Source organism: Mobula birostris, chromosome 28 (genome assembly GCF_030028105.1).
Source record: "Mobula birostris isolate sMobBir1 chromosome 28, sMobBir1.hap1, whole genome shotgun sequence".
Classification (NCBI taxonomy): domain Eukaryota; kingdom Metazoa; phylum Chordata; class Chondrichthyes; order Myliobatiformes; family Myliobatidae; genus Mobula; species Mobula birostris.
Window position 1 is genome coordinate 10435062 of NC_092397.1, and position 144179 is coordinate 10579240.

Below are 144179 nucleotides of genomic sequence, written 5' to 3' on the forward strand. Positions count from 1 at the left end.
GGGTAGATCCTCCGAGATATTGATACCCAGGAACTTGAAGTCGCTCACCCCTTGCCCTGGAGCCACGTTTCTACAAGAACAAGCACGCAGCAGTTCCTCATCTCGCCCTGGGTCAGCTGCAGACAAGAGCAATCCAACTTGTCTTCCAGGGAGCGAACACTGGAGAGCAGGATCGAAGCGAGGGTCGGCCTGCATGGGCCAGCCCCCTACCCAGCACGGATTCCGGCACGCCCACCCTGCCGCCATTGCTCAGCTCGTTATAATGTTCTCCCAACTTTAAAGTTAGACCAGTGTGGTCCTTGTGGCCCAGGAGGTGTAAAAACAACATACTGTGGTGCTGAAACAGGTGCATTAGAAGACCCTGGGTTTAATTCACCTTATAGTAGTGTAGTGGCTCAGTTATTAGTAACTGAGCTGTTGGCCATGGTGAATCGAAAATATGGAAGAAGATGTTGAGCATGATTGGGTCATGGACAGTGGAGGTAGACAAACCAATTTTCTTTGTTCTTGCCACCTGCTTGAACGAGATGGAGACAGCCATTTTGTGAGACCCTCCTTTTCTGCATTTCCTCCCCCCCCCCCCCCCCCCATTTTGTGGACTCTGAACTGGTTCTTGCTCTGGGATAATCTAATCAGAGCAATTGAACGTGGACACAAGGAGCTTCGGGCAATGACCTGCTAAACCTCGAGTAGCTGTGTACTATGTAAAATGGCAGATCTACTAGAGATGCAATCTTTAATTTTGTGCAACTCAGTGTCTGGGTCACCTACCCTGACCGGTTTGAGCCAGACAGAGTTTAAAGGAACAAAGGCACGAGGCTGTGGGGTCAGAAACCATAGAACAATGTTGGTCGTGTCCCCGGACCAGAGCCGATATGAAGGTGGTAAGGAAAATCAGGCGATATTTATCCAATGACACTGGAACGCGACTTTTGAATTGATAAGGAATGGATATAAAAGCAGACAGTTCCAGTGCGCTATTGGCTACTGGTTGGTGGTGTAGTGGCACCAGCACTGAACTTCAAGGCGGAAAGTCATGAGTTCAAACCCAGCTGGGTCCCAACCTGGGCAGTGGCAGTATCTGTGTGGAAGAAAGGCATAGACTATGGGTTGGAATTGACTTAACGACTGAACAACATCGCAAATTCAAGCGTCCCCTCACCCCATCCCAGGCACTGAGAGAAAGGATCGATCGCGTGGCCAACAGGGATCCTCTGTTTCACTGTTATAAATTGGGGAAATTTACAAAGTAAGGTGGCTTTAAACAGCGACTCCTTTGCTCGCATCTTTGGAAACAGCTCTATTTCTATCTTTGACATCTTTTCTTTCCTTTTCGAGGTTCTCAGACTTCGGTTCTTCGCAGGAATGGGACGCAACAGACATTTAGCATCATAAGTCAGCGAGTTGTTTTGATATGCTGTGAAATGGAGACATCCCTTTTTCCCTCAATAGGGAGAGAGAGAGCCTGTGGTATGTCAAATACCGGGTGAACGAGTAGTCTTTAGGGTACTGTAAGTCCGTGTCTATATTGATGCTTTGCTGCATGCTTGAATGTTTGGTGGAGGGTGCAGATGCTTTTTTTTGCTGGTGGGGGAGGGAGAGGCAGTTGTTGCCTTGCTGCTCCTTATGCGTGGGTGGGGGGAGGTGGGGGGGGCGCTTTGGGTTTCTGACATTTAACTGTCATTTATTTTCTGGGGCACTCCTCTGTTTTTGTGGATGTTTGCAAAGAAAAGGAATTTCAGGATGTATATTGTATACATTCCTCTGACATTAAATGTACCTATTGAACCTAATGAAAATGGTCTAAGTCAGCGGTCTCCAACCACCGGGCCGCGGACCGGTACTGGGCTGCAAAGCATGTGCTACCGGGCCGCGAGGGAACAATATGATTTGGCGATATGAGTCAACTACACCTTTCCTCATTCACTGTCATGCACTGTTGAGATTGAACGCACGCGAGGCCGTCACCTGGGCGTCATCCATGTCAGCGGGGAAGGAGATCGACTCCTCGAGCTTGCAAATGACGGCGGGCTGAAAAGTATGTCTGACATAACATCTCTGCCAGCATTCTGGATCAAAGCCAAGGCGAAATATCCTGAGGTAGCCACGAAAGCACTGAGAATGTTGCTTCCATTTCCAACATATCTCTGCAATGAATGCAATGAAAACTAAATTGCGGAATAAACTGGACATAAGGAACCCCCTTCGAGTATCGCTGTCTCCCATCACCCCTCAATAGGACCGTGCTGTTGCAGGAAAACAAGCCCAGGGCTCCCACTGATTCAGTGATATTGGTGTATTGCAATGATTTTATATGTTCATACGGGGAAAATATGTGCTGTGTGTTTAATATCCAAACGTTACTTAAAATGTTATGATGCTATTGACTTATAAGTGACTTATATAACCATATAACAATTACAGTACGGAAACAGGCCATCTCGGCCCTTCTAGTCCGTGCCGAATGCTTGGTCTCACCTAATCCCACCGACCTGCACTCAGCCCATAACCTTCCATTCCTTTCCTCTCCATATACCTATCCAATTTTTTGTTAAATGATAATATCGAACCTGCCTCTACCACTTCTACTGGAAGGTAGTTCAACACTTACCTCAAGCTCCCCTGTCCTCCCCTGATAATTGACTTATCACTATATTCATGTGAGGAAAATATGTGCTGTGTGTTTATTATTAAATTCTTTAGATAAACCCTTTTAGAAAGGAAATTGGGTGTATTAGCCACTTATCACCTATATTCCGGTCGTGATTAACACTCTCTCCCCCCCACCCCCCAAACAGAATTGCCAAAAACGATTTGTGGGGAAAAAATCGGCACATTCACACACGTGCACTGGTGCCCGTGCAAGGCTTCATGGTCATTGTAGTCTTTCTCAGGGTAAACAACGTATTTCACTGCTACTCTTGTCTGTTGGCAACCCTATCCACCCCCCACCCTCCCCCCCCCGGGTCGGCCAGTCCGCAAGAATATTGTCAATGTTAAACCGGTCCGCAGTGCAAAAAAATTTGGGGACCCTTGGTCTAAGTGAGTACAGGTACAGACAGAACAGTGGAATTCATGTTTTAGGTTGTTGGTCCATGGTCAACATAGTTACATTGTTGTTTGTGCTGAGACAATAAAGTGCAAACTTTGATTAATGAAGAGTTTCGTAGTGAGTTTCCTAACCTAGTTCCACTGATGAACGGTCAACAGAGCCTCTAAGCTGTGGCGTTCTATGGGCCATGCTCTCTTCTCACTGCTGTCATCAGGTAGAAGGTACAAGAGCCTCAGGACTCGCACTACCAGGTTCAGGAACAGTTACCACCCATCAACCACCAGGCTCTTGAACAAAAGGGGATAACTACGCTCACTTGCCCCGTCATTGAAATGTTCCTATAATCAATGATCTCACTTTAAGGACTCTTTTTCTCATGTTCTCATTATTTATTGCTATTTATTTATATTTGCATTTGCACAGTTTGTTGTCTTTTGCACTCTGGTTGATCTTTCACTGATCCCGTTTACAGTTACTATTCTATAGGTTGGCTGAGTATGCCCATAGGAAAATGAATCCCAGGGTTGTTATGGTATACTTTGATAATAAATCTGGTTTGAACTTTGAACAACTATTTATTTTTGTATGCTGCTTGCTGAACTGCAGGGGTATTTGTGGTTGCCAGTTAACCTACCAGTATAAAGGTGCATGGGCCCTCAGCTGTACAGTTGATTCTCAACCACCTTGTGGTCCAGTCAGTCACTCAGCTCAGGGAGCAACCAGCAATCATTCACTAATCTTATGAAAGAATTCAGACGGGTGCATTCTTTGTGTGTCCACAAACAACAGATCCATATATCTTTTCTTCAGCTGTGGTGCCCCACCCCAATCAATGCTCAGATAGTTTGGACAATGGCTATTTGCCTGTGCTCCACTACTTAACCATATAACCATATAACAATTACAGCACGGAAACAGGCCATCTCGGCCCTTCTAGTCCATGCTGAACTCTTACTCTCACCTAGTCCCACCGACCTGCACTCAGCCCATAACCCTCCATTCCTTTCCTGTCCATATATCTATCCAATTTAACTCTAAATGACAACATCGAACCTGCCTCAACCACTTCTGCTGGAAGCTTGTTCCACACAGCTACCACTCTCTGAGTAAAGAAGTTCCGCCTCATGTTACCCCTAAACTTTTGTCCTTTAACTCTCAACTCATGTCCTCTTGTTTGAATCTTCCCCACTCTCAATGGAAAAAGCCTCTCCACGTCAACTCTATCAAACCCCCTCATAATTTTAAATACCTCTATCAAGTCCTCCCTCAACCTTCTACGCTCCAAAGAATAAAGACCTAACTTGTTCAACCGTTCTCTGTAACTTAGGAGATGAAACCCAGGCAATATTTTAGTAAACCTCCTCTGTATTCTCTCAATTTTATTGACATCTTTCCTATAATTCGGTGACCAGAACTGTACACAATACTCCAAATTTGGCCTTACCAATGCCATAGAAACCATAGAAAAACTACAGCACAGAAACAGGCCTTTTGGCCCTTCTTGGCTGTGCCGAACCATTTTCTGCCTAGTCCCACTGACCTGCACACGGACCATATCCCTCCATACACCTCCCATCCATGTATCTGTCCAATTTATTCTTAAATGTTAAAAAAGAACCCACATTTACCACCTTGTCTGGCAGCTCATTCCAGATGCCCTATACAATTTCAACATTACATCCCAACTCCTATGCTCAATGCTCTGATTAATAAAGGCCAGCATACCAAAAGCTTTCTTCACCACCCTATCCACATGAGATTCCACTTTCAGGGAACTATGCACCATTATTCCTAGATCCCTCTGTTCTACAGCATTCTTCAATGCCCTACCATTTACCATGTATGTCCTATTTTGATTAGTCCTACCAAAATGTAGCACCTTACATTTTTCAGCATTAAACTCCATCTGCCATCTTTCAGCCCACTCTTCTAACTAGCCTAAATCTCTCTGCAAGGTTTGAAAACCTACTTCATCATCCACATCGCGACCTATCTTACTTACTAAAATTTTCTTTTTTTTCCAGGAGGTTGTTCAATAGCCTCCATCTCTTCTACCCTTTCAGCAGACTCATGTATAAACTTCGCACAAGTCTCACAATTAGGGTTACTGTTCCGGTTTAATGCAGTCTAAGCAAATGCACTTTGAGCAAAGTAACTCCAAGGAGAGAGTTCTTTCTTGAACATGCCATGCTGTTCCAATATCAATATCTTACATTAATAATGTTGACCAAACCCCAAGACACGTCTATCCAATAGCACAATCCAGCTCAGGACAACCTGGCTTGTTCTGTTGGCCACTATAGGTCATTCATCAAAAGGACAGTGGTGCAACGTTGTAAAAGCAAAAAGAAAATATGGTTGTGTGGTTACTCAGGTCAAGTACGATGTTCTAAGAGGTTGTCTGTTGGTGGGTCTTCAAGCGGAATATGGTGTGCGGTCACTCAAGTCGCCCCCAAGAGGACCATTACCTTATCATAGGGTTTGGAGGCTTGCATGCCTTAGTGACCCGGGAGAGCAGTTTTGGCTGGAATCAGGGCTTTCTGCTTTGGCTTTTGGTAGGGTCACCCATGCAAAACAGTTCGAAGGGTAAAGGCCGGACTAAGAGTGGACTGCCAGTTCTCCAGGTTTGTGAGGGTTCAGCTCAGGGCTAACAACCCTGACTGGTCAAAAAAAAAGTAATTGCTATGGAAACAGCAATGAAGAATCTTTCTACATCTGAGTGCGACGGTGTGGACAGACAGAGATGGAGGACCTTCACGACTGTCTTAAACGTCAGCTGTGTAATGGCTAGGAAATAAGTAAGTTGAGTATGACGTTCTTCTAGGAGATTGCCTATTGGTGGGTCTTCAGATGGAATATGGTTGTGTGGTTACTCAAGTCGAGTTTGATGCTCGTTTGATTCTCCTTTCGCTGCTATAAGGCAGTTTAAGTCACATGCTCCAGGATGAAGATTACTTTGAGCTACAGTGCAATAAAAGAAAAACTTTGGGAAGTAGCACAAGAACAGAGGAAAATGTTGCCAGATTTTCCTGGAGACTAGGGACAAATCACCACTCAACCACTTCCCTCACAATATTTGGGGCACCCTCCTAAGGATCAATAGTACCACAAAACAGAAACCCAGCAGGGAAGCATGAGGTCATCGATATATGGCACAGTGTTTACTGTCAACATCGGAAAGCGGGGAGGCTTAGCGTTGATGTGAAAATTAGGCATTAACACAACGGAAAGAAACCATTCCCCTCCAGTCTGGGATCACTCATATTCACAACCCTCCTCCCAGCTAAATGACATGAGCAGTGGCGTTTGCAATCCGGGCACCAGGTTTAGTACTTTGTCGAGAAATTGTTAAAATCCAGTTTGGAGATAGCTCTCTCATTGGAGAAATGGGCTCTGTCAATTCGAGACATTGGGCTTCCCACAGACTTGAGCCAATTCATCCTGCAACAGGAAGCAGAGAAAAAAATTATTGGAAAACAAAATTGGTAGCGACTTGTAGATAACTAGTGTTTTACTACGCAAGTGTTTGTGACATGAAAGATATATCTCCCTCCAGGCACTGACTGCCCATTCACCTCCTCCCTCACCTCCATTCAGACCTTCCAGATGAGGCAGCACTTCACTTGTGAATCTGCTGGGATTGTCCTTCGTGTCTGGTGCTCCCGCTGCGGCCTCCTCTATATTGGTGAGACCCGTCGTAAATTGGGGGGAGGCACTCCGTCAAGCACCACTGCTCCATCCGCCAAAAGTGCGACTTACCGTTAGGCAAACATTTGGACTCAGATTCCCTTTCTGCACCACCTGCCACAAGTCTGTTCTGCTTTTAGCATGTTTTGGGTTTGAGCTTCAGATAAGGGGCTATGTCATTCAACTTAGGAATGTGGTGTCAGCCAGTCAGGATGGCAGAATTGGGAGAAGGTTCTGGGGCGGAGAGGTTTTTGTGATGGACAGTGTGGGTCGAGGTCTTTTTGGCGGGAGCTGGGAGAAGACAGGAGAGAAGATGGCTGAGGTTGCCGTTCCTGCTGCACAGGGTGCTTGGTGCAGATGAATGGCTTCACAGAGGAAGGACCGATACTCCCACGGGAGAGCCCGTTTGTACGAGATGGATTTTGGGTGACATTTGGAACGTGATGTGGGCTTTCACGTAGACCATGGGTCCAGTGCATGAGTTAAAGACAACTTCAAGATGAGCTCCATCTTTATGTGCACATTTGGACTGGGTTAATTATAATTTTTATTTTTTTATTTTCTTTTTCCTACTAATCGTTTGATAAAGCTGAAATTTGTAAATATACTTCCTGTATAACCGTATACAGTGTACAATCTGTTATTTCTTGCTGACGGCTAATTGCATGGGGCCAGTATTTGCACAGATCGAGGTCCGGGTGGTCGAGTCATCCCAACTTCCCGGTTTTGGTGGGACCCAGGTCATACCGATCCTGGATCTACGGAGTTTGAGAAAGGTGGTTTTCTCACGCTGAGTCCGATGGTTGTTAACAAGGGGCTAATGAACTTCGTCTCTCGAGGCACCCGGTAAAAAGGGGTTTCACGTAAATAAAGAACAAGAACATGAAATAGCGAGATAAGGAGTCTTTAAAGTGAGACCATTTGTTGTGGGTACAATTCTACACTGCCATCATAGACAGCATTGTCTCATCAGCCATTACTGTTTGGTTTGGTGCAGCATCCCCTCATGGAATAGGAAATCTATAGTGAATCGTTAATAAGGACACTACCCGCCCTGCCGGAAAGCTCTATAGGGCTATTAAAACATAAGCTTCATGCCATCTTAAAAGTTTCTTCCTCCAGGCAGTTTATCTGATCAATCATTCTAGTTAGCCCCTCCCCACTCCCCTCTGTTACCTCAGTCACTGTACTGTAGGCACTTTAAACCAGTTTTTATAATGCTATCTATATTGTAAATCCCCCAAGGGGACCACAACCTTGTCCTAGGGTTTGGAGGCTCGCATGCCTCAGTAACCCGGACAGCTATGCTGGCTGAGGTCAAACAAACTTGTTACAGAAACAGCAATGAAGAATCCTTCTACATCTGAGTGCGACGGCGTTCCTGAACCTCCACATGGGACTTGCGTGACTGACGGTAGTGAAAACCGTGAGGAAGCCACTGACAGGACATGACATGACCTGAACACCGCCAGAGACGGAGGACCCTCATCGCTGCCCCAAACGCCAGCAGGGTAATGGACAGTAAGTAAGTTACATTGTAAATACACGCTGGTATTTATGTAGTTATGTACATTTTATTCCATATCAGTGCTTCATTGAACCCTTCGAGCCATGCCACCCAGCAATCCCCCGATTTAATCCCAACCTAATCACAATGACCAATTAACCTACCAACTGGTAGGTCATTGGACTGTGGGAGGAAACTGGTGCAGTCACGGGGAGAACATACAAACTCCTTACAGGCAGCAGCGGGAATTGAACCTGGGTTGCCTGAGCTGTGAAGTGTTGTGCTAATCACTACCGTGCTAAGGAAAACCTCCTCAGAGCCAAATAGCCAGTTACTGATCCTTGATGTACATGTGACCCACCAGTAGCTTAAGGGATTTTACAAATAACCTAAATGGACTCACAACCCACCCTCCCTCGTCCTCTATTCCCCAATCTGAACTTGCACTTCTTCCCACCTGCCTATTAGTTCCCCCTGGGTCCCCTCCTCCTATTCTCCAGCCTCCTCTTCTATCAGATTCTTCCTTCTCCAACCTTTGACCTTTCCCATCCACCTGGCTTCACCTTTCACCTTCCAGCTCACCTCCTCCCCCCACACTTTTTATTCTGGCATCTTCCCGCTTCCTTTCCGGTCCTGAAGAAGGGTCTCGGCCCGAGACTCGACTGTTTATTCATTCCCACAGATGGTGCCTCAACCAGCTGAGTTCCTCCAGAATTTTGTGTGTGTTGCTATGGCACACAATTTGGCAGGAATTGAACCCAGGTTGCCTCTACGTTGCTAACCACATGCTACTGTGTCTGTGACACATCTCACTGTGTGTTTCGATGCTTATGTGACAAATAAAGCTAATCTCTTTAAAAGTGACACTTTCGATATTGAAGCTAAAAGATATGACAAGGTAGTATTCACATCAAGGAGTTAAGCGCTGACTGCAAGAGTAATGTAGTTCTAGGTGAAATCACATCTAATATTCTGAGGCGCAAATGGATTTGGGAGTCCTTTTGCAGGATTCCCTAAAGATTAATTTGCAGGTTAAGTTGGTGGTGAGGAAGGTAAATGCGATATTAACTTTCATTTCAAGAGGACTGGAATATAAAGGCAAACATGTAATGCTGAGATTTTATAAAGCACTGGTGAAGGACATGCTGAAACTGGAGAGGGTTCAAAGGAGCTGCACAAAAATGATTCCAGGACTAAATGGCTTGTCGTATGAAGTGTGTTTGGTGGCTCTGGGCCTGTATTCACTGGAATTCAGAAGAGTGAGGGGTGACCTCATTGAGACCTATCAAATGGTGAAAGGCTTTGATAGGGTGGATGTGGAGGAGATGTTTCCAATGGTGGGAGTGTCAAAGACCACAGGACACAGCCTCAGAATAGAGGGGTGTCCTTTTAGAGCGGAGATGAGGAGGAATTTCTTGAGCAAGAGAGAGGTGAATCTGTGCAATTCATTGCTACAGGCAGCCTGGAGGCCAAGTCTTTATGAATATTTAAAGGCAGAGGTTGATAGATTCTTGACTGGTCAGGGCATGAAGGGATACAGGGAAGAAGGCAGGAGAATGGGGCTGAGAGGGAAAATGGATCGGCCAAATGGCCTAATTCGACTCCTATGTCTTTTGGTCTCATGTAATGGTTGGAACCAAAGCATGATGCGGCACAGATGCGAGTCAGTTGTCTAGTCAAATCTCTCACCTGCTTCTTGGTAGAGAAAACCACAAGCAAAGAACTCTCTATCATTGAGCACATCTACAGGAAGCACTGCCATAAGAAAGCATCATCCATTGTCAAGGACCCCCACCATCCAGCCCATACTCTGTACCTGATGCTGCCATCGGGTAGGAGGTACAGGAGCCTTAAGTCCCACACCGCCAGGTTCCTGAACCAGTGTGGGTGACTTCCTCACCTCAACTCTGAACTGATTCCACAACCTAGGACTCCTGTTCTCAGTATTATATTTTGTCGTTCCTCTTCGCAGCTAGTGGTGCATCGGGCAGCAATCTTTGACGTTTCCTTCGCATTTTCCATTTTTTTTTCATGAGGCCGAGTTGCTACCTCGACGTTCGACCCAGCACGGCTGGAGAGCGCGCAAGGAGCCGGCAGGACTTGAACCCGGGACTAGTGCCTTGAAATCCGGCGCAGATGCCGCTACACCACTGGCTGGCTTTCAGTGTTATTTATTTACTACTCACTATTATTATCTTAATTTGTGTTTTCACAGTCCGTCTTCTTCTGCACGTTGGTTGTGCGTCAATCTTTGTGCGTGGTTTTTCATTGGTTCTATAGTGCTACTGTGAATGCTCGCAAGGAAATGAATCTCGGGGTATGGTATATGGTGACATATACATACTTTGAAAATACATTTTTTTTGAACTTTGCAACAAATAACAGAGCAACTTCAAGGCAGCACAAAATCTACTCTTATTGGCATTTTAACCAAATTTCAAGAGTTAGCAGAAGAATTTGTGCAAACAATGCAACTGGAAACAATTACCACAACAATTCCAAAGTACCTAATCTCTCACACTTAAAATAATATAGGTCCAATGCATTATTTTAGCAAAGGAACGTCTCGCCTTTATTTCCTGGGAGCTGGCAAATTTGACAGAGGGAATCTAGGTTGCCTCGATCCGTCACACGAATTGAGTCTCACAGTCGAGGAAGATGATGGTGCCAAAAAAAAAAAACAACTGGCTGCGATGATATAGAGGCAACTGTGTCATTTGGGCTTTTGCAACGTTCTAGTTGTTAATCATGCCTCCGCGTTAAAGCTTTGTTCTTTTTTATCAAGTCTTTCCAAGGTCATGGTCTCTGTAAACCCATTTCTCCAGGACAGTTGCTGTGCCTTCATCGGCTTGGGCCTCCAACTCCAGCACTCCTTTCAACCTCTCTGCCTCTCTTTTCAACTATCTGCAGATGGCTATTTTGCAGAAGATGCTCTTCTTTCACAACAACTCATTGTTCATTCTGGCTTCCTTCCCCTTCCTTTCCCATGACTGCTGGCTAGGCATAGCTCAAATACCATCTATAAATTTGCTGATGATACAACCATTGTTGGTAGACACATCAAAGTTGCTGGTGAACGCAGCAGGCCAGGCAGCATCTGTAGGAAGAGGTACAGTTGACGTTTCAGGCCGAGACCCTTCGTCAGGACTAACTGAAGGAAGAGTGAGTAAGGGATTTGAAAATTGGAGGGGGAGGAGGAGATCTAAAATGATAGGAGAAGACAGGAGGGGAAGGGATGGAGCCGAGAGCTGGACAGGTGATAGGCAAAAGGGATATGAGAGGATCATGGGACAGGAGGTCCAGGAAGAAAGACAAGGCGGGGGGGAACCCAGAGGATGGGCAAGAGGTATATTCAGAGGGACAGAGGGAGAAAAAGGAGAGTGAGAGAAAGAATGTGTGCATAAAAATAAGTAACAGATGGGGTATCTGTTACTTATTTTTATGCACCTCCCCCTCGTACCCCATCTGTTACTTATTGTCCTGGAGATATCGAAAACGGCCAATCAGCAGGCTCTTGAAGCTGGAAAACCAGTTTGAGTGCAGCTGTAGATCACGGACTCTGACAGAACCCCAAGAGGTGCCGACATGGTTGTTGTTCAGACTAAACAATAGAATAAGGAAGAGATGAGATCTAAGTCACTTTGACCGTGAATGATTGTAGGTGCCAGACAGGGTGGTTTGAGTATCTCAGAGACTACTGATCTCCTGGGATTTTTACAATAGTCTTTAGATTTTACAGAGAACGGTACAAAAACTATCCTGTAAGTGACAGTTCTGTGCATGAAAATGCTTTGTTGATGAGAATGGCCAGACTGGCTCAAACTGACAGGAAGGTGACAGTAACTCAAATAATCACCCGTTACAACAGTGGTGTGCAGAAGAGCATCTCTGAACACACAACACGTTGAATCCTGAAGTGGATGGGCTACAGCAGAAGATGACAAGGTACCTAATAAAGTGGCCACTATGTGTACTTATAATAAGGGTTGCAACTTGATTGTGTTTGGGAACTGGTAGCACCCATCTTCCGAATCTAGTCCTGATGGCAGCTTTCAGGAAAGTCTATCTTTTCCACTGATGGGATACATTTATAACCTGACCTCATTCACACACCTCTCTCCAATGAATTTCTGACTTTGTGCTAAATGGTCTTTATAAAAATAGCATATATCTGGCCTAGTTTACTGTAGAAGGGACAAATCTTTAAAAAGATCTTCATGTCTGAAAAAATATGGAAAAATGTCCACTGCACAGCTTTGCTAATTTTGTCCTTTCCTTTAATTGGTGATTTAAACTTTGATGTACTTCAGTTTTAAAACCAAGGTTTAACTGATTTAGTTCCCCAGAGGGGTATGTTTTAAATAGGTCATTTCTAACCTCTACCTTTATATGGTAAAACTCCAATAATCCAATATCCCACTGTTGAGAAATCTCAATGGTGTGGCATTTGGCTCAATGGGGCCCCATTCCCATATTTTCTTAATCATACTTTTTCTGGTAAATAATCACTGCAATCAATAGCCAGTAAATTCCCTTTCGGAGTTGAGATTCTGAACTGCTTGCATGACTCTGCGTCATTGAAGATTTAAATTTATTTATTTTCAAAGAATGTATAAATTATACAACCTTGAGCTTTGCTTGCTCACAGGTAGCCACAGAGCAAGAAACCTGAAAAAAAAAACCAATTAAAGAGAAAAAAGAATAAAATTAAAAATAAAAGACCAACACCCAGAGTGCAAGAGAAAGAAAAAAAATTTAAATCATGCAAGCAATTGAAGCGAAGAACAACAGCATTATGAACCAAAATTGAGTTCTCAGATCCGAACCCTGGAGCTGCTCAGAGTAGGCCCAAGGCCTGGAGTAGGCTTTGCGATATGGACTAGAGTACCAATGGTGCAGGAGGGTTGTGTCACGCTGTGTACAAGTCGAATAAGGTGGCTTGGTCCAGGCAAAGTTTGGCCATTGCCGGAGGTGATTTGATGTGGCAGAACTGCGGCGAGGCAAGGTAGAGTCCAGGCAGAGCCTGGGCCTGAGAGTAAAGAAACACCTGAGGTTTGATTGATTTAGGTGCTGGGCCGAATTGGAAAGTTCGGCTATAGGCTTAATGAAGGCGCTGGGGCCCGGGAGCGAGGAACAAACCGAGGTTTGGACGATTTAAGCACGGAACCAGATTGAAATGGTCAGGGAGTCGGGGCCGGAGACGAGGGTCAGGCCAGTGTTCAGCTCACTGCTCCACAAGGTTTACTCGTCTCTGCGTTGAACTGAGGCTGTGGCCTGCAGTTAACGCACTCCTGAATCGGCTGTGGACTCACATTTGTGAACTTCAGTGCTGAATGTTATTTCCTTGTTTTTCTTGTTTGCAAGATTTGTTTTTTTTTTCTCTGCACATTAGGTGTTTGATGGCCTTCCTTCTTTTTAATGAGTTCTATTGGGTTTCTTTGTTTTGTGGCTGCCTGTAAGGAGACAAATCTCAAGTTTGTATAATAATATATTATTTGATAATAAATGCACTGAACTTAGTTTAAATGACACCAGGAACCCAACTATGTACACAGTATACTAACCCTGTTTCCCACAGGTTGAAACGTTGAACACCAGAGGGCATGCATTGAAGGTTGGGGGAGGGAAGTAGGTTCAAGGGGGATGTGAGGGGTAGGTTTCTTTACTCAGAGAGTGGTGGATGCCTGCTATGGTGGTGGAGGCAAATACATTAGAGGCTTTTAAGAGGCGTTTGGATAGGCACATGGATGTGAGGAAGATGGAGGGATATGGATGTGGATTAGGTAGGAGGGATTAGAGTCTGGGTGTTTTTGATTTGCTTTTTAGCTGGTACAGCACAACATTGTGGGCCGAATGGCCTGTTCCTGTGCTGTACTCTTCTATGTTCTATTATATAATACAAGATTAATCAAATGTTATTGAAATATTAAATACACAACTGTCTTGTTCTTCAATTTTTAATGGGTTCTCCAACCTGGTACTCCAGCTTCAGTGCTGTCGACAAAAAAGCCTTGCCGAGGGTGGTTAGGGGAGCAGAGAAGGTTATTGGGGTCTCCCTACCTTCTGTCCAAGACCTCTTTCAGAGTCGATGCCTCCAGAAGACAGGGTACATCATTAAAGACCCCTCACACCCTCTCCATGAATTGTTTGCTCTTCTGCCATCAGGCAAACGTTACAGGAGCATCAAAACTAAAACCACAAGGCTACTAAACAGCTTCCTCCCACAGGCAGTCAGACTGCTAAATAGCTGCTCCACCTGACTCTGCTTTGGACACTTTTAACTTGCACTGGACACCTATAACTGATTTTAACTGTTGTGTTTTACTATTTATTGTTATGTTTATTATTTAGTGTTGCGTTTGTTATGTTATGATTGCACTGCTCCTGGGAAACGCTGTCTCATTCTGCCCTGCAGAGCTGATGTACGGTTAGAATGACAATAAAGTTTTTTGAATCTTTGAATCTTTGAATTTGGATATTCCAAAAGGTGTGTATCACGCCTGTCTACAGATCTGTTCAAAGTGTCAAAGGCGAAATTAAGTATTTTACAAATGGTCATAGTTCTTCAGAAACAATAAAGTTATGTGTTTTTAAAAAAAATTTTCGACATTTTTGTACTTGGGTCCTTCAGGAGCTACGGATCTACTCTTTACGGAAATGGAGCAGGGAAACTTACTTCCTCTTTTGCCTGTTACACTGCTGGCATTTAGGACAGGAATGAAAGTCCTCCATCTCTGGTGGCGTTTGTGGCTATCATAGGTCTCGGTTTACCGTCAGTCATGTAAATCCCATGTGGAGACTCAGGAATACCGTTGCACTCAGATGGAGAAGGATTCTTCACTGGTGTTTCCGTAACAGTTTTCTTAGATCAGTCAGGGCTGTTTGCCGAATTCGGGGGAACGGTCGACCACTCTTAATCTGGCCTCTACCCTTTGACCTGTTTGGCATGCTGATTCTACCAAGAGCCAAAGGATAAAGCCCTGATTCCAGCCTACATAGCTCTCTGGGTCATTGAGGACTGCAAGTCTCCAAACCCTATGAGGGAGGAGAAGATGGCGGCGCGATGGCAGCGTGCGCGGCCACTTCGGTGGTGATGTCTGTTATCTGTCAAGTAGGGGACCGTGCACAATTCTGATTTGATGGAGACAGACGTGAGAGTACGGAGGAACATCTGGAAAACTTCTGAAATGCCCGCTTCGCTGCCGCTGCTACTGTGTGGTAACTGGAATCTCCGGAGCAGAAGGCCCCGAATCTTCGGCTTTGCGTGTTTCAGCGGCCGGGTTGAGGTCGAAGGCGCTCGGGAGGCTGTATCGGAGGGGCTGGTCGGAAGCTCGAAGTTTTCGGATGGATGGACTTAGTGTCAGCTGGGGTCGGCTGCTTCCAAGGCATCGGCAAGTTGACGATGCCTGGAGGTTTATGGCAGGGAGTTTCTCCCTTTTGCCGCCTGCTATCGGGGACTTTTGAGACTTACTGTGCCCATGGTTTGTTCTCCATCAAATTATGGTATTGCTTTGCACTGCTGTAACTGTATGTTATAATTATGTGGTTCTGTCAGTGTTAGTCTTTGGTCTGTCCTGTTCTCTGTGATATCACTCCGGAGAAACATTGTATCATTTCTTAATGCATGTATGCATTTCTAAATGACAATAAAAAGAGAACTGAGTGTTCTCATAATCTAAAGCTGTGGTCCTCTTGGAGAAGTGAACCTTACTTACAGGCCACAATAGCTCTAAGCACTACTGAAGCTGAATCAATGGCTTGCTTTCTACCATTGCTGTAGAAAATTATCTGCGGCAAAAAGATAAAATGCACTCAGTGGCCACTTTATTGGGTAGGCCAACCTGTACACCTGCTTGTTAATGCAAATATCCAACCAGCCAATCATATGGCAGCAACTCGGTGCATAAGAGCACACAGATGTGGTCAAGAGGTTCAGTTGTTGATCAGACCAAACACCAAAATGGGGAAGAAATGTGGTGTAAGTGACTTTGACCGTGGAATATTGTTGATGCCCAATGGGGTGGTTTGAGTATCTCAGAAACTGCTGATCTCCTGGGATCTTCACGCACAACTGTCTCATGTTTTTTGATTTCTCAAATGCCCCCAATACCATGCAGCCCTCATTGCTGGGGGAAAAGCTCTGTTCAATGCAGGCTGGCACTCCCATTGTATCCTGGATAATGGACTACCTGACTGGCAGACCACAGATTGTACGGTTTCAGACATGGCTATAAGCAGCACTGGGGCTCCACGGGGGACTGTATTGACTCCCTTCCTGTGTACCTTGGACTTTGGGTACAACATCGAGTCATGTCATCTGCAGGAATTCTCTGATGCTCAGTAATAGTTGGGTGTATAAAGGGAGGATGAGAGGATGATGTGGAGGACTTTGTCAAATGGTGCAGGCTGAATCATCTGCAGCTCAACATCAGTCAGACAAAGGAGATGGTGATGGACTTTAGGAAGACTAAGCCTGCACTGCTTCCTATTGATGGTGAGGACATGGATGTGATGAGGACCAACAAGTACCTGGGGGTGCACCTGGATGCACTCGAGTGGAGCCCCAACACAGAGGTTGTGTACAAGAAGAATCAGAGTCGCGTCTACTTCCTGAGGAGACGGAGGTCCTTTGGAGTATGCAGGCCTCTCCTTCACATGTTCCACCAGTCTGTTGTCACCATTACAATCTTCTATGTGGTGATGTGCTGGGGCAATGGCATCAATGCGGGTGATGCCAACAGGCTCAATAAACTGATTATAAAGTAGTTTATTGTGGCTCTGTTATAGGAGTCAAACTGGACACACTGGAGGCTGTGATAGAACAAAGGACCGTACAGAAAATCCTGGCAATTCTGGACAATGTTTCTCACCCTCTGCGTGCCACCTTGGCTGAACAGAGGAGCACTTTTAGTAACAGACTAAGACAACTGCACTGCTCCAAAGAGCGATATATGAGGTCATTCTTACCCTCGGCTACTAGGCTCTATAATGAGTCAACCTATAGCGGGGGAAGTGGTGACCCCCCCCACCCCCTGCCATTAGATTGTTTGAGGTAACTTTTTGTTTATTCTTTCTACCTCTCTTCTAATATTTATACCTGTGCACTTGCCATGCTACTGCAGCACTGTAATTTCCTGTGGAATCAATAAAGTATCTATCTCTCTATCGCTAGAGCTTACAGAGAATGGTGTGGGAAACAAATATCCAGTGAGTGGTAGTTCTGTAGGTAATGTTGATGAGGGAGATTGGAGGAGAATGGCCAGACTGGTTCAAGCTGACAGGAAGGCAACAGTCACTCAAATAACCACCCGTTACAACAGTGGTGTGCAGAAGAACACGGCTGAATGAACAACACGTTGAACCTCGAAGTGGATGGGCTACAACAGCAGTTGACCATGAGCTCATACTCAGTGGTCACTTTATTAGGTACAGGAGGTATCCAATGAAATGGCCACTGAGTGGATATACATTCTTCAGAACTTTTCATATTATTGAGCCACTCCCTGGCACGAATCGCAAATGCCGACACACTCTCCAGGCAATCCTTTAAGAATATTCTCTTTTCTCTAAGACACTTCTTCTGGAAGTTAGATTCAGCTGGCTTTTTTCCTAACTGTTTCACTTGCAGTAATTTTGGTGTTCTGTCAGCATGGTTTCACTTGGCTGGTTGATAAGATGAGGCAGACTGAGCAGGGCAGGCGGGGTTTAGAAGAGAATTGAAAGAATAGATGCAACATATTGATGCAGCTACAAAGACGGTATGACAGCGGCTATATTTCATTTGCAGTTTGTGGAGATTTGGTATGTCACCAAAGACACATGCAAATTTCTACAGGTGTACTGTGGAGAGCATTCTGACCGGCTGGATCACCGTCTGGTGTGGGGCTGGGGGGAGCCGCAGAGAGTTGTAAACTCAGTCAGCTCCATCATGGGCACCAGCCTCAGTCGTATCCAGGACATCTTCAGGGAGCGGTGCCTCAGAAAGGCGGCATCCATCATTAAGGACCCCCATCACCCAGGACATGCCCTCTTCTCATTGCTACCATCAGGAATGAGGTACAGGAGCCTGAAGGCACACACTCAATGATTCAGGAACGGCTTCTTCCCCTCTGCTATCTGATTTCTGAATGGACATTGAACCTATAAACACGACCTCACAACTTTTAAAAAAATTTATTGAATTTAACTATTTAATATAATTACATTCACTACAGTAATATAAGTATAATTATATTAAATAGTTCAATAAGTAGTGAATTTTTTTTTAAATTGTGAGGCTGTATTCATGGGTTCGATGTCCATTTAGAAATCGGATGGCAGAGGGGAAGAAGCTGTTCCTGAAACGCTGAGTGTGTGCCTTCAGGCTCCTGTACCTCCTCCCTGATGGTAGCAATGAGAAGAGGGCATGTCTTGGGCGATGGCCGTCATTAATGATGGACGCTGCCTTTCTGAGGCATCGCTCCTTGAAGATGTCCTGGATACTATGGAGGTTGGTGCCCGTGATGGAGCTGACTGAGTTTACAACTCTCTGCAGCTTACTTCGACCCTGTGCAGTAGCCCCCTCCCCACCCCCTTACCAGACAGTGATGCAGCCAGTCAGAATGCTCTCCACGGTCCATCTGTAGAAATTTCTGACTGTTTTAGTTGACAAACCAAATCTCCTCAAACTCCTAATGAAATACAGCTGCTGTCGTGCCTTCTTTGTGGCTGCATCGATATGTTGGGCTCAGGACAGATCCTCAGAGATATTGACTGCCAGGAACTTGAAATTGCTCTCTCCATTTCTTATTCCTCTATGGTGACTGGTGTGTGTTCCCTCATCTTCCCCTTTCTGAAGTCTACAATCAGTCCTTTGGTCTTATTAACATTGAGTGCCAGGTCGTTGCGGCAACACCAATGAACTGGCTGATATAATCTTGCTCCTGCATGTCCTCTCACCTCCGTCTGAAATTCTGCCAACAATAGGCATTTCGACAACAAATCTATAGATAGCATTTGAGCTTTGCCTAGCCATAGTGGAGAGTCTATTACTCAAAGATCGACTTGCAATAACAGATCCATCATTTAGGATGGACGCAAGGAGAAACTGTATTACAAGTTGCCACAGCATCATGGGCTGAAAGGCCTTTACTATACTGTAGCATTCTATGTTCCAATATATCTCCCTCTTTCTTCTTGGATTTGGGTTTGGACTGTTTGTTGTGTTTTTTTTTGCACATTGTTTGTCCATCCTGTTGGGGTGGCCTTTCACTGATTCTGTACTGTTTCTTGCATTGATTATGATTGCCCACAAGAAATTAATCTCAGGTTTGTATATGTACACTTTGATAATAAATTTGCTTTCAACTTTGCTAGAAGCTCAACAATTGAGTAAATGCAAAATTAGATCTGACTGATTTTGGATTAACCAGGGGAATAGAAGGTTAAGATTATAAAATATGATTATCTGTATAATAGGCATCCATAAGTCTTGCGAGACCATGGATCTGCGCCTGGAAAGTCTTCACTCTCCAGGTCGCAGGCCTGGGCAAGGTTGTATGGAAGACCGGCAGTTGCCCATGCTGCAAGTCTCCCCTCTCCACGACACCGATGTTGTCCAAGGGAAGGGCATTAGGACCCACACAGCTTGGTACCGGTGTCGTCGCAGAGCAATGTGTGGTTAAGTGCCTTGCTGAAGGACACAACACGCTGCCTCGGCTGGGGCTCGAACTCACGACCTTCAGGTCGCCAGTCCAATGCCTTAACCACTTGGCCACATGTCCACGCATCTGTATTATAAGAGTAACTTTATTTGTCACTTCGTACATTGAAACATACAGTTTACTGCATCTTTGCATCAACGACTCACACCGACTGAGGGTAGGTTGGAGGCAGCCTGCTAATGTCGCCGTGCTTTTGGTGACAACATAGTCGGCCCACAGCTCGCTAACCCTGAACGGTACGTCTTTGGACCATGGGAGGAAACTGGAGCACCCGGAGGAAACCCAGGCGGTCTTGGGGAGAACGTACAAACTCCTTACAGAGAGCGGTGGGAATTGAACCCTGATTGCGGTCGCTGGCGTTGTAAAGCGTTGCACGAGGATCAGCCACCGGGTTTGAGGTTCTATTGTGTTTCTTTGTACCTACTGTGACTGCCTGCAAGAAAATGAATCTCAGGGTAGTGTACAGTGACGTACATTTTGAGACCCTCCGTTGGTCGGGGTTGGCCATGGATGATGATTTCGAGCTGTCTAGATACATAAGCCAGGGTGGTACAATATGGAGAGCAAGCTGTTGGCCATGCAGTAAGCTCCCTCTCTCCACACAGCTGATGAATCTTAAGCAACGGCAGAGACTGATTACAGAGGGGTTGTAGCAGTTGTCAGTCAGCGTTGAACTCAGCGTAGGACTGTCTCAGGGACTCCAGCTCCGGATTTTTCCCTCAGGGTTTACTCCCGAAGCCTTCCCCATGAGTGGGTACAGCCGCAAGGCAACGGAGGTTTGAGATCAGAGTTTTCTTTCTTCTAGGTGAGCTGATGAGCCCCATCTACCCGAAGCGGCTGGTTTTAAGGCACCAGTAACCCGCCTTTGCCCCTTCTCCTGTCATTGGAAACGGTTCGGCTGGGCTTAGTAGCAAAGCCACACGTGAAGGCCGGGAGCTGGACTTGGTTGTCAGAGGCTATTTGAGACGCACGCCATTGGAAGCATTTAGTAGGTAGTGGGAGCTTGTCCCCATTACCACCTCCCCCGGCTATGACAACCTAAAGGAACCTAACTCGATGGGGTACCTGGTATGGCTCTGAAAACCTGTGCCAACCAACTAGTGGGAGTATTCAAGGACATTTTCAACCTCTCACTGCTATGGGCAGAAGTCCCCACTTGCTTTAAAAAGGCAACAATTATACCAGTGCCTACGAAGAATAATGTGGGCTGCCTTAACAACTATCGCCTGGTAGCACTCACATTGACAGTGATGAAATGCTTTGAGAGGTTGGTCATGACTAGACTGAGCTCCTGCCTCAGCAAGGACCTGGACCCATTGCAATTTGCCTATCGCCACAATAGGTCAACGGCAGATGCAATCTCCATGGCTCTTCACGTGGCTTTAGACCACCTAGACAACACAAACACCTACGTCAGGATGTTGTTCATCGACTATAGCTCAGCATTTAATACCATCATTCCCACAATCTTGATTGAGAAGTTGCAGAACCAGGGCTTCTGTACCTCCCTCTGCAATTGGATCCTCCACTTCCTAACCGGAAGACCACAATCTGTGCGGATTGGTGATAATGTATCCTCTTCGTTGACGATCAACACTGGCGCACCTCAGAGGTGTGTGCTTAGCCCACTGCTCGGTATACACGACTGTGTGGCTAGGCATAACTCAAACACCATCTATAAGTTTGCTGACGATACAGCTATTGTTGGTAGAATCTCAGGTGGTGACGAGAGGGCGTACAGGAGTGAGATATGCCAGCTAGTGGAATGGTGCCGCAGCAACAACCTGGCACTCAACGTCAGTAAGATGAAAGAGCTGATTGTGGACTTCAGGAAGGGTAAGATGAAGGAACACATACCAATCCTCATAGAGCGATCAGAAGTGGAGAGAGAGAGAGCAGCTTCAAGTTCCTGGGTGTCAAGATCTCTGAGGATCTAACCTGGTCCCAAAATATTGATGCAGTTATAAAGAAGACAAGACAGCGACTGTACTTTATTAGGAGTTTGAAGCGATTTGGCATGTCAACAAATACACTCAAAAACTTCTATAGTTGTACCATGGAGAGCATTCTGACAGGCTGCATCACTGTCTGGTATGGAGGGGCTACTGCACAGGACCAAAAGAAGCTGCAGATGGTTGTAAATTGAGTCAGCTCCATCTTGGGCACTAGCCTACAAAGTACCCAGGACATCTTTAGGGAGCGGTGTCTCAGAAAGGCAGCGTCCATTATTAATGACCTCCAGCACCCAGGGCATGCCCTTTTCTCACTGTTACCATCAGGGAGGAGGTACAGAAGCCTGAAGGCACACACTCAGTGATTCAGGAACAGCTTCTTCCCCTCTGCCATCCAATTCCTAAATGGACATTGAAGCTTTGGACACCATCTCACTTTTTTAATAGACAGTATTTCTGTTTTTGCACATTTTTTTAATAATCTATTATTGATTTACTTGTTTATTTATTATGTTTTATTTTATTTATTATTATTATTATTCTCTCTCTGCTAGATTATGCACTGCATTGAACTGCTGCTGCTAAGTTAACAAATTTCATGTCACATGCCGATGATAATATACCTGATTCTGATTCCGACATAAAAATAAATATACTTTGAATTTTGAACTTCTGCTTTTGTTTCTGTTGGCAATTAATAAATCCAATGGAATATTAATCCACCAGGAGTACTCGTTGAAGAGTGGCTACCCTATTTCCATCTTGGGCTACTTACATGAAGTTGACTTTCTCAGTTGCCCCCTGCACCTGCCCTGTCACCGTGCCTCCTGCTGTGTTCTTCACCCAGCCTACCAGGCCCAGTCTCCTGGCTTGCTCCTCCGTGTACTGAAAGAAAGAAAAAGGGGAAAGTATTATTTCAAGTCAAAGGCAAACACAACGGTAAGGGTGATGGGCAATGGTGATAGGGTGGAGACTGAGAAAGTTGAAAAAAAAACAGAGTATATAATACTGGCCTATGAATTAGATCACAAAACATTTTATGTCCACAGCTGCTAAAGAACAGATGGAGTGGAAAGGGAAGATAGATACTTTTAATTTTTTTGCATCATTCTAGAAATTCACATAAAATTGCACATCAAAAGATTGGGAATTGACTAGTTACTCTGAGCCAAGTTCTTAGGTGCCTTTTCATCGCATAAGGGGAGATTTCTAAGGCGTCCGTTAGTCTTGTGAGACCATGGGTCTGCGCCTGGCAAGTCTTCACTCTCCAGGGCGCAGGCCTGGGCAAGGTTGTATGGAAGACTGGCTGCAAGTCTCCCCTCTCCACGACACCGATGTTGTCCAAGGGAAGGGCATTAGGACCCATACAGCTTGGCACCAGTGTCGTCACAGAGCAATGTGCGGTTAAGTGCCTTGCTCAAGGACACAACATGCTGCCTCGGCTGGGGCTCGAACTCACGACCTTCAGGCCGCTAGTCCAATGCCTTAACCACTTGGCCACTACAAGGGGAGATTAAAGATTAGCTTTATTTGTCACGGATATATGAAATATACAGAGAAGTATTGTCGTATGTATCCACGGCCAACACAGTCCGAGGATGAGCTGGGGGCAGCCCGCAAGTGTCGCCACACACTCCAGCGATGACATAGCGTGCTCACAAATCTCGGCAGGACAACACGGATCCCAGCAAGCAACAAGACAGCAACAGCAAAACCAGCCCTTTCCACACACACTCATCCAACCCTCAGACAGGCCTCCGGTTACTAGGCTTTGACTTCTGGACTCTGGTCTTCAGTATTGACTCCCGGACTAGCCAATTGCAAGACCCCAAACTTCAGGTGTGAACAACAGGCATGCCGACTGACTAGCCCTCGTGCCTCCTCCTCGCACGGATTCCTGATCGCTGGCTGCTTGAGCGTGCAGTGAGGCCTGGACTGCAGATGTCCTTCATCACCCGCCCATGTCACTGGCCTTCAAGTGGAGAGCGGAGTCCTGGACTGTGAATGGTTTTCATTACCCGCCCTTGTCGCTGGACTTTGAACGTGGCACGTGGAGCAGAGGCCTGACCTCTAACTCCTCCATATCTCTGTCCCCCAACCCTAACCTGACCTTTAACTCTCCTCTTTGTCCCTAAACCCATCCCTATGAACTTAAAAAAACAATTAAGTCTGAGCCACGATCTTGGGCTTAAGGGCAGAGAGAAACCCTCTTGTTTATCGATTCTCTGTCTCTATCTTAAAAAGTATTAAAAACTCTGCTTCCGCTGTCCTTTGAGAAAGGGAACTCCAAAGCCTCAGCACTCGGAGAAAAAGTGTTTAGTTTTAAATCAGTGACCCCTAAAGTTCCAAATTTTCCTACAAAAGGAACCATCTACTCCAAATACGTCCCATCAAGGTCCCTCAGGATCCTAGATGTTTTAATCACTCCTTTCATTCAAGTACAGTGGATTCCGGTTAATTGGGCCATCAGTTAATTGGGACCGCCACTTATTTGGGACAACTTCCAAAGAACTAAAACTAATCGAGAAAATAGCTGAGATTTTCTTCGTTTATTTGGGATACTATGCTAATTAGCAGCACGAGACAGTTGCCAAACAGTTTCTAAGTAATGTCAGATGCATTCAAAGGTATATTTATTATCAAAGTCTACAACTCTGAAATTCATCTTCTCCAGACAGCCACAAAATCAAGAAAGAATGTCAGCATGATCATCAACTCCCAAAAAAAAACAAACAAAAACAGAACAGGCACATCGAGCTTCAAATTCCCCTCACCAACACACACAAAAAAAAGAGAAAAATTGAGCAAAAGACATAGAATACAAAAACACTGATCGAAAGAAGTCTATAGTCCCCAAGTCCATATTCAAAATGCAGAAAACTTGGGTAACATTCACTGGACACAGTGGCAGCCTTTCCCTCTCTGGTAGCGAGCGATCCCACCAGTGATCAAATGGTAGTTTCCCCTGTCCGGCAACACAACGATCCCCCATCGATTAAAAGGCGGGCAGCTGGCATTCAGCTTCTGCATTTGCCTCGACATTTCAATCTCCCTGGTCGCTTTAATCGGTGAACATTGGAAGCTTTAATCAGTGAAACGGAGTGGAACATCATCCCACAGCCTTATTGCCGCGAGGTTTGCGCTCGCTGCCTCCTGGAATCCTCTCGGAGACTGCAGAGCACTGAAACACCCCAACAATTTCCAAACTGCAAATCACAGGCTCCAGCAGTTCCAGGATCACATTCAAAACAAAAAAAAAACAACAGAAAACATAAAAAAAGTGAAATACATGGTTTCATGATCTAGCTAGAAAATGTTGACCGAAAGAGCATTGCACGCAGACGCCATCTTGACCGCTCACTCGTGTGGGAGTCAGACACTATACTATGTTTAGAGCAAACAGTGGCTGGCGTCATTTTCGTGAGTAAGTGGGCCAAAATGGCTAGTTTTGAGAATGAAGGTATCATTTCCGAAGGCCAGTTGAATTTATTGTCATATGCACAAAAACAGGTGTAATGAAAAACTGACTTCTAGCAGCATCACATGCTTGTGGCATCTTACAAGGAACTTTAAATGACAAAAAATAAATAAATTGAACTCAATTTTTCCAAGAACACAACAAGTCCATTTTAGTACAACGTGTATGTGGTCAATAAGGTCAGAGTTCTACACAGTTCTGTACTGGTTAGAGTTGTGTTGATTGCTTAAAGAACTTTGGTCAGTGAGACCAAAGAACTGATTACGGACTTTAGAAAGGGTAAGGCGAGGAAACACACACCCGTCCTCATGGAGCGATCAGAAGTGGAGAGAGTAAGCAATTTCAAGTTCCTGGGAGTCAATATCTCTGAGGATCTAACCTGGGCTCAACATACTGATGTAGCTACGAAGAAGGCACGACAGCAGCTATACCTCATTTGGAGTTCGCGAAGATTTAGTATGTCTCCAAAAACATTTGTGGAGACCATTCTAATTGGCTGCATCACCGGCTGATATGTTGGTGGTGGGGTGTGGCGGGGCATTACACAGGATCGAAATAAGCTGCAGAGAGTTGTAAACTCAGTCAGCTCCATCATGGGTACCAGCCTCCATAGTATCCAGGACCCTCTCCAAGGATCAGTGCCTCAAAAAGGCGGCGTCAATCATTAAGGACCCCCATCATCCAGATCTTGCCTTGTTCTCATTGGGACGGAGGTATAGAAGCCTGAAGGCCCACCCTCAACACTTCAGGAACAGCTTCTTCCCCTCTGCCATCCAATTTCTGAATGGACACTGAACCCATGAACACTACCTCACTACTTTTTTATTTCTGTTTTTGCACTACTTATTTACTTTAACTTCTCCGTGGGTTGTCACCTTGTCGTGGTGGAGAAGCTTGTGCGGTCCTGAGACCCCGAGAGCTATGCTCCTGGTAGGGTCACCCATGGCGGTAAGGTCGAGGGTGAGGTCCCTGACAAAGAACAATCCAACCAAGACCTCAACGGTGGAACAGGCGAAGTTACTTCGAACTCAACGGCTGTGAAGGCGGATGAAGGCTGCAACAAATCCATCAACTCCAATTGTCGTGGTTTCCATGCCGTTGGAATCAGTTGGTTGATTTGTGAAGTACCGTGTGCTTCTTGGAGTGCAACATCAAGTACACGTTAAACAAATACACGCACAGGCGTCTTCGCTCTGTGGGCCACTTCTTCAGAACGAAGACCATCATCCTCGACCTCAAGGGATAGCCATGACGATGACTTTAACTATTTAGTATATATACTTACTGCCATTCGCAGTTCCTTCTCTATTATTATGTATTGCATTGTACTGCTGCCACAAAGACAACAAATTTCACATCATATGCCGGGGATACTAAACCTGGTCCTCATTCTGATGGTCGAAGGGAAGTAGCTGTTATTGAACCTGGTGGTGTGGGACCTCAGACCTCTGGTTGCTGCAAGAAGATGGCACGGTCCGCATGGCGCTGAGTTATTAAGTTAGTGGCAGTTTGTTACAGAGACCAAAAAATGGATGCATTTGCATTCTGTTTTGGCTATCAAATCCGATCCCCATAGAAAGTTTGTTTTTTTCAGAGCAGGGGTTCCCAACCTGGAGTCTACAGACCCCCCAGTTTATGGTAGGGTCCATGGCACAAAAAAGGCTGTGAACTCCTGTTTCAGAGAAACAAGCTGAAGGGACCCTTGTCCTAAACAGCTTTGGCAAGTAAATATTGGAGATGTGGAAGTCAATCAGATCGCAGTGATTAGGTGATACACAGAATGGAAGATAGGCATTAGAGAAGGTCCAGCGAATGACCCTGGGTATGAAAGGGTTAACTTATGAGGTGCGTTTGATGGCTCTAGGCCTGTATTTGCTGGAGTTTAGAAGAATGAGCGAGCTGGGAGGTTCTCACTGAAACCTGTCAAATGTTGAAAGGCCTAGACAGAGTAGATGTGGAGAGGATGTTTCCTACAGCGGGGAATACTGGGACCAGAGGGCACAGCCTCAGAGTACAAGGATGTCCCTTTACAGCAGAGATGAGGAGGAATTTCTTCAGACAATAGGTGGTGAATCTGTGGATTTCATTCCCACAGGCTAAGTCACTGGATATATTTACAGTGCAGGTTGATAGGTTCTTGATTAGCAAGAGCATCAAAGGTTTTGGGGAGAAGGACGGAGAATGGGATTGAGAAAGACAATAATTCAGCCATGATTGAACAGCATAGTGGACTTGATGGGCTGAATGGCCTAATTCTGCTCCTATATCTTACGGTTTTAGAGAAATAAAAGCAGAATATTCCAGGTCAGCATTTTGAGAGAAATGGTGTTAAAACTTCAGCTTGACAGCCTTTCATTAGAACTGCGAGTGGTTAGAGATGAGTTGCGACGTTACGTTGAGCTTGATAAGTTGTCGGTGAAGTCTAATTTGGAATATAGAGTGCAGTTCTGGTCACCTACCTACAGGGAGATATATCAGTAAGATCGAAAGAGTACAGAGAAAACGTACAAGGATGCTGCTGGGTCTTGAGGATCCAAGTTAGAGGGAAAAGTTGAATAGGTTAGGATTTTATTCCCTGGACCACAGGAGAATTAGGGAGATGTGATAGAGGTACAAAAATTATGCAGGGTATAAATAGGGTAAATGGAAACAGGCTTTTCCCACTGAGTTTGGGTGGAGGCTGGAACTAGAGGTCACGGGCTAAGGATGAAAGGTGAAACATTTAAGGGGAAAATGAGGAGGATCCTCTTCCCTCAGGGGGTGTGCGAGCTGCCAGCGGAAGTGGCAGATGTGGGTTTGATTGCAATATTTAACAGAAGTCTGAATAAGAACATAAGAACATAAGAAATAGGAGCAGGAATCGGCCATCTGGCCCATCGAGCCTGCCCCACCATTCAATAAGATCATGGCTGATCTGTCCGTAAACTCAGCTCCATTGATCTGCCTTTTCCCCATAACCCTTAATTCCCCTACTATGTAAAAATCTATCTAACTGTATCTTAAATACATTTAGTGAAGAAGCCTCAACTGCGTCCCTGGGCACAGATTCACCACTCTCTGGGAAAAACAGTTTCTCCTCATCTCCGTCCTAAATCTTCTCCCCTGAATCTTGAGGCAATGTCCCCTAGTTCTAGTCTCACATACCAACAGAAACAACTTTCCTACTTCTATCTTATCTATCCCTTTCAAAATTTTGTATGTTTCTATAAGATCCCTTCTCATTCTTCTGAACTTCAGCGAGTATAGTCCCAGGCGACTCAATCTCTCCTCATAGGTTAACCTCTTCATCCCTGGAATCAACCTGGTGAACCTCCAAAGCCAGTATATCCTTCCTCAAGTATGGAGACCTGGAATCTTCTTTGGTATCACATTACAGTCCTTCCAGGTGAGGGCGACACCTCACCTGCGAAACCTGCTGGGGTCGCCCGTTGTGTCCGGTGCTCCCAACGTGACCTTCCTCCACATTGTAGAGACCCGTCGTAAACTGGGGGGGGGGGGGGGGGGGGCGCTGCTCCATCCTTCACAAGCGGGACTTCCTGGTGACCAAACATTTTAATTAAGTGCATGGATGGGAGTTGTACGGAGGACTATTGGTGAGATGAAAATCGATGGGACTCGGCAGAATAAGTTCAGCACAGACTAGATGGGCTGAAGGGTTAATTGTCACGTGTGCCGATGTACAGTGAAAAAGTGTTTTCATGCCAATCCATACAGATCATTTCTTTACATCAGTGCCTTGAGGTATGCACCTGAACTGTATGCAGTGATTCACCTGGCGGGAGATTGAAACATCCCCGCGAGAGGCTGTGGGTCCTCAAGTCGGGGGAATTCGGACAAGCGACGTGGCAGATTGCAAGATCGGAACAGTGAGCTGCTGGCCTCCCCTCATGCTGTGGCAGGAGTGATATCCCTCTCTCCCTCACTAGAGAGAGAGAGAGAGAGAGAGAGAGAGAGCCTGTCTGAGATGTCGAAGTTTTGGGATGGACGGTCGTTTTTGATGGACTCTGGGGGCTTTGCTATTGCTTGCATGGTGGATGGTGGGGGGTGGGGTTTGATACTTCTGCTGGAGCAGGGGAGGGAGAGGGAGAGGGGAATGGGGGGGAAGGTTGATGCTTTCACAGCTGCCTGTGTGTGGGAGGGAGGGGGGGATTTGGGGCTCTAACATTTTTCTGTCATTCTTTGTTTATTTTTCCTCTGTTTCGCGGATGTCTGCAAGAGTAAGAATTTCAGGTTGTATACTGTATAAATTCTCTGATATTAAATGAAATCGTTGAATCTTATTTTAACAGAGAAGTGGCCCCGCTTCTATCAGGAGAGATTTACCATACTTTTGGCCAGAAGTTGCAATGACATCGTTCTTTAAATAGACAGCATTCTGAGTACACTGACGTCGTCTTCTGCACACTTGGTCACCCTGCCTAGCACCCAGTTCGTTGGTTGTCTGGGTGATATCTTCACAATCCATGGAAACAGAATGCAGCAGGATGCAGCTCTGACTTTCTAGCTTGGTGCTCTGTCGTGACTAATTATCCAAGCTCCCCCTGTTCTTGCTTTCAATCCCATTTCCTTTGATTCCTTTCATGCTCAGACCTACAGTCAGTGGCCATTTGACCAGGTACCCCCACTGAGTGCATGTTCGTGGTCTTCTGCTGCTGTAGCCCATCCACTTCAAGGTTTGACGTGTTGTGCGTTCAGAGATGTTCTTCCGCACACCGCTGTTGCTATTTGAGTTACTGTCACCTTTCTGTCAGCTTGAACCAGTCTGGCCATTCTCCTCTAACCTCTCTCATTAACAGGGTGTTTTCGCCCACAGAACTGCCGCTCACTGGATTTTTTTTTTTGTTTTTCACAGTGTTCTCTGTAAACTCTAGGGACTGGGTTACATGAAAATCCCAGGAGATCAGCAATTTCTGAGATACTCAAACCACCCCCTTGGCACCAACAATCATTCCACAGTCAAAGTCACTTAGATCACATTTCTTCCCCCATTCTGGTGTCTGGTCTGAACAACAACTGAACCTCTTGACCATGTCTGCGTGCTTTTATGCAATGAGTTGCTGCCACATGATTGGCTGATTAGCAGGTGTACCTCATAAAGTGGGCACTGAGACTATTAATATTAATAAAAAGTCAAATAATGATTCAGTTTCAACCATTTTCCAGTGGTAAAAAATTCAGCAGGTTCATTCTCTCTGGGAGAAGAAATTTCTCTTCATCTCGACTCCATTTCACTGATTAAAGCGGTGAGGGAGATTGAAACATTAAGGGGAATATAGAAAGAGAGCGCTGGCTGCCTGCCTTTTTATCACTGGTGAGATCGCTCTGCCGCTGGAGAAGGGAGAGTGTGTGGCCTGCCACTGTGCCTGGAGGGTGTGATCGATATCTCTGCGCTTTGGATATGGAGTTGGACTATTGACTTCCAGTCTTATCGTTTTTTAAAATTCTGTGTTTTCACCCTATCTTTCTCATTTTTTTTGGGTGGATTTTGGGTGTTGCCGTTATTTTCTTTCTTGGTTATGTGGCTATCTGGAGAAGAAGAATTTCAGAGTTGTATGTTTTGATAATAAATCAACCTTTGAGCCTTTGAAATGACTTATCCCTTACCCTTCAACTGTGAATCCATCTTTCCAGCATCTGGTATGTCCAAACATCTAAGAATCTCTTGTTCTTCTACTGCACCCCCTCTCATTCTTATATCTTCCAGCAAATAGCAGCCAATAGGTCCAATCTTGCCAGTCTGTCTGAGTGTGGTGACTTGTTGCACACCTCTCGCTACAGATCCACTCAGTGTTGCTATTACAGTCATTCTTTCTGTAGCTGTTACGCCTTATTCTGCATTCTGTTGTTGTTTTATCATGTTCTACCTCAAGGTGGGCACGTGGCCAAGTGGTTAAGGCATTGGGCTAGTGACCTGAAGGGCGTGAGTTTGAGCCCCAGCCGAGGGAACGTGTTGTGTCCTTGAGCGAGGCACTTAATCACACATTGCTCTGCGACGACACTGGTGCCAAGCTGTATGGGTCCTAATGCCCTTCCTCATAGAGAGGAGACTTGCAGCATGGGCAACTGCTGGTCTCCCATACAACCTTGCCCAGGCCTGCGCCCTGGAGAGTGAAGACTTTCCAGGTGCAGATCCATGGTCTCACAAGACTAACAAATGCCTTTACTTTACCTCAATACCTCAAGGCATTGATCGTGTGGATAGTCAGAGGCTTTTTCCAAGGACTGAAATGGCTAGCACTAGAGGGCATAGTTTTAAGGTGCTTGGAAGTAGGTACAGAGGACAGGAGATGTCAGGGGTTAAGTTTTTTACCCAGAGAGTGGTGAGGTGTGGAATGAGCTGCTGGCAGCGGAGGTGGAGGCGGAAATGATAAGGTCTTTTAAGAGACTCCTGGATGGATACATGGAGCTTAGAAAAATAGAGGGCTATGGGTAACCCTAGGTAATTTCTAAGGTAAGGACATGTTCGGCACAGCATTGTGGGCCGAAGGGCCTATATTGTGCTGTCGGGTTTCTATGTTTCTAATGACACTGTAATGTTCTGATCATAGTCATAGTCATACTTTATTGATCCCGACGGAAATTGGTTTTCGTTACAGTTGCACCAACCAAGAATATAGTATAAATATAGCAATATAAAATCATAAATAATTAAATAGTAATATGTAAATTATGCCAGGAAATAAGTCCAGGACCAGCCTATTGGCTCAGGGTGTCTGACCCTCCAAGGGAGGAGTTGTAAAGTTTGATGGCCACATGCAGGAATGACTTCCTATGACGCTCTGTGCTGCATCTCGGCGTCACAGGAAGTCATTCCTGCCTGATCTGTATTAACAGTATGCGTGACAGACTTTTCAGTACATGTGACAATACTAAACCAATTCCAACCCACAAATTGCTGGCCTCTCCCACGACAAGACCATAAGACATAGGAGCAAGAATTAGGCCACTCAGCCCATCGGGTCTGTACTGCCATTTGATCATGGCTGATTTATTTCCCTTCCCAACCTCAATCTCCCTGGAACCTTTGACTTACAGCTTGTCATATGAAGAGCGTTTGATGGCTCTGGGCTTGTATTCACTAGAATTCAGAAGAATGAAGGGGTGACCTAATTGAAACCGATCGAATGGTGAAAGGTCTCGATAGAGTGGATGTGGAGAGGATGTTTCCGATGGTGGGAGAGTCAAAGGCCAGAGGACACAGCCTCAGAATAGGGGAGCATCCTTTTAGCATGGAGACGAGGAGGAATTTCTTCAGTCAGAATGGTGAATCTGTGGAATTATTTGCCACAGGCAGCTGTGGAGGCCGAGTCTTTGGTTATAATTAAGGCAGAGGCTGATAGATGTAATACACACAAAATGCTGGAGGAACTCAGCAGGCCAGGTGACATCTATGGAAAAAAGTATAGTTGACATTTCAGACCGAGACCCTTTGGCAGGACTGGAGAAAAAAAAAGATGAGTAGATTTAAAAGGTGGTGGGAGGGGAGAGGAAAACACAAGGTGATAGGTGAAACCGGGAGTGGGAGGGATGAAGTAAAGAGCTGGGAAGTTGATTGGTGAAAGAGATACAGGGCTGAGAAGGGGTAGTCTGATAGGAGAGGACAGAAGGCCATGGAAGAAAGAAAAGTGGCGGGGGGGGGAGTACCAGAGGGAGGTGTTGGGCAGGCAAGGATGGAAAAGGGGCTGGGGAATGGTGAAGGAGATGGGGCCATTACCGGAAGTTCGAGAAATCAGTGTTCATGCTATGAGGTTGGAGACTACCCAGATGGAATATAAGGTGTTGTTCCTCCAACTTAAGTGTGGCCTCATCACGACAGTGGAGGAGGCCATGGATGGACATAGTGGAATGGGAAATGGAATTAAAATGGGTGACCGCTGGGAGATCCCACTCTTTCTGGCAGACGGAGCATAGGTGCTCAGTGAAGCTGTCTCCCAATTGGTCAGGGCATGAGGGGACACAAGGAGAAGGCAGGAGATTGGGACTGAGAGGGAAATGGATCAGTCATGATGAAATGGTGGGACAACTGGCATAATTCTGCTCCTATATCTTATGGTCTAATCAAGAACTTTGCAAGCCTTGTTTTAAAGAACACGCTTCTTTAGATAAGGGAACCAAACCAGCACACAGTACTGAAGGTGTGGTCCCAACAAGCCCTTGTACAACTGTAGCAACCTCTCTTCCTATCTTCACTATGAAGGGGATCATCCTATTTGGCTTCTTTCCCCAAAAGTTACTTTCCCCAAACAGTAAGGCTAATCAACACCTCAACCACACACACCTACCCACCCTTACCACTGTTTAATGATTTCCTGCCAGAGTCACCTTATATACAGACACTCCTGTGCCTAGCATCATTTCATGGACATATAATCACAACTACCTGGACTATATCATGTCCCACGTTGCCACTTGTAAAAATACTATCCCCTTCTCTCAATTCCTCCATCTCTACCGCATCTGCTCTCAGGACGAGGCTTTTCATTCTATAACGAAGGAGATATCCTCCTTTTTCAAAGAAAGGGGCTTTCCTTTTTCCACCAACAATGCTGCCCTTCAACTGCATCGCTTCCATTTAACAGGTCTGCTCTTACCCCATCCTCCCGCCACACCACCAGGGATAGGGTTCCTCTTGTCCTCACCTACTACCCCACCAGCCTCTGCGTCCAGCACATAATTCTCCGAAACTTTTGCCGCCTCCAACTGGATCCCATCATCAAGCACATCTTTCCCACCCCCCTCTCCGCTTTCCGCAGGGATTGCTCCCTACGCGATTGTCCATTCGTCCCTCTCCACTGATCTCCCTCCTGGCACTTATCCTCACAAGCGGAACAAGTGCTACACCTCCTCCCTCACTACCATTCAGGGCCCCAAATAGTCCTTCCAGGTGAGGCGACACTTCTCCTGTGAGTCTGTCGGGGTCATATACTGTGTCCGGTGCTCCCGGTGTGGCCTCTTGTATATTCAGTGAGACCAGACATAGATTGGAAGATCCCTTTGCCGAGCATCTACGTTCCGTCCACCAGAACAAGTGGGATCTCCCAGTGGTCACCCATTTTAATTCTGCTTCCCATTCCCATCCCCGTTCTAATATGTTTATCCACAGCCTCCTCCACTGTTGGGATAAGACCACACTTAAGTTGGAGGAACAACACCTTATATTCCGTTTGGGCAGCCTCCAACCTGATGGCATGAACATCGATTACTCAAACTTCCAGTAATGCCCCCCCTTCACCATTTCCCATCCCCTTGTCCTTCTCTCATGTTATCTCCTTCCCTGCCCATCCCCTCCCTCTGGTGCTCCTCCCCCACCTCCTTTTTTCTTTCTTTCGTGGCCTTCTGTCTCTTTCATCAATCAACTTCCCAGCTCTTAGCTTCATCCCTCCCCCTCCAAGCTTCACCTATCACCGGCGTTTCTCAATTCCCTCCCCCCACCTTTCACATCTACTCCTCGGCTTTTTTTCCCTCCAGTCCTGCCAAAGGGTTTCAGCCCGAAATGTCGACTGTACCTTTTTCCATAGATGCTACCTGGCCTGCTGAGTTCCTCCAGCATTTTGTGCGTGTTGATCAGAATCAGAATCAGGTTTAATATTACCGGCACGTGTCATGAAATTGGTTAACTTTGCGACAGCAGAACAACGCAATACATAATAGTATAGAAAAAATATAAATGACAATAAGTATGTATATGTATATTAATTAGCTAAATTAAAACATAGTGCAAAAACCGAAAAAAGTGAGGTAGTGTCCATGGGCTCAATGTCCATTCAGGAATCGGATGGCAGAGGAGAAGAAGCTGTTCCTGAATCGCTGAGTGTGTGTCTTCAAGCTCTTGTACTTCCTCTCTGACTGTAATCTGTTTATAAGTTATCTTATGTATTTATACCTATTGTGTTTTTTTTATTATTGTGTTCTTTCTATTATAGGGTATTTTTGTGCTGCATTGGATCCAGAATAGAGTCATAGAAAAGTACAGCACAGAAACATGCCCTTTGGCCCATCTAGTCCGTGATGAACCATTTAAACTACCTACTCCCATTGACCTGCACCAGGACCATAGCTCTCCATACCCCTACCAACCTTGTCCCCATCCGAACTTCTCTTAAATGTTGAAATCGAACTCATATGCACCACTTGTACTGACCCTCTCACGACCCTCTGAGTGAAGAAGTTTCCCCTCATGTTCCCCTTAAACTTCTCATCTTTCAGTTCTGGTCGCCTCACTACAGGAAGGATGTGGAAGCCATAGAAAGGTTGCAGAGGAGATTTACAAGGATGTTGCCTGGATTGGGGAGCATGCCGTATGAGAATAGGTTGAGTGAATTCGGCCTTTTCTCCTTTGAGCGATGGAGGATGAGAGGTGACCTGATAGAGGTGTATAAGATGATGAGAGGCATTGATCGTGTGGATAGTCAGAGGCTTTTTCCCCAGGGCTGAAATGGTTGCCATAAGAGGACACAGGTTTAAGGTGCTGGGGAGTAGGTACAGAGGAGACATCAGGGGTAAGTTTTTTACTTAGAGAATGGTGAGCACGTGGAATGGGCTGCCGGCAAAGGTGGTGGAGGCGGATACGATAGGGTCTTTTAAGAAACATTTAGATAGGTACATGGAGCTTAGTAAATTAGATGACTATGGGTAAGCCTAGTAATTTCTAAGGTAAGGACATGTTCAGCACAACTTTGTGGGCTGAAGGGCCTGTATTGTCCTGTATGTTTTCTATGTTTCACCTTCAACCCATGACCTCTGGTTATTGTACCAAACAACCTTAGTGGAAAGAGCCTGCTTGCATTTAACAAATTCTTTTGTTCTCCTTTACACGTGTGGACCAGAAACTGACATTAAACGATCTTGAGTCTTGAATCCCAGCTGCCTGCTGCACTTGAAGTTTACTTTTATTGACTGGTGTACAACAACATCCTGGTTTTAGATCTCCTTTTCTTTCCCCAATTTAACACCCTTTGGATAAAAGTGCCATCAAACAAATTTCTGCATCTGCTCACACCCTCATCCTGTCTAAATCACGACAGAGCTTCTCTGCATCCATTTCGCAGGTCAGACTCTCACTTCGCTCAGTAATGTTCACAAACTTGGATACGTGACATTTCATTTTTCTCACCCGAATCATTCATCTACATTGTGAACAGCTGGGAGGCAAAATATTTCAAAGGTCAAAGCAAACTTGCTATCAAAGTCCAGACACATCACCGGTTACTACCTTGAGATTAATTTTCATACAGGCATTCACAGTGGAACAAAGAAATAAGACCATAAGTCCATGAGATATAGGAGCAGAATTAGGTCACTCGGCCCATCGAGTCTGCTCCACCATTTCATCATGGCTGATCCATTTTCCCTTTCAGTTCCCGGTCTCCTGCCTTTTCCCCGTAACCCTTCATGCCCTGACCAATCAAGAATCTATCAATCAATAATCTATCAAATACAAGAGAATCAATGAAAACTTACAAAGACTGACAAACAACCAATGGGTAAAAGTAGATAAACTGCGCTAATAAATACATAAATAAATAATACTCTGTGGGCACATGGCCAAGTGGTTAAGGCGTTCGACTAGCGATCGGAAGGTCGTGAGTTCGAGCCCCAGCCAAGGCAGTGTGTTGTGTCCTTGAGCAAGGCACTTAATCACACAGTGCTCTGCGACGACACTGGTGCCAAGCTGTATTGGCCCTTGCCCTTCCCTTGGACAACATCGGTGTCGTGGAGAGGGGAGACTTGCAGCATGGGCCACTGCCGGTCTTCCATACAACCTTGCCCAGGCCTGCGCCCTGGAGAGTGAAGACTTTCCAGGCGCAGATCCATGGTCTCACAAGACTAACTGATGCCTTTAAAAGCAATACTGAGAACATAAGTTGTAGAGTCCTTGAAAGTGAGTTCATAAGATATAGAAGCAGAGTTAGGCCATTTGGCCCATCGAGTCTTTCCCACCATTTCATCATGGCTGATCAGCATTCTCCCCGTTAACCCTTCATGCTCTGACTAATCAAGGACCTATCAACCTCTGCCTCAAAGATATCCCATGACTTGTCCTCCAGAGCCGCTTTTGGCAACAAATTCCACAGATTCACCACCCCCTGGATAAAGAAATTCCTTTATGAAGGAGCACGAAGGGGAGACTATCAACATTATCCTTAACAAGGACCACTGCTCTCAGTCTGAATAGGGCAGATTGAACTAAAAAAAGCCTGAAAAATCTAATTTTTATTCTTTGTAGATGAAGGCATTAAATAAGCTCGTCTTAGTGCAGACAGAAAATGAATGTTAACATCTCGAGTGAGTCTAGTGGTTGTAGAATCAGCTCAGAGCTGAGGTGAGTGACGTTCTTCCATGCTGGTTCAGGAGCCTGAAGGTTAAAAAGTAACAACTGTTCTGAACAAGTGGTGATCTATTCACCTCCTCCACACAAAGGTTTATTTCTGAAGCAAAATACTCAAAATGCTGGAGGAGCTCAGCAGGCCAGGCATCATCGATGGAGGGGAATAAGCAATCTTCTTTTTGGGCCGAGACCCTGCATCAGGGCCTCCGGTATCTCCAGAATCCCTTGGGTGATCGCCTATTTCTATTCTCTGCTAACCAGTCTGTCAGGCAGTTCCCGACCCATCCGTAGCTTATCCCCCAATCCCAATCTTTCCAAGTGACTGAACCCAATGTTTGGATGACGGTTTATGCACTGGGCCAGATTGAAAAGGCCAGGGTGTCAGGGTCCGAGGCGAGGGTCGGGCCAGTACAGCTCCGTGCTGAACTAAGGGTCTCTGGGCAAACTGTCTTTGCGGACTTCAATTCTGACCGCTATTTGCTTACGTTTGTTGTTTGCATGATTTGCTTACTTCTTCTCTCTGCTCATTTGGTGTTTGATGGTCTTTTTTTTAAAAAGGGTTTACATGTTCATTTGGGTTTCTTTGTTTCACGGCTGCCTGTTAGAAGACGAAACTCAAGGCTGTATAATGTATACTTTGATAATAAATGTATTTGAACTTTGATGTACTTTAAGTTTCATGGCAACCTCTTAAATGGGACTTTTCAAAAGCCTTCTGAAGGTCCAAATACACCATTCTTCTCCTATCCTGTATTCTCAAAAAAAATCTGCTGGTTTGATATACCACATCTTTTGTGTTAACGCTGTCTGATCCCTTCACTGTTTTCAAACTCTCTGATACTAAATTTTTTACATGTGACTCTAGCATTTTCCCTGCTCCCAATTATTAATTACTAATTTTCTCCCTTCATTATGGGCCATTACACCACTGGCGTTTAGGGCAGCAATAAAGGTTCTCCATCTCTCTCTGTCCTTGGCCATCTTCTCTATTGTGCCCCATGTGCGGTTCAGAGTTCTCATTTCCTCCTCTACGGTACGGTGCCAAGTTGTCTTTGGCCCCCTGCCTTTCCCCTGCCCTTCAGGGGGGTCCAAGGAAGTGCTGTCTTTACGATGGAGTTGGCCTCTCTTCTCATCACATCCTCAATCCATCTCCGATATTTCCTCATGATGATTGTGGCCACGTCCTCGCGGTGACACTGAAGGAGTAGGGCGTGGTTGGAGATCTTTCCTGGCCAGAGAATACGAAGGATCTTCCGGAGGCTCGTGGTGCGGAATGACGACGGCTCGGCAAGGTCACTGTCTGACATTTTCCCTCGGCCTCATTTATAAAGAGCAGGGTTACGTTAGCTGTCCTTCACTCTGTCAGAATTGTTCCAGAATCTACAAAACTTTGGGAAGTAACCAGCAATGCATTTACTCATACCTATTCTGCAACCATTCTGAGCCAAGTTCTTAAGTTCCTTTCCATTAAAAAAGGGAAGATTAAAGATGAACTTTATTTATCACGTGTACATTGAAACAGAGAGTGAAATGTGTCTTCTTGCAGCCTGTGGATATGCAGGGATCAGCCCATAAGTGTGGCCATGCTTTCACCGCCAACATAGCATGGCCACAACTTACCAACCTTAACCCATACGTAATTTGCACTCGGAAGAAACCCTCTTGGACACGGGGAAAACAAACAAACTCCGTACAGACATCAGCGGGAATTGAAAGAGCAGGGGAGAAGAAGATGGCGGTGCAACACAGCACGCGCGGCCGCTCCAAAATGATAATGTATTTGTTAAGTAGAGGCCGTGCACAATCCTGATTTGATGGAGACAGACGTGAGAAACACAGAGGAACATCTGGAGAAACTTCTGAAATGCCTGCTTTGCTGCCGCTGCTACTGGGCGATCGAGAATCTCCGAAGGGGAAGGCCCTAAATCCTTGGCTGTGCCTATTGCCTGTTATCGGGGCTGGAGTCGAAGCGCTTGGCAGAGATGGTGCTCGGTGCTTGGCGTCAGAGGGCTGGTCGGAGGCTCGAAGTTTTCGGACGGACTCAAGAGTCGGCTGTGGTTGGGTACTTCCAGGGTGCTGCATCGGCAAGTTTGTGGCGCTGGAGGTTCATGGCAGGGAGAGTTTCTCCCTTCTACTGTCTGCATGAGATGATGGGACTTTCGAGAGACTTTGAGACTTTTTTTTACTGTGCCCATGGTCTGTTCTTTATCAAATTACTGCATTGCTTTGCACTGTTGTAACTATATGTTATAATTATGCGGTTTTTGTCAGTTTTTTTTTAGTCTTGGTTTGTCTTGTGTTTCTGTGATATCATTCTGGATAAACATTGAATCATTTCTTAATGCATGCATTACTAAATGACAATAAAAGAAGACTGCGTGTCCTCATAATCTAATCTAATAATGTTACGCGAACTGCTACGCTGCCATGCCTCCAGGAAAGTATGATTTACGTTAGCCTACAAGGCATAGTAGCAGAATTAGGCCATTCAGCCCATCGAGTCTGCTCTGCTATTCCATCATGGCTGATTTATTATCCCTCTCAAACTCAATTCTCCTGCTTTCTCTCCGAATGGAAGTGGTGGAGTCCAAGCCTGAGGGTGTATCGAAGTGGCAGAGAGCAAGGAATGACCTGAGGTTTGAATGATTTAAGCGCCAAGCCAGATTGAAATGGTCGGGGTGTCGGGGTCGGAGGCGAGGGACGGTCCAGTTCGGCTCGCTGTTCCCGCGGGGTTTGCTCGTCTCTGTGTTGAACTGAAGCCGTGGCTCTCTCTCTCTGCTCACCGGGCATCTGACGGTCTTCTCTCGTGTTTAATGGGTTCTGTTGGGTTTCCTTGCTTTGTGGCTGCCTGGAAGGAGGCGAATCTCAAGGCTGCATAAAGCAAACCTACTTTTTGGTAATAAAAGTACTTTGAAAATTGTATCTTGCAGCATCACCGACATTCAAGGGAAGTTTCAATCATTGCTGATTTTCTGCGGGCAAAGTCACAGGAATAAATTTAGCAAAAAAGGCTAGTGACAGTGATGCTGACAACAGAACTGAATTGCTTGGTAACCGATCTGGTTCACAGACAGTCTTTGGTTTACGGAAGTCTGCCCTCCCTACTCAATCAGGCCTGTCTGTGGCTCCAAACCACAGCAAGATGGTTGAATCTTCTCTGTTCTCTGTCCTAGCAAGCTGATCATTACACAGACTATAAATGTCCCACATGAAAAACAAGAGTTGTTTCCTTTGCAGCAGTGAAACTGGGAGGTGACAGTCCAAGTGAAATAATGCTGCAAGGAATTAAATTGCATTTAATAGCATCTTAGTTCCATGTATATGAAAGGATAATTATCCTTCAATATTTGAGCATCCTCTGTTACTGATACATATACTGTTACATGATACACATAAAGTGGAGAAGGAGAAGATGGCGGCGCGATGGCAGCGTGCGCGGCCTCTCCGGTGATTGATATCTGTTATCTGTCAAGTAGGGGACCGTGCACAATTCTGATTTGATGGAGACGGATGTGAGAGCATGGAGGAACATCTGGAGAAACTTCTGAAATGCCTGCTTCGCTGTCGCTGTTACTGTGTGGTTCAGAATCTCCGGAGCAGAAGGCCCTGAATCCTCGGCTTTGCATGTTTCAGCGGCCGGGGTGAGGTCGAAGGCGCTTGGCAGAGGATGGCGCTCGGGAGGCTGTATCGGAGAGGCTGGTCGGAGGCTCGAAGTTTTCGGACAGACGGACTCAGTGTCGGCTGTGGTCGGCTGCTTCCAAGGCATCGGCAGTTTTCGGTGCCTCGGAGGTTTATGGCAGGGAGTTTCTCCCTTTTGCCGCCTGCTATCGGGGACTCAGGACTCGGGAGTCGATCGGGACTTGAGACATTTTCTTACCTGTCATGGTCTGCTCTTTATCAAATTATGGTATTGTTTGGAACTGCTGTAACTGTATGTTATAATTATGTGGTTCTGTCAGTGTTAGTCTTTGGTTTGTCCTGTTTTTCTGTGATATCACTCTGGAGAAACATTGTATCATTTCTTAATGCATGTATGCATTTCTAAATGACAATAAAAGAGGACTGAGTGTTCTCATAATCTAAAAGATATATTAATACTTTGCTCTCTATTTCCTTAAGAGTTTGCAGAGATTTGACATGACATCTAAAACTTTGACAAACTTCTATAGATGTGTAGTGGAGAGTATATTGAATGGCTGCATCATGGCCTGGTACGGAAGCACCAATACCCTTGAACAGAAAATCCTACAAAAAGTAGCAGATACTGCCCATTCCATCACGGGTAAAGCCCTCCCAACCATTGAGCACAACTACATGAAACACTGTCGTAGGAAAGCAGCATCCATCATCCGAGACCCCCACCACCCAGGCCGTGCTCTCTTCTCACTGCTGCCATCAGGTAGAAGGTACAGGAGCCTCAGGACTCACACCACCAGGTTCAGGAACAGTTACTACCCCTCAAACATCAGGTTCTTGAACCAAATGGAATAGCTTCATTCAACTTCACTTGTCCCATCTTTGAAATGTTCCCTCAATCAATGGATTCACTATCAAGGACTCTTCAATCTCATGTTTTTAATATTTAAATTATTGCTTCTTCTTTTCGCATTTGCACAGTTTGTTGTCTTCTGCACTCTGGTTGATCTTTCATTCCTCCTGTTTACAGTTACTATTCAGATTGGAGGATTGTGACTAGTGGTGTCCCACAAGGATCTGTTCTGGGACTTCTACTTTTCGTGATTTTTATTAACGACCTGGATGTGGGGGTGGAAGGGTGGGTTGGCAAGTTTGCAGACGACACAAAGGTTGGTGGTGTTGTAGATAGTGTAGAGGATTGTCAAAGATTGCAGAGAGACATTGATAGGATGCAGAAGTGGGCTGAGAAGTGGCAGATGGAGTTCAACCCGGAGAAGTGTGAGGTGGTACACTTTGGAAGGACAAACACCAAGGCAGATTACAAAGTAAATGGCAGGATACTTGGTAGTGTGGAGGAGCAGAGGGATCTCGGGGTACATGTCCACAGATCCCTGAAAGTTGCCTCACAGGTGGATAGGGTAGTTAAGAAAGCTTATGGGGTGTTAGCTCTCATAAGTCGAGGGATAGAGTTTAAGAGTCGCGATGTAATGATGCAGCTCTATAAAACTCTGGTTAGGCCACACTTGGAGTACTGTGTCCAGTTCTGGTCACCTCACTATAGGAAGGATGTGGAAGCATTGGAAAGGGTACAGAGGAGATTTACCAGGATGCTGCCTGGTTTAGAAAGTATGCATTATGGTCAGAGATTAAGGGAGCTAGGGCTTTACTCTTTGGAGAGAAGGAGGATGAGAGGAGACATGATAGAGGTGTACAAGATAATAAGAGGAATAGATAGAGTGGATAGCCAGCGCGTCTTCCCCAGGGCACCACTGCTCAATACAAGAGGACATGGCTTTAAGGTAAGGGGTGGGAAGTTCAAGGGGGATATTAGAGGAAGGTTTTTTACTCAGAGAGTGGTTGGTGCCTGAGTCAGTGGTGGAGGCAGATACACTAGCGAAGTTTAAGAGACTACTAGACAGGTATATGGAGGAATCTAAGGTGGGGGCTTATATGGGAGGCAGGGTTTGAGGGTCGGTACAACATTGTGGGCCAAAGGGCCTGTACTGTGCTGTACTATTCTATGTTCTATGTTCTATGTATTCTATAGATTGGCTGAGTATGCCTGCAGGCAAATGAATCCCGGGGTTGTAGATGGTGACATATATGCACTTTGATAATAAAATTTACTTTGAACCCAAATTCTCACCCTAATTATGAAATTGTTTTGAAATTAATTTTGTTTTCTCCCCCAGTTTGGTCTTCACTATTTGTATATTAATCATGTGGTTGCAAATTTTCCGTTCATCTGGTTTAACTTGTGTATTCATTTCCTTCGCCCCCTCCCCCCTCCAGTTTAGCTTGTGCATTCAGTCCACTGTTTGTATATAGATCATGGACTGTAAATCTCCCTCACTGTTTAGTCATTCTCTGTAGAATGACCCATTTCTGAATATTTAAGGGAAGGCTTGATACAAACACTAAGTTGGCACTTGATTAGATACCTCTTCTACCTAATAAAATGGCCACTGAGTACATGTTCATGATCTTCTGCTGCTGTAGCCCATCCACTTCAAGGTTTGATGTGTTGTGCGTTCAGAGATGCTCTTCTGCACACCACTGTTGTAACATGTGGTTACTTGAGTTACTGTCGCCTTCCTGTCAGCCTGAACCAGTCTGGCTTTTCTCCTCTGACCTCTCTCTCATGAACAAGCCATTTTCACCCACAGAACTGTCACTCACTGGATGTTTTGTTTTTTCTCATCGTTTCCTGTAAACTCTAAAGACTGTTGTGTGTGAAAAACCTAGGAGATCAGCAGTTTCTGAAATACTCAAACCACCCCATCTGGCACCAACAATCATTCCATGGTCAAAGTCATTTTCTTCCACATTCTGATGTTTGGTCTGAACAACAACTGAACCTCTTGACCAGGTTTGCATGCTCTTATGCACCGAGTTGCTGCCAAATGATTGGCTGATATTCGCATTAATAGGCAGGTGGACAGGCGATCACTGTGGGTATTTGAGGGATTGGCGAATAGTGGGAGTAGAAGGGAAACATGCTGTGAGTAGCTAAGTGTAGTGGGGAAAAAACTCAGTTCACAGAGAAACACTGACTAGGTTCTGACAAAGGCAATTCTTCCAGAATCTGAAATAAATCATTTTATAATCAGAATCAGGTTTAACATCATCGTCATGATATTTGTTAACTTTGCAGCATCAGTACAAAGCAATACAATGTAATAGAGAAAAAACTGTGAATTACAGCAAGTATATATATATATTAAATAGTTAAACTAAATAACTAGTGCAAAAATAGAAATAAAAAAGTAGTGAGGTAGTGTTCATGGGTTTGATGTCCATTCAGAAATCAGGTAACAGAGGGGAAGAAGCTGTTCCTGAATCGCTGTGTGTGTGCCTTCCGGCTCCTGTACCTCCTTCCTGGTGGTAGCAATGAGAAGAGGGCATGACCTGGGTGATGGGGGTCCTTAATGATGGATGCCACCTAGTCCTGGATACCCTGGAGGCTAGTGCCCATGATAGAGTTGACTAATTTTATAATTCCTCACAGCTTACTTTGATCTTGTGCAGTAGCCTCTCCCTCCCCCATACCAGACCGTGACGCAGCTTGTCAGAATTCTCTCCATGGTGCATCTGTAGAAATTTTTGAGTGTTTTAGGAGATGTACCAAATCTCCTCAAATTCTTAATGAAATATAGCCATTGTTGTGTCTTCTTTATGGCTGCATCGATATGCCGGGACAACGTTCGGTCCTCAGAGATATTGACATCCAGGAACTTGAACTGCTCTCTCTTCATTTCTGATCCCTCCATGACGGTTGACGTGTGTTCCCTCGTCTTACCCTTTGTGAACAGCATGGCATTCTGTCCTTCTAATTGCTTTTCTAGTTTTGAAAACACCGAATTAAATTATGAGGGCTTGTGCCAGGGGTAGTGAGTCTCAGCTGCCAGACATGGAAGAAGTCACAGACAATGCGCCCCGTAACCGCCTGACAAGGAGCAGTCAAGATTGCTTGCCCATGGCGACGTTGTCTAAATTTTCCCAAAGAAATGTATTATCTTTGGATGGAGGAGGAGAAGATGGCGGCACGATTGCAGCGCGCGCGGCCACTTTGGTGGTGATGTCTGTTATCTGTCAAGTAGGGGACCGTGCACAATTCTGATTTGATGGAGACAGACGTGAGAGCATGGAGGAACACCTAGAAAACTTCTGAAATGCCCACTTCGCTGCTACTGTGTGGTAACCGGAACCTCCGGAGCAGAAGGCCCCGAAATCCTCGGCTTTGCGTGTTTCAGCAGCCGGGGTGAGGTCAAAGGCGCTCGGGAGGCTGTATCGGAGGGGCTGGTCGGAGGCTCGAAGTTTTCGGATGGACGGACTCAGGGTCGTCTGTGGTCGGCTGCTTCCAAGGCATCGGCAAGTTGACGGTGCCTGGAGGTTTTTGGCAGGGAGCTTCTCCTTTTTGCCGCCGCTATCAGGGACTCGGGAGTCCATTGACTCAGGGACTTTTGAGACTTTATTTACCGTGCCCATGGTCTGTTCTCCATCAAATTATGGTATTGCTTTGCACTGCTGTAACTATATGTTATAATTATGTGGTTCTGTCAGTGATAGTCTTTGGTCTGTCCTGTTTTCTGTGATATCACTCCGGAGAAACATTGTATCATTTCTTAATGCATGTATGCATTTCTAAATGACAATAAAAGAGGACTGAGTGTTCTCATAATCTAATCTAATCTTTCATTCCACAAAGGGCTGGATTGTTGCTGGATAAAATCAGCTACATCCAAACGGTGAGGGGTCGCTCATGACTGGCTAACCTGGTTGTAATTCTTTAGGAGAGCCCTGACATGGTGTGTTGAGAGAAAAGACCTCCGAGCTTGGCAATTAGTTTGCAGACATTTCACCACCAGTTGAGCCTGACTTCCTCAGTGCACAGTTGTTGGTGTTTATCTCTAGAAGTGCTCGTGTTTTTTATATATAGTCTCACCGCACCCCCCCATTTGTTAGCCTTGGTCCTGATTGGCTACCCCTTCAGTTGACCTTTGAATTCTATTGGCTTGTGTCTCTTTGGCTCTTAGGGGTTCGTAGATGGAGTCTATTTCGATATGTTATGGAGTTATCAGAAGAGATAAACATCTAAATATTTTCGTGCCTGCTCCGCGTTTTGTCTGCGACAGAACCTCTGTGGCTTCCTTCTTGGACCTCACCTACTGAGATCAGTGATGGTGGATCACGGCTCCGTACCGTCTGTTTGTGTTCCCATACTGAGGGTGTCACCTCGAATGGTGATGAATCGTCCGCAGGCTAACTGCCAACCTTGGCGAACTCCGCAACACCAAGCACCTCGACCCGAACTACCAACGTTCACCAACATCAAAGGATTGCTGGCATCAATTTGAATAGCGAGACAGACCTACAACACGACAGTGGGCAGCTGGTATTATAAATCCTAAACATGAATAGGGCCTCGGGAGCAAAATATGTCCTCTCACAAGTGGGTGGTAGATAGTTGCTGGAATGGTCGTGAAGGATGTCTTGAGTATCAAGTATGAGAATATCAAAGTTCCATCCCACTTAAAGCAGAACATCAAATCTAGGGCACAAGAGGTGTTCAGGCATCAGAGCCAGCGCACTCCACTGACGCAGCATCCAGGCTAGAGGAAGTGTTGCCCCCCCAACCCCCCGCCTACACAGCAGAAGACAAGCTGCATTGTGGCCGACTGCAGATTTCTGCGGCAGTCATGGACACAGGGTCTGGATTATTTATCTTGCATGGCTGTATTTTACTGATATCTTGCACGTGTTTGCTATCTTAAATGTGCTACGCGTGCTTTGTGCTGCGTGGGTCTGTTGGTACTCTGTTTTTCACCTTGACCCTGGAGGGATGTCGTCTCCAGCTGTATTCATGTATGGTTGAATGACAATTAAACTTGAATTCAATTGAATTGATAATATGCTACGGCAGAACGTGGTCATTCTCCTTAGAAGGTGGTTCAGGGAATGGGGGAAGACCGATTTAAAATTTGGACTGAAAAGTACAGAAGTGGGAGAGTCTAGGACCAGAGGACACTGCCTCAGAATACAAGGACATTTCTTCTAGAACAGAGATGAGAAAGAATTTCTTTAGCCAGTGGGAAAGGATTTTTCCATTCGTGGGCTACGAGGGGTGATTGATAAGCTCATGGCCTAAGGTAGAAGGAGATGAGTTATACAGCTCTTGTTACATACATATGCAGTTCAACTCTTTGAGTGATTATGCAGAAAGTTTGAGGTTAATAACTCATCAGGGGTGATTAATAAGTTCGTGGCCTAAGGTAGAAGGAGATGAGTTATTAACCTCAAACTTTCTGCACAATCACTGAAAGAGTTGAACTGCCTGTGCACGTAACGAGAGCTCATCTCTACCTACCGTAGCCCACAAACTTATCAATCACCCCTGCTTTGGGCACTTTCTGGAGGTCCAAGATCCGTATACTCCACGACCGCTGGACTAAGTGTGTAAATGTAGGTGGGGACTATGCTGAAAAATATATGTGCTAGGTTTTCTAAAATTGATTTATTCTAACCAAGGCCACAAAATTATCAATCACCCCTCTAGTTAATCTAAGAACAGCGGGCACAGCCTCAGAATCCAAGGACGTCCCTTTAGACCAGAGACGAGGAGGAATTTCTTTAGTCAGAGGATGAAGAATCTGTGGAATTCATTGCCACAGACAGCTCTGGAGGCCAAGTCATTGGGTATATTTAAAGTGGAAGTTGACAGATTCTTGATTAGTAAGGACATCAAAGGTTACAGGGAGAAGGCAGAAGAATGGGGCTGAGAGGGAAAATTTATCAGTCATGATGGAATGACAGAGCAGACACGATAGGCTGAATGCTCTATTTCTGCTCCAGGTCTCTATGTCTCTGGGTCCCCTTACTCTACCATTAGCCAAGGGATCAAACTTGCTTTGATATGGAACGCAGAAAAGCATGCTAGGAGGGGACCCTAGGCATTCCCAAAAATAACATGCCAACCTCCTGCAGCACGCAGCACAGCACCACACCAGTGCTCAGTTGCAAAAACAGCTCTTAAAAGACAGAGCTGAAAAATGTTAAAAAAAAATAATCAACAGACCAGATCAAAACTCTGCAGTTCTAGGCACTTCTGGTCACAAATGGTGACGCACAATTGAACAGATTGTTCAAATGGAGAACATTATCAGTACTGCAGAAGCTGTTCGGTTCACTGCATATAACATCACAATATGGCTGACAGCATTAAACACAGAGCATTAAGGTATAATGGGATTTCAACAGCTTGGCTGCAGCACTAATGACCTGCTTTTCAGAATGAATTATGCCTTACGACAGGCTGTTCCAGTACGGTCACAACATTGGTATCTTCCCAGCTCCATCATGGGCCACAAGCCTCCCCAGCATCAAGGAAGGAGATATAGAGGCTGAAGGCACATGCTCGGCAACTCAGGAACAGCTTCTTCCCCTCTGCCATCCGATTTCTGAATGGACATAGAACCCGTGAACTTTTTTTGCACTATTTATTTAGCTCTTTAGGTCTGCACTGTGCTCTCCGCAACGTTGCTGTTAAGGCTGATTTATACTTGTGCGTCAACTTGACGCCATAGGTACGGCACTGCCGCGAACCCTACGCGGATCCCTACGCCGTAGCCTGACGCGCACCTCTCCCAAAATGTAACTACGCATCGCGGCAACGCAGACCGCAACAGCTGTGATTGGTCCGCTTAGTAGCATCGTATTTCCTCCTACGCTGCAGTACCTTCCCACTGGGCAACTGAAGGGCAGGGAAGGAACTCTGGCTGCAATGCTTTCCCGAAATTATGGAGGGCACATGGACACATTTCGCTTTCACGAAAAAAGACGCTTGCTTTAAACTTGTTTACCCCGAGAAAGACTACCATGACCATGAAGCTTTGCGTGGGCAGGTGTGTGCGCATGCATGATGTGCCCAAATCGCAGAGCGAGGCAGACACACCAACGCACGAGTATAAATGCTCACAATGGCGTAGGCCACTTGCGTAGGTTACGGCATCGAGTTGACGCACAAGTATAAATCAGCCTTTAGTTTATGCGCGACTGAAATTCTTGGAGCAGTCAGGATGTCATTTCTGAGGTATTTCGAATGTACAGAAGGGCCAACCCTTTGGTCACTTCTTGGTTGGTGCATTGTCGACCTTGAAGGCACCTTTATCTGAGGCCATCTGTTTATCTGTTTTGTGCGAATACCTTGAAGAGATGTTTCTCCTCTTCATCCTTTCGCTCTGCTGTGCTGCCACGTGTCTCCGCTCTTCGGCACAAAGTTTTGATACAGCTCTTCTTGTGTGCATTTGGATGGTTATTGTGATATCGCTCCTTCTTACTGTCAGTTACAATTTCTATTATTATCTATTGCAATTTATTGCTGCCACAAAGACAACAAATTTCACGATGTATGCCGGTGATTTTAAACCTGATTCTGATTCAGAATGGAAAATTGCCCAGAATGCAGGACAAATCCAATCGAGGTAATCATTAGCCAGTCTTACCACAATCATTAGCAAAGTGCTGGAAGGTATTTTTGATAGTAGTAATCGATATAAACAATAGAGCTGAATTAATTGAAGAGATGAGGCAAGATTGAATGCTCTCAATATCAAGCCGATGTTTGACTAAATGTGGCTTAAGAAACCCCTGTTAAAACCAAGGGCAACGGACACCAAAAGGAAAACACCAATGGCTGGAGACAAAACTCATAAAAAGTAAGTTGGTTGGAGGTCCATCACCCCAGCTGCAGGACATCAGTGTCGGAGCTCCTCAGCACAGTATCCTATGGCCAACAATGTATTGATCTTTCTTTCCGTTACGTCAGAGGCAGGAGCTGGTCGCCAATGATTAGATTACGTTGAAGTCTATTCAAAACTCTTCAGTAAATGAAGCAACTTGTGCATGTCTGTGTACAGGAGTGTTTGACGGCTCTGGGCCCCTACTCACTGGAATTCAGAAGAATGAGGGATGACCTCACTACAGTGGGTGTGGAGAGGATGCTTTCTGTGGTAGGGCACTCTAAGACCAGAGGGCACAGCATCAGAATAGACAGGCGTCATTTTAAAAAGGAGACAAGGAGGAATTTCTTTAGCCAGAGAGTGGTGAAACTGTGGAATTCGTTGCCACAGGCAATTACGGAGGCCAAGTCTTCATGTATATTTAAGGCAGAGGATGTTAGATTCCTGATGGGTCAGGGTGTGAAGGGTTACGGGGAGAAGGCAGGAGATTGGGGCTGAGAGGAAAATGGATCAGCCATGAAGTGGTGGAGCAGACTCGATGGGCCAAATAGCCTAATTCTGCTCCTATATCTTATGGTCTTATCAACAGCTAAACATCATTCAAAGTTCAAAGGAAATTTATTATTGAAGTATGCAGTGTGTCATCATACACTATCCCGAGATTCATTCTCTTGTGGACATTCAGAGCAGAACAAAGAAATACAATAGAATCAATGGAAAACTACAAAGACTGACAAACAACCAATGAGCAAAAGCAGCCAAACTGTTGTTACTGCGCGATCGGGAATCTTCCGGAGGGAAGGCCTCAAAATCCCCGGCTTTGCCTGCTGTTGGCGACCGAGATTGAGGTCGAATCGTTCGGATAGAGATGGCGCTCAGTACTCGGTGTCGGAAAGCTGATCGGAGGCTTGAAGTTTTCGGACTCTGAGTCGGACTGTGGTCGGGCATGGCAGGGAGAGTTTTTCTTCCTTCTCCCGTCTGCGTGAGATGTGGGACATTTGAGAGACTTTGAACTTTTTACTGTGCTCATGGACTTCTTCAGCAAGTTATGGTATTGTTGCACTGTTGTAACTATATGTTATAATTATGTGGTTTTGTTTGTTTTTTTCAGTCTTGGTCTGTCCTGTGTTTTGTGATATCACACCGGAGGAATACTGTATCATTTCTTAATGCATGCATTACTAATTGACAATAAAAGAGGACTGCGTGCTTCTAAATAAATAATATTGAGAACATGAGTTGTAGAGTCTTTGAAAGTGAGTCCATAGGTTGTGGAATCATTAAACATCACTCGGTGTTAAGTGGCATTACAATTATCGAGTACCCCATCATCACGTCCTGAATGACACCACTATTCAGAAATGGAACCGGATAATAATCATAATGAGAAGGAGACAAAGAAGTCGAAGACGACGATTTCTTAACATATATTAAGTAGTTCTTAACTACACCCAGTACTGAGCCCAACATATTGATACAAAGAAGGCACAACAGGGGCATTATTTCATTAGGAGTTTGAAAAGACTTGGTATGTCACCAAAGACTCTGGTAAATTTCTACTGATGTACAATGGAGAGCATTCTAACTGGTTGCATCACCGTCTGGTGTGGTGGGGGGGGGGTCACTGCACTGGATCAGAGTAAACTGCAGGAAGTTGTAAATTCAGCCAGCTCCATCATGGGTACCCGCATCCCAGCATCGGGGCCACCTTCAAAAGGCGGTGCCTCAGAAAGATGATATCCAACATTAAGGGCCCCCATCACCCACGACAGGCCTCGTTCTGATTATTACCATCAGGAAGGAGGTACAGGAGCCTGAAGGCACACATTCAATGATTCAGGAACAGCTTCTTCCTCTCTGCCATCTGATTTCAATGAACCCATAAACACTACATCACTACTTCTTATATTTCTATTTTTGCACAAATTTTGTATTTTAAAAAATTACACACACGCACACACATACACAGTGCCTATAGGAAGTATTCACCCCCCCTCCCCCCAGAAAGTTTTCATGCTTTACAACAGGGGTCCACAACCATTTTTGCACTGTGGACCGGTTTAATATTGACAATACTCTTATGGACCGGCCGACCCGGGGGGGGGTGGGGGGTTCAAGTGGGGTTAAACTCACCTCAACATGTCTTTTACAGTTAGGGTTGCCAACTTTCTCACTCCCAAATAAGGGACAAAAGTAGCAGTCAAATACGGGACACTTGTGTTTACCCTGAGAAAGACTACCGTGACCATGAAGCCTTGCGCGGGCACCTGTGTGCGCATGCGCGTACGTGCCGATTTTTTCCCACAGATCACTTTTGGCTTAATCTTCCTGACTACACTGTACATACATTATTTCTACTTTATATAGGCTGTGTACTTATCATATCATTCCTGATTTTACTATATGTTAGTGTTATTTTGGGTTTTATATGTTATTTGGTATGATTTGGTAGGTTATTTTTTGGGTCTGGGAACGCTCAAAAATTTTTCCTATATAAATTAATGGTAATTGCTTCTTCGCTTCACACAATTTCGGCATGAAAGGTTTCATAGGAACACTGTACCTTAGCGGGGGAAATACGGGACAAGGGTGGTCCCGTACAGGAGAAACCAATTTAGCCCAATATACGGGATGTCCCGGCAAATACGGGACAGTTGGCAACCCTATGTTCAAGTTCAACAGTGCGTGACAGGGAATGAGGAAAGGTGCACCTGAATCATATCGTTTCTTTGCGGCCCGGTAGCACATGCTTTGCGGCCCGGTACCGGTCCGCGGCCCAGTGGTTGGGGACCGCTGTTTTACGACATTGAATCACAGCGGATTTAATTTGGCTTTTTTGACACTTACCAACAGAAAAGGGTGTGTGTGGGTGTGTGTTAATAGTCTTTTATTATTATGTATTGTATTGCAGTGTACCGCTGTCAGTATTATTAAATCTGATTCTGTTTTTAACTATTATTTTTAAGAGCTGAGCATATTGAACCCCTCAGAAAATTAACTTGGACAGTCAGAATCAGAATCAAGTTTAATATCACCAGCATCTATTGTGAAACTTGTTGTCTTTGCGCAGCAGTACAATGTAATACATGATAATACAGAAATAATTGAATTACAGTAGTTAAATTAAATAGTTAAATTAAATACATAGTGCCTAAATAGAAATAAAAAAGTAGTGAGGTAGTGTTCATGGGTTCAATGTCCATTCAGAAATTGGATGGCAGAGAGGAAGAAGCTGTTCCTGAATCACTGAATGTGTGTTTTCAGACTCCTGTACCTCCTTCCTGATGGCAGCAATGAGAAGAGGGCATGTCCTGGGTGATGGGGGTCCTTAATGGCGGACGCTGCCTTTTTGAGGCATCTGCTCCTTAAAGGTGTCCTGGATATGACGGAGACTAGTGCCCATGATTTGAGAATTCTTTTCAAGACATATGGGTTCCCATCCTTTCTCCTTCAGTAAGCACATACTCACAATTGACACTCTGGTACCCTAAGTGACATGGATAGCTGTGGTGAGAAACGGATCCATTGGGAGTCACCAATCTTACCTTTCGGAAGAAGACACCTGGAAATGGAAAGGAAAATAAATATATTATTCATCATTTCCTACAGAGATTGCAGCTGCAATGCTTATCTCTAGACCTGTTCCCTTGGTCTCCAGCAGCTAGATACAAGTAAATACTCTGCTTGGATGTGGAGGTATAGTGGCACTTTGAGGCACGACTTCTGGTGCTTTGAGTTTCTAGAACTCTCCTGCACCCTCACTATACTAAATGATAGGTTATCCCTACCCTTTTAAAGCCGCCTGCATTATTAATTAAAGCTGGGCACAAGTCCAGATCAGATAAAAATACAGGAGATTCTGCAGATGCTGGAATTCCTGAGTAACTAACACACACAAAATACTGGAGGAACTCAGCAGGTCAGGCAGCATCTGTGGAGAGGGATGAAGGGTTTCAGCCTGAAACGTCGGCTGTTAATTTCTCTCCATAGATGCTGCCTGACTGGCTGAACTCCTCCAACATTTTCTGCTAGATTGAACTGAACTGAGCTGCACTGAATATGCCCAGACTCTTAGATTTTCTGTTCCACATTCTGTGTTTCTTGCTTGTTTTTTGCTGTTTGCACAATTTGTTTTTTTTTTTGCGTGTGGGGGGAGGGTTGACATTTTTCTTTGAACGGATTTGTTTCATGGCTGGCTGAGGGAAGATGAATCTTAGGGTAGTATACTTCTGGGTCAAAGGTTATTGTCAAAGTATGCATATTCTGTACAACTCTGATATTTGTCTTCTCCAGATAGCCAGGAAATACAGAAAGACCATGGGAGTTGATGAAAGAAAACACATCAACTCCTCTCCCCCCACCACCACACAAAAGAAACAAAACTCAGAGACCCCAAAGTCCCCCATCCTCTACTCTGCAGAAAAAAACAGTGACAATAGCATCAAATTCCCACCCCTCCTCCTGTAGTAAAAACAGTGACACCTTGACTGGAAGTTTACACTGCAAAAAGATTGACTTAGATGATAAATATACTTTATACTTTATTGTCGCCAAACTATTGATACTAGAACATACAATCATCACAGTGATATTTGATTCTGCGCTTTACGCTCCCTGGATTACAAATATTAAATATTAAAAATATTAAAAATTAGTAAATATTAAAAAATTAAATTATAAATCATAAATAGAAAATAGAAAAATGGAAAGTAAGGTTGCACAAAAAAACTGAGAGGCAGGTCCGGATATTTGGAGGGTACGGCCCAGATCCGGGTCAGGATCCGTTCAGCAGTCTTATCACAGTTGGAAAGAAGCTGTTCCCAAATCTGGCCGTACGAGTCTTCAAGCTCCTGAGCCTTCTCCCGGAGGGAAGAGGGATGAAAAGTGTGTTGGCTGGGTGGGTCGTGTCCTTGATTATCCTGGCAGCACTGCTCCGACAGCGTGCGGTGTAAAGTGAGTCCACGGACGGAAGGTTGGTTTATGTGGTGTGCTGCGCCGTGTTCATGATCTACTTCATGATATACTCTGAATCTTGAATATATCCTCATATTCTTTCAAAGATACTGCAGTAATTTTTGGGTTTTAATTTGTGTTGCTTGGATTATGGTGGAGAATACTTTCACATGTGAGGTTTCAATAAATAAAACCTTCATTCCCAGTGCCCAATTTTGATTGTTTCATGCATCAGAAGGCTTTCCCTTGCAAGCATGCTATACAAAAACTATTGAAATTAAGTTCTACGTACCATCTGCTTCCAAATGTTTGACAGATATATGAAAATATCCATTTTTGCAAGGAATATCTGTTAATCTATTGCAGACAAATTAATGCCCCCAATGAAGGAGGTAAATACAAAACGTAATTAGTCCGATGTTTTGTGTTGGTTCCAATTAGATAGCCAGCAGGTGATCACAGTCGCTTTCAATAAAGCTTGCTGGAGGCCTGCCCAACAGGTTTTCGTTGTCAAGCCTTCTCTGAGCAACACTGGGAAGCAGCTAGTTTTGAGATGAGAGCTGGCAGTCAGATATTCTAACGCAAGCACGAGGAAATCCGCAGATGCTGGAAATTCAAGCAACACACACAAAATCCTGGTGGAATGCAGCAGGCCAGACGGCATCCATAGGAAGAAGCACGGTCGACGTTTCAGGCCGAGACCCTTCGTCAGGCTAACTGAAAGAAGAGATAGTAAGTGGGAGGGGGAGGGAGAGACCCCCTCCTGTCTTCTATCATTTTGGATCTCCCCCTCCCACTTTCAAATCTCTTCTTTCAGTTAGTCCTGATGAAGAGTCTCGGCCTGAAACGTCGACTGTGCTTCTTCCTATGTATGCTGTCTGGCCTGCTGCGTTCCACCAGCATTTTGTGTGTGTTGCTAGTCATATATTCTATATACTCATGCCTGTTACGTCGTTGGCATTTTGGGCAGCAGCGAAGGTCCTCCATCTTGGGCAGTGTCCAGGGCTTCTTTCATCATGTCAGTCGCTCCCCCTCAGATTTCACTGTCAGTCATGCAAGTCCCAGGTGGAGGCTCAGGAATACTGTCACAATGAGATGTAGAAGGATTCTTCATTGCTGTTTCTGTAACAGTTTTGTTTGACAGTCAGGGTTGTTAAGCCCTGAGCTGAACCTCCGAACCTGGAGGACCGGCAGACCACTCTTGTCTGACCCTTTGACCTGTCTGGCCTGGGTGACCCTACCACGATCCAAAACATAAAGCCCTGACTCCAGCTCTCCAGGTCACTGAGGCATGCAAGCCTCCAAACCCTACGACAAGGTTGTGGTCCTCGTGGAGGCTGCTAGTAAGGTGGAGTGGGAAAATGTGGTTGCTACTCTGCCAGGCCCATTAAGGGCAGGTAGGATTCAGCCAAGGCTTGGAGAGGACTATGGTGGATCTCCTGCTGTAGCCCCAGCTGACAGACTGACTAGGTTGGAGTTGGGCAGTATCTCATGAGGCCGTCTTGGTGATGGAGCGGGTATGTTGTCTAAAGTTCTTTCCAGGATCAAATGCAGCATGGATCTCGGCCCAAAACGTCAACTGTTCACTCTTTTCCACAGATTCCGCCTGGCCTGTTGAGTTTCTCCAGCACTGTGTGTGTTGCTTGGGGTTTCCAGCCTCTGCAGAGTTTCTCTTGATCGTGATTCTGAGCAACCTTGTCTCGAACAAACTGAGAGGGAGGGAAAAGACTTGTTTGGGAACAGAGCTTGTGGTGACGACAAGGGAGCAAATCTCACTAAACGTTTGCTGATAGATAGCATCCCCTTTACACAGCAAACTATTAAAAGCAAACACCGCGTTCTGCAATAGAAGCCATTTTGCGGTCCCCAACTGGAATAAATCATCCTTTCTGTTGTGCAGAATCCATCTGTTCTGCTGCTACTGAGGGAATAATCTACTCTGATATCAGCGACTGAAGATAAAACCAAATGTGTATTCTACAATATGAAAGCAGCTCTCGCAGGCCCTTCTTAATGGAGGGAGCTTTAATCTTGATAGAACAGGGTGATAAAATTGATTCTACAATTAATTCTGAAAGGCAGCATGAAACATTGTCTGTTCTCAGTTCAGACAAATAGTCCTGTTGTCTGTTGTTGCAATCTGAAGTTAAACCTCAGCAGGAATGATTAAAATGCTTGTCTTGCACAGATTATTGGAGGAGCCATCTGCTTTCCAGATGTATGGCTTACAGCGCCACCAAGAGGACAAAGATACACATTAATATTCAAACCCAACACACTGAAGAACTAGCAGGCTCGTCTTGATGAAGAGTCTCGGCCCGAAACGTCAACTGATTACTCTTTACCATAGATGCTGCCTGGCCTGCAGAGTTCCTCCAGCGGTTTTGTGTGTGTTGCTCTGGATTTCCAGCATCTGCAGATTTTCTTGTGTTTGTGTTACTTCCCTCCATCCGCCAAGAGTGGAACTTCTCGGTGACCAGACATTTTAATTCCCATTCCCTTTCCTGCATGCCGGTCCATGGCTTCCTCCTATGCAAAAGTGAGGCCACCCTCAGGGTGGAGGAGCAACACCTTACATTCCGTCTGGGTACCCTCCAATCTGAAGGCATGAACATCCATCTCTCCTTCAAGTAAAAAAAATTTCACTCCCCACCTCCTACTCCTTCTATTCCCCACAATGACCTCTTACCTCTTCTCACCTGCCTATCATTTCCATCTGGGCTCCCTTCTCCTCACTTTCTCCTTTTGTCCACTCTACTCTCCTGTCAGATTCCTCCCTCTCCAGCCCCTTGACCTTTCCTAACCACCCACCTTCCAGTTTGTCCTCCTTCCCCTTCCTCCATCTTTTTATTCTGGCGTCTTCCATCTCAGTCCTGAAGAAGGGTCGCATCATGAAATGCCAACTCACTTCCTTGGGTGCTGCCTGACCTTCTGAGTTGCTCCAGCATTTTCCAGGAGATTGGAAAATTGCAAATGTCGCTCCACTCTTCAAGAAGGGATTGACTATTAAGCAAACACGAGGAATTCTGCAGATGCTGGAAATTCAAGCAACATGCATCAAAGTTGCTGGTGAATGCAGCAGGCCAGGCAGCATCTCTAGGAAGAGGTACAGTCGACGTTTCGGGCCGAGACCCTTCGTCAGGACTAACTGAAAGAAGAGCTAGTAAGAGATTTGAAAGTGGGAGGGGGAGGGGGAGATCCAAAATGATAGGAGAAGACGGGAGGGGGAGGGATGGAGCCAAGAGCTGGACAGGTGATTGGCAAAAGGGATATGAGAGGATCATGAGACAGGAGGCCCAGGGAGAAAGAAAAGGGAGAGGGGGGGGAAAACCCAGAGGATGGGCAAGGGGTATAATGAGAGGGACAGAGGGAGAAAAAGGAGAGTGAGAGAAAGAATGTGTGTATATAAATAATTAAAGGATGGGGTATGAGGGGGAGGTGGAGCATTAGCGGAAGTTTGAGAAGGCAATGATCATACCATCAGGTTGGAGGCTACCCAGACAGAATATAAGGTGTTGTTCCTCCAACCTGAGTGTGGCTTCATCTTTACAGTAGAGGAGGCCGTGGATAGACATGTCAGAATGGGAATGGGACGTGGAATTAAAATGTGTGGCCACTGGGAGATCCTGCTTTCTCTGGCGGACAGAGCGTAATGATCTCCCAGTCTGCGAAACGATTTCCCAGTCTGCGTTGGGTCTCGCCAATATATAGAAGGCCACATCGGGAGCACCGGCAGTATATCACCCCAGCCCACTCACAGGTGAAGTGTTGCCTCACCTGGAAGGACTATCTGGGACCCTGAATGGTGGTAAGGGAGGAAGTGTAAGGGCATGTGTAGCACTTGTTCTGCTTACAAGGATAAGGATGAGGTCTCAGGCTACTTAGAGGCACATGATAAAATAGGCTGGAGTCAGCAAGGTTTCCTCAAGGGAAAATCTTGCCTGACAAATCTGTTGGAATTGTTTGAAGAAGTAATGGGCAGTATAGAGAAAGGAGCATCTGTTGATGTTGTGTACTTGGATTTTCAGAAGGCCTTTGACAAGGTGCCACACATGAGGCTACAAGCCCCTGCTATTACAGGAGAGATAGTAGCATGGCTAAAGCAACTTATCCATGGATAATCCATATAGCATGGATTAAGCATGCCCAGTTGATTGGAAGGAGACATAGAGCTGGCTGCCAGAGATCAATGGTGTTTCACAAGGGTCTGAGTCAGACCGATTCTTTTTACATTATATGTCAATGATTCAGATGATGGGATTGATGGCTTCATTGAAAAGTTTGCAGATGATACGAGATTGGTGGAGGGGCAAGTAGTTTTGAGGAAGTCGAGAGGCTACAGAAGGATTTAGACAGATCAGAAGAATGGCCAAAGAAAATGGCAGGTGGAATACAATGTTGGGAAGTGTATGGTCATGAACGTTGGTAGAAGAGATGAAAGGGTTGACTATTTTTTCTAAATGGAGACAAAATACAAAATAAAACTTAGGTGTGAAAGGACTTGGGAGTCCATATGCAGGATTCCCTCAATGTTAATTTGCAGGTCGAGTCTGTGGTGAGGAAGGCAAATGCAATGCAAGCATTCATTTCAAGAGGACTAGAATGTAAAAGCAAGAACGTGATGTTGAAACTTTATAAAGCACTGGAGAAGCTTCACTTGGAGTATTCTGAGCAGGTTTGGGCCCCTTATCTTAGAAAGGATTTGCTGAAACTGGAGAGGATTCAAAGGAGATTTATGAAAATAATTCCAAGATTAAATGGCCCGTCAAATGAAGAGCATTTCATGGCTCTGGGCCTGTATTCACTAGAATTCAGGAGAATTAAGGGTGACCTCATTGAAACATATCGAATGGTGAAAAGCCTGATAGAATGGATGTGGCGAGGATGTTTCCTATGGTGGGAGTCTAAGACCAGAGGACACAGCCTCAGAATAGAGGGACACCCATTTAGAGCAGAGGTGAGGAGGAATTTCTTTAGCCAGCAAGTGTGAATCTGTGAAATTCATTGCCATTGGCAGCTGTGGAGGCCAAGTCTTTATGTACAGTGCCTATAAAAAGAGGTCACCTCCCCCTCTCCCACCAGAAGTTTTCATGTTTTATTGTTTTACACCATTGAATCACAATGGATTGAATTTTAGCTTTTATGACACTGATCAACAGAAAAAACTCTTCTGTCAAAGTGGAAACAAAATTTCTACAAATTGGTCTAAATTTATTACAATTATTAAATACAAAATAATTGATTGCATAATTACTCACCCCCTTCAAGTCAGTATTTAGTAGATGCACCTTTTGCAGCAATTACAGCCTTGAGTCTGTGTGGATGGGTCTCTATCAGCTTTGCATATCTGGACACGGCAATTTTTCCCCATTCTTCTTTACAAAACTGCTCAAGCTCCGTCAGATGGCATGAGGATCGAGAGTGAACAGCCCTTTTCAAGTACAGCCACAAATTTTCAATTGGATTGGGGTCTGGATTCTGACCACTCCAGGACATTAACTTTGCTGTTTTAAACCATTCCTGTGTAGCTTTGGCTTTCTGCTTAGGCTCATTGTCTTGCTGGGAAACAAATTTCCCAAGTCACGGTTCTCCTGCAGACTGCATCAGGCTTTCCTCCAGGATTCTCCTGCATTCATTTTTACCCTCTACCTTTAAAAGCCCTCCAGATCCTGCTGTATTGAAGCATTCCACAGCATGATGTAGTCACCACCATACTTCATGGTAGGGATGATATGTTTTTGATAATGTGTGGTGTTTGGCTCATGCCAAACATAGCATTTAGTCTGATGGCCAAAAAGCTCAATTTTGGTTTCATCGGACCATAGAACCTTCTTCCAGCTGGCTCCAGAGTCTCCCACATGCCTTCTGGCAAACTCTAGCCGAGATTTCATGTGAGTTTTTTTTTCCAACAGTGCCTTTCTCTTTGCTACTCTCCCATAAAGCTGCGTCTGGTGAAGCACCTGGGCAACAGTTGAAAGTGCACAGTCTCTCCCATCTCAGCCACTGAAGCTTGTAACTCCTCCAGAGTTGTCATAGGTCTCTTGGTGGCCTCCCTTACTAGTCCCCTTCTTACACAGTCACTCAGTTTTTGAGGACGGCCTGCTCGGGGCAGATTTACAGCTGTGCCATATTCTTTCCATTTCTTGATGATTGACCTAACTGTCCTCCAAGGGATATTCAGCGACTTGGAAATTTTCTTGTATCTATCTCCTGACTTGTGCTTTTCAATAACCTGTTTACAGAGTTGCTTGGAGAGTTCTTTTGTCTTCATGGTGTAGTTTTTGCCAACTGTTGGACCTTTCAGATACCGGTGTATTTTTACTACAATCAATTGAAACACCTTGATTGCACACAGGCGATCTCCATTTAACAAATTATGTGACTTCTAAAACCAATTGGCTGCAGCAGCGATGATTTGGTGTGTCATATTAAAAGGGGTGAATAGCAATACAGTCAATTATTTTGTATTTTATATTTGTAATTCATTTAGATCACTTTGTAGAGATCTGTTTTCACTTTGACATGAAGGAGTCACTTTCAATCGATCAGTGGCAAAAAAAGCCAAATTCAATCCACTGTGATTCAATGTTGTAAAACAATAAAACATGAAAACTTCCAAAGGGGGTGAATACTTTTTATAGGCACTGCATATTTAAGGCAGACATTGACAGATTCTTGAAGGCATGAAGGGATACGGGGAGAAGGCAGCAGATTGGGGCTGAGATGGAAAATGGATCAGCCATGATGAAATGGCGGTGCAGACTCGATAGGCCAGATGGCCTAATTCTGCTCCTATATCTTGCGGTTGGGGGTGTTGTGGATAGTGTGGAGGTCTGTCAGAGGTTGCAGCGGGACACCGATAGGATGCAGAACTGGGCTGAGAAGTAGCAGATGGAGTTCAACCCAGATAAGTGTGAGGGAGTTCATTTTGGTAGGTCAAACATGATGGCAGAATTAATGGTAAGACTCTTGGCTGTGTGGAGGATCAGAGGGATCTTGGGGTCCGAGTCCATAGGACACTCAAAACTGATACGCAGGTTGACTCTGTGGTTAAGAAGGCATACAGTGCATTGGCCTTCATCAACCGTGGGATTGAGTTTAAGAGCCGAGAGGTAATGTTGCGGCTATATAGAACACTGGTCAGGCCCCACTTGGAGTACTGCGCTCAGTTCTGGTCACCTCACTACAGGAAGGATGTGGAAACGATAGAAAGGGTGCAGAGGAAATCTACAAGGATGTTGCCTGGATTGGGGAGCATTCCTTATGAGAATAGGTTGAGTGAGCTATGGAGAACATATGTTAACTGGGATACACTGGGGCCAGGATATTTTGGCCCGATGAAGTAGCTGCCCCAATGAGCTGAAGTTTCATGGACATAGTTCAAAAGTTATAAAAATGAAAAACTACCATTTAATTGAGTAACAAATTATACATTTAAATGTAATACAGGATAAATTAGAACACTACCAATACCACTGGTTTGTCCGACGATGACAGGAAACCTGTGTGTGAGTTTTTAAAGTGGGAGAGCCGTTGCAATGGGGCAGTTCAACTCCCTCGACCTTGGAAGTCCAGGTCCAGTGGTATGAGTACTTGTCACAACTGGGGTCTTCCTTGGTTGTGGTGGATAACCACGGCTACTGTGCCTTGCCATGCCCTTCGCTCTCCACGGCGTTGCAGAACCACCTTCCTGCGAGTTGGATCTCACCGTAGATCTCATCCTGCCAGTCTGCCGGAGCTGACTTCACATGCTAGGACAGGCAATGGTCCTATCTCACTCGGGGATGAGGCCCGCCAGCTACCCTCACCTGCCCATCAGAGCAGTGTACTGGGTTGTGGCCGCTGTCAAAATCAGAATCAGCTTTATTATCACTGGCATGTGACATGAAATTTGTTAATTTAGCAGCAGCAGTTCAATGCAATACATAATCTGGCAAAGAAAAATAAAATAATAAATAAAATAAAAATAATAATAAACAAGAAATCAGTTACGTTTATTGAATAGATTTAAAAAAATAACTTGCAAAAACAGAAATACTGTATATTTTAAAAAAGTGAGGTAGTGTTCAAAGCTTCAATGTCCATTTAGGAATTGGATGGCAGAGGGGAAGAAGCTGTTCCTGAATCGCTGAGTGTGTGGCTTCAGGCTTCTGTACCTCTTCCCTGATGGTAACAGTGAGAAAAGGGCATGCCCTGGGTGCTGGAGGTCCTTAATAATGGACGCTGCCTTTCTGAGACACTGCTCCCTGAAGATGTCCTGGGTGTTTTGCAGGCTAGTACCCAAGATGGAGCTGACTAGATTTAAAACCTTCTGCAGCTTCTTTCGGTCCTGTGCAGTAGCCCCTCCGTACCAGACAGTGATGCAGCCTGTCAGAATGCTCTCCATAGTACAACTATACAAGTTTTTGAGTATATTTGTTGACATGCCAAAGCGCTTCAAACTCCTAATAAAGTATAGCCGCTGTCTTGCCTTCTTTATAATATATTGCTATGTTGGGACCAGGTTAGATCCTCAGAGATCTTGAACTTCAAGCGGTTCACTCTCTCCATTTCTGATCCCTCTGTGAGAATTGGTATATGTCACATGCAGACAGCAACTTGGAGACACAGGTGAGAGCTGAGTGTCCGGTGGGGACCACAAACATTCAAGATGACTGTTAATACTTTCAAACTCTTTGTAGTTCCTAACTTTCGATGTAGTGAAATCATTTCATTCTCACTCTCTGGTGCTACTGGCATCTCCAAGCCTGAATGCTTGAAACCGCAGTGAGCAAAACAGTTCTGAATTGTCTTACTCCTTTTTTCTTGCCAGCCATCAGTGACAAAAATCATTGCTTTTTGAACACAAACACATGCAACTGATGCTATTTAAAAACTGTTCTCTCTAAGTGCAGTGTAGTGTCGAACGGCCACACAACGTGCACGCGACTGACACTGGTTGAATCTGTTTGGTAACAGTGTCCTGACCCAATTAAGTGGCATAGTGTCCCAAATAAATGAAGGGAATCCCAGCTATTTTTTAGATTTGTTTTTGTTCTTGAAGTGTTGTCCCAAATAAGAAGCTGCCCCGCTTAACTGATGGCTCAATTAATCAGAACCCACTGTCTCACAACTAACCATGTTTGATAGCAACTTTTCAGGAAGGAAGCAGCCTGTCCCATCCAGTTCTATCTACAGCCACACCGAGGCCGGACGCAAAGTGGAAGAGGAACATCTCACATTCTGTCTTGGCAGACTCCAACCAGATGGCATCAACATCAATTCCTCTAACCTCCAGTAAAAACATCCCTCTCACTACCGCCCTGCTGTTTTCCCCTAACCCACTGGCCTCTTTACCCTTGCTTATTCCCCACACCCCCAGCCCCCGCACATCATCTTCTCTGGTTCCCCACCTCCTTCCTTTTATTCTGTTATCTACTGTCCTCTCCAGTCAAATTCCTTCCTCTTCAGGTCTCTGCCCCTTTGACCTATCAGCTCCCAGCTCTTCACATCATTCCCACTTCTTCACCTGAATTCACCTATCACGTGCCAGCTCGTTCTCTTTACCCCTCGCCCCACACTCTTAATTAGCCTTCTGCTCTCGTCCATTCCAGTCCTGATGGCCCAAAACGTAGACTGTACATTTCCCTCCGTAGACTGTACATTTCCCTCCATAGATGCTGCCCGGCCTGCTGAGTTCCTTCAGCGTTTTGTATGTGTTGCTCCAGATTTCCAGCTCTGCAGCCTTTCTGTTGTGTTCTGTCGAGTTTATTTACAGACTCATGGCAACTTTTTTGACTCTTAATATAAACTTGCTGATGACACAGCTGTTGCTGGCAGAATCTCAGAGGGTGACGAGAGGGTGTACAGGAGCGAGATATATCAGCTAGTTGAGGGGTGTCGCGGTAAGAACCTGGCACTCAACGTCAGTTAAACCAAAGAACCGATCGAAAATTTCTGGAAGGTTAAGATGAGGGAGCACACACCAGTCCTCTTAGAAGGATCAGAAGCGGAAAGAATGAGCAATAATATCACTGATGATCTCACCTGGACCCAATATATCAACGCAGCTACAAAGAAGGCAAGGCAGTGGCTATATTCCATTAGGAGTTTGAGGAGATTTGGAGTGTCACCTAAAACACTCAAAAATTTCTCCAGATGTACTGCGGAGAGTATCCTGACCCTCCGGTATGGGTGGGAGGGGGGTTAATGCACAGGATCAAAGTAAGCTGCAGAGAGTTGTAAACTCAGTCAGCTCCATCATGGGCACCAGCCTCCGTAGCATCCAGGACATCTTCAAGGAGCGATACCTCCAAAAGTTAGCATCCATCATTAATGGACCCCCATCACCCAGGACATGCCCTCTTTTCATCGCTACCATCAGGAAGGAGGTGCAGAAGCCTGAAGGCACACAGTCAATGATTCAGGAACAGCTTCTTCCCCTCTGCCGTCAGATTTCTGAATGGACATCGAACCCATGAACACTACCTCACTCTGTTTTTGCACTACTTAATTTAACTATTGATATACGTATATATCTTTAATGTAATTCAGTCTTTTCCCCCTCAATTATCATGTATTGCATTGTACTGCTGCCGCAAAACCAGTAAATTTCTCGACCTACGCCGGGGATATTTAATCTGATTCTGATTCTAAAGGGCTGTGGTCGCTTAGCTGAGAGACCAGTTTGAATGGACAATACATGTTACCATGGCTACCGAAGTTCCATCCATTGAGAAGTACAAATAAGATGATGAGGACTTATCAAATTCTGAAGCTGAGGCACTTGTGTAATCTATCGAACTGAACAATGCACACAAAATGCAGGAGGAGTACATCTACGGAGAAGAATAACGAGCAGATGTTTGGGCTAGGACCCTTGATCAGGACTGCAAAGGATTCCTTCTGGCTCATTCCCCATTCCTTTCTAGACCTGATGAAAGGTCTTGACCCAAAGCGCCGCCTCCTTATTCCTTTACATAGAAGCTGTCTGACCTTCTGAGTTATTTATTTATTGAGACACACAGCAGAATTGGCGGGAGAAGAAGATGGCAGTGTGACACAGCGCACGCGGCCTCTCCGATGAAATGATATCGTATTTGTTAAATGGGGCCGTGCACAATTCTGATTTGATGGAGAGAGACGTGAGAAGCACGGAGGAACATCTGGAGAAACTTCTGAAATGCCCGGTTCGCTGCCCCTGCTACTGTGTGATCGAGAATCTCCAGAGGGAAGGCCCCAAATCCTTGGCTTTTCCTGTTGCTGGCGGCCAGGGCTGGGGTTGAAGCGCTTGGCAGAGATGGTGCTCAGTGCTCGGTGTCAGAGGCTCGAAGTTTTCGGACGGACTCGGAGTCGGACTGTGGTCGGGTGCTTCCAGGGTGCTGCATTGGCAAGTTTGCGGCACTGGTAGCTCATGGCAGGAAGAGAGTTTTCTTCCTTCTCCCGTCTGCATGAGATGATGGGACTTTCGAGAGACTTTGAACTTTTTTTTACCGTGGCCTGTTCTTCATCAAGTTACAGTATTGTTGCACTGTTGTAACTATGTTATAATTATGTGGTTTTTGTCAGTTTTTCAGTCTTGGTCTGTCCTGTGTTTCTGTGATATCACACTGGAGGAACATTGTATCATTTCTTAATGCATGCATTACTAAATGACAATAAAAGAGGACTGCGTGTCCTCATAATCTAGTCTAACCTAATCTAATAGACCCTTTTGGCCCTTAGAGTCGCGGTGCCCAGCAACCCAACTATTTAACCCTAGCCTAATCAGGGGAAAATTTACAATGATCAATTAGCCTACCAATTGGTACATCTTTTTGGGCTGTGGGAGGAAACCAGAGCAACCAGAGGAAACTCATGTGGTCATGGGGAGAATATACAAATTCCTTACAGGCAGTGGCGGGAATTGAACCTGGGTCGCTGGTACTGTAAAGTGATGTGCTGACTATTACGCTACTGCACCACCCTACAAGTTCCGCTATCATTTTGTGTGTGTGTGTGTGTGTGTGTGTGTGTGTGTGTTGCTCTGGATTATCAGCATCTACAGAATCTCTTGCACTGGCATTTAGGGCAGTAATGATGGTCCTCCACCTCTGGCGGTGTTCAGGGCTTCCTTCATCGTATCAGTAGCTTCCCCTCAGTTCTCACTACTGTCAGTCACGCGAGTCCTGGATGGAGACTCTGTATCTGGAAGGTCCAACTGCTGGTGAGTCAGGATCCTGGCAAAAACTACACCATGAAGACAAAAGAACACTCCAAGCAACTCTGCAAAAAGTTTACTAAAAAGCATAAGTCAGGAGATGGATACTAGACGATATCCAAGTCACTGAGTATCCCCTGGAATACAGCTAAGTCAACCATCAGGAAATGGAAAGAATATGGCACAGCTGTAAATCTGCCTAGAGTAGGCCGTCCTCAAAAACTGAATGACTTTGCAAGAAGGGGACTAGTGAGAGAGGCTACCAAGAGACCTAGGACAACTCTGGGGGAGTTACAAGCTTCAGTGGTGAGATGGGAGAGACTGCGCATACAACAGCTGCCGCCCGAGTGATTCACTCATCGCAGCTTTATGGTGGAGTGGCAAAGAGAAAGCCACTGTTTAAAAAATTCACATTAAGTCTCGGCTAGAGTTTACCAGAAGGCATGTGGGAGGCTCTGAAGCCAGCTGAAAGAAGGTTCTATGGTCTGAGGAAACCAAAATTAAGCTTTTTGGCCAAACACCGCACATCATCAAAAAGACATCATCCCTAGTGTGAAGCATGGTGGTGGCTACATTGTGTTATGGGGATGCTTCATAGCAGCAGGCCTTGGGAGGCTTGTAAAGTTAGAGGGTAAAATGAATGCAGCAAAATACGGGGAAATCCTGATGCAGTATGCAAGAGAACTGTGAGTTGGGAGAAGATTTGTTTTCCGGCAAGACAATGACTCCAAGCATTAAGCCAAAACTACACAGGAATGGTTTAAAAACAACAAAGTTAATGTCCTGGTCAGAGTCCAGAAAATTTGTGGCTGGACTTGCAAAGGGCTGTTCACTCACTCATGATCCCCATGCAATCTGTCAGAGCTTGAGCAGTTTTGTGAAGAAGAATAGGGAAAAATTGCAGTGTGCAGATGTGATAGAGACTTATCCACACAGATCCAAGGCTGTAATTGCTGCCAAAGGTACATCTACTAAATACTGACTTGAAGGGGTGAACACTCAAGCAATCAATTATTTTGTGATTTATATTTGTAATTAATTTAGATCACTTTGAAGAGAATTGTTTTCACTTTGACACGAAAGAGTCATTTTCTGTTGATCAGTGTCAAAAAAGCCAAATTAAATCCATTGTGATTCAATGTTGTAAAACAATAAAATATGAAAATTTCCAGGGGGGGGAGGTGAATACTTTTTATAGGCACTGTATTGCATCAAGGAACTTAATTGCTCCTTGTCAGGTACAATATTTCATGCTATCAGAACAAAATCCTGCCCACTAACCTTCCCTTCCTGGTATGCTACCTAAACTAGCCTGTCCATCAGGCCCACACCATTCAGGCCATGTTCTCTTCTTGCTGCTGCCATCGGGCAGGAGGTACAAGAGCCTTAATTCCCACACTTATCAAGTTCAGGAACAGTTATTCCCCTTCAACTATCAGGCTCCTGAACCAGCATGGATAACTTCACTCACCTCAACTCTGAAACTGATTGCACCCTGCAGCCTAACTTTCAAGGACTCTACGAGTCATGTTCTTAGTATTATTTATTTACTATTAATTTGTTTTGCCTTTGTACAGTTTGCCTTCTTTAGTGCATTGGTTGTTCGTCAGTCCGTGTTTACCTACTGCCTGTTATGCCGTTGGTGTTTATCTCTCTGTCTGTTCATACTGTCACACTCAGACGGAGGATTCTTCATTGCTATTTCCCCGTAACAATTTTATTTTTTGGTCCAGTCAGGATTGTTAGCCCTGAGCTGAACCCCTGACCCTGGAGGACTGGTGGATCACTCTTAGTCTGAACTGTATGGCATAGCTGACCCTACCAAGAGCCAAAGCATAAAGCCTTGACTCCGGCCAGCATAGCTCTCCGGGTCATTGACGCAGGCAGGCCTCCAAGCCCTACAACAAGGCTGAGGTCCTCTTGGACAGGTAGATAAATTAGCTGCTATAAACTGCCTCAAGAAAGCAGCATCTGTCATCGAATATCCCCACCACCCAGTTCATGCTCAATTCTTGCTGCTGCCATTGGGGTCGAGGTACAGAAGCCTCAGGTACCACACTACCAGGTTCAGGAAGAGTTATCACCCCTCAACCATCAGGCTCCTGAACCAGTGTTGGTAACTTCACTCACCTCAACTCTGAACAGATTCTACAACCTACTTTCAAGTACTCTACAACTCATGTTCTCAGTATTATTTATATATTTTTGACTCTCTTGGTTATTTTCTTTTCAACATTGGTCTGTCAGTCTTTGTGTTTGTTTTTTTCTCCCACTGTGAACACCTGCAAGAAAATGAATCTCAGGGAAGTAGATGGTGACACATACATACTTTGAGAAAAAAATTTACTTTGAACTTGGCTCTCTCTCTCTCTCTATTTTTATGAAGGATACCAAACATTAAGCATTAACTGTTTCTCCTTCCATAGATATTACCTGATCTGATGAGTTTTTCCAGCATTTTCTGTATTTATTTCAGGTTTACTGTGTTTGTGGTTGTCAAAGCATTGTAGTACAAGTAGACTTGGCAGGAAGGCGTAAAGCTTAACTGTTTCAACAGAACAATATATTTGACTCGGAACAAGTTTAATACAAATTCACTCAATTGATTCCAAGGAGGAGTGTTTGTCCTTTGAGGTTCAAACGTTCATTTAATATCAGAGATGTATACAGTATACAACCTGAAATTCGTACTCTTCACAGACATCCACAAAACAAGAAACCCTCAAAGAATGAATGAGAGAAACATCGAATCACTGACCAATGAAATAGACAAACAGGTATTAAACCACTTGAATGAGAAGAGTGACAGATGATCTAATTGAAACGTAAAGGGCTCTGAATGGATCAACAGGGCACATCTCTGACAGGTTTGAGGCTCTAGGCCATTCAGGGCTTAGATAAGAAGATTATTGTTTAGCCCAGAATTTGGGAAGGGTGAACTGTGGAAGCCAGTGTGATCTTCTGCTGCTGTGGACCATCCAGTTCAAGGTTCGAACAACCCTGTCTGGCACTAACAATCATTCCATGGTCAAAGTCATTTAGATCACATTTCTTCCCAATTCTGATGTTTGGTCAGAACAACAACAGAATCTCTTGAGCATGTAGGGGTAACATGAGGGAGAACTTCTTTACTCAGAGAGTGGTAGCTGTGTGGAACGAGCTTCCGGCAGAAGTGGTTGAGGCAGGTTCGATGTTGTCGTTTAAAGTTAAATTGGACAGCTATATGGACAGGAAAGGAATGGAGGGTTATGAGCTGAGTACAGGTCGGTGGGACTAGGTGAGAGTAAGAGTTCGGCACGGACTAGAAGGGCCAAGATGGCCTGTTTCCGTGCTGTAGTTGTTATACGGTTATGGTTATATGGTTATGTCTGCATGTTTTTATGCATTGATTTCGTGGTCACATGATTGCATTAGTGAGCAGGTGTACAGGTGTACCTAATGAGGTGGCCACTGAGCGTACATGGGAATGAAACGAGAAAGTGAATGGAGGAGAGAGTTACTCATGGAATGATACAGCAGTTTCAGGGGGCCATATACCCTATGGCAGCTGGAGTTTAATTCCAATAAATGTGAGGTGCTGCACCTTGGTAGAAGAGAGAGAGAGAGAGAGCCTGTTACGTATCAAATTGTTTGATGAACAGTGGCTTTTGATGGACTATCTATCGATCACAGTCTCTCTCTGGGGGCTTTGCCGATGCTTTCTGATGGAATAAGTGGGGACAGGGGGAGGGTTGGGTTGATGCTTTTGTTGCTGCTTGAGCATGGGAGCGGGCAGGCTGGCTTTGGGGTTCTGACGCTTTTCTGTCATTCATCCTTTGGCGTTTTCTTCCATTTTGTGGATGTCGCTGAAGAGTAAGAATTCCAGGTTGTATATTTGACATTCTCTGATATTAAATGAACATTGAACATTGTGGGGTTCCTGTGATGTACTGTTCTATGTTCTATAAAATGTTTGCTTATTGATTACAAAGCTTCCCCTTCCGCCAACCTGACCTCTCTACATTCCACATTGAAACGATATAATTACTTTAAAATTCAAAGCCTTAATTTCCTAGTTGAAAATTTAAAAAAAACAGAAAATGCCAGGAATACTGAGGGGATCTAGGAGAAACCATGAGGAGAGAAGAAGGGTTAATACTTCAGGTTGATAACCATTCATCAGAATTGGGAAAAGTTAGAAATAAAATGTTTGATTATCATTTCTCTCTTGCTTGTTTATTATGAAGTGGAGGCTGCTATTCAGCTCATCGGGTCCTTGCAGGACATTCCCATAATTACTCCTCTTGTTTCCTTATAGTCCCTCCCACATGCCCATCAATTCCTCTTCTATTACTTGCCCAAGGGCTAATTCACAGCAGCCAATCATCCTACCAGCGTGTCTCAGGACATGGCTGTTCGGGCGTACTCTGGAGGTAGGGTGTATGGCAAATATTAATTTCACCAGCAACCAATCTTCAGATCTGGATGTGGATTTCAGATTGGATTTAAAACACCAGCTCAGGACAATTAGACCTCTGACGCCTGCAGATGCGCGAACGCAGCCCAGAGTCAGCGGGGATCAACACTCATTTTGGGTCTGGAGTGTGGGTGCGAAGGAGGTGGTGTGTGAAAACTATATGCAATTCAGAGGAAGCATTGCAGATGCATTGTAAATATAGAATTGTCCTGCTGTTACCTTTGATCTTGTGCATATAAGAATGCCATGTAATATTGGGTTAGGAGGCCTCTTCTTCCGAAAGTGTCTCAATATGAAGCCTGCTGCTCACTCGAGCTGAATAAAACGCTCCTATATCCGCTAGCTTCAGTGTCTCTCCTGTGACTTTGTTCATGTCACAGCAATGGCAGCAAATGGTTGAATCCCAGTTGGACACAGCAAAAAAACGTTCAAATTTCCTGCTGGCGGTGCCCACGTTCTGAGCTGAAACAAAGTGGCTTGAACTGGGAGGCTGTGGTACAGATTGCTCTACCATTGTGTCGCCCACTATTGTATGTTTCTAACTCAGAAAGTTAGCTGTTTGTTCTCTCTTTTGACCTGCTGAGTGCTTCCATCATTTCCCATGTTATTTTGATGTTGTTGGCTCTTGTTGCTCGGGTTGTTCTGCAGAACATTGTGCGTATGCTATGTTGGCACCGGAATGTGAGGTGACACCTGTGGGCTGTCTCCAGCATGTCCTTGGGAATATTGGTTGTTAATGCAAATGATGGCTGGATGGGACTACAGCTAGAGATCATGGGTTAAGGGTGAAAGGTGAAAAGTTTTAGGGGGATATTCTTCACTCAGAGGGTTGTGAGAGTGTGGAACGAGCTGCCAGCACAAGTGGTGCATGCGCGCTTGATTTCAACGTTCAAGAGAAGTTTGGATAGGCACACGGATGGTAGGGGCATGGAGGGCGATGGTCTCATTGCAGGTTGATGGGAGTAGGCAGATTAAATGGGTTGGCATGGACGAGATGGACCAAAAGGGTCTGTTTCTATACCGTACGTTTCAACCACTCTCATTTACACATTTCACTGAATGCTTCGCTGTACATGTGATACGTAAATCTGAATCTTAAATCTTTTATTCTAGATTTCCATCATCCCAGTATTTTGTTGCAGGATCATATCTTTATTGATCAATTGTCACAATAAAAATAAGCAACTTATTTTACTCAATCACATTTCTTAAGAGTAATCTTTTTTTTCTGCTTTCTTTTTGTTGTTTCACAGCCTAGATCTTTGTGTTCAAGTCTGTGAATACGGTTTGACTTAAGCCTAAATACTCCCAACCAAGCTACTGCTGATGAGAAAATGAAATTAGAAATGTACAAAACTGCGATAGTGTAATTGAGTCAGAGAGTCATAGATAAGTACGGCACGGAAAGAGGACCTTTGGTCCACCTAGTCCATGCTGAACTATTTAAACTGCCTATTCCCATTGACCTGCACCGGGACCATCACCCTCCATACCCCTAACCATCCACGACCTTATCCAAACTTCTCTTAAGCATTGAAATTGAGCTCACTTGCACCTCTTGTGCTGGCAGCTCGTTCCACACTCTCATGAGCCTTTGAGTGAAGAAGTTTCCCCTCATGTTCCCCTTAAACTTCTTACCTTCACTCTTAACCTATGACCTCTGGTTGTAATCCCACCCAACTTCAGTGGAAAAAGCCTGCTTGCATTTACTCTCTCTCTATACGCCTCAATTTTGTATACCTCTGTCAAACCTTCTCTCAATACCTTGCTAACTTTTCTCACTTACAACGTACATCCGAACTGAGAGTGTGTTAGCTTTCTCCTCAATGAGGAGTGACTGGAAGGACTGGGAAATTGGAATATTGGGATCATTATCAATATATTGAGTCGTGGAACTGGTTCACTCATGTCCCCTAGGGAAGGATAACAGTTATCTCGTGTGGCCTACATGTGACTCATTGATGTGACAGACTTGTAATGCCTCTGAACTGGCTAAGATATTCACTTCCAGAGTAGTTGGGAGCGGGGGAATAAATGCTGGTGATGTATCATGAGCAATTAAACAAAAACAAGGAAGAACGCAGGCTGGGGAATGTCACACAGAGAGAGTCCCTGCAACGAGAGAGCGTCACTTGCTGCTTCGGACGGAACTAATTCTCCAACTATAGGCACAGTGCAATGCTCATTTGAGAGATCTGACGAGAGGGATGTGAACAGATTTGAGTAGGAACTTACTTTCTAAAGTAAGTACATGTTCAGCACAGCATTGTGGGCCGAAGGGCCTGTATTGTGCTGTAGGTTTTCTATGTTTCTATCATGTTCGCAGACTTTTTGTGAAGCATTGAGGGGAGAGAGATGGCATAGGAACTACCGTGAAGGCCCTCTTGCCTGAGATTTCTACTGAGACATCTACATGTAATGAGACATCATATGGCTTTGGGAATGTGTCTTATCGACAACAAAATAAAGCAGTGTCCTTTTCCTTTGAAATTCTGAGACCAGCTGTAGCCCGCCTTTGGACAGGATCTTCTAACTTCCACCCCTGAAATGGTCTGGTTCAAAACAAGTCCAACCCCCCCTCCCCCAAAAAAAAAATTTTACGCTGTTAACATTAAAAATATCCACAATATTACTATACACAGATACAATTGTTGCCACGGGCAGCAGTGGAGGCCAAGTCATTGGGTGTATTTAAGGCAGAGATTGATAGGTATCTGAGTAGCCAGGGCATCAAAGGTTATGGTGAGAAGGCGGGGGAGTGGGACTAAATGGGAGAATAGATCAGCTCATGATAAAATGGCGGAGCAGACTCGATGGGCCGAATGGCCGACTTCTGCTCCTTTGTCTTATGGTCTAATTATCTATTTGCAGCCGTTATGATACAATTTGGGAATGAAAAGGTTAATGTATAAAGAGCGTTTGAATGGTCTGGGCCTGTACTCACTGTTGTTTGGAAGAATGTGAGGGTGGATCTCATTGAAACATGTTGAATATCGAAAGGTCTAGATAGACTGGACGTGGAGAGGATATTTTCAGTGGCTGGGGGAGTCCAGAAACAGGGGACACAGCCTCAGAGTACAAGGACGTCTTTTTGTAACAGAGATGAGGAGGATTATTTTTAGCCAGAGGGTGATGAATCTGACAGCTGTGGAGGCCAAGTCATTGGATATACTTAAAGCGGAGGTTCATTGGTTCTTGATTAGTAAGGGTGTCAAAGGTTACAGGGAGAAGGCAGGAGAATGGGGTTGAGAGGGATAATAAATCAGCCATGATGGAACGGTAGAGCAGACTTGATGGACCAAATCTGCTCCTATGTCTCATGGTCTTACACCATTGTGTAACTTCATTAGGAACTTGAGGAGATTTGGCATACCTCCAAAGTCACTCGCAAATTTCTACAGATGTACAGTGGAGAGCATTCTAACTGTCTGCACCACTGTCTGGTATGGGGGGGGGAGGGAAGTGGGGGCGGGCTACTGCACGGGATCGAAATAAGCTGCTGAAAGTTGTAAATTTAGTCAGCTCCATCGTGGGCACTAGCGACCATCGTATTCAGGACATCCTCAAGGAGCAGATGCCTCAAAAAGACAGGGTCCATCATTAAGGACCCCCATCACCCAGGATGTGCCTTGTTCTCATTGCTACCGTCAGGAAGTAGGTACAGGAGACTGAAGCCACACACTCAACGATTCAGGAACGGTCTCTTCCCCTCGGCTATTCAATCTCAAAATGGACATTGAACCCATGAACACTACCTCACTACTTTATTTCTATTTTTACATTACTTATTTAATTTAACTATATATATAGTTAATTATAATTTTAACACCTGAGTTAGTTCCCCATTTCATTATCAGACAATTTGGTACAGACAAGAAGTCGGAAGTGTGATTTTCTGCCATGGTTTCCTGCCCTGCAGGTGTTTTGAATGTCATACTATTAAAGCTGCATTGGGATTATTCATAACAGGTTATGATTTTCCAATAGATTGTTCTGCAGTGTAACAAACTGTACAATAAGTGCAACTCTGGTAACTGCTTTTATATATATCGAACTTCCGGTAGTTGCCACCCCCTCCTCTCCTTCACCATTCCCCATTCTTGTTACCTTCCCTCACCTTCTCTTCTAACCTCCCACTGGTGCTCCTCCCCCTTCCCTTTCTTCCATGGTCTTTTGTCCTCGGGTCACCCCACTTTGGGAAGGATGTTGAGGCTTTGGAGAGGGTGCAGAAGAGGTTCACCAGGATGCTGCCTGGTTTAGAGGGCATGTGCTACCACGAGAGGCTGAATAAACTTGGGTTGTTTTCTCTGGTGCGCTGGAGGCTGACAGGAGATCTGACAGAGGTTTACAAGATGATGAGAGGCATAGACGGAGTGGACAGAGAGTATCCGTTTCCCAGCGTTGAAATGTCTAATACCAGGGGGCATGTATTGACGGTGAGAGAGGGGAAGTTCAAGGAGGATGTGAGGGATAAGTTATTTTTACACAGAGAGTGGTGGATGCCTGATATGGTGGTGGAGGTAAATACATTAGAGGCCTTTAAGAGACGTCTGGATAGGCACATGGATGTAAGGAAGATGGAGGGATACAGACATGGTGTAGGTAGGAGGAATTAGTATTTAGGTGTTTTTTATTTGCTTTTTAGCTGGCTCGGCACACCATAGTGGGTCTGTTCCTGGGCTGTACTCTTTTATGTTCTATGCTCTCGTATCAGATTCCCCCTTCTCCAGCCCTTTATCTCTTTCACCAATCAACTTCCCAGCTCTTTACTTCACCCCTCCTCCAGTTTCACCTGTCACCTGCCACCTGGTACTTCTTCACACCTTCTTACTCTGACCTCTTCCCCTTTCCTTTCCAATCCTGATGGCCCCAGCACAAAACGCCGACTGCTTATTCCCATCCACAGATGCTGCCTGACCTGCTGAGCTCCTCCAGTACAATGTGTATTACTCTAGATTTCCATACACACACACACACACACACACACACACACATATAAATTTACTGTAGTTTATAGCTTTTAAAAATCATTAGCTTTGTACTGCTGCCGCAAAATCAACAAATTTCACAACATAGGCTGGTAATATTGAACCTGATTCTGGCCTTTAAAGAAATACTAAGGACCACAAAACGTAGGAGCACAATTAGGCCATTTGGCCCATCAGATCTGCTGTCCATTCCATCATGGCTGATTTCTTATCCCTCTCAACCCCATTCTCCTGCCTTCTCCCCGAAATCTGTGACCCCCTGACTATCAACCTCCGCTTTAAATACACCCAGTAACCTGACCTCCACAGCCTTCTGCGGCAATGAATTCCACACATTCACCACCCTCTGGTTGAAGGATTTTCTCCTCACCTCTGTTCTAAAGGGATGTCCTTCTACTCCGAGGCTGTACCCTCTGGATTGAGACTCCCCCACTACAGGAAACATCCTCTCCCATGTCCACTCTGTCTAGGCCTTTCAATATTCGGCATGAAATATAGGTCTATGACACAGCACACGATGATGGTGACAGTAAGTTGCCTGTAGTGCAGCAATCTCTACAATAAATATAGCTCTGGTAAAAATTCTACAGCACAACTGAAGAATCCTAGAAATGCAAGGGGCAGCTGCATATTCGCTGGCACACATAGATAAGTAAATTATGATTTATGGGATTTAAGTTTTGTCAGCTACTCTTACCATAAATGTTTATAAAATGGGATTGATTTTTGAATCACCCACATCGCCTTAGCACTTGCTTCCACTGATAGCAGTTGTCTTTTTTTTTGCAGGTCAAAGCAAGTTCTGCTGTGCTATTTTCAGCAGACACCCTTCGTCCAGCCAGAAAGAGAAGAAATGAAAATTGAAAAAAAAACAGCACAGGAAAGGAGGCTTGTCCTGTATCATACTGACCCTGTACGTCCCCAAAGATCTCGTAATCCACGGATTTCAGTCCTGTGCTGGAGGAGCTCATCTCTGAAGCTGCCGTTGACAGATGAGTGTGCTACAGCCTGACAGTAGAGCCACTGCTTCTGTCTGTAAGCCTCTACAGGATCCGAACGGGAACAAAATCCACTTCCATCAGTCAGAGGGAGGAAACACAGAAGCAAGGGAGAGAACAGTAAAGATAATTAGGGCAAAAACACAGACTGAAAATCTATCAATATTACTAAGCTAGGAATGTGTAACGTTCTCATTTGTCAACAATGAATTTCAGATATACTTAATTTGAGCTGGTTTAAGATAGTATGTGGAATTTAGAACAGTTTTGATCTCTAATTTCAACTTGCTATTAACTTAGGTGAAAAAAAACATACATTAATCACTATCATGAGAACGGTCCTCTTTCTTCAAACACATTTTTTTCTGAATATTGTGGTTTTGTAAATGCAGTACTCCTGATTTATTGGAGACAGATTTCCACCCAGAGATGACAGATTTAATGAAGTTTAACTGAATTTGTTACGGCCGTCAGCTGTCAAGCTTGCTATTCACGGTTACAATTATGGTCTGTGAAACCTTGTTCTGTCCAAAATTAAGGCCGCCAGAATACTTGGAACGCAGCTAATTGGGACGCATCATGACCAGTACATTTTGGATCAATTTAGCAGCTGCCCCAATTAGCAGAAGTTTCATGGAAATAGTTAAAAAGGTATAAAAAAGACAAAACCACCATTTAACTGAGTATATTATTTATTTAAATGAAATACAGAACAAATTAAGACACTGCTAAAACTACGACAGTATTATAAAACTGTATTAGTTCCTAATAGTTATTGACAGAGGAATTCATCCAGTGAATGCTGCTGTGTTCTTTTGATTGACTGTAAATGAACAGATAATGGACTACCTTCATAAAATGCTTGTGACAATTGCATCCTCCAAATCGCCATTTTCATTGTAACATTCAAGATGATTTTCAATACCTTAAAATTCTTTGTAGTGCCTAACTTGTTGAAGTAGTGAAATGGTTTCATCTTCACTCCTGGCCATTTTTGGCATCTCCAAGCCTGAATGCTTGAAACCACGGTGAGCAGAACATGTCTGAGTTGTCTTACTGCTTATTTCTTGCCACCTATCAGTGACAAAAATCATTGCTTTTTTTTAACATAAACACATGTAACTGACGCTATTTGCTCCAAGCATGGTTTGGTGTCTAACCGCCACACAAGTGCACATAACTGATGCTAGTTAGAAACTATTCAGAAACAGTCTCCTGTCCCAATTAAGCAGGACAGTGCCCCAAATAAATGAAGGGAATCCCAGCTATTTTCTCGATTAGTTTTTGTTTTTTAAGAGTTGTCTCAAAGAAACAGCTGCCCCAATTGATTGATGGCCTTCTTAACCAGGACCCATTGTATTTCTTCTTTTTTCGCGTGTGCCTGCATGTGTGCGTGCGTGTCTGTATCTGCGTGTGCATGCGTGTGCGTCTGTGTGTGTGCGTCCGCGATGATGTCTTTTTCATGGCTTTTACAAGGCGCGGAGTGAGAGAGGCTGTGTGGCACACCACTCCTCACACAGACATTTCACAGTATTTTTCCCTTTTATTTTATGAGGTCGAGTTAAGAGATTGGACACGCTGGAGGCAGGAAGCATGTTCCCGCTGATGGGTGAGTCCAGAACCAGAGGCCACAGTTTAAGAATTAGGGGTAGGCCATTTAGAACGGAGCTGAGGAAAAACTTTTTCACCCAGAGAGTGGTGGATACATGGAATGTTCTGCCCCAGAAGGCTGTGGAGGCCAAGTCTCTGGATGCTTTCAAAAAAGAGATGGATAGAGCTCTTAAAGATAGCGGAATCAAAGGTTATGGGGATAAGGCAGGAACTGGATACTGATAGTGGATGATCAGCCATGATCACAGTGAATGGCGGTGCTGGCTCGAAGGGCCGAATGGCCTACTCCTGCACGTGTTGTCTATTGAGTTGCGATCTCGACACTCAACCCGGCACGGATGGAAAGCGTACTTGGGAGCGGACCCGACTGGTTTCGAACCCAGGAATCTCCGCTCCCGGGTCTGGCGCTGATGTCATTTCAGAATTGTAAGGGAGTTTGATATTCTAAGTTACTTGCATTGTTGTAGAATTTGTTACATCCAATGGAGACTAAATTATGGAAAACTGTGATATTTTTGACAGATAACCTTGGACCATCCGCAGAAAGGAGATGAAATAAGATTTTAAAATGATCCAGGAGAAATTTTCCTTTCATTATAACCAACAGTTTACATTTTCAAAAACACAATAATTCATAAATTTTGCTTTTGATTATCACAATTATTGTCTTTTTTGAAGGTCAATACAAAGAAAAACTCAAATTACCAAACCCAATAGTTTGCTAAATGCTACAAGTAAACCCTTAGCGTGCTGCCTTATAACCTGCTTCAAATATTTGCAACAAAAGTTTAGCACTGAATTTAATTAAGCCTTATTCAAACACACCTTAAAAATCTCAAAGTTGCTGGTGAACGCAGCAGGCCAGGCAGCATCTCTAGGAAGAGGTACAGTCGACGTTTCAGGCTGAGACCCTTCGTTAGTCCTGACGAAGGGTCTCGGCCTGAAACGTCGACTGTACCTCTTCCTAGAGATGCTGCCTGGCCTGCTGCGTTCATCAGCAACTTTGATGTGTGTTGCTTCAATTTCCAGCATCTGCAGAATTCCTGTTGTTCACCTTAAAAATCTGATTACTTTCACTTCAGAATTGACTTTGCTGTGAATTTACCACTGCAGCTGTTCAGAACAAATGCTTCTGTGATGGAAAAGAGCCTTTCTTAAATCTTGTTAGTCGTTGATCATTCATTACATCTAACTCTCATTCAGATCATGAATGGACCTTTCTCTTCTCCTTTTGACTTTTAATGGTGGTTGGCAGTCCAATTTAAAGGTGCATTACCGCCACCAACTGGCCTGGAGTGTGGTGTGGAGAATTGGGAAAGAAAAGCCCAATAGATCGTAAGTAATGCAAGATGATACTGTGAATTAAATTAAAGCCACTTCCATGACTTAACAAATGAAAACTATCAAGACCCAAAGAGTGTAATGAAGCCTGCATTTGATTTATTTGAACCTTATTTGATTCACACTGTAATAAAATGTATTCAACTGTTTCATAATGATGACAAAACCTGCACAACACAGCGTTATGTTTTCCAACAAGATATAAGGAATAATTAAGCCTAGTATGCCCAAGTTGTGTCAAAATAATTCCTTCCCTTCTTGTTTTACCCCCTTCTCCCATAAATGCAACAATTTTATGTATTCTGTACAGAAGTCCCCCCCTTATCCCACAAGTCTTGTTGTAACTTTTAACAGCATTTTTAGCCAATCCATTTACCTATCACCTTCTAGCTGGTGTCTTTCCCCTCCCTCCCACCTTTTTTATTCTGGAATCTTTCCCTTTCTTCTTGGTCCTGAAGAAGGGCCTTGGCCCAAATCGTCGACCATCTATTCATTTTGATAGATGCTGCCTGAGCTGCTGAGTTCCCGAGCTTTCTGTGTGTGTTGCTTCAGACTTCTGGAAGAAAAGTATTTGGTCTGCTTTAATGATGCTCAGTAGGTGGTGGTAACGTACCTTACATTGTTTGCCAACCGCCATTAAACATTACTAGAAGAAGAAGTTCAGTTGTCGTTCAGACCAAACATCAGAATGAGGAGGAGATGTGATCTAAGTGACTTTGACAGGTGGAATGATTGATGGTGCTTGATGAGGTGGTTAAGTATCTCAGAAACTGCTCATCTCCTGGGATTTTCACATTTAAGTCTCTAGTGTTTATAGGGAATGGTGCAAAAAACAAACAAAAAAAATCCCTTGGGTGGCAGTTCTGTGGGTGAAAACGCCCTGTTAATGAGATAGGTCAGAGGAGAATAGCCAGACTGGTTCAAGCTGACAGTAACTCAAATAACTACGCATTCCAACAAAGGCATACAGAAGAACATTTCTGAACTCACAAGAAATCAAACCTTGAAGTGAATGGACTACAGCAGCAGAAGATCACAAACATACACCCAGTGCCCACTTTATTAGGTACAATGGCCATTGAGTTTACATTTTCACAAACTTTAGCACAAGTTGTACTGCCTCTGGGTTACACTTAGATTAGTTAAACTATTTATAGTAAAGGAATTAGTTATACTTACATTGGAATATACATTAAACTATTCAGGTCACCAACCTAAATCCTACAGAAGCTGCCTTTTCCCTGTATTTAAATTATTTATCAGATGTACATTGAGACAAACAGTGTAATGCATTGTTTGTGTTATTTACTTATGAGATACAGCATGGAATAGGCCCTTCGAGCCAACCGCCTAGCCTTTGACAAGGTTCCACATGGAAGGTTAGTTAGGAAGGTTCAATCGTTAGGTATTAATATTGAAGTAGTAAAATGGATTCAGCAGTGGCTGGATGGGAGACGCCAGGGAGTAGTGGTGGATAACTGTTTGTCAGATTGGAGGACAGTGTGTAGCGGTGTGCCTCAGGGATCTGTACTGGGCCCAATGGTGTTTGTCATATACATTAATGATCTGGATGATGGGGTGGTAAATTGGATTAGTAAGTATGCAGATGATACTAAGATAGGTGGAGTTGTGGATAATGAAGTAGATTTTCAAAACTTGCAGAGAGATTCAGGCTGGTTAGAAGAGTGGGCTGAAAGATGGCAGATGGAGTTTAATGCTGATAAATGTGAGGTGCTACATTTTCGTAGGACTAATCAAAATAGGACAGACATGGTAAATGGCAGGGCATTGAAGAATGCAGTAGAACAGAGGGATCTAGGAATAATGGTGCATAGTTCCCCAAAGGTGGAATCTCAAGTGGATAGGGTGGTGAAGAAAGCTTTTGGTATGCTGGCCTTTATAAATCAGAGCATTGAGTATAGGAGTTGGGATGTAATGTTGAAACTGTACAAGGCATTGGTGAGGCCAAATTTGGAGTATTGTGTACAGTTCTGGTCACCAAATTATAGGAAAGATGTCAACAAAATAGAGAGAGTACAGAGAAGATTCACTAGAATGTTACCTGGGTTTCATCATCTAAGTTACAGGGAAAGGTTGAACAAGTTGGGTCTTTATTCTTTGGAACGTAGAAGGTTGAGGGGGGACTTGATAGAGGTATTTAAAATTATGAGGGGGATAGATAGAGTTGATGTGGATAGGCTTTTTCCATTGAGAGTGGGGGAGATTCAAACAAGAGGACATGAATTGAGAGTTAAAGGGCAAAAGTCTAGGGGGTAACATGAGGGGGAACTTCTTTACTCAGAGAGTGGTAGCTGTGTGGAACGAGCTTCCAGCAGAAATGGTTGAGGCAGGTTCGATGTTGTCATTTAAAGTTAAATTGGACAGCTATATGGGCAGGAAAGGAATGGAGGGTTATGGGCTGAGTGCAGGTCAATGGGACTAGGTGAGAGTAAGAGTTCGGCATGGACTAGAAGGGCCAAGATGGCCTGTTTCCGTGCTGTAATTGTTATATGGTTATAATCATGGGACAGTTTACAATGACCAATTAAGCTACTAACTGGCACATCTTTGGACTGTGTAGGAGGAAACTGGAGCACCCAGAGGAAACCCACTTACGGGCAGAGGTCGGAATTGATCCATCAAAACTACTGTCCGTCCCAATATTTTGACGTGTCAACAGGCTCTCCCTCTCACTAATGAGGGAAAGAAAGAGAGAGATATCGCTCCTGCCACGGTGAGAGGGAGGCCCACCATCTCGCCATTTCAATGTTACAGTCTGCAGTGTCGGTTATTCGAGTTCCTGTATCAGTGCTAGCCACTACATTAACAACCAGCACAACATAATGATGTGCTGGAGGTGGCCTGCAAGTGTCACCACACATTCCGGCGCCAACATAGTGAATCCACAAAGTTCAGCAGAACAACACGACAACAAAAAAGAAAAACCAGCAAAACAGACCTCTTTCCACCCCATTTATGTGTATTTATTCTACTTCGACTGTGTCACATAATAATTAGGGTGTTTGGGGTGACAGGGAAGGGGTGGCACCTCTGATGAAAGGGCCTGTTCAACGGTTCAATTTAACGTCAGAGAATGTATGCAGTATGTCTGTCTGTCTAGGAACCATATCCGATGCGAACTTTGGTGACCATGGATTTCCATATAGATCTATCCTTCGTTTTTTAGATGACTTCCATTTCCTCGATGTGTAGCCACCTGGCTATGCTTTTGACGTACATAAGCCGAGGTCTTCCTCTAGGTTTGCTCCCCTCAATCTTTCCAGAGAGTTTGAGTTTTTCTAGTTCATCTTTCCACATGATGTGTCCTAGGAATCGGAGTTGTCTTTCTCTTATTGTTGGTATGAGTGATCGAACTGCTTGGGCTCTTCCGAGAACTTCTTCATTTGATGTGTGTGTGGTCCATGATATTTTTAACATTCTCCTGTAGAACCATAATTCAGCTGCTTCGAGTCTCTTTTCCATTGCTGGGGAAATGATCCAGCATTCACTGCCATAAGTCAGGATAGAATAAATGTTTTTAGTGTATGCAGTATACCAACTGAAATTCTTACTCTTCACAGACATCCAGAGAAAAAAAAACAAAGAATGAATGATAGAAAAACTTTAGAATCCCAAAGCCCCCCTTCCACATATAAGCAGAGCAAACCATTCAACTCTCTCCCTCCCCCCACTTGTTCCATCAAAAAGCATCAGCAGCGCCCCCCCCCACCATGCAAGCAATAGCAAGCCCCTAGAATCCATTGAAAACTACTGTCCATCCCAACACTTCGACATCTCTGACAGGTGCTCCCTCATGAGCGAGGGACATGACGCTCCTGACGCAGCGAGAGGGCAGGCCAACAGCTCGCTGTTTCGATGTTACAGTCAGCAGCATTGCTTATTCGAGTTCGGCTGACCTGAGAATCAGCAGGTTCTCTCTGTTGTCATGTCCATTCTGGAGCAGCTCTCTCACCTTTGGTCCCCACCGGACCCTCTGCTCTCACCTGTGGTTCCAAGTAGCTGTTCGCACACGACAGCGACCACATCCCAGTACACCGCTTCGACAGGCAGGCTGAATCAGGTGAGGGTAGCTGGCAGGCCTCATACCCCGGTGAGACAGAAACATGCCTGTTCTATCGGTGGACTGGGCAGATGAAATCACCAGTGAGATTCAAGCCCAGGAAGGTGGTCTTGCCAAGCTTTGTGGCGAGCAAAGGGCACAACAAAGCACAGAAAAAGTCACAGCAATCCACTACAACCGAGGAAATTTGTGACAATTATTCATGCCACTGGACCCAGACTTCCAAGGTTGAGAGAGTGGAACTGCAATACAAAGGCTTTTCCACTCTAAAAACTCTCCCGCGCAGGTTTCTCTGTCATCGATTGATACGATGGACAACCAATCACATTATAATTACTTAAGAGAATCATCTACAAATTTTATTTATGTATTTATTGAGATATAGCATGGAATAGGCCCTTCTGGCCCTTTGAGCTTTGCCGCCAAACAATCCCGATTTAACTCTCGCCTCATCATGGGCCAATTTACAACGACCATTTAACCTACCAAGCGGTTGATCTTTGGACCGTAGGAGGAAACCGGAGACTCGGAGGAAACCCGCGTGGTCATGGGAAGAGCCAATAGACTGGTCCTGGACTTATTTTCCATCTGGCATAGTTTGCATTTTGTTGTTTGATTGTTTGTGGTTTTTGTATTGCTATATTTATGATCTATTCTTGGTTGGTGCAGCTGTAACGAAATCCAATTTCCCTTGGGATCAATAACGTATATCTATCTATCTATCTAACTCCTCACCGGCAACAGGGAAATTGAACCCAGGTCTCCAGTACTGTAAAGTGTTGTGCTAACCACTACTCTACTGTGAATATTGATTTCTCTAACTTCTAATAATTACTCACCTTTTCCCACATTTTCCATTTCCATTCTGGTTACCTTTTAAACCCTTCTCTTCTCAAAGTTCGAAGTAAATTTATTATCAAAGTACATATATGTCACCATATATACAACCCTGAGAATCATTGTCTTGCGGGCATACTCTATAAATCCATAAGCGAATCATAATAATAATAATAAAATCAATGAAAGACCCCACCAGCTTGGGCATTCAACCTGTGTGGAAAAGACAACAAACTGCAAATACAAAAAGAGAAAAATAACAATTATAAATAAATAAGCAATAAATATTGAGACCATGAGGTGATAATTAATATTATTCCTTACTTTCCCTTCCACCAGTTTCTATTTCAATTTCACACCTTTTGCTTTTGTGCCAGAATTAGTATTGACCTGTTGTTAAGTTATTATTAAAATAGTATTTCAGGAAATGATCACAAAACCTATTAAAAACAATATCACTTTCACTCCATAGCATCTTATCTATTAAGGAGCAACAAGTCAGTCTCCAAGAGCTACACCATGAATCATTTCCCAATCTTTGCAAAGTTTTCTTGAAATAAGTTTGTCTTCTTCCCTCGTTTTCTCTTTTGTACGGGCTGCCACAACTTTATATTCAGCGTTAGCAAAGTTTAATCATTGTAATTAACTGCCGTTGTTCAGATTGTCACAACAGCTTTTGAAACCACAACATAATTCAAGATTGTCCCTGGTTTCCTCCTAGATGCATTTTGCAAGACAACACATGGAAGACAGCAGCTATAACTCACTTTTGAAACGTTTTGCTGCCATTAATATGCTTCAAAGGTTCAAAGGCTCATTTTGTCAAAGTATACGTGTACAATACAACTATGATATCTGTCTTCTCCAAATAGCCATGAAATACAGAAAAGCCATGGGAGCTGTTGAAAAGAAAAACTGTCACTCCACCCACCCCAACATGAAAAAGGAAAAGAAACTGAACTTGCAAACCCCAAAACCCTCCCACCCCATGCACAAAAAAACTAACAGATCGTTCACACCCCCAACATCCTCCCTTACAGAAAAAAGCAACAATAACGTCGAATCCCCAGTCCCTCCCTCACAGAAAAAAAACAGCGGCAATAACATCAAAACCCCATCCCCCTCTCTCACACAAAACCAAAACAGATTTGCCCACTCAGAAAAACACCAACATCAGATCCTAAACCCCAACTTCTCTCTTGCATAAAAAGCAATACATCACCCACCACCAATCGGCAACAAGGAAGAAAACACCGAAAACTGAAGACCAATAAAAAGTACAGTCCGACAATCACATAAACCTCAGAATATTCAAAACATCATTCTGTCGGCTTTATGCTTGATCATAATCTTCTGTTCTTTGATACGCAAAACACAACTGTGATAATTATAGGCATCCGTTAGTCTCATGAGACCATGAATTTGCGCCTTGGAAGGTTTCCAGGGCGCAGGCCTGGACAAGGTTGTGTGGAAGACCGGCAGTTGCCCATGCTGCAAGTCTCCTCTCTCCACGACACCGATGTTGTCCAAGGGAAGGGCATTAGGACCCATACAGCTTGGCACCAGTGTCGTCACAGAGCAATGTGTGGTTAAGTGCCTTGCTCAAGGACACAACACGCTGCCTCAGCCAAGGCTCGAACTAGCAACCTTCCGATCACTAGGTGAACGCCTTAACCACTTGGCCATGCGCCAACGCCATAAAATCTGCTGGTTTTTACTTTACATATAAACTGTTCATTAATAACGACAATAATAAGTTGCTTTTCTGTTCCTTGTAGCATATCAGATATACTATATGTTCTTCTTCCAGAAAAATACAGCTGCCAGTTACACGACACTCGGTGACCACTTTATTAGATGCAGGAGTGGAATGCGGTTTGGCTTCTGCAGCTGTGGCCCATCCAAGGTTCAATGTGTTGCGTGTTCAGAGATGCTCTTCTGCCAGTCGCTGTTGTATCACGAGTCTCTTGAGCTACAGTCGCCTTCCTGTCGGCTTGAACCAGTCTGGCCATTCTCCTCTGACCTCTCTCATTAACCAAGAGTTTTCCCCCACAGAACTGCCGCTCACAACGCTAGAGGCTGTGCACGAAAATCCCAGGAGATCAGCAGTTTCTGAGATACTCAAACCACCTCATCTGGCACCAATAATCTCTGCAAACTCTGGAGACTGTCGTGGGTTAGCAGTTTCTGAGATACTCAAACCACCCCATCTGGCACCAATAATCTCTGCAAACTCTAGAGACTGTTGTGGGTTAGCAGTTTCTGAGATACTCAAACCACCCCATCTGGCACCAATAATCTCTGCAAACTCTAGAGACTCTTGTGGGTTAGCAGTTTCTGAGACACTCAAACCACCCATCTGGCACCAGCAATCATTTCATAGTCAAAGTCATTTAGATCACCCAATTCTGATATTTGGTCGGAACAACAATTGAACTTCTTGACCGTGACTGCATATTTTTAGGCACTGAGTTGCTGCCGTACGATTGGTTGATTAGATATTTGCATTAGCGAGCAGGTGTACAGGTGGAACTAATAAAGTGGTCACCTCGTGTAATCTCTTCAAATAATGACAACAATAAGTTGTTGCATGCCTTGTACTTTTTCCAGAGATGCTTCCAAAATATTCTCCTGACAGTAACTACATACTCTAGTCCTGAACTTCACTGACTGATGTATGACTCCTATGTAAATAGAATATGGCCTCAACCCCTCAATACACCAGTTTAAGTGCACTTATACCCAAGCATGTACATTAGAATATGCACTTATAGGAGGTTATGTAAAACTGAGACGGCTGTGGACTCAGAATATTAAACAGCATGCATGCAGAATTGGATGATTATTTTGAAATCTTCAAAATTTTGGGATCTAGGAGATAGCTAACCATTCGCATTTATCACAAAATATGTGTCCACGGACAAGTTCACCAACCTGTCCATGAATGCATCAGGGCCACAGCTTGCAAGCAAAACACATTTCTAATTCGTACGTACTTGTAGTTTCCATGGCAACGCTCCTTAGAAACCAGAGATTGCTCCAGACTGCAGCATCAGATGAGGAAAAAAGCTTGTTTAACAATGAGACCACAATGTATTGCATGGACTAATTGATTTCCTTTCAAAGTTACCATTTGGATTTTCATTTTAATTGTTGCAATGTGGATGGTTTCTGGTCACCATTTGATGCAACCTGGTATGTGTTGTTTTTTTTTAGTGTCGGGCCTGAAAATTTCTGATTCTCTCAGTCATCAATGTCAAAAGCTGCGGTATCTAGCCTGAATGCCAAACTGCTTCTCTCGTCTCGTGGAGATTTAGCACGCCATCCATCATGGCCAAAATGTGACCCTATGATCAAAAGCGAACCAAGTGGTATGTATTTGGCACTTAATTCATTACTGAATAATGATAATGTTAGTAAGCTGTTACTTCATTGCAAAATCTATTTCAGAGTAAATATCAAAAGTACCAAGGTCGCTTTCTTTAATTTTTTCCATAGGTGCATTGTTTCTAAAACAAAAACTGCTGGAAATGGAAATATTTTTTCCTTTCTTCCAAAGGCAAAATTAAATTTAATAAGAATATAAGGTCGTAATAACATTGAGCAGATATTGTTGATGTGATGTTTGGAGCAAAATGTATAAACGCATTGAGATACATATCACGTAAATTTTATACATGTGTAACTGCATGTGTCTGCAGTACATAACAGAAGAGGCAGGCTGAAACACACTGGGACATTTCAAAACCATGGATGACAATTGCTGTCCCAGCAATGTGCAATCAATGCAAGCACCTTCTTCCCCATCATCTTTTGGAATGTACTAAATTTGGTAATTTTAAAGGAAATTATGAAACTACAACCGTTAAATGAAAAGAAAGGTTGAGAGAGCTGGTCTGGTTTGGAACTTGGTGAAGGAAAGTCATACCGCAAGGCTGGTCAACCAACTTTCTTCTTCCAATCATCAGCTCAAGTTGAAGATGCAACTATTAATTAGGTGACAAATTATAGTTGTGCTTTGTGAAAAGTTAAATTAGCGCTGTATAGATACCGGTGTAGGCTACTTCCAGTGGTGTCCCTGCAATTAACTGTCATGTCATAAGACTAGCATGCAAAGTGGATTCAGCTCTAAATGACCAATTGTTAATCAGTTTCTCAACCACTGGCTTGAGAAGCTCCTTTACTAGCACGATGAGACCACACTCAGGTTGGAGGAGCAACACCTTATGTTCCATTGGGGTAGCCTCCAAGCTGATGGCATGAACATTGATTTCTCCAACTTCTGGTAATTGCACACTCCTCCTTCACCAATCTCTGTTTCTGTTTCCCTCTCTCATCTCATCTCCTCACCTGCCCATCACCTTCCTCTGGTGCTCCTCCCCCTTCCCTTTCTTCCACAGTCTTCTGATCTCTCCTATCAAATTCCCCCTTCCCCAGCCCTTTCTCTCTTTTCCTAATCAACTTCCCAGATCTTCACTTCACCCTTTCCCCCATTCCTGGTTTCACCTATCTCCTGCCGCCTTGTACTTCTTCCTCCCCACCCCCCACCTTCTTATTCTGACTTCTTGCCCATTCCTTTCCAGTCTTGATGATGGGACTCAGGCCGAAATGTCGACTGTTTACTCTGTACCATAGGTGCTGCCTGACCTGCTGAGCTCCTCCAACACATTGTGTGTATTGCTCTAGATTGCCAGCATCTGCAGTACATCTTGTGTGTGTCTCTCTCTCCTTCCTTCCCTCCATATGTATGTTTATGTATTTATACATATACATACACATATACATATATATATATATATATATACACACACATATATTACTGTAATTTGCTTTTTTATTATCATGTATTGCATTGTACTGCTGACACAAAGACAACAAATTTCACAACATATCAGGTGATATTAAACCTGATTCTGGCCTTGAAAGAAATTCTAAAGTTCATAAGACATAGCAGTAGAATTAGGCCATTCAGCCCATCACATCCATACCTCCATTCCATCATGGCTGATTCATTATCCCTCTCATCCCCATTCTCTTGCCTTCTCCTCGTAAACTTTGACACCCTGATCAATCAAGAGCCTATCAGCCTCCGCTTTAATTATACCCAGTGACTTGGCTTCAACAGCCGTCTGCGTCAATGAATTCCGCAGATCCACCACTCTCTGGCTAAAGAAATCCCACCTTATCTGAAGTGTTGCCTCACCTGGAAAGACTGCTTGGGATCCTGAATGGAGGTGAGGGAGGGGGTGAATGGACAGGGATCGCACTTTGGCTGCTAGCAGGGATAAGTGCCAGGGGGCAGAGCAGTGGGGAGGGACGAATGGAGAAGGGAATTACAGAGGGAGAGATCACCGTGGAAAGTGGAGAGGGGGAGGGGAGGTAAAGATATGTTTGGAGGCAAAACTCTTTTGAAAGTGGCTGATGCCTAGAACTCACTGCTAGAGTAACTGGTGCAGTCAGATAAAATCACCATATTTAAGAGGCACATTGACAGATGCTTGAATAGGCAAGGCACGGAAGAAAATACACCTCTTCTGGGAAAATAGGGTTAGTGATAACGGGACAAAGGTCAGCATAGATATGGTGGGTTGAAAGGCCTAGTTCTGCATGCAAAAACTCTTGGACTCTATACTGAGAGTTGGCCACACATATATCTTTTGTCAGGATCTGGAGTGATTCTCATAAAAAAAAAGAGATGGTAGTAATTCACAAGAGCCTGGCAATCCTTGAAATGAAAATTTAAATCCCTTTAACTACAATGCATCTATTTTGTTCGTTTGACATTCTCGCATCAGAATCAGGTTTTATATCAGCATATGTAGTGAAATTCGTTAACTTTGTGGCAGCAGTATTATGCAATATGTAAACTGTGAAACACAGTGTGTATATATATAAAAAAGATAAGATAACATTTTATTTATCCGGAAGGAAATTATTGTTGCAAGATTGCACAGTCAGAAATATATACTTTAAAATACAAAATGTAAGTATTGGAGTCGATAAAAATGGTGTATATATACTATAATATTTAATATTAATTAAATAAGTAGTGCAAAAATAGGAAATTTAAAAAGTAGTGAAGTAGTGTTCAATGTCCATTCAAATCAGCTGACAGAGAGACAGATGTTCCTGAATCGTCGAGTGTGTACCCTCACTATTCTGTACCTCCTTCCTGATGGTAGCAATGAGAGCCAGGCATGACTTGGGTGATGGGGTGGGCATGCAACAGGCAGTAGTTACTGGGGAGGGAAGAGGGGAATATCTACATTCAGAATTTAAATGTATATTATACTGCTGGTCACAATATGGATGCAAAGGATCATGAGTCGATTAGTTGGTTGTATTCTCACTTGGCTCTGGTTGGCAAAATCTTTTCCTCTCAGGATTGATCAGAAACTGAGTGTCACTGTCGTGGCAGTCGGTTTCAGTGTCTCTTGGCTTCTTTCCTTGGTAGGCGTGTCATTCCATTCCCAAAAAAAGCCTCCTTTGGCAGCCATTTCTTTGTGGTCAACTTTTATACAATGTGACCTCCAGCTGAACCAACGACTGCTAAAGCACTGGGCAACAATTATGGTGGCTGACTACTGACCTAGGGGTAGAGTTTGAATCCCACAACAGCAGTTGGAAGATCACTTAAATTACAGATTTCTTTAAAGCTAATCTCAGCAATAGTGACTATGTGAAACTACTGGACTGCTGGTTCATACCATCTGGTTTACAGATATCTTTCAGTAAATGAAATCTGAGCTTACTCACTATGCCAAAATCTGGACAGACCCAGTGTAATACAGCTGACATTACAGAATTTCCATTCTGCAAACCGGTCAGCCCGTCAAGTTTATTTCAGTTCAAATCCCAAGCCCCATTACGCAGCTCTTTTCCCCACAGGTGAGCAAATTAATTGCTGCTGAGTGCCTGTCCAATTCCCTACTGAAGTCATTGACTGACCCAGTCTCCCACTCTTTAAATTTCGAAGTAAATTTTATTATCAGAGTACATATATGTCACCATATACAACCATGAGGTTCATTTTCTTGTGGCCATACACAATAAATCTATAGACCTTAATAATAAAAATTCAAGATGATAAATGTAGAAAATGCCGAGGAAAAAAACAGAAACAATCCAACGCATTACAGCATCCTGTAGCAGTTTAACTCAATCTGATTACTTATACCAGGCACAGTCAAGTGGCAAACATCATTCATCAAAATCTTGCTTTAAAATACAACTCATAAAATAAATCACAGCTTACTATAAAAACAAGCCTGATCCAGTTTCAGAGTCAGAATTCCACAAATTATATTATGACTGATCCATTATTACAGATCAGACAATCCATGATAACCGTCCAGATATAATAGCAGGAAAAGCAAACAAGAGTAATTTACCTAATAGATATAACTATTCCAAACACACATAACTTACAGAAATCACTAAGTTGCAAACACCAGAAATATGCTGAATTAAAAGAGGAAATTGTCTATTGAAATTGAAAGACGATGGAACATGAACAGGGAATACATTGTTCTGATTGTAATATCTACAACTCATCCTGAAGTTGTTATACAATCCATTAGTCTTGCGAGACCATGGATCTGTGCCTGGAAAGTCTTCACTCTCCAGGGCACAGGCCTGGGCAAGGTTGTATGGAAGACCGGCAGTTGCCCATGCTGCAAGTCTCCCCTCTCCATGACACCAATGTTGTCCAAGGGAAGGGCATTAGGAGCCATACAGCTTGGTACCAGTGTCGTTGCAGAGCAATGTGTGATTAAGTGCCTTGCTCAAGGACACAACACGTTGCCTCGGCTAGGACTTGAACTCATGACCTTCAGGTCGCTAGTCCAATGCCTTAACCACTTGGCCACGTCCCCACAATAGCTACAATAGCTAAACAATTAAGGCCACAGAGCAATATCTATGTAAATCTTCAGAAAGCCACAATACAAAACACCACTAGAATAGTCAGAAAGTTTCTAGCCAACGAGAAATGAGTGTGCTTGGCTATGTCCGAGCCTCAGGTTTTACCAGCTTGAGCTGAGAAAAAATGTTTTACAATAATAATAATAATAATAATAATAATCATAACAGGATCAATGAAAGACCATCCAACTAGGGTGTTCAGCCGGAGTGCAAAAGGCAACAAACTGCAAATACTTACAGGCAGTCCACTACAGATCTCAAATGCATTTTTAAAATGTTTTTGCAAACCATCCTCTTGTATTTTACTCAAAATTATAAACCTCTTACTGGTACTTGATCTATTCACTTGGTTTATCTAATTTTACTTTATCTGAACCAATTATAATCTCAAACACTTCCATCAAACTTTCTCTCAACCTTCTCTTCCTCTAGGATAACGTCCCGAGCATAACTTTACACCGACATATCTCATCAGTGGAGCCATTTGTCAGTTTTTTTTTGGTGGTAAACTGACTTCAACACTGTGCTTCAGTTTGCGGCCAAACCAGTGTTTGCCTCTGTTTTTGAAATGCAAAACAGTGAAGTGTTGTGTACAATTGCATTCGGAGTTTGAGGAGATTCGTTACGTCACCAAAAACACTCCCAAATTTCTGCAGATGTGCTGTGGAGAGCATTCTGACTGGCTGTGTCACCGTCCGGTGTGGGTGAGGGAAGGGGGCAGCTACTGCACAGGGCTGAAGTAAGCTGCAGAGAGTTACAAACTTAGTCAGCTCCATCATGGGCACTAACCTCCACAGTATCCGGGACATCCTCAGGGAGCAGCACGTCAAAAAGGCAGCCTCCGTCATTAAGGGCCCCCATCACCCAGGACGTGCCTTCTCATGGTTACCATCCTGAAGGCACACACTCAATGATTCAGGAACAGCTTCTTCCCCTCTGCCATCTGATTTCTGAATGGACACTGCACCCATGAACACTACCTCACTGGATGATACCAGTTGTAGATATTACAACTGGGACTTCCAAATACAGACTGATAAGCAGGTACTGGCCAACCAACCAGACACAGTAATACTGTACTGAACAAGGTACAGAAGAAAGCAATAATAATAGATGTGGCAATCCTGAAGGAAAAAAAGAATATGAAAAGCTGGAACATAACGTAAGAAATAGGAGCAGCAGTAGGCCATCTGGCCCATCAAGCCTGTGCTGCCATTCAATAAGATCGTGGGTGATCAGGGCATGAACTCATCTCCACCCACCTACCTTTTCCCCATAACCCTTAATTCCCCTACTATGCAAAAATCTATCCAACCTTGTCTTAAATATATTTACTGAGGTAGCCTCCACTACTTCACTGGGCAGAGAATTCCACAGATTCACCACTCTCTGGGAAAAGCAGTTCTTCCTCATCTCCGTCCTAAATCTACTCCCCTGAATCTTGAGGCTATGTCCCCTTGTTCTAGTCTCACCTACCAGTGGAAACAACTTTCCTGCCTCTATCTTATCTATCTCTTTCATATGTTTCTATAAGATCTCCTCTCATTCTTCTGAATTCCAGTGAGCATAGTCCCAGGCAACTCAATCTCTCCTCATAGTCTAACCCCCTCATCTCTGGAATCAACTTGGTGAACCTCATTCATACCACCTCCAAAGCCTGTATATCCTACTATTGAATTGCACTAAACAATTTGCACTATTGTTTTGTTTGCTTTTTGATTCTGTACAGCGAGAGCTCAGGGAAACTGGCATCAAATTCCCTGTATGTGTCCACATACTTGGCGATAATAAAGGATTCTGATTCTGATCCTTCCTCAAGTCAAGAGACCAGAACTGCACGCAGTACTCCAGGTGCAACCTTATCAGTACCCTGTACACTTGCAGCATAACCTCCCTGCTCTTAATGAAGGCCAACATTCCACTTGCCTTCTTGATAGCCTGATGCACCCACAAACCAACCTTTTGTGATTCATGTACAAGCACTCCCAAGTCCCTTTGCACAGCAGCATGCTCAATTTTTAAAAATCATTTAAATAACCTGCTCTTTCATTTTTCCTTCCAAAGTGGATGACCTTGCATCTACCAACATTGTACTACATCTGCCAGACACTTGCCCACTCACTTAACCTATCTATATCTCTCTGCAGACTCTCCATATCTTCTGTACAATTTGCTTTTCCACTCAGTTTAGTATCATCAGCAAACCAAGATGCACTACACTTGGTCCCCTCTCCTAGATTGTATATCGTGAATAGCTGCAGGCCCAGCACTGTCTGCTGCGGCACACCGCTCACCACTGATTGCCAGCCAGAGTAACACCCATGTATCCCAACTCTGTTTTCTATTAGTTAACCAATCCTCCATCCATGCTAATACATCACCCCCAACTCCATGCATTCTTATCTAACGGATGTCTTGAATGCGGCACCTTATCGAATGCCTTCTGGAAATCCAAGAAAATAATATCCATTTGTTCCCCTCTATCCACTGTGCTTGTTATATCCTCAAAGAGCTCCAGTAAGTTTGTCAAGTAGGACCTGCCTTTACTGAATCCATGCTGCATCTGCCTGATGGATCCGTTCCTTTCCAGATGCCTCACTATTTCTTCTGTACTGATAGGTTCAAGCATTCTCCCAACTACAGATATTAAACTAATTGGCCTGTAAGTTACCTGCCTTTTGCCTACATCCTTTTTTGAACAGTAGGGTTACATTCGCCATCTTTCAATCTGCCGGGACCTGCCCAGAGTCCAAAGAATTTTGGTAAATTATCACCAAAGCCTTCACTAAAACTGCTGCCATTTCTTTCAGTATCCTGGGGTGCATTCCATCAGGACCAGGGGACTTACCTATCTTCAGGTCCACAAGTTTGCTCAGCACTACCTCTTTAGTGATAGCTATTGTATCGAGGTCCTCACCTCCCATCGCATCCATAACATTTCTCTTTGGCATGTTAGACGTGTCCTCCACCGTGAAGACTGACACAAAATAGCAATTCAAAGCCTCTGCCATTTCCTCATTACCCAATCAATTTCCCCTTCTTGTCCTCCAAGGGACATACTTCCACAAAATAATCTGCAGGTGCTGTTGTCAAAGGAACACTCACAATGCGCTGGAGGAACTCAGCAGGTCAGTCAGCATCAGTTGAAAAGATTAGTCGATGTTTCGGGCCGAAACCCTTCGTCAGGACTGAAGGAAGAACTTCGGAGAGGGTTTGAAGAATGCTGGTAGTTGAAAAAAACAGTAATTTGAAAGACAAAGGGGTGGGGGAGGGGATGCAGGGAGGTGATTGGTGGGAGAACAATGCTAAGTAGTAGAAGGAGGTGGAACTATGAGGGAGGTGATGTGAAATATGGATAGAGGAAGGAAAGGGGAGGGAATTACCGGAAGTTGGAGAATTCTATGTTCATACCAAGGGGCTGGATGGTATATGAGGTGTTGCTCCTCCAACCTGAGTTTAGCCTCATCATGGCAGTAGAGGAGGCCATGTATGGACATATCTGAATGGGAATAGGAAGCAGAGTTGAAGTGGGTGGCTACCGGGAGATCCTGTCTGTTGTGGCGGACGGAGCAGAGGTGCTCGACGAAGCGGTCCCCCAATCTGCGTCGGGTTTCACCGATGTAGAGGAGGCCGCACGGGGAGCACCGGATGCAATAGATGACCCCAACAGATTCGCAAGTGAAGTGTTGCCTCACCTGGAAGGACTGTTTGGGGCCCTGAACGGTGGCAAGAGAGGAGGTGTAGGGACAGGTGTAGCTTACGCTTACAGGGATAAGTGCCGGGTGGGAGATCTGTGGGGATGGACATGCAGATAAGTGAGTCGCGGAGGGATCGATCCCTGCGGAAAGCGGAGAGGGGTGGAGAGGGAAAGATGTGCTTAGTGGTGGGGTCCTGTTGAAGGTGGCGGAAGTTGCGGAGGATAATGTGCTGGATCCGGAGGCTGGTGGGGTGGTAGGTGAGGACAAGGGGAACTCTGTCCCTGTTGTGGTGGCGGGAAGATGGGGTGAGGGCCGAAGTGTGGGAAATGGAGGAGATGCGGGTGAAGGCATCATTGATCACCGTAGAAGGGAAACCACGATCCTTAAAGAAAGAGGACATTTGAGATGTCTTGGAACGGAAAGCCTCATCCTGGGAGCAGATGCGGTGGAGACGGAGGAACTGGGAATAGGGAATGGCATTTTTGCATGTGGCGGGGTGGGAAGAGGTATAGTCAAGGTAGGTATGAGAGTCAGTGGGTTTGTAGAAGATGTCAGTGGACAGTCTGTCTCCAGAGATGGAGATGGAGACATCGAGAAAGGGGAGAGAAGTGTCAGAGATAGATCAAGTGAATTTGAGGGCTGGGTGGAAGTTTGAAGTAAAGTCGATGAAATTGACGAGCTCAGCATGGGTGCAGGAAGCAGCACCAATGTAGTCATCAATGTATCAAAGGAAAAGTTGGGGAGCAGTACCAGAATAGGTTTGGAGCACAGACTGTTCCACATAACCAACGAAGAGGCAGGTGTAGCTGGGTCCCATGCAAGTTCTCATAGCTACATCCTTAGTCTGAAGAAAGTGGGAAGAGCCAAAAGAGAAGTTATTAAGTGTGAGAACCAGTTCCGCCAACCGGAGGAGGGTAGTGGTGGTGGGGAACTGGTGAGGTCTATTATCCAGGAAGTAGCGGAGGGCGTTGAGGCCTTCTTGATGGGGAATGGAGGTGTATAAGGATTGGACATCCATAGTAAAAATGAAGTGGTTGGGACCGGGGAACTGGAAGTTAGTGAAGAGATGGAGGGCATGGGATGTATCGCGGATGTAGGTGGGGAGAGACTGAACTATGGGTGACAAAATGGAGTCCAGGTAGGCAGATACAAGTTCGGTTGGACAAGAGCGGGCAGAAAGGCTTACAGGGATAAGTGCCGGATGGGAGATCCCTGGGGATGGACGTGCGGAAGCTTACAGGGATAAGTGCTGGGTAGGAGATCTGTGGGGATGGATGTGTGGAATAGTTTCATACTTTCACTTTAGCCACCCTTTTCTGCTTTATATAATAAAAACTTTTACTATCCATTTTTATATTTTGTGCTAGTTTATTTTTATAATCTAGCTTCCCTTTCTTTTTAAGATTTAAATTTTATTGAATTCTTTAAAAAATTTTCCCTGAACACTTGAGTCAGTGTTGGAATTATGTAATTCATAGCTGAAAAAAACATAAAATTATCCATAAAATAAAAACAAACATGGCAGAAATAAATATCACTATAATAACCATGTGTGTTTATTTAGACCTCTAATAACAGAAAAGACTGTCATTCATCAATATGCTTCACCACTACATTCCCTACTATTCGCCCCCCCCAGGAAACCTAAATATTTGCCCCATTTTTGTGTATAGATGTCCAAACTATCAAACTGTTTGTAAGACATGTGTTCAAAAACTGCCACTTGGCTATTTCTGTGACCCACTCCTGATATGATGGTCCCCCCCAAGTTCCTCCACCCTCTGAGTATAATTTGTCTTCCTACCATTGTACTTGTCTGGATCCAATTTTGAGAGTGTTTATCCCCAAGTAACCCAAGTGTGTCTCCCAAGACAAAAAGTCTGGGGCAGAAAGGGAGTTGAATACCTCATATTCATAATCCAAAGTACTTAAATTCTGGGACAGGACCAGAGCGCATGTACTGAGTCCCCTTTATCTGCCTCACAGCACCAGCATTCAGGGGTGTTTTTCAACCCTAATCTACGTAACCTTGCTGGAGTCCAATAGAAATGGCGTAGGATCTCAAACTGAATCAGGCGCACACTCAGGTCTCTTGACACTGTTTTGACATTTTTGCAAATTTTGTCCCACTCTTTTGTCTCAAAAGTCACACTCAGGTCTTTTTCCCCATGCTCTTTTAAGACCCAACAGAAATATGTCCCTGGAGATTTGTGTTAAAGCTGAATAATAAGTTGAGGCTTCGTGATCTTTACCATATGCAGCCAGTACAGTCGACAGTTGTAGGGGTTGCTGTGTAGTTGTTTTAGCAAATGATGCAGTTGAATGTATCTCCAAAATTGTGGCCTAAAGATATCATACTGTTGGGTTAATTGATAAAAAGATTTTAAACTATCACCATTATAAAGGTCTCCCAACTTTAAGGACTCTTTATCTCACGTTCTCGTTATTTATTGCTATTTATTTATATTTGCATTTTGTACAGTTTGTTGTCTTCTGCACTCTGGTTGAATTTGCAAACCTGCTTTAGACTTTCCCCCTTTCACCTTAAACCTATGCCCCCTAGGATTTCACACTGCCACCCTGGGTAAAACACTTTGCCCCAGCTTTCGTAAGTTTATCTACTGTGGATTCCTGTTAATTGGGCCATCAGTTAATTCTGGCAGCTGCTTATTTGGGACAACTTATAAAGAACAAAATTCAATTGATAAGATAGCTGGGGTACCCTTCATTTATTTGGGAGACTCTGCTGGTTAACTGGGGCTGGAAACTGTTGCCGACAGTTTCTAACTGGTGTCAGGTGCGAGCATGTGTGGCCATTAGACATGTCACCATGCTTGGAGCAAATAGTTTTTAAATGCATTAGTTGTGTGTGCTTGTGTTCAAAAAGCCATGATTTTTGTAATTGATAGTTGGTGAGAAGTAAGCAGTAAGACAATTTAGAACTAGTCTGCTCACTTGAGTTTTCAAGTATTCAGGCTTGTAGATTTCAGAAACAGCTGGGAGGGAAAATTAAACAATTTCACTACTTCAACAAGTTAGGCACTATGAAGAACTCTTGAAGGTACCAATAATCATCTGGAATGTTATAATGAAAGTGTAGATTTGGAAAATGTAATCAATGATTGCACTGTATGAAGGCAGCCCTTTACCTGCACTAGGTATCTGCATGGGCTTTTTTCATTTACAGGCAAACAAAAGAATACACCAGTGAACACTGGATGAATTTCTTTGTTGATAACTATTAGGAACTAATACAGTTTCATCGTACTGCAGTAGCACTGACAGTTTTGTATTTTTTCTGTATTCCATTCAACTACATGGCACAGTAGCATTGTGGTTAGCACAACACCCTGCAGTACCAGTGACTCGGGTTCAATTCCTGCTGCTGTCTGTAAGGAGTCTGTATGTTCTTCCCGTGACCGCGTGGATTTCCTCCGGGTGATCCAGTTTCTTCTCACAGTCCAAAGACATACCGACTGGTAGGTTAATTGGACATTGTAAATTGTCCCATGATTGGGCTAGGGTTAAATCGGGGTCGGCTGGGCCCTACAGCTCGAAGGGCCAGAAAGGCCTATTCCGCACTCTATCTCGATAAATAAATAATCTGTCACTCAGTTAAATGACAGATTGCCTTATTTATACCTATTAAACTATTTCCATGACACTTCTGCTAACTGGAGCAACTGCTTAATTGAACCTAAATGTATTGGTCCCAAAGTGCCCCAATTAACTGGAATCCATTGTACTTCAATCAAGTTGCGCCTCAGCCTCTAATGTTATCCAAACTCTCCTTGTTGTTAATACACTCAAATGCAGTTAGTATGAGGTTGCTTTGCTCTATTCTGGGATTAGAAGGGAATAAAACTATAAAGAACTGGAAATACTCAGCCGAATAAGCAGGATCCATGGAGATTTCTGTTGAAAAGCCAACTCTGATTCTCTCTCCAGTATACTGATCATCTGAATGGTTCCAACACTTTATATTTTTTTTATTTACGGTTTCCAGCATTCAGAGTATTTTGCTACTGTGTCAGGTTTAATGGGGACTTCACGAAATTTATTTCGGCAAGTAGTTCAGTATAAGGGTAGCTAAGCTATAGTGGCTGGGGAAATCTAAAAATACCCCTTGAACCAGACTTTCACTCAACGTTGTAGTTAAGTCGCACATTCAAGTAAATGGTACAAATGTGCTCAATAGAGATTTCTTCTGAGTAAAGAGGTTCAGTAAAGTTGATTGTTCAGTAGTTTCTTTTCCGCATATGTTGATCTTAAAATAAGTTCCTTAAGGTTGTTATAGTTGGCGGTGATAATGGGGACAAGCTCCCACCACCTATTAAATACTGCCAATGGTGTGCATCTCAAACAGCCTCTAACAACCAAGTCCAGCTCCTGGACTTCATGTGTGGCTTAGCTACTACACCCAACAGAACCATTTTTACTAACAGAAGGGGCAAAGGCGGGTTACAGTGCCTTAAAACCATCGCTTCGGGTAGATGGGGCTCATCAGTTGTGGTTGGCAGCTCATCTAGGAGAAGAAAAACTCTGATCTCAAACCTCTACTCCCTTCCGGCTATAACCACTCATGGGGAAGGCTTCGGGAGTAAACCCTGAGGAACAATCTGGTGCTAGAGTCTCTAAGGCAACCTTATATTGAGTTCAACGCTGACTAGCAACTCCTGTGATGCCACTGGTGTCAAACTGTATTGGTCTCTGCCATTCCTTTGGATTCATCAGTTGCATGGAGAAAGGGAGTCTGCTACATGGGCAACAGCTGTTCTCACATTGTACTGCCCTGGCTTGAATACCTAGATAGCTGGGACACAACACCCATGGTCGATCCCGACCAATGGAGGGGCTCAACCCTCAGATCTTCAATCAGGCTCTGTGAAAATTAAATAGCTATATTTTTAAAAGATTAAAAGATTAGCTTTATTTGTCACATATACAAGATTCCACTTGTACCAAAAAGTGTTGGGCCCCAAGTTTAAAAAATGATGGACATGGGCCTAAATTTAGGGCCCCAGTCTTTCCAAGTGAGACAACACTTCACCTGAGAATCTGCTGGGGTCACCTATTGTGTCCTGATGTAGCCTCCTCTACAATAGTGAGACCCATCATAAAACTGGGGACGTGCTTCGTCGAGCATCTCCGCTCCATCCGCCAAAAGCGGAAATATCTGGTGACCAAACATTTTAATTCTGATTCCCATTCCTATTCCGACTTGTCAGTTCATGGCCTCCTCTTGTGCCAAAATGTGGCCACTCTCAGGGTGGAGAAGCCACACCTTATACTCCATCAGGCTAGCCTCCAACCTGACATATGAATATCGATTTCTCCTTCCGGTAAAAAAAAATTTTCTTCCCCCTCCCCTCTTCTTCTATCCCCCATTCTGGCCTTTCACCTCTTCTTACCTGCCCATCACTCCCCCCTGGGTTCTCTCTTTCTTTCCTTTCTCCTATTGTCCGCTCTTCTCCCCGTCAGACTCCTTCTTCTCCAGCCCTTGACCTTTCCTACCCACCTGGCTTCACCTATCACAAGGGTCCCCAACCTTTATTGCACTGCGGACCAGTTTATTATTGACAATATTCTTGCAGACCAGCCAACCGGGGGGGGGGGGGGGGGGTAGAGTTGCCAACGGACCACAGTAACCGTCAGATACGTTGTGTTTACCCCGAGAAGACTACCATGACCATGAAGCCTTGCGCGGGCACCAGTGCGCATGCATGTACGTGCCGATTCACAATCACAACCAGAATATAGGTGATAAGAACTATAAGTCACTTATAAGAGGCTAATGCACTCAATTTCATTTCTAAAAGAGCTTAATCTAACAAATTTAATATTAAACACAGCGCATATTTTCCTCGCATGAATATAGTGTTAAGTCAATTATAAGTCATTAGCATCATAACATTTTAAGTAACGTTTGGATATTAAACACACAGCGCATATTTTCCCCGTATGAACATATAAAATCACTGCAACAGATCAGTATCGCTGAATCAGTGGGAGCCCTGGGCTTGTTTCCCTGCAACGAGATGGTGCTATCGAGGGGTGATGGGAGACAGTGATACTCAAAGGGAGTTCCTTATGTCCAGTCTATTCCGCAATTTAGTTTTCGTTACATTCATTGCAGAGATATGTTGGAAATGGAAGCAACTTTTTCAGTGCTTTCGTGGCTATCTCAGGATATTTAGCCATGACTTTGATCCAGAATGCCAGCAGAGATGTTATGTCAAAGACACTTTTCAGCCCGTCGTCATTTGCAAGCTCGAGGAGTTGATCTTCTTCCCGTGCTGACATGGATGACGCATGCGTAATGACCTCGTGTGTGTCAAGCTCAACAGTGACCGTGGCAGGGAATGAGGAAAGGTGCAGCTGACTCATATCGCCAAATCATATCGTTTCCTCGCGGCCCGGTGGTTGGGGACTGCTGACTATCACCTCCAGCTAGCCTCCTTTCCCTCCCAGCGCATTATTCTGGCATCTTCCCCCTTCCTTTCTAGTCCTAAAGAAGGGTCTCGGCCCCAAATGTCAATTGTTTATTCATTTCCATAGATGCTACCTGACCTGCTGAGTTCCTCCAGTGTTCTGTGTGTGTTGCTTTGGATTTCCAGCAACTGCAGACTTTCTTGTGTTTAGGATTTCCCACAGGCTACGTAATCCTTATGTTTTGAAATGACTCACGGTCACATCTCCAGCAGAGTGCAGCACACTCTGAGAGCATGAAAATAGCATTGAGTTTAAGGAAGAGAAAGCTTACAGACCATCATTGAAAGAAAATTTATGATACTTATCTAGACCAAAATTTGTAGCTGTACAACATTCCAGAGTGAATGAGCTTTCCATTTCATTCTCTTTGTCAACTTCTGCAGAAAGTATATTCTCATGTCCTCTACGATGCTATGTGGAATGGAAAGGTTCAAAAATTATTTTTGCTGGCTGAGACATTCAGGAAAATTTACGAGGGGAAATACCCTTTAAAAACAGAGCCAAAACAAATCTGGGAAATTCCACCAACAAGTTGGAGAATATATTTTACCCAAAGGATGGTAGAAAATCCCCCACAAAGCTGCTTGATATTTAATTATCAATCTGAGACTACTAGGTAAAAGACAAGTTTCTCAAGAATTTTGAGTACACACACACACACAAAATGCTGGAGAAAGTCAGCAGGTCAGGCAACATTTATGGACAGAAATAAACAGTTGCCATTTTGGGCTGAGGCCCTTCACCTGATGAAGAACATCGGCCCAAAAGTCTAACTGTTTATTCTTTTCTATAGATTTTATTTATTATTTATTGAGATACAGTGTGGAATAGACCCTTCTGGCCCTTCGAGCTGCATCGCCCAGCATTCCCCTGATTTATTCCTCGCCTCATCATGGGACAATTTACAATGACCAATTAACCTACCAACCGGTACATCTTCGGGATGTAGGAGGAAACTGGAGCACCCAGAGAAAACCCAATTAGTAATGAGGTGAAAGTACAAACTCCTCGCAGGCAGCGGTGGGAATTGAACCCGGGTCTTCTGTACTGTAAAGCATTGGGCTAACCACTACACTACAGCGCTGCCCCCGAGCTCCCTGACCGCTAATTTCCTCCAGCAATTTGTGTGCGCTGCTCAGATTTCCAGCATTTGCAGAATCTGTTGTGTTTAGAATAGGAAGAAATATTTCTTTTTCATAAAAGTGGTTATGTTCTGGAATTCTCTATCTGAAAGGGCCATTTGAGGAGTTAATTGGGACTTTCAAATGAGAAATCATTTGAAGGGGGGGGGGAAGAAGGGCTGCAGAGAAAATGCAAGATATCAAGAATCACCAGGTAGGACAGCAAGTTGAGCTGCCGGTTCATAGCTCCAATCTTAACCTCTGGTGTCTTCTGTTTTCTCCCTATACATTTGTTTGCACAGGCTTTCTCCCAAATCCTACAGAAGTGCAGGTTGGTAGATCAATTGGACATTATAAATTGTCCCCAGAGCGTCTCAGGGAGAGAATGGAAACGAGAACAAAATTGGACTACTGCATATTGGGCTTGATGGTGAGACCAGCATGGAGTATGTTGGGGTTACGAAAAAGGAAGTGTTGGAGATTCTGAAAGCATTAAGATAGGTAGAGCTTGATAGGTTCTTGATTAGTAAGGGTTATGGGGAGAAGGCAGGAGAATGGAGTTGAGAGTGACAAATGGATGGTGTAGCAGACTTGTTGGGCCAAACAGACTAATTCTGCTCCTGTCTTATGGTCTTATAAGTCCCTTGGGCCAGAGTGAATATATTCTAGGTTACTATGGGAAATGAGGGAACAGTTAACTGGGTCGTTGACAATGATCTTTGTGCCATCCCTGACCACAGCAGACTGGACCAGAGGACTGGAAGATGGCAACTGGTATTCTATTTGTTCAAGAAACACAACAGAGATTTTCCTGGAATTATTGACCAGCGGGTTTGACATCAGTGGTGGGCAAACTAATGGACAGGATTCTTCAGAACAGGATTTACAGGAATTTGGAGAAGCATTTTCTTATTCAGGATCATCAACATGGCTTTATGAGGGGCAGGTTGTGCCTCGAGTTTTTCGAGGATGAAGGGAGAATGGTGTGTGTGGTGTATATGGATCTTAGTGAGACATTTGACTTGGGAGGCTCATCCAGAAAGGCATGATGCTTGGGATCCATGAAAACTTGGCTACATGGATTCAGAATTGGCTTGCCCATTGGAGGTAGCGCAGGTAGTAGGAGGTCAGCGACTAGTGGTGTTCCACTGGGATTCGCTCTGGGACCCCCTACTCTTTTAAGATTTTTATAAATGACCTGGAAGAGGAAGTGGAAGGGTGGGTTAGTAAATATCCAGATGACACGAGGGTTGGTGGTATTGTGGATCAAGCTGAGGGTTGTCGTAGGTTACAATGGAATACAGAAAGGATGCAGGGCAGGGCGGAGAATTTGCAGTTGGAGTTCAATCTGGAGAAGTGTGAAGTGATACACTTTGGAAGATCGAGCTTCAAGGAAGAGTACAGGCTTAATGGCAGGATTTCAAGCAGTGTGGTGGAGCAGAGGGATCTTGGAACCTGAATGCATAGATCCCTCAGAGTCGCTGCACAGGTTGACAAGGGTGGTTAAGAAGGCATATGGTATGTTGGAGTTCTTTAGTGGGAGACGATTTCAACAGCTGTAAGCTACAAGGCAATGTTGCAGCTCTGTCGAACTCTGGTTAGATCACACTAAAGAGTATTGTGTTCAGTTCTGTTTGTCTCATTATAGGAAAGATATGGAAGCTATATAGAGAAGGTGCAGAGAAGATTTACCAGGATGCTGTCAGGATTAGATAAAATGTCTTATGTAGAAAGATTGAGTGAGCTCAAATTAGTATTATTATGAATGAAATTCAGCGCAGAGTAGGTCTTGTGATACCTCGAGCCGTGCCGCCCAGCAGTCCCCTGATTTAATCCTGGCCTAATCACAGAACAATTTACAATGACCAGTTAACCTCCCAACCGGACTGCGGGAGGAAACTGGAGCACCCAGAGGAAACCCAGTTGGTGTACAAACTCCTTACAAGCAGTGGGGGGAATTGAACCCGGCTCACTGGTACCGTAAAGCGTTTTGCTAACCACTATGCTACCGTGCCACTCCAGTGAAGGAGGATGAAAGATGACAACAGAGGTATATAAGATTATGAGGTTATGGATAGCCAGCACCCTTTTTCCCAAGGCAGCAATGGCCAATAACTATAAGTCTGTTTGAAGCATGGAGTAAAGTTTTGGGGGAGATGTTGGAGGTAGGTTTTTCATTTTACAAAGAGAACGGTCGGTGTCTGGAACACACTGGCAAGTGAAGTGGCAGAGGATGATACAATTGGCACAATTAAAAGACTCTGATGGGCACATAGATGCTAGAAAAAATTTAGGGTTATGGGCTGTGTCAGACGGAAGGACTAGATTAATCACGGAGTGGGTTTCTTCCCTCTTCTCACTATTACCGCTGGGAAGGAGGTACAGGAGCCTGAAAGCACACACTCATTGATTCAGGAACAGTTTCTTCCCTGCCATCAGATTTCTAAATGGACATTGAACCCATAAACACTACCTCACTACTTTTTGATCTCTGATTCCTTTGCACTGCTTATTTTAACTTAACTATAAAATAGACATACTGTAGAGTTACTTAATGTAACTCAGTTTTTCCCCTCTGTATTTACCAAGTATTTCATTGTACTGCTGCTGTAAAGTTAACCAATTTCACGACAAAAGCTGGTGATATGAAATCTGATTCTGATATGGGTCAACACAACATTCTGGGCCAAAGGGTCCATGCCCTGCTGTACTATCCTAGGGTTGGCAAAGACTCGGTGGGGTGAAGGGTCTGCTTCTATGCTGTATGATGCTATTAACATACTTATTTCTGATTTCAGGAACCATAATTAATTCATTAAAACATTTTCCAGTGTTACAAGTGAACTCTACAAGAATGGATGCCCAACCATCCTTTATAAAGGAAAAGCTCCTTTTCAAGATGAATACAAGCTTGGAATGCATCTTTCCTCTGCTCACCAACTGCTCCCCAGGCAAGAACCACACGGAAGTGAAGACGGCCATCCACAGAGCCACGCTGGCCACATGCATTCTTCTGCTGATCCTGGTGTTCTGTCTGGGCTCCTATGGGAATCTCATTGTCTTCTCATCCTTCTTCAACCCAGCCTACAGGAAGTTTAGGACGCATTTTGATTTCATGATCCTGAACCTGTCGTTCTGTGACCTTTTCATCTGCCTTGTGACCGCCCCCATGTTTGGCTTTGTGATGTTTTCCAACAATGGGAATAGCATGTCGGACACTTTCTGCTTCACCTTCCACCTCACCAGTACAGGATTTGTTATCATGTCACTGAAAACCGTGGCTGTTATAGCCGTTCATCGTCTGCGCATGGTGTTGGGACAACAGACGAACCATTCCTCCTCGTTTCTCTGCAGACTCCTTTTTACTGTCATACTGTGGATCATCAGCTTCACCTTAGCCACCTTATCGGCCATGACGAGGTACCACAGTTCCAGGATCTGTGTCCCCTTGCTTGGGTTGATCAATGAAGACGGCAAGGCCATTTTGTACACCTACGTTGTCGACTTCACCCTTTGTGTGGGCATTGTTGCAATTTCTTACGCAATGATCGCCCAGACTCTGCACAAGAACGCACAGGTACACCGGTGCCCCATAATTACTGTGGTGGACCCCAAAAAGCCTGACAGTTTTGTCCCTCCTGAAGGACCAGGACCCTCTTTATACAGGAAACAGAAATCCAACAAAGCACCCCATGTGCAGATACACCTGCACGCCCATGACCAAAGTAAAAATGCTGCAGCATCCAATAAAAAGCTAGAACAAACTGTGAACCTATCAGCTGTCAAAGATTCCAAAGCAGTCGTGACTTGTATCATGATACTACTATCGGTGGTCTGCTGTCTACCACTGGGTATTGCATTGGTGCATGATGTCCTTTCTTCTGAAAATAGTTTTATCATCTACCAGTTTGAGCTCTGTGGGTTAACCTTGGTATTCTTTAGGTCAGGCCTCAACCCATTTATCTATTCTCGTAACAACTCGGGCCTCCGCAAGAAGGTGGCTTGGTGCACGCACCTCATGACGCTGCTGCTGTGCTGCAAGCAGAAAACGAGGTTGAAAGCGGTGGGAGATGGCAGCCTGGTTGCAAACAGGAACAAGTCTTCTCACCATGATACCAACTCAGCATACATCCTCTCTCCCAAGCCGCAGAGAAAGCTAGTCGACCAGGCCTGTGGTCCGAGTAACTCAAAGGACGCCTTTGCCTCGGTAGAGCCCCAGCAAAAAGCACAAAGCTCCTCCACACCCATTAACACTAGGATAGAGCCTTATTACAGTATCTACAATACCAGTGCCCTTCAGGAGAACAGCACTCCTTCAAGCCTGCAGCCCAAGAGACATGCCTTAGGGTCAGCTCAATCCTATACTGGAATGTACTACCACATCTCAAAAACATCAGATTTCATGCAGGACTATGACAGCAACTCTGCCAAACACATTCCCATTCCGTCTGTCTAAACCAAAAATCATTCTGCGGGATTGGACATCATATTGCTGGCAAGAATGCTTTCCCTTGAGTAATATAAAGTAACGCCGCTGATCACAGGGCACTGTACTGTTAAAATATCAAACATATAACAATGAACACCGGTAACACCTTCCTCTTAAGCCCATCACCCCTACTGGGGCATAGGCAGCTTGCCAGGGTACTCTGTCCCAGGCCAGTCCTTCAAGTTGACCCCAGGTGTAGCCCATCTTCTTAGTGTCAGAACCTTCCTCTTCCAGGGACAAGGTCTCCGGAGCCTCTGTCGGTGTTTCTAGAGGGTTTTTACGGGATAGGGGTTGGTAGCCCCATGACCAACTCTCCTCCTTTTGCAGACGGGCTCGGGACCATCGACAGCGGGGTTGATTTTTATCCAACAATCCATAAAACGCTGATTCAGCATGGCTTTTGTACGTTTCCCTGCCAGGTGACATGGATATAGGATGCAAATTGTATAACTGTACGCCAAAATTGTCAAAAAATCACAGGATATTGTTGGCAACAAAGTGACTGATGATACATTAAACAGGCTTACGGAAAGGATGGAATCCATGCACCTGCTCCACATAAATGACATCTCTAATCTGCTTTTCAGGATTCAGCTGAGATGTTAGATTGGTATTGGCCTCCTTGGTTGAAAGAAGTTTCAAGGAGATTTTGATAGAGATGCATAAGATTTACAAGGATATTGCCGGGACTTGAGGACCTGAGTTATAGGGAAAAGTTGAATAGGTTAAGACTTTATTCTCTGAAATATTGGAACAAGAGAGGAGATTTGATAGAATTATGAGGGGTATAGTTAGGGTAAATGGAAGCAGGCTTTTTTTTATTGCAACACAGCAAGTCAGCAGGTCAGGCAGCATCTATGGAGGGGAATAAACAGTCGACGTTTCAGGCTGAGCCCCTTCAGCAAAATTGGAAGGGATGGAGGAAGAAGTCAGAATGAGAAGGTTACGGGAGGGAGGGGGAGGGAGTACAAGCTGAAAGGTGACATGTGAAGCCAGGTGGGTGGGGGAAGGGGAGATGAAGTAAGAACCTGGGAGGTGATAGGTGGAAAAGGTAATGGGCTGGAGAATCTGATAGGAGAGCGGACCATGGGAGAAAGGGAAGGATGACAGGTTGGGACAGGTAGGGGGAGATGACAGGTTGGTGAGGAGAAGAAAAGAAATAAAGAGGGGGCCAGAGTGGGAAACTGAAGAAAAGGGAAAGGGAGAAGGAGAACATTATTGGAAGTTGGAGAGATCGATGTTAATGCCATTAGGTTGGAGTCTGCCCAGAGGGAATATTAAGTATTGCTCCTCCAACCTGAGAATGGCCTTGTTGTGGCTGTAGAGGAGGTCATGTTGGAGTAGGAATGGACACCAGAATTAAAATGGTTAGCCACCAAGAAATCCTGCTTCCTCAATCTTTCTCTACGATAGAGGAGGCTGCATTGGAGTACTGAATAGATGACTCCAATAGATTTACAGGTGAAGAGATGCCTCACCTGTTTGGGGCCCTGAATAGAGGTGGTGAATGGGCAGGTGTCACACTTATTCTACTTGCAGGGATAAGTGTCAGGAGGGAGATTAGTGGAGAGGGACAAATGGACAAGGGAATCATGGAGGGTGGGTGGGAGGAGGTGGAGGTAAAGATGTTTTTGGTGGTAGGATCCTGTTGAAGATGGGGAAAGTTGCAGAGAATGATGTGTTGGATGCGAAGGCTCATGGGGTGGTAGATAAGGACAAGAGGAACTCTATCACTGTTAAGGCAGCAGGAAGATGGGGTGAGTGCAGTGTCCTGGAAATGGATATGGCAGAGACAAAGGAACTGAGAAAAGGGTATAGCATTTTTACAGAAAATAGAGTGGGAATTGGTATAGTCAAAATACCCTTAGGAGTTGGTAGTTTTATAAAAGTTTGTCTCCGGAGATGGAGACAGAGTGATCAAGAAAGAAAAGAGAGGTGTTAGAAATGGAGCAAGTGAATTTAAGGGTAGGGTCGAAATTGGAGGCAAAGTTGACGAAATTGATGAGTTTGGCAGGGGTGCATGAAGCCGCACCAATGCAGTTGTCAATGTCGCACAAAGAGAGTTGGGGAGCTTTACCGGGGAAGGCTTTGGATATGGACTGTTTCACGTAGCCAATGAAGAGGCAGATATAGCTGAGTCCGTGGCTACATCTTGAGTGGGGGGAGTTGAAAGAGAAATTGTAGAGGGCAAGGACTAGTGCTGCCATTTGGATGAACGGTGGTGGTGGTGGAAGGAAACTGGTCGGGTCTGTTGTCAAGAAAGAAGTGGAGAACTTTAAGACCTTCTTTGTTGGGGATAGAAGTGTATTGGGACTGAACATCCATGGTGAAAATGAGCCGATGAGGGCCAGGGAATTGAAAGTTGTTGAGGAAGTGTCAAGGATATAGACGGGAAGGGGAATAAAATGGAGTCAAGGTATGTGGACAAGAGTTCAGTGGGGCAGGAGCAGACAAAAACAATGGGCCTACCCAGACAATTAGGTTTATGGATCTTGGATAGGAGGTAGAAACAAATAACTGTGCGATAAGGGAACTATAAGTTTAATGGCTGTGGATGGGCATTGGGTTTGGTGATGGTGATGGAGACAATTCTCTGATAGTCCAGAGAGGGGTCCTCTTCAGGGGGTAAATAAGAGGAGGTACCTGAGAGTTGTCGCCTGGCTTCAGCAAGGTAGAGGTCAGTCCGTCACACTTTTGTCTGCAGGTTTAATGGTGAGGTTGGGATTGCTGCAGGGAGAGTGGAAGGCAGGGCATTCAGAGGAGATAAGGTTCAAAGGGGAGAGAGGAGAGTGGGAATAAATGGAGCCTTTTCTGACTGGCTGCAGGTTACTAGCGGTGTTCCACAGGGATCTGTGTTGGGACCAATTTTTTTTACGTTACATGTCCATTATATGGATGATGGAATTGATGGCCTTGATGCAAAGTTTACAGATGATATGAAGATAGGTGGAGGGACAGGTAGTTTTGAAGAGATAGAGAAGCTACAGAAGGACTTAGACATATTAGGAGATGGACAATGGCAGATGGAATACAGTGTCAGGAAGTGAATGGTCATGCACTTTGGCAGAACAATGAAAGGGTTGACTATTTTCTAAATGGAGAGAAAACACAAAAAACTGAGGTGCAAAGGGACTTGGGAGTCCTTGTGCAGGATTCCCTAAAGGTTAATTTACAGGTTGAGTCTGTGGTGAGGAAGGCAAATGCAATGTTTGTATTCATTTCAAGAGGACTAGAATATAGACGCAAGGATGTAATGTTGAAACTTTATAAAGCACTGGTGAGGCTTCACTTGGAGTACTGTGAGCAGGTTTGGGCCTTCTATCTTAGACAGGATGTGCTGAAACTGGAGAGGGTTCAAAGGACATTCATGAAAATTCCAGGATTGAATGGTTTGTCATACGAAGAGCATTCAATGGCTCTGGGCCCTGTATTCACTAGAATTCAGAATGAAGGGCAACCTCATTGAAACCTATCAAATGGTGAAAGGCCTTGATAGAGTGGATGTGGAGAGGATGTTTCCTTCAGTAGTAGAGTCAAAGACCAGAGGATGCAGCCTCAGAATAGAGGGGCACCCTTCTGGAGATGAGGAGGAATTTCTTTAGCCACAAGTCATTGGGAATATTTAAAGCACAGGTTTATAGATTCTGGATTGGTCAGGGTATGAAGGGACATGGGGAGAAGGCAGGAGATTGGGGCTGAGAGGGAAAATGGATCAGTCATGATGCAATAGAGGAGAAGACTCGATGGGCCAAATGGCATAATCCTGCTCCTATATTTTATTTTCTTATAAGTCCTGGTTAAGTGACCACTGACATCAGGCAGACAGTCTCTGAAGAGTATTGATAATGGTTGCAGTCACCCGTCTTGCAACGATACTGCTCAGAAGAAGGCAACAACAAACCACTTCTGTAATTCGCTAAGACCATAGACCATGAACGCACACATCATATGACATGGCACATGATAATGATGGTGGATAAATATATGGGTGGTATGGAGGGCTATGGTCTAGGTACTGGTTGCTGGGACTAGGCAGAATAATTGTTTGGCATGGTCTAGAAAAGCCAGAGGGCAGTAGTGCTCCTTGACTCTTCAGATTATGATCTTAGAATCTTGATTAAGAGGAGTAATTAATATTGTTCAATTGGAAGCACCATAGGACATGTGTTTAAAATAATGACAAATAGTATTGAGGGGACAGAGGTGATGAGGATTTAAAAATATGTCGAGTGTGTTTGTAACCTGCAACTCACTAGCTATGAGAATGATTGAAAGTTAATCAGAGCTTTCAAGGGTGGGTTGGGAAAGTACTCCAGAAAAATAATTTGAGTTACTGGAAAGAATAAGTTAATTAGACTTTGTAAGATTGCTCGACAAAATGCCTGTGCTTTTGGGCTGAATGGTCTCCAGTTCCACAACAACTCTGTGTTCTGTCAGCTGAATCATTTGCCAGAGAAACAAAGTGAAGGTAAGTGATTTCTGACAGTGCCCAATCTCACCTTTTATCAAATCAAGTGAGTTTAATTATCACTGAAACATACTTGGATAAAACGAAACAGTGTTCCTCTGGGGCCAAGGTGCAAATCATACACAGCACATTCAAGATAATGAGCGAAAAAAAACATATATATAGTCCAAGACCTTGAGTGACATGTCTCGCAAATTGATGGTACAGTTTCTGGCACCAATCTGGTAGACAGCACTGACGGGAGAGGCCAGCCTCCAACCGAGCAACGATGCCACGCTACACCACCTCTGGCCTCTCCTCACCTGGAATGCAGCAACAGGCAAGCCTGAGGCTTGAGGCCTAATCAAGCAGGAAGCAATATTATCACTCCTGAGACTATGACCTGCCCTATTGGATCTGTGCAGACCCAATGATATAATGAATCCTCGTGATGTGGTGTACACACTGTACCTCAGTTATAACTCAAAGTACAGTGTTCCACAGGTTCTAAAGATAAACAATAAAAGCAGCCATCACAGATTACCACAATATTACATGATTCTCTCCTTATGTTATTCAGTGAAGGTAACAATTTTGAGAAGTATAGAATGGGAGTCTGTCCCAAATACTGCAGTACCAAAGTAGCTGTACTGAAGATACATAGGACAAAAGTCTGATCTCAGACCTTTCATTTAACTGACATACTGGAGGGAGTTCACAGTCCAGGCAGCTAATGATTAACACAAAGGACTAGAAATTTGATTGCACACTGGTGCTTTATTTTGAGCAGCACACAATCTAATTTCAATTTTAGCCAAAATAAATTGCATTGATGATTGTTACTTCTTTGTGAAATCATCCCAGCTGCAAAATTAGGCCTGGTACACCCCTGTGCTATTGACTTGACAAACACAGTGATATGGGATTAGCTCAGGTCAGCATGGATGAGTTATGCCGTGGGGTTTATTTTCATGCTGTATAGCTCATTGACTGCACTTGATGTTCTGCTGGCAACAGACATGCACCTGAGCTCAAAGTAAATTTATTATCAAAGTACAGATACCTCACCACATACAACCCTGAGATTCATTTTCTTGCGGGCATACTCAATAAATCTATAGAATAATGACCATAGCAGAATTGATGAAAGACCGCACCAACTTGGGCGATCGACCAGTGTGCAAAAGACAACAGACTGTGCAAATACAAAACAAAGGTGCAAGCTGATTCAATGGAGACTTTAAAAAGGGGATTGGACAAATTTCAGTGGGAAAAAAATTGACAGGGCTATGGAAAATGAGCAGGAAATGTACGGTGGAACTAATTCATCAAAGAAGAAACATAGGTTCAAAAGGATGAATGGCCTCCTGTCTAATAATTTAATGGTGGCAGGTGTGCAAAGACAACAAACTGCGCAAATACAAAAGGAAGAAATAATAAATAAGCAATAAACATTGAAAACATGAAATAAGGAGTCCTTGAAAGTAAGTCCACGAGTTGTGGGAACAGTTCAGTGTTGGGGTGAATGAAGTTATCCCCTTTGGTTCAAAAGAACCTAATGGCTCAGGGGTAATAACTGTTTCTGAAGCTGGTGGTGTGTGTCTTGAGGCTCCTGAACCTCCTTCCTGATGGCAGCAGCGAGACGACAGCAAGTCCTGGGTGGTGGGGTTTGCTGAAGATGTACGTATGTTGCTTTCCTGTCAACAGTGTTTCATGTAGATGTGACTTGCGGAGAGCTTTACCCGTGATGAGCTGGGCCACATTAACTACTTTGTGTGGAATTTTTCATTCAAGGGCATTGGTGTTTCCCTATCAGGCTGCGATGCAGCCAGTCAATATATCACCACTGCACATCTATAGAAGTTTGTCAAAATCTGTGACGTCATGCCGCAAGCTCCTAAGTAGAGGTGCTGCCATGCTTTCTTCATAATTGCACTTACGTGCTAGGTCCAGGCTCTGAAATAATTACACCGAGGAATTTAAAGCTGCTGATCCTCTCCACTTCTGATCCTCTAATGAGGACTGGCTCATGGAACTCTGGTTTCTTTCTTCTAAAGTCTATAATCAGCTCCTTGGTCTTGCAGATATTGAGTAAGAGGTTGTTGTTATGCAACCACTCAGCCAAATTTTTAATCTCCCTCCTACGTGCTGATTCATCACCACCTTTGATTCAGCCTATGACAGTGGTGTCATCAGCAAATGTGAATATGGCATTGGAGCTGTGCTTAACCATACATTCATAAGTGCAAAGCAAATAGAGCAGGGGGCTGAGAACACAGTTTTGTGGTACACCTGTGCCGGTGGATATCATGGGAGATGTTGTCGTCAATCTGAACTCACTGGGGTCTGCAAGTGAGGAAATTGAGGATCCAATTACACAAGGAGGTATTGAGGCCAAGGTCTTGGAGCTTATTGATTAGATTTGAGGGTATTGAATGCTGAGCTTTCATTGAAAGAGGAACCTGATGTGTCTACGCTGTCCTGATGTTCCAGGGTTGAGTGAAGAGCCAGTGAGGTGGCATCTGCTGTGTAATGATGCCACTATTTATGCACATGTTAAAACCCATAAATTGGAGCTCAGAGCTCCACACCATGGCTATTTGTGGGACTGTCCCGTTTGAACAAGGAGCACAATATGTTGCACATTTGCTTTTACCCTGGCAGTAAGAGAACTAAGTGACCAACTTCCAAAATGATTGAAAATCTTTCCTCCTTTTCATCAATCCAATCCTATTAATAGCATCCAAGGGAGATATGGTATGGGAAAACAGGCTCTTTGACTCAAGTCCATCACAACCATCCACCATCTACTTTAATCCTGTTCTACAACCTAGGTGCAATTCATAGAGGTCAATCATCCTACTGGCCTGCACGACTTTGAGATGCGGGAGGCAGCCAACATGATCACAGTGGGGACAGAAGAGAAAGCAAGTTCTGGAATCTTGAGCAACCAACAATGTGCTGGAGCAGTGTTTGTGAGAGAAAAGGACTGTTCTGAAACCTTACATCAGATGTTGCAAGGTTTGGACGTGAGACATTGAAAATTCCTTCTCTCCTACAGATGCTACCTGACCTGCTGAGTTGCTTCACAGATTGTTTAGTGATTGCAGGGAGAACATGCAAACTCCAAACAGACAGCAGCCAAGGTCAGGAGTGAATCTGTGTCGCTGGCACTGAGAGATACCACTTCTACTACCCACACCAGCATGCCACCAACTTTTGAACTTCCTGCTGTTAAATCCTCAATAATGAACTCCGGTATTTTCCTTAATATCGTTAATTAATCTGTTCCTCACATTCTCCTTCCTCCTTTTTTTGTAAAAGAAGATATGCTTAAAGCAAATTACCCCAAAATCCACGTACTTACTTTTACAGTACTGTGCAAAAGTCTTAGGGTTTAAAACTAGAGTTGCAGGGGATTGGGAACCAGAGTGCTAGAACTGTTAGTAGAGAGGCTGTGAAGACAAATGTTGGTAAGACCTAGTCAGAGTCAGGATTCAAAAGGCTGAGTGTGATGTTACTAGTGTCCTGAGCTGCATACGTTTCAATGCAAGAAGTATCACAGGAAAAGCAGGTAAGCTCAGGACATGGATCAGCACCTGGAATTATGATGTTGTAGTCATTAGTGAGATTTGGTTGCAGGAGGGACAGGACTGGCAACTTGATATTCTGGGGTTCCGTTGCTTTAGAGGTGACAGAGTGGATGGATTAAAGGCGAGGGGGTGGTGTTACTAGTCAGGGAAAATGTCGTAACAGTACTCCTTCAGGATAGACTGGAAGGACTGATGTGGAATGGAGAGATAAGAAAGGTACGATCATGTTAATTGGGCTGTATTACAGACCATCCAACAGCCCTAGAGATTCAGAGGAACAAATTTGTAAAGAGATTGCAAACTGTTGTAAGAAACATAAGCTTGTTATAGTAGGTGACCTTAAAATTCCCAGGGAATCCCATACTGTAAAAGGACTAGATAGGATAGAGTTTATCGGATTTGTTCAGGCAACTTTCCTTCATCAGAGTACATAGTAGTCCCAACGAGAGAGTATGTGATACTGGATCTGCTATTAGGGAATGAAACAAGGCAGGTTTCCAAAATTTGTGTTGGGGAATACTTCGCATCATGATCACAATGCCATTAGTTTCAAAGTTAACAAGCAAAAAGATATGTCTGGTCCATAGGTTGAGACACAGACATCTCACCTCTCCCGGATGTTCCGGGAGTCTCCCACCCCCCCAACCACCGCACATTGATAGCGGCTCCCTGACGCCCGCAAATTATATACAATATCATGGAAATCGATTTTTTTGAGAGTGAGGGAGGGAGGGAGGGGGGGAGAGAGAGAGAGAGAAAGAGAGAGAGAGAGAGAGAGAGAAGGAGAGAGAGAGAGAGAGAGACGTAGCAAGAGAGTGACAGAGAGAGCAACCTGATAGGTCTCTCTTTGTGCTAAGTAGACCTATCAGTTTTCTCTTTGGGCGGGCTTTACAGTCGACCTCTCTCTCTCTTTCATTGTTCATCAGTTCAGTTGTGTCCTGCAGTGCCATGGCAAGGTGTTCCAAAACAAAACGTACTTCACCCCAGACTACACTAAAGTGAACCCCTACCTAATAGAGGTCAAAAATAATGACAGTGTTGCTCACTGCACTGTTTGCAACAGTGACTTTTCTATTGCCCATGGTGGGTTAAATGACTGTAAAAGACCTGTTGAGGTGAGTCCTGGATTATGTCTCAACTAACCTTGAAGGACTGGTGCCAAACTACAAAAGTTTGCCAGTTGATGAGTTCTGGGGGAAGCTGTCCAAAGTAAAATCTGTGAGCACAGGGCAGTTGAGATTCAAGGAGCTCTGCCAGTTGATGAAGCTGCTTTTGGTGCTGCCAAATTCTAATTGTGATGTAGAAGAAAGGGCATTCAGCATGGTGCGTCACATTAAGACAGAATTCAGAAGTCAGCTGTCTCACAAAACACTTGTGAATCTGATGTCTTGCGAAATTAACAAATTCATTGACACAGACTGCTATGAGGTTGAGACCTCCCTGAAATGAGTTTTTGCAGGGTGGGATGTCTGGGAAAATGTGGCGCATGGCCGAGTGGTTAGGGCGTTGGACTAGTAATCTGAAGGTCAAGGGTTCGAGCCTCGGCCGAGGCAGCGTGTGTGTCCTTGAGCAAGGCACTTAACCACACGATGCTCCAGTCTACCCAGCTGAAAATGGGTACCGGCAAAATGCTGGGGGTTAACCTCGCGATAGACTGGCATCCTATCCCATGGGGGGGGGGGAAGTCTCGTACTCTCAGTCACTTCACGCCACAGAAACCAGTGTAAGCACAAGGCTCGTGACAGACTTTGATCTTAATCTTAATGTCTGGGAACATTACAGCAGGGAAGAAAAGAAACAGGATTTCATATTCCAGAGCTTAAACAAAAAGTTGCAGTGAAGGTGAACACAAGTGATTCTGCAGATTTTAGAAACCTTGAGCAACACACAGAGAACGCTACTGAGCCCCAGCGAGGACTCCTGATGAAGGGTCACAGCCCAAAACGTCAACTAATTATTCCCCCTCCATAGATGCCGCCTAACTTCGTCGAGTTCCTCCAGCATTTTGGGTGAGTTGCGGAGAAGGTGTTGGGGTGGGTGGGTGGATGGATGAGGCGAGGGCCTCATTAGGAGGAGGTCAGAATTGCCCGCCGGTATAAAAAGGAAACCTCACTGGGGGAAGAGAAAGCGAAGGAGCTTTGAAATGCCACTACACGAATGTGAAACCGTTAGAATGCAGGGGATAGATTCTGTGGAGAGAGAAACCCCGAGCTAATGGATAACCTTACAGCAGAGCTGGCTAATTTTGACTCAAGCAGAAGGAGCCGACGGCGGTACAGGTGATTGAAAATCTTCCAGCGCGCCGACGCCAAACACCATGAGGAGACAGCCAGCGCATGCGCACTAAAAGCCAAACGGCGGGGCGGCAGCGACGGGCGCACGCGCACTAGGAGCCAAGTGACAGGTGACAGCGACGGGCGCATGCGCAGGAGGAAAGCCGCCCCCCCTTGCATTCCCCGAGCAGCTCGAGCATGCGCACTGGGGGTTTCGTTTTGGCGGCAAACTGCCCGAGGGCGGGAAAAGTCGTTGGCGTTTTTCTTTAAAAAGTTTGAAATGCCGTTGGCGGCGCCCGGGAATCTTCAGAGAGAATCCAAGACTCGGGAATTTTCCTTCCATTACAGGTTAAATCCTAAAGCTCCCCCCCGGAGTTAATGGAGGCGGCAGTTCGACAGGTAATGGGATCAGCGTGTGCTCTGTTCCTGAAAACACCCGGGGAGTCCACGCATGGAGTTATAGACTGATGATTACGCGATTTCTCCAAAATATCAACTGTTTCTCGTTCTCCAAATTGATGAATTACATTTTTCTTAAGTGCATGTAAAGGCTTCCATTTCACCTTTTGCACTTAAACATTTACAGAGTTGTGAACATAGACTCACTTTAGAATATCCACCCAGGATATCCAGGTGTGCATTACTGGGGGGGGGGGGGAGTAGCTACCTCCATTGCTTATTATTGTTTTCAATATATACTTGGGGAGTTGAGTTAGTGTGTGGTTGGACCATCACTCTACTCTCTTGGTGACCTGGTGCAAAGATCAATAATGGATGCTTCAATATGTTTTGACAGATTGATATTGCTGAAAGAGGTAAAGCAATTTCAATGGTGAGTTTTTTTGAGGAGACACAGGCTGACATATATAGTCCATGCCTGATTTTGCTCAAGAAGGTGGTGGTGGGTGTGGCTGTCTTCTTGAACTCGACAACAGCCCTTCATTTCATAAGCAACACTGGGAAAGGATGGTAGATCAGTCATCCACACCTCCTGTGGGGAGGTCTTGACAATCTTACAAGAATCTAAAGCAGAAAATCAAAATGAAAGAGAGGCAGAACAAAAAGAAAACCTGCCAGATTTAATATTGTTCTATCAATCATCACTCATTTGTGGAAGACATTTTGTCAGAACCCTGAAAGAGTGTAACCATGCTGGTTTTAGTTTACCAGCATTATATATGCCCTCAATTAATTATCTGGTTGATCATACTCCCTAAATTGGGAGCATAATGGCCAGCAAGGAAGGCTATCAAAGTTTGCAGAGGGATCTGGACCAGCTGGAAAAATGGCTGATAAATGTCAGGTGGAATTTAATGTAGACAATTGTCAGGTGTTGGGAAGAGAAACCAGGTTAGGGCTTATAGTTCTGTGCAAAAGTATTAGACACATATACCGTATATGGCAAGGGTGCCTCGGACTTCTGCACAGTACTGTATTTGTCAACTTGGAGCGGGGAGTGAGCTTGTAAATCTGGCGGGAGCAAAGGATGTTAGGAATGGCACAGGTGGAGCGCCATGGGTATAATGCGGGACAGATGGCAGAGAAGGTATGCCAGAGGTGATGGGTGCAGACACACCCAGCCCTGAGACACCAGGCAAAATCATTTGATTCCAAACAATTTGATTACAGAACATAGAAACCCACAGCACATTACAGGCCCTTCGGCCCACAATGCTGTGCCAACCATGTAACCTACTCTAGAATTTCCCTACTGCATAGCCCTCTATTTTTCTAAGCTCCATGTACCTATCTAAGAAACTCTTAAAGGACTCTATTGTATCCACCTCTACCACCATCGCTGGCAGTTCATTCCACGTACCCACCACTCTGTGTGTGAAAAACTTACCTCTGACTTCCGCTCAGTACCTATTACCAAGCACCTTCAAACTATGCCCCCTCGTGTTAGCCATTTCAGCCCCGGGATAAAACCTCTGGCTATCCACATGATCAATGCCTCTCATCATCTTATACACCTCTATCAGGTCACCTCTCATCCTCCATCGCTCAAAGGATAAAAGGCCAAGTTCACTCAACCTATTCTCATAAGGCATGCTCTCCAATCCAGGTAACATCCTTATAAATCTCCTCTGCACTCTCTCGATAGGATCCACATCCTTCCTGTAATGAGGTGACCAGGACTGAACACAGTACTCCAAGTGGAGTCTAACTAGGGTTACCTGACAGCTCTTGAACTCAATCCCATGGTTGATAAAGGCCAACACACCATATGCCTGTCAACCTGTGCAGCAGCTTTGAGTGTCCTATGGATACGGATCCCAAGATCTCGTTAATCCTGCCCACTGCCAAGAGTCCTACCATTAATATTATATTCTGTCTTCAAATTTGACCTATTGAAATGAAACACTTCACACTTATCTGGGTTGAACTCCATCTGCCACATCTCAGCCCAGTTCTGTATCCTATCAATGTTGCACTGCAACCTCTGACAACCCTCCAGACTATCCGCTCCCAACTTTTGTGTCATCAGCAAACTTGCTAACCCCCCCCCCCTTCTACTTCCTCCATCTACGTCATTTATAAAAATCACAAAGAGGATGGGTCCCAGAACAGATCCCTTTGGAACACCATCCTCCATGCAGAGTATGAACTGTCCACAACCGCACTTTGCCTTCTGTGGGCAATCCACAAAGCAAGGTCTCCTTGATTTGTCTCCTTGCATGTCTCATTACTTTCTGAATGAGCCTTGCATGGGGAACCTTATCGAATGCCTTACTGAAATCCATATGCACTACATCCACTGCTCTACCTTCAACAATGTGTTTATTGAACATTACAGAATGTCTCTCTGGTTCTTCCCGCTCCCTCCCCTCTCCCTTCCCCTTCTCCCAACCATGATTCCCCCTCCCTGCCCCCTTCCCACTCTCCACAATAGAGACCCATGTCATAATTAGGTTTATCATCACTCAACTATGCCATGACATTTTTTCGTGGCAGCAGTACGGTGCAATACATAAAATTGCTACAGTACTGTGCACAGTGAAAACACAACAAAGGGATCTGAGATACATTCAGTAGTTCCTTGATAGTGGTGTTACAGGTAGCTGGGGTGACAAAGAGCACGTTTGGCATTGAATTGAGTACAGTAATCAAGTATTGAGTTCAGGTCCTGGGAGTTATGAGATATTGTCTAAGACATTGGTGTGGCCTAATTTGGAGAATTGTGTGCAGTTCTGGTCACCTGACTACAGGAAAGATGTAAATAAGGTTGAAAGAGTACAGAGAAAATCTGCAAAGATGTTGCCGGTTCTGGAGGATCTGAGTTATAAGGAAAGAATGAATTGGTTTGCACTTTATTCCTTGGAACGTAGAAGATTGAGGGGAGATTTGGCAAAGTTATACAAGGGTATAGATAGGGTAATTGCAAGCAGGCCTTTTCCACTGAGGTTGGGTGGGACCACAACCAGAGGTCATGAGTTAAGGGTGAAAGGTAAAAAGTTTAGCAGGAACATGAGAGGAAACTTCTTTGCTTGGAGGGTCATGAGAGTGTGGCCCAGAGTCCAACCAACTGTGAAAAGCTGGCATCTTAAATTGCCTTTTGTCTCATTAGCATTCACAGGTGAAACAGAGAGGGAGAATGTCTTTTCAAGGTGTCACATAGACCAGGTTATCTTTCGCAGCTAAAATGGCACTTAACTCAAAACATTATCTGCCTAAGATCAAACATGAATCAAAGTATTGAATGCAATCATTCAATTATTGATGCCAGTCATGACTCAATGGACAAAATGTGTTTTCCCTCCAGATTATAGAAAACCTCATTATTAAAATAAAACACGATAACAGAAGATTCCAAAGGCCTCCTGCACTCGAAGGAGATCTGTTTGTACGGGTTAATGCAATAAACACCAGTTTACATTCCCACAGAGAAGGGCTCTTTTGTATTGTGACAGGTAGGTGCATCAAACTGAAACAAATTAGTTTGACAGATTTGATAGATTGATTTTGGATTTGGCCCCGATGCTAATTTTGAATGGTTCCAATTTGCTCAGTGGCAGCTGCTGGACAATGGATCGCCAACAATGAAACCGATAAATTTTACAAAGGTAAGCATGTTTTCCAAACCCATTTGGACGTTTAAAATTAGCTCTTATACATTGCTGTGTATTATACTGATGGAAATTGTGTTTAAAATATGTTAGTAGAATGCAGAATCATCGAATGATAACTCTGGAAAGAATTGTACAGCACAATGGAAATCTGTTGAAGTTATCAAGTCTAAAGCGGTTCTTTCAAAGTATAATCCAAACAGTCCCTTTGTTTTCTGCTCCAGATTCCTGGATCTGGCATCTCTTATGTCTCTAGTCTCTTTGGATTATTTTAATGCTCTTGATTCTATATCAGCCTGCAGATTTCCTAATCACTCAACAAGCTAAAAACTCTTCATATTATCTCTGGTCTTTTTGCTGAAATCTAGGCTTTCTGTTTATAGATCCTGTCACCATTGGATACATTCACTCTGTCTGAGCTATTTCTTTGATTTAACATGCATCTATCAAATAGTCTCTTGGTGTGTGGCTGGTAAATTATATCCAACTGATAAATCTCTTCACAACCTAAAATCTGACGTACATAATTGGGTACAATCTGCAAATGAGTCAAGGTATTGTTTGTACAGTGTATTAGTGTAAAGCTGATGTACAGTATCACTTCTGACTTACAGTTTCACATACAGTAAAAGGGATAAACAGCATTTTTGTTTGTCATTTCCAGCAACCATTATGCTTTCCTTTTGTAATCTCAGATTATGATTAATTTCTGATAGCGTCATAGAACACTACAACACAGAAGCAGGTCCTTTGGCCCATCTAGTCTGTGCCAAAATATTAATGTGCCTAGACTCATCAACCTGCACCTGGACCATAGCCCTCCATACCCCTCCTATCCATGTACCTCTCCAAATTTCTCTTAAGTGTTGAAATTGAGCTCACATGCACTATTTCCGCTAGCAGCTCATTCCACACTCTCACGACCCTTCAAGTGAAGAAGTTTTCTCTCATTTCCCCTAAACATTTCACCTTTCATCCTTAACCCATGACCTGTAGTTCTAGTCTATGTCAAAAGCAGTGGAAAGAGCATGCTTGCATTTAGCCTATCTGTACTTTTCATAATTTGATAAAGTTATATAGAGCAGTTAGGGAGGGTTTAAACTAACTTGGCAGGGGGATGGGAACCGGAGTGATTGGGCTGTGGAAGGGGCAGAGAGTCCTAGCCTGGTTTTCCCAATCCACTTTCATGTTAAAATCCCCAGCGATTATCATGACATTGCCTTTCTGACGTGCCTTTTCTATCTCCTGTTGTAATTTGTAATCCAATCTCAGCTGCTGTTTGGAGGCCTGTATACAACTGCTATTAGGGTCCTTTTACCCCTGCCATTTCTTAACTCAACCCATAGAGACTACCCCTTCCGATCCTATGTCATCCCTTTCTCATGATTTAATATTATTTCTTATACACAGGGCCACACCACCCCTCTGCCTACTAACCTATCTTTCCAATACACCGTATAAACTTGGATGTTCAGCTCCCAATGACAACCATCCTTTAACCAAGTTTCAGAGATGGCCACAATGTCATACTTGCCAATCTGTAGCTGAATTTCAGGATCGTCCATTTTATTTCTTATGCTGCGTGCATTCAAATACAACACTTTCAGTCCAGTATTTGTTGCTTTCTGTTTTAACTGCGCTACGCCTCTATTGCCCTGTAACTCATCCCACTGGCTGTGATTATGCCTCATCTCCTGCCGTCCTTTCTATTATCTCTGTTGCATGCTATCTTTGACTTATTTCTGCTTTCCCCTTCCTCAGCCCGATCACTCCGGTTCCCATCCCTCTGCCAAGTTAGTTTAAACCCTCCCTAACTGCTCTATTAAACCTGCCTGCCAGGATATTGGACCCCTTTTGTACAGGTCGTACCTCCCCCACAGAAGATGCCCCAGTGATCCAGGAACCCAAAGCCCTGCCCCCTACACCAGTCTCTCAGCCACGCATTAATAAGCCTGATCATGCTATTCTTGCGCTCGTTAGCACGTGGCACAGCAGCAATCCTGAGGTTACTGCCCTGGAGGTCCTGCTTTTCAGCTTCCTACCCAACTCCCTGAATTCTCTCTTTGGGAGCTCCTCCTCCCTTTTTCTACCTCTGTCATTGGTACCAATGTGTACCAAGACTTCTGACTTTTCACACTCTCCCTTCGAATACTCTGTACTCGATCCGAGACATCCCATACCCTGGCACCTGGGAGGCAACACATCCTGCGGGTATCTCTATCAGGCTGACAGAACCTCCTGTCTGTTCCCCTCCCCATGGAACCCCTATGACTACCACATTCCTCATCTTCTTCTCTCCCTTCTGCACCACGGAACCAGGCTCAGTCCCAGAGACCTGATCGCCGTGGTTGTCCTCTGTCAGGTCACCCCTTCAACCGCATCCAAAACAAGATAACGATTACTGAGGGGGTTGGCCACAGGCATGCTGAGTTCTTTCCATCCCTTCCCTGACAGTCACCGACTTATCGAACTCCTGTAGCCTTGGGGTGACTAACTCCCTGTAGCTCCTATCTATCTCCTGCTTACTGTTCCTAAAAAGCTGTTGATTATGGATGAATTAGTTAGCCCAGGATCGCTTAAGGAACAGCCTTGGTTGTTTGTGATAGCACAAATGAATTGCAAATAAGTTCTTTGTGAAAGGTTTGCATATTCCTTGCTTCTCATACATTGAGAAAGTCCTCATCTCCTCAGTTCCGAATGAGAAGTTGACTGTGGCTCAATCCTATGACTAACAAAAGAAGTGAGTAATTCCTCATATGTGAAGGGAAACACCAAATGTTTGCAGTGATTGATTCATAATACTTATTCTCATTATTATTTTTACTTAAATGGCAAACATTTCTACAGTGGGGAAAACACAGTATTAGGAAATGCCAAAGATGATCTGGGATGTAAAGTAATATCCCATATCTCTGTGGACACCTTTAGCAGAAAGTGTGATAATTAGGGAACGTAGATTTAAGTTAATTAGTAAAGCAATTAACAGAGAGTTGAGAAAATACTTTAATCTAACAAATTCCAAATCTCAGTGTCTGATGGGTGATAAAGGCAGAAACCCTTAACAGAGACAATTAAGAAGAGTCTGAATAAACGGTTGAAGCCCTGTAACATACAAGGCAAGGCTGTGGAGTGAGAATAGGGCAGTTAGTTTTACTCAAATAGTGACCCTTTTGTTTTGGCATTTATTTCACGTCTTAATTCTTCCGTCATCATCTGACATTGGACTTCTGGTGCACTGTGTTTGTCCCTGTACTTGACTCAAAGTGAGATCTCCACCTAAGTTGTAAACAAGTTCGTAGATGTTCACCATGGTGGGCTGGATCTCAGAGAATGATGAAGTCGAGTACAGAAAGAAGACAAAGAACCTTACACAATGGTGTCAAGGTGACAACGGGAAGTGGGGCAGAATACACACCCTTCTTGGTATCAATGGTGCTGAGGAGGAGATGGCTGAAAACTTCAAGTTCCTACAAGTAAATATCACCAATAGCTTGTCCTGCTTTTTTACAAATATGCAAAAGTTTAGTCACCACACAAAAACATAGAATAATCAGGAGTTCACAAAACTGTTTATAATTTCAATCAAGATAGTAATACTGTCATCTACAAAACACTCAAGCCTCTGCGGGGCCCACTGTTCTTGGAACTCTCCCGTTGTGCCCATGGAGAGCAGATGCCCCTCCAAGGACATCTGGGCATGAATGTAATGCCAGAAGAGGGGCAGGCAGTTGGCTTGCACAGAGCCCTGGTCTGTCCACCAGCTGGTTCAATCACGTAGGTGCGTTGGCCAAGAAATCATACAACTGCCTACCTATAAGGCACATTCACTGTAACTCTAACATTATATTCTGCAATCTACTATTGTTTTTCCTTTTCCTACCTTGATGTAGTTATGTTTAGAATGATCTGTTCAGATGGCATGTGAAACAAAGTTTTTCACTAATTAACAAAACTGTTACGTTATACAGAATAAAGATTCTTTGAATGTGTGCATGTTTGATCCATTAATTTTAATTTGTCCAGTTATAGAAAAGCTGTTATTGCAGCTGTCCTTGACTGCGAGGCAACCAGATACAGAAAATGCTGATTTAAATGAGAGGCTCGGCTCTTCATTGTTCAGACTGACATTTGAGGTATGAATAATGTATTAAACTCTAATTGATCAGTTATTGTTTCTACTTACTATGTGTTTGAAGAAGGACAAATTAAGTTTAATCTGGATATTGTTGACAAGGGCAGGAATTATTGTTTATTCCCTAGCATTTCAGTACAGCTGTCAGGAGTTAGCCACATTTCTCTGAAACACACAGGCCTAATTGGGTCAGAACAGGTGCTTTCTTGAAGGACAATTACAAATTAGTTGAGTTTTACAACAACCTGGCAGCTTGATGTCACACTTCTTGAGATGTGCACAAGACAAATACATGAGAGATAAATGTATGGAACCATATGCTTAGGATATTCCACAAAACGGCCACTTATACTACTTTGTTATTTATCCCAAAATAACTTATTGAAATACCTCATGCCACAGTAGAGATTGAGCTCCTATTCCCAGAGTAATAGTCCAGAAGTGAAATACAGCAGCAAGCCATAAAAAGCCGGAGGAAATAGACAGTCAGCTTTTCTGGTTGAGACCTTTCATCACCTAGACCCGAGGAAGGATCTCAACCTGAAACGTCAACTACCATTTCCATCCATCTTCCGGCGTTTTGTGTGTTGCTGCAAATTTCCAGCATCTGCAACCTCTTGTGTCTCCAGTAAACCACTTAAGCTTCCAGGATGCCAATGCTATAGCCTACTGCTAGGTTGTATCACTCCAATAGTATTTAGACCATAAGATATAGGAGCAGAATTAGGCCATTTGACCTATTGAGTCTGCTCCACCATGTCATCATGGCTGATCCATTTCCCTCTCAGCCCCAATCCCCTGCCTTCTCCCTGTATCCCTTCATGCCCTGACCAATCAAGAATCTATCAACCTCTGTCTTAAATATACCCAAAGACTTGGCCTCCACAACCACCTGTGGCAACAAATTCCACAGGTTCACCACCCTCTGGCTGAAGAAATTCCTCCTCATCGCTGTTCCAACTGGACATTTCTCTATTCTGAGGCTGTGTCCTCTGCTCTCAGACTCTTCGACCAGAGAAACCATCCTCTCCAAATCTACTCTATCGAGGCCTTTCAAATTTCGATAGTTTCAATAAGATCCCTTCTCATTCTTCTGAATTCCAGTGAAGATATGATACCAGTAGATAAATGATATTTACTATCATTTTTGTGATTGTATCTTGGCTGAATCATGAAGAAGGGTTCTTTGTGCTTCAAGTGGTTTAGTCAATAAATTGCTTGCACTGGAACCTTTCCAGGACAGTATGCCTAAACAATTTTTTACTTCACCCAGTATTTGTATAAATAATGACAGATTAAAGTCTGGATATCCTACTTCAGTTCTTTCTTTCTCTTCGGTTGTCCATCAAAATCCGGTGATGACGTCCACTCCTTTAACAGTGAGATCTTTGATGACTATACAGTCCTATCCTGGACCCACAAGCTCTATTGCAGGTGGGACATGTATATGTGGTGGTGGTGGTAACCATGGCTGCATTTTTCCTGGCTCTCTTCTGCTGTCTTCTGCTTGTTCTCTCCATCTCCAGAATACGAAGCCCGTCCCTACACAGCTGCCAACACAGCTCCTGATACACAATACCTTTCCAACATCCATATGACAGAAGTCAGGACCACGAAGGTATATTCTTCAACTGCCTGTGCAATCCAACAATCAAGGAGATTGACACTGTCTTATTTGATTGGCACCCTATCCACCATTGTAATTACCATGCAAGGCATAGAATTTCACCGTACTTCAGTATGTACAACAATACTTCCCCATCACCTTCACTTTCCGCAGGAATCATTCCCTCCATGATTCCCTTGTCTATTTGTCCCTCCCCACTAATCTCCCTCCTGGCACTTACCACTGCAAATGGCCCAAGTGCTACACCTGCCCAGACACCTCCTCCTTCACCTCCATTCAGGGCCCCAAATAGTCCTTCCAGGTGAGGCAACGCTTCACCTGTGAGTCTGCTGGGTCCGGTGCTCCCGATGCGGCCTCCTTTACATTGGTGAGATCCCTTGCCAGTTGGGGGACTGCTTCCATGAGCACCTCGACTCCATCTGCCACAAGCAAAACTTCCTTATGGCCAAACATTTTAATTTCCATTCCTATTCCTGTCTGACATATGCTAACTAAGCTCTGATGAGGCCACCCTCAGGGTGGAGGAGCAACACCTTATATTCCGTCTGTGTAGCCTCCAACCAGATGGCATGAATATTGATTTCTCTTTCCAGTAAATAAATTTCCCCAACCCCTTCCTCTATTTCCCACTCTGACCGTTTACCTCTTCTTACCTGCCTATCAATTCCCCTGGATCCCCTCCTCCTTTCCTTTCTCCTCCTTTCCTTTCTCCTCCTTTCCTCTCTCCTCCTTTCCTCTCTCCTCCTTTCCTCTCTCCTCCTTTCCTCTCTCCTCCTTTCCTCTCTCCTCCTTTCCTCTCTCCTCCTTTCCTCTCTCCTCCTTTCCTCTCTCCTCCTTTCCTCTCTCCTCCTTTCCTCTCTCCTCCTTCCCTCTCTCCTCTCCTATCAGATTCTTTCCTCTCCTGCCCTTGACCTTTCCCACCCGCCTGGCTTCACTTATCATCTTCCAGCTAGCCTCTTTTCCCTCCCCTCCCCACCTTTTTATTCCAGCATCTTTCCCCTTCCTTTCCAGTCCTGAAGAAGAGCCTAGGCTCGAAACGTCGACTGTTTACTAATTTCCATGAATGCTGCCTGACCTACTGAGTTCATCCAGCATTTTGTGTGTGTTCCTTTGAATTTCTAGCATCTGAAGACTTTCTCTTGTTAATAATAAACCAATTCTAATTCACTTCCTTCACCACCAATTCACTATATCTCCAGGTTGTACCATCTTCAATATGCTCTGCAGGCATTTGCCTAGACAATCATGTCAGCACTCCAAATCTGCAACCTCTGCCAACTTTTGTGTAGAGGTGGCATATTCTTCCTGTGACCTTAGGGTTTCCTGTGGTGCTGTAATTTTCCCCCACAACCTAAAAATGGTCTAATTTACAGATGAAACTCATAAATTCACCCTGGTATACAAGTCAGTGGTGGAACTTAGAGGAGGGGGTTTTTGGTGGGAATATGGATTGAATTAAGAATCTGGAGTTAGTGTCAATGGATGCTTGACACTGGCCTGGTCAGTGGACCAAAGGGCCCGTTTCCATGTTGTATGACTGTATTAGTATCATAGATAGTATCCCTCCCTGTCATGTGGGAACTCGGGGTTCAGTTGTCCGCTGGGGAGGGAGTTTTCCTGTTAAGTGGACACACAATGGTGCAGTTCAAAACCACATTGGTTTCCTCCGGGTTCTCCAGTTTGCTCTACATCCCAAAAAACCATTGCACTGGGGCAGTTCCACTCTGTCGATCTCAGGGGTCCAGGTCTGTTGGCACAAACAAGCGTCACAAACTGGGCTCTTCTCTGGCTGCAGTGGACGACCCTGACGTCTTCTGTGCCTCTCCACAAAGCGTTGCAGAATCGCCTTTCTGGCTGTTGGATCTCGCTGTAGGTCACGTCTGCCCAGTCTGCCAGAGCTGGCTTCTCATGCTAGGGCAGGCAAGTCCCTGTCTCACAGGGGTATGAGTCTGATGGCCTCCCTCACCTGGGTTAGCCTACCTCTCAAAGCGGTGTACTGGGGTGTTCCCACTGTTGCATGCAATCAGGCACTTGGAGCCGCAGATGAGAGATGAGTATCTAGTGGGTATCAAAGGTGAGTGAGCTGCCCCAGAATGGAAATGACAAGTCGCTACACCTCCCTGGACACCCCTATGTCCATGATACCCACTTCCGAAAAACACTTTCATGCTTTGGTTTGGACTGAAGGAGGATGAGTGGTGTCTTAACAGAAGTGTACAAGATGATGATAGATATAAATCAGGTGGACAGACGGAGACTTTTTCCTAGCATGTAAATGGCTAATACAAGAGAGCATAATTTTGAGGTGATTGGAGGAAGCTGGGGAGCAGCCAATACCTGCCAAAAAGACATCTGCAGGCATTCTGATCTCTGCAAGGGACTGGCAGCTGTTAGTGGACCTCGAAGGGCAGCTGAAGTTCCCCAACCATATCGCAGCCACCACCCTGCGACCAGACATTGTCCTAGTGTCTGAGTCTACTAAGCAAGTGGTGCTGCCGGAGCTGACAGTTGCATGGGAAGATAGCTTGGAGGAGGCCTTTGAAAGGAAGCTCTCCAAGTACGCAGGACTGGTCAGCAACTGTCAGCAGGCTGGATGGAGAGCAAGGTGTCTCCCAGTGGAGGTTGGTTGTAGGGGATTCGTAGCCCGTTTGTTAGAGCCTTCAGCATTTTGGGCATCGAGGGAGAGAGGAAGAGGAGAGCCATCCGCAGTACCATCGATGCGGCAGAGAGGGCCTCAAGATGGCTGTGGCTCAAAAGAGGGGAGCCGTGGAGTCATAAGTAGCTAGCCATCTGGGCACAAGCTGGGGTCTGATCATCCCCGGCTGGGTCACCTGGAGGAGGTTGTATGATGTTGAAAGACCCGAAACACCCAATGATTCCAGGAACATCACTGAAGATGTGTCCAAAAGCATCAATAGATGTATGTACACAGCAGGAAAGTGTAGGGGGGTGGGGTATGTCAGGGGTAGGTTTTTTACAGAAAGTGGTAAGAGCATGGTATGAGCTGCCAGTGATAGTGGAAGAGGCAGATACATTAAGAACATTTAAGAGACTCTTAGATATGCACATGGATGAAAGGAAAATGGAGAGCTATGTAGGAAGGAAGGGTTAGGCTGATCTTCGAGTAGGCTGAGAGGTCAGCACAATATTGTGGGCTGTGGGGCTGCATTGTGCTGTAATCTTCTATGTTCAGCTGGTGGAGGTCAATCCCACAGAATCTGTCGTAGCCAAAGAATAACAGCTGAAGCTTCTTTGTTATGGGCTAACTAAGTATCTTTGACACATTTTGAGTGCAGTGTTTCTTCGTGCTTTATGATGAGATTTTCTTTCCCTACCATCTATGGATGTTGCAAATCTGAAATAAAATCAAAACATTACACTGGAAATGTTCAACAAGACGCAGTGTCTATTAACATTCCGATTGATGAATTTTCCCACTTTACAATGCACTCTGTGTTTCCAATCTTCTGTTTTAATTTCAGATTTTTTTTGTCTTTTCCTTGATGTGTTTCCTTGAGGTACAAGAATGTCCACTTTAACAAAAAAAAATCCATTTTAACAAAACAAAGCAAAACATAAATATCCAGACCATGATTTTACACAGTGCATATGAAAGATGACGTGTAACGTGAATTTGAATTGTTAGTTAACCCCATTCACTCTGACTTTCCTTTCTTCATTTAATTAGATTTCGGAGAGGAATAGCACCATTATGGCAGATTGCGTAACAATTCAGGATTTCTTGCACAGGATCAGTATTGTCAATCCACAGGTATTTAAATGACATATAGTAACTGGCTGACATTGTGGGAAAAAAATGTTAAAACACACCCTGTCGTAACCTCCAAATGTGTGAACCTAAAACTGGAAAGTGATTAAGATGGATTACTCTTTTGTCAGCCAAGGTCTCCGGCCATCAAAGATATCTATTGGTCCTCTTGGTTTACAGGGTTCCCCATGGTTCATCAGATCTGTTTGTTTCTAAGAGATTCAGCAGACAAATTTGGGGTGTAGAATAGAGTTTGTGGAAAGGTTGGAGCAATGGTACATTCAAGAATTTAAAGTTAAATTGGCTTTAGAGGGCCATTCCATTATGAGGTCCTCATTATCTAATCTAATCTAATCTAATTAGATAAATCACACATGTATTTGCACTTCTGTGCGTTTTTGACCGGGCGGATGAGTTCTGTGACCTGCAGTCAACGAACAACACAGCCCTGGATTGAAGTGAACTGAAACTGAACATTCCTACTGTTTCGCTGACTTTGTGCTTTGATATTTTATTATCTGTGTTCGCCCGTATTTTATTGCCATTCAGAAAATTTGTTTTTCTCTTGCACTTTGGGGACTTGATGTTTTTCTTTGGACGGGTTCCATGGTGTTTCTTTGTTTCATTGCTGTCTATAGGAATATGAATCTCGGGGACGTATACTGCATGCTTTGATAAGAAAAGTACTTTGAACATCCGTATTAAGCTGAATGATTTTTAGGAGATCCCTGTCCCTACTGTCCCCACCCCAACCTAATACCACTATTTATGCTACTGAGTGGGGAGGAAAGTAGATTAAGCCAAACAGATGACAAATTCTGTGGTTTGTGAGCTTATAGGAGAAGAATGAAGACTATGGTTCCTTTGTCACATTGAAGCTCCTCTTTATCCTCTGAACCTCTTGCCATAGTAGAACCAATATGATTTTAGATCGGACATGCGGGAACAACTTAAAAAGTGGAGAATTCAGTGGTGTGAATGATTGGTCAGTAAGGAAAAAACAGCAAAATAACAGTAACAAATCAAAATGGAAAAGTGTTAGACATGGAGAAAAAATATTAGAGAATAATGACAGTCACAATAGATGTAAAAACGTTTTAATTACAGTAGATAAGCTTTCAAAAATAAGTTCCATAATATTCCTTTAAATTTTTAATTAAGGCATTTATATTAAATAGCGGTACATTTTTGGGCAAGACCTGATTGAGTTTATTTTAAAAGTCAATTGGTTAATGCCTAGGGTTTCTGTATCGTAAACTATGATATACATAGGTGGGGTTAAGTGTGCGTGAGAAATGGTTCAATGGTTCCATTCACCAACGCCCATGAAAGAAGAAGGAAACCCCAAAGAATAAATGACAGTAAAATATTAGAACCTCAAAGTCCCCCTCTCTCCCCTGCCATGCACAAACAGCAGCAAAGTGTCAACCCTCCCCCACTTATTTCAGCAGGAAGCACCAACACCCACTACCTACCAACTGAGCAGTAGCAAAGCCCCCAAAGAGAGACCATGATTTGCAGTCCGATGAAAACTAATTGTTCACCCAACAATTTGACACACCACAGGTTCTCTCTCTCCCTAACAAGGCACAGAGAGGTGTCGCCCCTTTTCCACAGCAAGAGGGGAGATCAACAAAACAAAACAGCTCGCTGATTATGATGCTACAGTCTGTCATATCGTTTTTATTCTGAGTTCTCCAACTCGAGAATCAACAGCTAACTCTTCCCCACCTTTGAGAGAAAGAGAGAGAGAGAGAGCACAATTGCCTGAGTACAGAGGCTTCCGGCAGCTGATCCGCTGTTCGTGATGTTCCATTTCTCCCGCGACACCTCGGTCGGCAACATTGGCATGGAATCAGCTTGTCCAATGCATGTTTAGTTGCCACAGTGTGTAGCCAATGCATAATGGAGCAGGCCTGGGTAAAATGTGCAAGACCTGTATTTGCACAATTTAAAATGGTGAGGCGGGTGGGGTCCGACTTATTTCGGTACATTGTCGTGGAGTATCATCCATGGATCCTTTTATAGTCAAGTTTTTAAGAATTTAACTTTTCCTCCTGCTTGCTCATCTCTATCCCAAAATCTTACAGTCATATGTTTTACATTAGCCACGATCAGGGCCACAAGCTGATCACACTCCAAAGCACGATAGCCCTCAAAGTCTCTGTTCCCCCACTCCTCACGTAACTGGATGCATTACCCTTCCAGATCAGTCTTAACTTTTGTCTCACCGTCAGCTTTGTATGAGTTTTATTTTGTGTGACATGTGAGTGTCTTATGCTTTCTAGAACAAGCAGGACAATATTGTAAAAAATAGCAGGGCAGTTCTCAGCAGTGCACTGATCAGCTTCTATCCCTCACTCAACGTTAATCACAAGAACAGAAAATTATCCAATCATCAGCACATCACTCTAGTGAAAACTTTGTGAGTACACATTTGCTGCTGTCACATCTCTGGTATTACAACAGTGACTTCAAAAGTATCTCACTGCAAAGTGCTTTGGGATGTCCTGAAAGTAATGTGAAAGATGCTGTATAATTGTCAGATTTATTCTTAAACATAAATTTCCAAAGCTCTGAATAAGAAAAATACTTTTTTTCCCTCTTTAGCTAAAAATTGAGTTTTACGTTAAAGTAAATGAAGCTCTATCAAATCAATTTTTTGGGTAAGAATACTCATTTATTATTGCTTCACTAGAGAATTGCATGATAACTTGCTTTTTAAACAAAATGTTTAAAATCAGGTGACAATTCAGATTTCTTGGGGGGGGGGGTGGGTTGGGCTTACAGTTTCACCCTCTAGAAAATTGTTAGTCCCAAACACAAGAAAATTATTAGATTAGATTATGAGAACACTCAGTCCTCTTTTATTGTCATTTAGAAATGCATACATGCATTAAGAAATGATACAGTGTTTCCTCAGAGTGATATCACAGAAAACAGGACAAACCAAAGACTAACACTGACAGAACCACATAATTATAACATATAGTTACAGCAGTGCAAAGCAATACCATAATTTGATGAAGAACAAACCATGGGCACGGTAAAAAAAAGTCTCAAAGTCCCCAAGTCGATCGACTCCGGAGTCCCCGATAGCAGGCGGCAAAAGGGAGAAACTCCCTGCCATAAACCTCCAGGCAACATCAACTTGCCAATGCCTTGGAAGCAGCTGACCACAGCCGACATTGAGTCCATCTGTCCAAAAACTTAGAGCCTCTGACCAGCCCCTCCAATACAGCCTCCCGAGCGCCATCCTCTGCCGAGTACCTTCGACCTTGCCCCAGCTGCTGAAGCAAGCAAAGCTGAGGATTCGGGGCCTTCAGCTCTGGAGATTCCGGGTCACACAGTAGCAGCGGCAGTGAAGCGGGCATTTCGGATGTTTCTCCAGATGTTCCTCCGTACCCTCACGTCCGTCTCCATCAAATCAGGATTGAGCACGGTACCCTACTTGACAGATTACAGATATCATTCACTGGAGAGGCTGCGCGTGCTGTCGTTGTGCCGCCATCTTCTCCTCCTCCTGACTGAGCATCTGCAGATGCTGGAAATCCAAGCAACACACACAAAATGCTGGAAGAACTCAGCAGGCCAGGCAGCCTGATTGGAAAAGAGTAAACTGTCGATGTCCCTTCTTCAGGACTGGAAAGGAAAGGGAGAAGTCAGAATGGGGAGGGGGAGGGAAGAAAATACAAGGTGGCAGGTGAGAGGTGAAACCAGGAGAGGGGGAAGGGGGTGAAGTAAAGAATTGGGAAGTTGGTTAGTGAAAGAGATAAAGGGCTGGAGAAGGGGGAGTCTGAGAGGAGAGGACAGAAGACCATGGAAGAAAGGGATGGGGGAGGAGGACCAGAGGGAGATGATGAGCAGGTAAGAAGATAGGGTGTGAGAGGGAAACAAGAAACAGGAATGGTGGGGGGGGGGCCACAATTACTAGAAGTTTGAGAAATCAATGTTCATGCCATCAGGTTGAAGGAGACATGATGGAGGTATACAAGATATTAAGAGGAATAGATAGAGTGGATAGCCAGTGCCTCTTCCCCAGGGCACCACTGCACAATACAAGAGGACATGGCTTTAAGGTAAGGGGTGAGAAGTTCAAGGGGGATATTAGAGGAAGGTTTTTTACTCAGAGAGTGGTTGGTGCGTGGAATACACTGCCCGAGTCAGTGGTGGAGGCAGATACACTAGTGAAGTTTAAGAGACTACTAGTCAGGTATATGGAGGAAATTAAGGTGGGGGTTATATGGGAGGCAGGGTTTGAGGGTCGGCACAACATTGTGGGCCAAAGGGCCTGTACTGTGCTGTACTATTCTATGTTCTATGTTATGCATTTAAACCGGAACCACATGCCTGGGTACTAAGGCAAGCAATGGTATTAGGTTCCTGTGGGGATCTAATGGAGATTGTTCATCTTCATTAGCCACAGGTGAGATCCAGAAAACTGAAGGATAGCTAATATTGTCCCTTGTTCAAAAAGGGCAGTAAAGATAATCACAAAACTGCAGACTGATGACCGTTACCACTGTAGTTGAGAAGTGTTGGAAAAGATTCTGAGGGACAGGACTTGTGTTCACTTGGAAACACAGACACTGATTAGGAGGAGTAAGTGCAGTTTTCTGCAGTGAAGATTATATCTCACAAATCTGATTAAGTGTTTTGAGGTGGTATTCGAGAAGATTGATGGAGGCAGGGCAGTCGATGGGCTTTTGATAAGGTCCATCATGGTAGGCCAGTCCAGAAGATGACCATCAGACCACAAGGGATCTGAGGTCTGAGATGTGTTGGTGATGAAAGCTGGCTGGGTGATAGGAGACAGAGGTTCATGGTAGATGAGTGTTTCTCTGACTGGAAACCTTTAACAGTAGTGTACCACAGGGATCTTTGTTGCTTATAATAAATGACTTGGATGAAAATCTGGTGACGTAAAAATCAGTAGAGGCACAGATAATGAAATCGGCTAGAAAGTTGGATGAGTGGTGGCAGAAGGAATTTAATCCAGGTAAGTGTGAGGTAAAACACTAAGGGAAGTCAAATCCTGTTAGGACATAGAGAGCATAAATTGCATTCATGTGCAGTGAAACACTGGGGTGCAAGTATATGGGGTGAAAGTAGCTACACCAGTGGATCAGTTAGTGAGGAAAGGCATTTGGAATACTCGCTTTCATAGGCTGGAGACTTTGCTTATAAGAGTTGGGATGTCATGTTGCAGTTTTACGAAACTGATTAGTCCTCGCGTGTAGAATTCTGTACAGTTCTGGAACCACAGTGCAAGAGCAAGACTGCAGAAGAGATTCACCAGGATGTTACCTGGAATGGTGGGCTACCGTTCGAAGAAGAAACTAGACAGGCCAGGTTTATTCTGACTGGAATATCGGAGGCTGAGGGGATGGCCTTGTGGAGGTTTACAAAATTCTGATGGGCATAGATAGGATATCATTCTCATTGGGCAGGGAGTCGAGAACGAGCAGATTTTTAAGGGGAGAGAGAAGAAATTTAAAGGAAGTCTGAGGTGTATTTCACACAGAAGGTGGTGAATATTTGGAATGAGCTGCCAGAGGGGATATAATGGTAGAGTCGGGTACTATTACAACATATTACACCACGATTGCACACAGTTTCACAATCCCAAATGCAACAATGTTCAGTCCACCCAGGTATGAAGGGAGTCAATTTACTGAGTGTAATGAAGCAATTTATTGTTTTGCATGACATCATCAGGAAGATGTTCTTGTTTAGCAATCTTACATTTAACCAGATACTTGAAAGTCCAGACCTCTCTTACATTTACCAGAAACTTGAAAGTCTCAGTCTCTGGTTTTGAGGTATCAAATAAGCATTGTTAAACTATAATAAATTCTCTCGACAAAGTTCACATATAAATGTTGAACATACACTTGTCGCACTGCGCTGTTTGAACACAAGTATCAACTTGTTTGTTTAAACACTGCCAACACTGGATTTTACCAATGATTAGATGAGGCTTACAGAGACCCAGAACAAACGTTTCATTGCACTATAAACAAAATCAATTTACTCCATAAACAAATGCTAGTTTAAAGAGCATTAGAAATATACAGCACAGCAGCTTATAAATACAAAAACAATACAATTTAAGTAAAAATGCAATGAGTAGAATACATGTTCCTATAAATTATGGACATAAAATAAATCCCTGTCACTTAAGTGATTGCTGAGCACGATGGACAGATGTGTTACCTAATCATACGTGCTATTGACATTTAATTAATTGATATCTGCTCAAAAAAAGCAGTAAGTACAGGAAAATGATAAGACTACATCAAGCAATGCAAGTGAACTTTATTGATTCAATATTCACCCAATGTTCTGACTCAGAACAGAAAATACTCATGAGTATTTGAATGTTTAAGTTCAAAATGAAGTATAAACATGAAGTGTAAATCAAAGTGCAATGCTAATGACGACATAAAGATAAATCTGTATGTTGGCCATCCTTGCAAAACATTGCTCTTGGTATAAACAAAAGATATTACTAGCAACACACGAAAGTTCTGGAGGAATTCAGCAGGCCAGGCAGCGTCTATGGAAATGAATATACAGTGGATGATTTGGGCCGAGACTCTTCTTCAGAATTGGAAAGGAAGGGGGAGAAGTTAGAATAAAAAGGTGGGGGGGGGGAGGCAAACTGGAAGGTGATAGATGAAGCTGGGTGGGTGGGAAATGTAAAGAGATGGAGAAGAAGAAACCTGATAGGAGAGGAGAATGGACCACAGGAGGAAAAGAAGGAGGAGGGGACCCAGGAGGAGGTGATAGGCAGGTGAGAAGAGGTAATAGGCCAGAGTGGGGAATAGAGGAGGAGGGCAGGGGAAGGGAAATTTTTTTTACTGGAAGGAGAAATCGATATTCATGCCATCGGGTTGGAGGCTACCAACACGGAATATAGGGTGTTGCTCCTCCACCCTCAGGGTGGCCTCATCTCGGCATAAGAGGAGGCCACGGACTGACAGAACAGGAATGGGAGTCGGAATTAAAAAGTTTGGCCATCAGGAAATTCTGTGTTTGGTGGATGGAAAAGAGGTGCTCACAAAGTGGTCCCCCAATTTGCGACAAGTCTCACCAATGTAGAGGATCAGATTCGCAGGTGAAGTGTTGCCTCACCTGGAATGACTGTTTGGGGACCTGAATGGAGGTGAGGGAAGAGGTATATGGGCAGGTGTAGCATTTAGGCTGCTTGCAAGGAGAAGTGGTGGGAGGAAGATTAATGGGAAGGGACAAATGGACAAGGAATTGTGGAGGAAGGAATCCCTATGGAAAGCGGAGTGGGGGGGGGGAGATAAAGGTATGTTTAGTGGTAGGATCTACTTCCTCTGCTTTCCATAATTAACATTGTGGTGGTTGATCTTGGCAATTTTATTAGGAGGGGCAGTAATCACGTTGCTTCATTCATATTTGTGCATTGGGTTGTTTTATATTCAGTGGTGTGTTGTGAGTGAGCGAAGTTGCATGACAAACAAGAAAAAATCTGCAGATGCTGGAAATCCAAGCAACACGTACAAAATGCTGTTGGAGGAACTCGTCAGGCCAGGCAGCATGTCTGGAAAAGAGTACAGTCAGCATATTGGGCCGAGACTCTCCAGTCCTGCTGAAGGATCTCGGCCTGAAATGTCGACTGTACTTTCTTCCATAGATGCTGCCTGGCCTGATGATTCCTCCAGCAGCATTTTGTGTGAAGTTGCATGACAGAATAAGATTTTAATTTGTCTACCATTGCATCAAGCTTCAACATCTCCCAGCAGCAATTTAAAGTGATCTGTACATATTGTGGAATTCCATGGTCAGGAACTTAGAGAAGTTTGAAAGACCCCATCCTTTTAGGAATATTATGGATTTTACTTACTACACCATATGCAATGCAATAGACAATTGAGATTTCTTCCATGCCCCATTCAGTTTCTGAACTTTTTTATTGTTAATGTTGCATTGTTGAAGTTTGTAAGATTTTAAGTAACATTAGTGGACGTTATTGAGAAAGCTGCATTGTAATTAATGAATGGAGAGCATGTAATTCTCCATCTGTATCGCTGCTGGATGGAACTGGTATTTTCATTCAAAAATCAGGAACTGGGTGGAATGCGGATATGTGACCTTGCTTCAACATTAACCAAACTGATCTTTCTTTAGGAATGAAAAAGAGGACAAGTTGTGCATTAATGGACAATCTGTACTTTGTGCCAGCACTCACTATATCATGTAAGTGTGAAACGTTGGCACACCTGGGTCTTATTTTCAGTTCTCAGAGTATGCAAGGTATTGGCAAAATTTATTTACCTTCACAGAGAAAATCGTGGGAAAAAAAGATTTTTTGAACAATCGGTAGCTTTTTGGCAACGTAGGTCTTAACTATACAGAGAGAGACAGAAAACATGTAATGCAAGTCGTATTGGACTGAATGTCTCTCCCTTTTGAAACTAGTGAACCAAATGTGCTTTTATGATAATGTGCAAATATATTGAATGTTATCATAAACTTCCATAAACTTTCAAGTTAAAGTTTAATTAACATTCAAACATAGATGAAAATAGCCAAACAAAACAGTAATCCTCTGGGGCCAAGGTGCAAAACATTACTGTCAGCACACAGCACATAGCAAATAGCATATAGGTTTACAATTGTTTATTCCATTGCTAATTCTGAGATACGGGGGCACACATACCAGATATTACAAGCAGAAAGACTGGCATAATTAATCTGTAGGCTGATGGATTGCTTCCTTTTTGGGATTGAAAATTTTGTGGCTATTAACTTGTACATCAGCTTTCGTTTCACATGAAAAAGTGTTTGTTTTAACTGATGTTCAGTTCCTAGAATATCAAATTGCAATATTTATTCTCATTGTTCAATCCTCTCACTCTCTTGCAGTTTATAAGCCGCAGTTTTATTTTCTTTAATTATATAAGTAAGTACATAATTATGCAAGTCAAATCAAATTAACTTTTTTTCTGAGAAGAGATGAAGAGCACGCAGCTCATCCACATTGCTGCCGACTCCACCCTGTGGCTGGGAAGTCCTTCTCTTTGTCTGTTCCTAATCAACTTGCAGAAGATGGAGTGTGTGGGTTGCTTGAAATGTTACCAATAGCAGCAATCTGTCCTTGCCTTAAGAACTATCCCAACAAACCTGCTAAAGTGTCAAGTGTATCTGTATCCTTTCAGTAACGAGTACATAGCTTGTGTGGATATACAGTAAACAGGAGCTGGGTTTCTCTGCTAATGTGTTTTTTTTTCTATAACGCTCTTTCATTGGTGTACTTTGTCCACCATATCTGTGGGGATGGACAGAAGCTTTGCCCTGGCATTAGGAGGCACAAATCTGTATTTTATTCCTCTTGAATACTGGGCAGAAGTTGTCTTTGCCCCCAAGTTGGTTTGCTTATCTCACATTTGAACTGTGGCTTTCTTCTTCGTTTCCCGGGCAACAATGATCCAAAATCTCTGCCAAGTGACACACTACCTGCTATCTGTCCCCCCACCATTATCTGGTCTAGACTTAGGACAACTCATTGGCAACCTCATAATGCCAGCAGCCCAGCTTCAATCTCAAATATCAAATGTGGAATATAAGTCTATGACTTAATCTTACTCAAGAAGCTGATTGTTTAGCAATGTCACCCATTACAACATGATAACACAACATAATCCTGATAAAGCTTCACAGACGTGAAAAGCTGATTGTTTCTTTTTCCACAGATACTGCCTGGCCAGGTGAATTGTTCTAGCTTTTTCTATTTTATTTTCCAGAATTCCTTCGAAGTTCAAAGTATTGTATTATCAAAGTACATATATGTCACCATATACTATCTTGAGACTCATTTTCTTGTGGGCATACTCAATAAATCTATAGAATCAATGAAATACTGCACCAACTTGAGCGTTCAACTATTGCAAAAGACAACAAACTGCGAAAATACAAAAAGAAAGAAATTATAATAATCAAAAAAATAAATAAGCAATAAATATCAGGAACATGAGATGAAGAGTCCTTAAAAGTGAGTCACTAGGTTGTGGGAACATTTCAGGGAAGGGACAAGAGAAATTATCAAAATCAAAAGAATTCTGCGGTTCTTTTGATTTTCATTCTATCCACTCATGATCAACAGCGACAATACTCTCAAATTTGACCATAAGACATAGGAGCCAAAATAGGCCATTTGGCTCATCGAGTCTGCTCTGCCATTCCATCGCAGCTGATTTATTTTCCCTCTCCTACCTTCTCTGTAACCTCTGACACCCTTAATTTGACAGTAAGTTGAGATGTATCCCTAAAATTGTCAAAGATATTAGATTTTAGAGTACAAACAAGCATATAAACACTAAGCAAACTAATCAAAGAGCTGAGAAATGATGCCAAGAGGGAAATTAATGCTAAGGGGTGCAAGACAAAGGAATAAAGAGAAATAAAAGATGGTGCTTCTGAAAAATCTAGCACTTTTTCAGATATGATAAAGAACATTCCTTAGATAGGAATGAATTATTTAATAGGCTACCTAATTAACACAATTGCATCACGCGGGTAATGTGCTAATACTTAGCCAATGAAAAATGAGAAAGGTGATAAACGGTTAGTTTAGCTGCTATACTGCTTTCTGCCAGTGAGTGAAAAATACATGAATTTGTTAGAAAGTGCCAATCTTATGAAAAGTATTATTAAACAAAGTGGTTTCCAACAACATCTTTCCTATAATAAGGTAACCAGCATTTAATAATGGTGCAAAATTACCTTGTGGCTCTTGAACTCAGTCTCCAACTATTGAAGGCTAACACACAATGTGCCTTCTTAATCACCCTTTCAACTTGTGCTACAACTTTGAGGGTTCTATGGATTGGACCCCAAGATCCCTCTGTTCCTCGACACTGCTAAGAATCCTGCTATTAACCCTGTGTTTTGCCTTCCAAAGGAATCACTTTATAGTTTTCTGCATTGAACTCCATCTGTCACTTCTCACCCCAGCTCTGCATCCAGTCAACGTCCCATTGTAACCTATGACAG

The 144179-nt window shown here is 44.1% G+C and overlaps 2 protein-coding genes across 2 annotated transcripts; one reads left to right on the forward strand and one right to left on the reverse strand.

The window, feature by feature from the left end:
• Nucleotides 1–3409: 3409 nt before the first annotated feature.
• Nucleotides 3410–77837, reverse strand: LOC140188827 (acylphosphatase-2-like). Its single transcript, XM_072245478.1, has 4 exons — nucleotides 77566–77837; nucleotides 53626–53642; nucleotides 22676–22785; nucleotides 3410–6493 (listed from the first exon to the last, which is right to left on the reverse strand). Exons 1-4 carry the CDS (start codon nucleotides 77624–77626, stop codon nucleotides 6379–6381), a joined length of 303 nt encoding a protein of 100 aa, XP_072101579.1. The 5' UTR covers nucleotides 77627–77837; the 3' UTR covers nucleotides 3410–6378.
• Nucleotides 77838–88830: 10993 nt separating this feature from the next.
• Nucleotides 88831–109595, forward strand: LOC140188826 (probable G-protein coupled receptor 75). Its single transcript, XM_072245477.1, has 2 exons — nucleotides 88831–88894; nucleotides 107556–109595. Exons 1-2 carry the CDS (start codon nucleotides 88873–88875, stop codon nucleotides 109211–109213), a joined length of 1680 nt encoding a protein of 559 aa, XP_072101578.1. The 5' UTR covers nucleotides 88831–88872; the 3' UTR covers nucleotides 109214–109595.
• The last annotated feature ends 34584 nt before the right edge of the window (nucleotides 109596–144179 follow it).

What these genes read in the sequence shown, in the direction of transcription:
- LOC140188827 (XM_072245478.1), bottom strand. Translation starts at nt 77,626, where the DNA reads ATGAGCTCCTCCAGCACAGGACTGAAATCCGTGGATTACGAGATCTTT. An exon ending in ACTGAGAAAGTCAACTTCAT is followed by an intron (nt 6,494 to 22,675) that starts GTAAGTAGCCCA and finishes TTCCTGTTGCAG; the next exon opens with GATGAATTGGCTCAAGTCTG.
- LOC140188826 (XM_072245477.1), top strand. Translation starts at nt 88,873, where the DNA reads ATGATCAAAAGCGAACCAAGTG. An exon ending in GATCAAAAGCGAACCAAGTG is followed by an intron (nt 88,895 to 107,555) that starts GTATGTATTTGG and finishes TTCTGATTTCAG; the next exon opens with GAACCATAATTAATTCATTA.